General features: G+C 35.8%; 2 protein-coding genes and 1 long non-coding RNA gene across 3 annotated transcripts; all 3 read left to right on the top strand.

The window, feature by feature from the left end:
- Positions 1–21,490: 21,490 nt before the first annotated feature.
- On the top strand, positions 21,491–22,597 carry LOC124460636. Its single transcript, XR_006954589.1, has 2 exons — positions 21,491–21,917; positions 21,980–22,597. It is a non-coding gene; the product is annotated as an uncharacterized LOC124460636 (long non-coding RNA).
- Positions 22,598–41,212: 18,615 nt separating this feature from the next.
- On the top strand, positions 41,213–106,235 carry LOC6645552. Its single transcript, XM_047011915.1, has 27 exons — positions 41,213–41,999; positions 67,869–68,040; positions 68,125–68,273; positions 70,419–70,589; positions 72,173–72,331; positions 74,065–74,141; positions 75,061–75,159; positions 75,228–75,387; positions 75,517–75,628; positions 82,237–82,418; positions 82,480–82,655; positions 82,731–82,862; positions 82,947–83,062; positions 83,630–84,014; positions 85,038–85,167; positions 85,279–85,374; positions 85,485–85,643; positions 85,798–85,880; positions 87,280–87,466; positions 90,369–90,509; positions 93,543–94,613; positions 94,775–95,344; positions 97,381–97,475; positions 99,112–101,028; positions 102,196–103,506; positions 105,260–105,277; positions 105,826–106,235. Exons 1-27 carry the CDS (start codon positions 41,864–41,866, stop codon positions 105,970–105,972), a joined length of 8,151 nt encoding a protein of 2,716 aa, XP_046867871.1. The 5' UTR covers positions 41,213–41,863; the 3' UTR covers positions 105,973–106,235.
- Positions 106,236–126,641: 20,406 nt separating this feature from the next.
- LOC111519007 lies at positions 126,642–127,444 on the top strand. The gene is made up of 2 exons (XM_023177527.2): positions 126,642–126,719; positions 126,776–127,444. Exons 1-2 carry the CDS (start codon positions 126,684–126,686, stop codon positions 127,334–127,336), a joined length of 597 nt encoding a protein of 198 aa, XP_023033295.1. The 5' UTR covers positions 126,642–126,683; the 3' UTR covers positions 127,337–127,444.
- Positions 127,445–144,179: the final 16,735 nt, after the last annotated feature.

Genomic DNA, 144,179 nt, shown 5'->3' on the forward strand with positions numbered 1-144,179 from the left:
TATGTCTATATATCTATCTATCTGTTTGTCTGTCTGACTGTCTGACTGTTGTGCATTTGGTAATCTAAAACGTTTGCTACTAAATCACAAAAAGTGTCAATTGCACTTCAACTGAACACACACGCAGAAAGCGAGTGAGAAAGAGAGAGAGAGAGAGAGACAGATGAATAGAGACAGACACACAGTCAGAGGCCAGTTGGCATTTTTCTAGCGCATATTTCAGCGCTGCACCCCATTTTCTTCTCTATCATTTTCCTCCACCTTCCACCTGCCATACCCATTCGATCTACTCCGGCTATTCTACCTCTGCCTCTCCGTCTATCGTTTTGTTGCAAATTGATGTCAATAAGCGATAATTGAATTAGCGTTGGAAATGCACAGTGTACACTGTGCTACATTGCATTGTTTTGTCGTTGTCGCAATCAGCCAAGCTGACTTCATGGCCCCTAACCTCCGTATCTTTCAACTAGTCCTCCGCCCTGTCTCATTGGCGTTTATCCTTTTTGCACTAAATGGATTTTGTCATTGGCAATTGTTCCTTGGTTGTGTTTTTTTTCTTTTTTTTTTTTATTTTACCCTGTACTTTTTCTTCTTTTTTGTTCTGGTCTTCGTTTGAATCCTCTAATTGTTTTGGCCGCTCTTAGTTTGTTATTTACTTGATTTAACAAGAGGCTTGGCCCTCGTCCCGTTTCCTGGCAATTTACTGCTGACATGATTAGCATTCATTTAACGCTGATTTGTTGCAGCGAAAAGAGAAATTGGATAGGAAAAAAACATTTCATTTAACGATTATTTTGGTGCATTCCCGAATTGAAAGTTTGCTTTCTATTTTGACTTGCGTTTTGATTGTTAACAATTTGCAGCAGTCAATTAAATTGTGAAAAACTATAAAACAAAACTTGTATTTTATATAACTCATGTCAGACATTCGACCGATACATCCATTCATCCATCAAGCCATCCATCTCAAAGTAAAACTTCAAGTCAAGTTAACTTCTGTGTTTCCATTAGAAGTAACTAAATAATGCTTCCCAAAATTATATCGTCCATCTACAATGCTGCTCAATCAAATTGTATGCCACAATATGGCTGCATTTTATACCTAACCTCAATTCAATTCACATAAACCATATCTAGAAATATATATACATATATAGTATAAAAAGATATATATATACATATTATAAGCCATGTGTAACCATTCTGCTACTCAACTGTTTTGCCAGTTGTTCAAAAGCAACAAGGCCGTGTCTGAAACTTCTACCTACCTGGCCATAGAGTCCTTTAACAATATAGGTGTGTGTGTGTGTGTGTGTGTGTGTGGGTGTGTGTGGGTCCATGTGGCAACCACATTCATCCATCGACTGCCAAGTCAGAGGCTGCATACTACGTACGTACACAACCTTCCATGACTTGGTTTTCCTGGTCGGGGGTAAAGGTCCTTTGCGTCCTTCCTTTTTGGCCCCTGACTTCACCTTGGCAACGCGTTTCATAGCGGCCAAAAGAAAACGAAACCCGATTGCGATACATGCACGCGGTTTTCAAACTGACAGATTTTTCTTTTCCCTTTTCCCTACGTTTTCTTTTCTTCCGCTCCCCCCCCCCCCCCCCCATTCGTTTATGTTCGTTTGTTTGTCTACTAGTGTGTGTGTATGTCTTTCAGGGAGCGATGCAATTTTTCTTTTCCCTTCCTGCTTGCAACAGTCGAAATTCCTGTAGACTTGCGTACACTGAAAGAAGCGAATTGTAACCAATCCTTTTAAAGTCCCCACTAGTGCCCCAAAAATCGAATTATGTTTGCACTCTAAGCAAAATAAGCATCGAAATAAGCAATTCATTAGAAGTCAGCTCAATGAGAAATTTTAAGGCCTACTGCAACATGAGTAAAAAATCCTGCAACATGAAAGTCTTGTCCTTGAAGTTAATAAGTTAGTTTTTTTAATACAATGAATACTGTGATCATTAAAAAAGTCCTTAATGTAAGAGCTAAGAGAGAAGAAAGTCTAAGCTTTTACATATTTCTTGTGGCCATTGAAGAAATGATCCTTTTAATTTCTTACAGTACATGCAGCTAGTTGTAGTAGTTGTAGTTGCAGGTTGTTTTTCCAATGTTTTCAAACTCCTTTCGCTCTCCTTTTCTGTGGGTTTACGCCTCGCTGGAAATATACACCACGGCAATTGCACTTCTTTCTGCTCATCTCCTAGAACAGTTTGTTTGTTGCAACAAAATTTGAATGCAAATATGCTTTGTGTGAGTGAATGTATTCCACATACGCACTCACACACACACACAGTATCTGACGCTGCGTGTGTGTTTGTGTTTGGAAATGCGTTTATCCTCTGCACATGGACTGGCACACACCAACACACACAAATGTTATCCAGCACGGGGATTTTGTGGCAAGTGTTTGCAAGTTAAAAATGAAAATTCATTTATTTGCCCCGTTTCTTTTTCGTTTTTACGTTGTTTTTGGTTCGTTTCGTGCAACCTTAACCGATTTTCAGGCATCCTTTTCAGAGACGAATTAACTTCAGTCAAGCAGCAAATAAGAAAATTTTCAGTGTGGTTGATGTAAGGTTCCAGAAATGACCCAGACCAGGCCATGCTGCACTCAATCTCCATCCCATTCCATCTTACTTTACCCCTTTCTGGTTGCATGCATCACATGTCAACTGCAGAAAGTTAAAGCAGAAATACCAGAGATATGCGGTGCAAGGATAAGAGGCATTGTGAAAGAGGGGTGGTGGGGTAAGGCAAGGTGGGAGTGGGTCGAGGCACCCGCCACTAGAAACCGCCTCCGATGTAATTATATTTTGAATGATGTTCTTTCCACCGCCATTCAAGACAAATCTTAAAAGTACATGGAAAAGTGGGAAAAGCCATGACCTTTTTGACTCTCACTCACATGTCACACAGGGGACAGGAAAGTGCTACACCACTCACCCACTCACTCTTTGGCATGACAAATGTCAGTTACGTATGATTTATCAATATGAATATCTCTCGCTCGCTCTCTCTCTCTCTCTCTCTCTCTCTTTGTGTCTACCTCTCACACACTTTAGCTGTTTCTCTTTTATTTTTCTGTTATTCTCGACTTGCCTTTGCCGCAGTTGAAATATGATTCGCATTTCCCGAAATTGAATTTTAAAATTATCAGGCAACGCCCATGAGAAACCTTGTAAACTTTTTCTTTTTTATACATTTTGCCTACCTACTTAGTTACATATACGTATGTATGTATCAGATATATATATATGTATATATAGGTACAGATATGTTCGTTATGCTTAATCAGATGCAAATGAATGAGCAGTCTTTGAAGTCTTTTCTCTTAATGATTGTTATTTGTTATTTGAACAATAACAAAACATAACCAAAAAAAAAAAAAATATGTTGCTCAAATTATTGCATGAAATTGAATTTCATGTAAGCAACTGATAATAAATGAGCAAACGAGAAATATGAAAATCGAATTAAATTGAATTATTCACAATTTTATTCACAATTGAAGGAAACAAGTTGGCTCTAAATTAAAAGAAACTCCAACCAAGATGTTTTCTTCTTTCTTCTTTTTGTATACCAAAGGTGAAAAAGTATAAAAATCTTAAAGTAAGACTTCACCTTTGTTTCACTTAAGACAATTTAAGAGATCTAAGGGCATTGCTTGTATGGCTCTTATATCATATTTTCCTACAGGTATAGCTAAAATGTACTTTAGTAGAAAATTAATTAATTCAAATTTACGTTGAATCTATAAAATTATAATCAAATGTTGGCCAGTACTTCTTTTCTATATTTATTTATTAAAACAAAGTTTGTTAAGGTTAGAAAAAATAAATAATTTACTTTAAAAACATTATTATAAAGGCTTAAAGAGAGATTTCATTTTACAAACCTTTGTATGTACATATGTTCAGATGTTGCAAAAGTGATTTATTTTACCACATCATGACTTGAGGTAGACAGATTGCTAATTGCAATAACAATTAAAAACATTCTTATTTAATTAAATGGTACTTAAGTTTTGCTGTACAGTCTGGCAATTTTCAGATTTCTTTCATTTTTAATTAACAGACTTTATTTGAATGTCGAGATGCAATTCGCCGAGACGCTGCCGCATGGAAATGAGTAAAAGAGGCCAAGAGGTAAAGGACATGGATACGTACTTCAGCAAGTCAATTAGGTTGACAGATTAAGGCAAATAAACATTTCGGTGTCATCTGCTCATCTGTTTTTTTTTCTTTTTTTGCAAACCAAATGAGTTGAAGAGCGATTGCTCTTCTTTGTGATCCCAATCGGTATTGAGACCAGGGTATGATGACGTGTGTGTGTGTGTGTGTGTGTGCCAGCCCGCTAATTGGGCTAATTAAATGATAGAAGATGCCTGTCTGCCTGTTTGCCTTCGAGTGAGTCGTCACTACAATTTTCCCCAACTTTAAAAGCTCTCAGAGTGTAATTTCAATTAACCCAAAAACGTTGCAGTTACTCCTCTTTTACAAAAAAAGAAAAAAAGTTTTGTCAGTGGAAAGGCGACGACCGGAGCAATTTCATCATTGAAATTGCCAGTTGGACAAAAATATTTCGGGTGATGACAAAGTGAAAGTGTGTTTTTCTCCCGCACTTTCACTCAGCCTCCCCTCCCATCAGCCATTTCTCTCTAACTATCTATCTCTGTCTCTCTCTCTCTCTCTCTTTTTCACTTGAATTCTCAGTGGCTCATAGAGGAAGAGGAAATGCAGCGTGTTTTGGGTGTAGAGTGGAACAGTGACAGACTCTTTGGAATAAGGACACAAAAATTCCATCATGCTGACAATGAAATATCTGTGAAATTCCTAAAAGAGTGAAGCAAAATAATGGGGGAGGAGCTATATAGGAGCAAGCCAGCGGCTGGCTTGCTGGGAGCTTGCCTTATCCTTGGACCAACCAGCTGACGGTTTTTGCATTGTCTCCTTGCTTTTGAGATGAAAAATTTATATAGATATTAATGCCAGGCGACTTGCATTTAGGACACTGCAGACGGCAACGACAGGCTATACTAAGGCTGCTCCTTTAGCTTCAGCTTCGGCTGATGCTTACTTACACCCTTTAAGGAAATTGCCTCGTGTATGATTAGGCAGCATTTATTCTTCTTTTCTTTTTTTTTTGGGCGTGGCAGCGATTTATTGAAGCAGCTTGCAATTTGATGTACACCCAAATTACTCGAAACGTCAGTTGGTAAGAATCAGGAGCGAAAATTGCAAAAATTTCCAAAATAGAATAAGTGAAAAAGGGGAAAAAGGGGGAAAAAAAACATGGTTACCTTGTGAAAGAAAGGTGATCGGTTAAATATACATATGAAGCATTTTATTATTCTGTGGCTTATCAAATTAAATGTTGTAATATGTCTGTTATCAATTTGCCATTAGCTTTCCATTAACAGAGACAGAACTTGGTGGCGGAAGTATTGATCGCCGCTTTCACTTGCGGAGAGAGATAAATCTAACTTCCTTAATTATCCATTATTGCCATTTACATAAAATCTAATTAGTACCCGACCACATCAAGGGCATCTATCGCACCTTCAATAGCTCGAAATGAGGCAAAGGAAAGCGCAAAGAAAAAAATTAGAAACCAAAATACATACACAGACACACACATCCATGCATACGTATGTATATATTGGGAGAAGGAAAAATCATAGCATACTTAGCAGGGCACCACCAATAATACCTCTCCTTTCCGCTTACTCTCTTCCTCACCCACTCTCGTTTTGGTTTGGTTTGGTTTGGTATCAATCCCCCTCTCCGGCCAATGCCCCCCACACTCCTCGCTTGTCATATCATGTGCACATCACATCAATTTGCAAAAAGAAATGAAATGGCAGCAGCAACACTGTGAACAGGAACAGAAGCCACTTAAGCAAAGTCTCTGCCACGTCCACCATACCAAATGCGCCCTGGAGACGGGGCGGGGCGCAATGGGGGGACGGTGCGGCAAAAAGGGATGCGGTACGAGGTAGTGAAGTATGTTTGCTTGTTTAAGCAAAACTCATGTGAGGAGTGCTACGTGCGTGCGTTCTGTTTGGTATGTCACTTGCAGGTTTTCCTCCTCATCCTCACCATTCTCTTGCTCTGGGCTCTCTCTCTCTCTCTCTCTCTGTCACTCTCTGTTTCGCTCTCTATCTCTCTTTTCCTTTGCCATTGCCACTGCCACATTTCGCAAATCAATTTGTTGGTACCCAAGGAAGGATGCAGGCGGCAAGTGAGGAGAAATAAATGCAGGAGCCGGGAGACCGGGGCGATCCACTGATTCCGTTTCTTTTTTTGCGAGTGTTTTTCTTCATTTTGTGTGCGTTGTTGGTTGTTGTTTCTTTTTTTTTTTTCTTTTTTTAAGGCGAATGTTTGTCGCTTAATGATGTTTGTTGGCTGTCGACAACGTTGAACACGCGTGTAAATTTGGATACGTGTGGTTGCCTGTCCCACACCCACTTCTTCCCACCATTAGTCTCACTCTCCCTCTCTCTCTCTCTCTTTGGAATCCGCCGATGGCACCGCCCACACCCACAGCGTCGAGGCTTGCGAAATTTAAATGTATGTAAATCGTATTCTCCTCGCGCCTTACAGTTCGCTACACGTCAGCAGCGGACCGACCACGCCTCCCCGTCAATGTCCTCGCCCACGCGGTGGTCCATTCTCCTTCAGCGTATGGCATTTGCATACAAGGGCTGTACATATGCCGTAAGGATATTTACATTCGTACAAACACACATACACACACACACACATACACACTATCTATCTGTGTGTCTGTGTGTGTGTGAGTGTGTGTGTGTCTCTGACTTAATCCTTTTTGCGCGCATTAAAGGCTTGCCAAAAAAAAAGGAATTTGTTTTTGTTGTTTAAGGCAATTCGTCTCTCACTCTGTCTTCCGCTCTCTCTCACTCTCGCTGGTTTTTAGTCGACATTATACAAATTTTATGCCATTTTTTTTTTTTTTTTGGTGTTGTTCTGTGTTTTTTGGTTTTTTGTTTTGTGTTTTTTTGTATAGGCGACACTGGGGGCGTGGTTACCATGCCTGCGGTTGTTACTCTCTTCTCTCTGACAGCCAGACATCAAAATCAGCTTAGGGAATTTCGCTTAATAGAAATTTACAATTTTGTCGTCCTGCTGTCTGTTCGTCCTACCGTCTATCCGTCCATCCTGCTGCTGCTCTCCTGTCCTCTGCTATCATCCTCTATCCTACACGTCCTGTTTGAATTTAATTACGGCCTCTGGCCCGGCGGCGGCTTAAAGCGTGTAATTAGTGCTACATATAATTGAAAAGGACTCAAATGATATGGCTTGGTTTTGTACGGTTCGCTTCGGTTTGGCTCGATTTGGCTTGGTTTGGTTTGGTTGGATTGTCCTAGCCTATGGTTCTACGTTCTGGGTTCTTGTCCAGGCAAATGTGACATTTCTCTTACATTTTAATGTTCGAGTAAATTGGTTTTTGTATAATACATACAAAAAACAACCAACAAGCAAGAGAAGCACACAAAAAAAGGGAAATCATTTATGGAAATTAATGGTATTTACATATATATACACTCATACATCTATATACATACATACATATATTAACTACCATTGAAAGGTAATGGCATAATGAAAACGTTACATTCAAATGAAATAAATACACATATTCGGACTTCATCAAACCCTCGTCAATGAACAACGCTAAAGAACTGCGAAATGGGCGAAATGGGAGCGAGTGGTAGCCGTTGTCTCATTTGCGTTTTGATTGAGGTGAAAAGAAATATATGACAAAATTTCGATTGATCATTGAATGGTTTTCCATGTATAGCCAAATGTTCTCTTCCAAAAAGAAAGCCTTATTAAACTTGATCCACAATTGTTTTGTTGTTTCTCCACACTTTTAAGCCATGTGCAAAATTGTTCTATTCAATTTTCATTGTATTTTCTTCTAGACTTTTGAATAGATTATGGGAAAGATATTTCCTTCTTTTTTTTTCTCTTTCTCCGCCCATTTGCATTGAAAGCCATTGTATTTAATATACGAAACATTAGGCCCTTCCACTCTTTAAAGGAAGGAAGTGGTGTAGAGGAGGGGTAAACAATAGGATTGTGGCTCATTATAACACATTTCGCTGACCATGTCGACGCCCATTGAAGAGACCCGTGGACCTTTTGGACCGACGGCCGGCCAGGTGACTTGACCCTTAGGTCCAACCCTTAACTTTCATTCAATAACAACTTGAACTTTTGCTTTGCCTTTTGTTTCAGATTTTTGTTCCTGTGTCTTCATCCCCGCGCAAAGTGAACTTTTCTCTGGTTTTCTTTCGTTTTGTTTTTGTTTTTTTTTTTTTTTTTTGGGACGCAACTTCAAAAACAATAGAACAACATTTGCACCATGTTTTCCTTCCCATCATCACCACGAAGTAACGACGACCGAACCTTCCCTGATTCTTGCCTCTAAGCCCTTGCCTGGTTGCTTCACCTGTTTCCTTCCTTCTGCCATGGCACCTTTCCTATTAAGTCTTTGTCTTGCATTTTCAACAGCCGCGAGGCAATTTTGATTTCTTTTTTTTGCCGAAAGTTTCCTTTTTCGCTTGTCAACGGAATGCCTTCACAAAAAAAAAAAAAAAAACAAAAAGAAAAAGGTATGAGGAAAAACAAAAGAAACTGAAGAAAAAACACTACATACAACAAGAAGCACGCAAAAGGAAACCTTCTGCTTGGATTCGTTTCTGACTTTTGGTTTCTTCATTTTCGGTTTTTGTTTTCTTTTTTTTTTCATTTGTTTTGTTTTATTTTTATTCTGTTCTTTCTACACATCAAACAGGAACGGACTTCAGATGACATGTTGTCAGCCATATTCCGGACGACTAATTTGGGAGTGTAGCCCCAAGGCAAGGTAGCGCAAGGAAGCCACCATTGTCCGGCTAAGGATTGTACATTATGTCCAACAATTACACTTGTTTGTACTATAATTCTATATATACCTACCTATATATGTACAGGTATATTTGAAATATTAAATTAAAGCGAATGTTCTTTGATAGCCACCAACCCCGCTACCAATTCGTGGCAATTCAAAAGTTATGATCATTCGCTTCGACTGTTTGGGTCATCATTTTTATCGTCTCTTCCTCTGTCTGTCTTTGTCTTACCTTTTGTTTTTGTATAAAGTTTATAAAATTTTTTGCACTACATAAAAGTTTATGCCATGGCATGCATCAGCCACACCACCAACAACAACAACAACCATAACAACTTTTGATTAAGTTTCGCAGCTTTGCTCATTTCCTGCTGTTGTTGCTCCTCTTCCTCGTACTACTTCCCCCCCCTCTTCCACACTATACTATTCGTTTTGCCATCCTGCCCTAGGACTCACGGGTGGAGGTGGTACTGCTGCTACTCCTTGTGCTTGTTCTCCTTCGTTGCTGCTGCTGCTGCTGTTGCTCCTTGGCACAACAAATATCCCTCGAGTTATGATGCTTAATTATATCAGAACTCAGGACTGAGTCGTTGCTAAAGCGCACGTGCGTTTTAAGCTGCCAGGCGGTGCCCCACTGATTTATGTTACCCAGGAATACACTTCACATCCTTCTTACTGGCGCCATCATATTATCCAGAATCTGGGCATTATCATGGGTGCATATAATGAGCTGGGCCTTGTTGAATTTTTCTTTCTCACTCTCTTTCACTGGCTTGGCTCTTGATTTTGAATGCCTTTGAACTAAGAAACTAGCCTGAGGTATGATTTTGGTCAGCTTTTTGCTTTCGTCATAGTTACAAGATACTTCCTGTTCTCTCCAGCCCACTTCACTTTACTCCATTCTATGGAATACTATTACTACACTCCTACTACTGTTGCTGGTGCGCTGTGCCTTTGGGCTTAAATTTGGTCTAACAAGGACACGAGCTTTTATTTATTTTATAGACATTGAAGTTACTTATATTTAGAGAAAATATTTATAGAGTGGGTGTCCACTGGCCAATCCGCCCACTCATCTCTCTCGTTTGCTCTTGCACCCACTCTTGTTCCCATTTCTTTTTTTGTCTGTTTACTTTGACTGCGGCTAATGTCTGTGCCTTTTGGGCGTACAAACAGTAAGAAAGAGCATAATAAATTACTTACAATGGTCAAATAAGTATATTGGACAATTTTAAATACAATGCCTAAAATTCTAAAATTAAGTTAAGCCCAAAGTCTTTACAAGAGCCAAATGAAAACTTTAAAGATAATATCAGATCATCGCCTAAGTTGAATTTTCATTTTCTTTCTTTTCATTTGGCTCTTGTGAAGACATTGGATTTAACTTCTCGATCTAAAATGTCAATTGCTCAATATGAATCTGGTTACCCTATTAAAAACTTTAATCATAAAATGGAATTTTTTCATCAATTTGATACACTTAGTTAACTTGATACAAATTCCAAAAGTGTATAATCAATCTGATTAATTTCATATTGAATTTAAGATAATTATAATCTTCTAGGTCTTCGGTTTTGTAAGACTTTCTAAAATCAAATTGATCATTCTCCGTATGTCCCTTTGTCCGTTTCTATGCTAACTTGTCTCTGATATATGGCAACAAGACTTTGTGGTGAAGACTCTTCTTGAGGAATGTAATACATTTGTCCGAACTGGAATGATCGGACTACTTTTACATATAAAAATCTGTTTTTTGACCGATCATACTCCATACTTATTTTATATAACACAAAAAAGACAAGTAGTGAATATGGATATATCCTAGATATAGTTGAGATGAGAGAGACCAACTTTGTTTTTTCTATTTCTTTATTATATTATTATATTGAGATCGATTTTTTTCTAGAAATCAAGTTAATGGAGTTTTCTTCTTTTTTTTTCCTGTCTGAAATTTGTATGCCAACAATATATATATTCAGTCATTTAGTCAGTCAGTCGACAGTTATCCAACTCTCAGCAACTAATTAGGAGCCATATTCTTCAAGCTTTGGACTCGTCCCTTCCAACAAACAATCTCTCTGGTTCATCCGTTTCATTTATTCAATCCGAATGCAATTGTTTCAGGACCTTCATTGTTGACAACCCTCAGTGCAGATGTTATTTCTCATTCCCCCTCTGCCCCATCCTGCCTCCTACTAACCGTATCAGGAGTAGAATCAGCGTATCATGGTGGCGAGTGGATGGAAGAGTGGTGGTAAAGGGGGATTGGCCACTGGCGGTTGACATGATGACGTGTGTAATGAGCAAACAAATACTGCAAAATAACAAACAAACAAATAATAAAACAAAATAGCAACAGGAGGAGCATCAACAACAACAACAACAACAACAACAAAAAACCAGCAATAACAATGCCTGCTCTGACATATCCTGTAGCAACACAGGAACAACAGCAGCAAAATCAGCAGCAGCAGGAGCAGCAGTAGGAGAAAAAAATCGCTAATGAATCCGGCGAAGGATTCCCATTTCACGTTGCAGTTGCACGCGACGGAGCAAATGAATGAATGAATGAATGAATGACTGAATGAATGGCAAATTGTTTGCCAGTTGTTGTTACGTAGCCCCAGCAGCAGCAATAGCAACAACAGCAACCCGGATAGCCGGAAAAAATACTACGCTTTTAATCCCTAATGTCAGTTCACGTTCAATGGGGTCTTCCCCATCACTTCCCCTTTACCTTTTCCCGCCTGGACTCCCTATGTACCCCTTGCCATGCCGTTGCCGTTGTTGCTGTTGTGTTCTGTGGTCCATTTCTTTTGCAACTTTTTTTTTTGTATTTTGTTTTGTTTATTTCATTTGCCCGGTTTTTTTCCATATTAATTCTATTTTTTGTTCTGCCATGGTGTGTGGGGTTTTTTTTTTTTGCTCTTGTTTCGTCTTTTTTGGACTGGGATGTCCTGCGGATGCACTGCGTCCTGTAGCCGGAAAAATAACTTCGCAGCAGTAGAAATTCCCCTGTCGTCATTGTCGGGAGTTGTTTATTTAATTAAAAATGGAAACAATGTACGAGTATGTTTGTATATGGGGAGAGAAGGCATAATTTCCCACCCCCCCAATGTGTAAATTTTCTTCGCCACGGCGCCCAATCCGTTTCTATGAAAACACACAAAAATTATTTTTAATAATTTCATCATATTCTTTTAACATTGAAACATTCCCCCATAACCCACAAGGCATTTCATTTTGTACTCTTTATATTTGGTTTCTTTTTTGTAAAATTAGTTTTCTTTTCGTAACCACCCGCCCTCCCCCAACCAACATTATGCAAATCTTTGCGCATTTTGTGCGGTGGGCAAATAATTTTATGTACCGCTTCGTTGTGGGAGTAACTCGGGCCCAGAGCCAGAGACCGGGTTGAGATTGGGGTTTGCCTCATTTAAATGTAAAAAGGATTAAAGTTTTGTCCCCCCCTGTTTTTCTTTTTTTTTTTGGTTAAAAGGGGTTGACGGGGCGTGCCGTTGTGAAGTACTTACTACTGGCTCCTTATGGCTTTCGGAAGTTGAAGTAATTGTTCAAATTGCACATTTGTGTACTTTAATTGTGGAAATTATGCCGTACCACTTGAGTTCCGTTGAGGCCTGCTACTTAGTAGTCATCACCAAAGGGGCCCAGGCCGTGAAAGCGGTTAGATGGTTGGAAAGGGAATCGCTTGTTGGCTTTATGACTTTTGCTACGTTTTAAAGGCAGTTTTTGAGAACTTTAACTTTACCCTCGAGATGTAGCAATAGAGTGAAACAAAGGCAAAAAGAAGACACATTTTGAATTGATTGAAAATCTGTTGCTTTAGATTATAATTACATATTAAAATAAGTGATATTAGATCACCAGTCTCTGTATCTATATTAAGTTTGACCGCTTAAAAGTCTTATAAAGTTAGAGTTACTGTCAATTGATGAAAATTTATAAGAAAAGGTTTTACAGTTTGGCCTAGGCAATAATTTTTTGTATTATTTCCTATATGACTGATGGTAAAATTCTTATTTTCTTTCGAGCCCCACATTGTTAATATCAAAGATGGAGCTAAAAAAAATGCTTTGCTCTACATAAAAAAAGCGAAAGAGATCGTTTAAAAGCTAGTGCATCCTTTAATTCTCCAATGCAGTTTGCATTTCTTAATCAAAATCTTCTCCCTAACAAAAAGTCAAGTCCTTTTAGAAGAGACCTCTTTAGTACTTCTTCTATTACACTTCATTTCCGCATTTTGGGCCTTAAAATGCTTTCACATGAAACGAAAATCACATTAGTATTTAAACAGAGACTGAAAAGGGAGTTCCTGCCTACACATATTGACGAATACGAACAGAACGGAGTTCAAGGCAAAAAAAAAAAAACCAAACCGAAAAAGAAAAGAAAGCAAATGGAACAGGAAAAAGGAAGACCGAAACTCTATTCAGAAAGAGAGCGGAGTTCGCTCTCATGGAAAATGTAAATGAAATTCCAGGGCGAAACATTTTGCAATTACAGTGCACGAGAACAAGGATTGAGCAAGAGGACAAGGATGAGATGGCGGCGGGAGACGTGGGACGGGGACGAGACTTTTTGGATCCAAGCGACTTCAAGCAAACAGCAAGTGCTGGTCATTAAATATTAAGCGGGAGAGGTAGGCAAGGATATGTAGTAGTAGTCGCAGAAGTAGCAGCAGGAGCACCAGTTGTACATAGTAGTAGCCGTAGTAGAAGTAAAGGGACACAGAGAGCGAAAGTCCCCAAAGGCGTAGGAGGTGGGCAATGTGGCAGAAGCAGGAGCAGGAGCAGGAGACGAAGTAGACGGAAGCAAGTCTCAAGGCCTGGCGACGATTGAGTATGGCGAAATGTTGGCCCTTTTAGAGCGTCTTGATTCGTGAAAATGTCGCGACGTTTTTACTTTTCTTTTGTTTTTTTTTTTTTTTGCTTTGTATTTATATATATTTTGGTTTTATTTTTTTTCTGGCGTTGCCGTTGCCGTTTCTGTTTCCATTTTCCATTTTCATTTCCATTTCTCCATCCTTGCGTTTTAGCACATCGTCGCTGCAAATTACAGAAATTAAAGCTAACGAAGCGCGAACATTGCCAAGCACTGAAGAAGCCGAAGAAAATCAGGGACAAGGTGTTGGGCCCACTGTGTTTGTGTGTGTGTGTGTGTCTGTCTCTTTGTCGGTGTGTGTGTGTGTGTGTGTGTGTGGCTCGGTCTGTGGGTGAATCGTCGTTTGGTTGGCTTTTCACGCCACTTTTCCGTTAACGCTGGCCTGACAAGTTTTTCTTACTTGTGCACTTTCTTTTCGCATCGTCGTTGTCGGGACAAAAAAGGATTAAAAGTTAAATTCCCATTTTGTGGCAATTAAATTAGCGCTAAAAGGTTAAGTACGTGTGCCAGCAACCCAAAACAAGAAGATTTCTCTAGTACCCAGGTGAATGGGTTTCTATCCACTTGGCGGACACTAAGCAACCATCTTGCGGTTGAGGCTAGTTGTTTTCTCCTTTAAAGTAGATAAAATTGCGTATTAAGTTCATTGATTCAAATTCATCCTAGAGTTTAACTATTTAACAATTTATTCCCAACAAAGTTCGAAACGGGTAATAACATCAAAGCGACTAGATTCCTTTAAAGCGAACAATAAAAGATAATAGATACATTCAGGCCGTTTCAAGGATGATTCAACCAAAATTTATTAATTATTAATTCCAACTGAGGAAAACACTACAAAATTTAAAGCAAAAATTCTTTCTATTTATTGATTTATTAATTTCATAATCACTTATTTTAATTAGAGTAATAATAATAATTTTATAAGTACACAAAAGTAGCCAGGAAAACTATTTTGTTAATTTGTTAATTAATTTTTAACGAATTTAAATGACATATTTTTTACTTTTATTTTTTGTAGACTTTATATGTTGTATATTTAGGACTTTGCAGGGGTTTTCAATTCACAAAATAACAATAATATTGTTTTTTTTATTATTATTATTATGCGGACAATCAAAAACTCACTTTGAAAGTAAACAAAAAAACAGCCTAAATCGAGCCACTAAAAATTATATTTAAGCTCCCTTTCCACTATTCAACCTGAGACCTTTACCTCAAAGCACATTTAGAAATATTATTAGACAGAATATTCAAAATGAAAAGAAATTTCAATGATATACATATGTATCTGATAAATGTATAAACCTATAACCGCGGACACAAGCTAGTTACACAAATATAAGTAGCCTGAACAAATCCAAAGTGAAAGTCGGTGGCGTCTTTCTGTATTATTTTACAGACAGCCTTTTCCAACACTATGGAATACATTTTTTAGTCAACACTGCTAAAGACCTTATCTTCTACCCAACACTGATCTGTCAACATTTTTGGTATAAATATCAGTATTTTGCGGCACAATTGTTTAGTTGAGCTCAATCTCCCGAGACAACCACAACTAACTTTCTTTTTTCCTTATTCATTTTTATTCGAGCTATTTGTATTAAATTTTCATTTAATACCAATCAAATAAGCATTAAAGACATCATATTACCCACGGCATTGCATCTTTACCATCTCCGCGATTGTATGTTTCCTTTTTTTGTTTTTGCTATTCAAACTATTTAAGATTGGCATTCTATGCTAATCAAATGGGCATGTAAAGCCATCATTTTAAAGAAATTTGTTCACTTTTTGCCGGATAGTTGTTCTTTTTTGTTGGAAACTATTTGTTGTTTCTGTTTAAATGTGAAGATGTTTTTTAATTGTTTCTCCTTTGCTTAGATCCAGTGTCGCTAGTATTATTCCTTGTTTCAGTGGACGATCAATCCGGTTCTCAATTCAAGCTAACATATCCTACATATCAACATCTTGCCACCTGGTTTTACCTACATATGTGTCAAGTTGAATTTGTAATTTAATTTTTTTTACAAATGTAATATATTTCGAATACCGTCGGAGTTTTCTTAATATCCACGGCATTGCAATTTTACAAGGTCAGCGATTGTATGTTTCCTTTTTTTTGTTTTTGCTTTTTAAACTATTTAAGATTGGCATTCAATGCTAATCAAATGGGCATGTAAAGACATAATTTTAAAGAAATTTGTTGACTTTTTGCCGGATAGTTGTTCTTTTTTGTTGGAAACTATTTGTTGTTTCTGTTTAAATGTGAAGATGTTTTTTAATTGTTTCTACTTTGCTTAGCTCCAGTGTCGCTAGTATTGTTCCTTGTTTCAGTGGACGATCAATCCGGTTCTCAATTCAAGCTAACATATCCTACATATCAACATCTTGCCACCTGGTTTTACCTACATATGTGACAAGTTGAATTTGTAATTTCATTTTTTTTACAAATGTAATATATTTCGAATACCGTCGGAGTTTTCTTAATATCCACGGCATTGCAATTTTACAAGGTCAGCGATTGTATGTTTCCTTTTTTTTGTTTTTGATTTTCAAACTATTTAAGATTGGCATTCAATGCTAATCAAATGGGCATGTAAAGACATCATTTTAAAGAAATTTGTTCATTTTTTGCCGGATAGTTGATTACCCCGACAGAACGATATTTTCTATAATTTTCGGGTGATTTTAAATAAATCCTTATACTGATTTTCTGTTAAAAAATACTGAAGTCCCTAAGATAAAAATCGGCCACGCCGCCGAAAAGATTTACAACAACCATTCATGATATGTAGTGGTAGGTTTCATCTTAAGTAGGTCGTGTGGTTTTTCGCTAAGATTTCGCCTAATTTATTGTAACAATATTCGAAATTAAAATAAATAATTAATATGCCCAATTCGGAATACATATATATGAAAAGGTTCCAAGACCTGAACTGAAAGAACGATAGATGCAATAAATTGAAATTGAAAATTGCCCACAAATCTATTTTACCCACAATTTTTCAAACTCACTTAACTTATATTAAATGAAATGAAAATTTTTTTTAAAAATGGCTTCTTCTTCCGTTTTCAATTGATCAGAATGTGTAATTTTCAGTTTTTCAGGTTGTTTTTCCTGTTGCATTTGCCTTGTTAAATCGTGTTAATCCACAATTTCACCTGTTTCATTCCCTCTTCTACAATCTTATTCCCTCAATAAATTCAATAACACTTTGCTGGCAGTGGCAAAAGGCGCGAACAGCTGTTGGGGCAGCAGCAACAGCAGCAGCAGCATCTGCATTGCAAACTAACCGGCGGATTAACACAGAAGGAAGAGATGAAGAAGAGAATGAAGGACACTGCCACAGACAACCAGGCGGAAAATGAAAACACATAAATAATAAAGCAGTCGGCGCACACACACACACAAAGAGTAGGGAACGGACCAACAACGCATTGCTACCTGCCCAGCAGCAGCAGCAGCAGCCAATGGTGCCACCTGCCTGGAGAGGCGCGTGCGACGGCATTGCCGGCGCCTCTCTGCCTCATACCACTCATTAACATTAACAAAAACAAAAAAAAAAAAGAGTCATTGTTGGCTCGAGGGAGATGTGCGGCACGGGGGGACGAGAGAGAGAGGCGGCACAAACAACACACGTACGCACAGGTGTCAGACATTGGCATCGTTGCTGTTGCTGTTGCTGTTGCCGTTGCCGTTGCCGTTGCTGCCCTTACCTTTCCTTCCACTTTGTGGCCAAGTGGAAGACGCTATTGCCGCTTTTGTTTTGCTATGCTCATTCGCATTATGTTGCGACGCTGACGCCGGCAGAGAAACTGCTGCGCTGTTTCTCTCTCTCTGCGCTCTCTCTCTCTTTCTCTGTCCCTTAGTATCTCAATCTCACTTTGCTATGTAGACTTTTGCTGTCTTTTTGGAGAGTTGTTTTTTCTGCTTTTTACTTTTGGTTTTTGGCCGGCAGCCAGCTTAATTTTTCTCTCTTATTTTTTGCCATTCTTTTCTTCGTTTTTTTCCTATTTTTTTAGTTAGCAAATTTCTTTGCCGTTTTGTTTGTCCTTAAAGAATTTCTCAATTTTTTTCTATCGGCGCTGCGTTTTTTTTTTGTCAAGCGATGCCAAAAATAAGCATTAGGCATAAATCGTTCGCATTTTCGAAAATCTGTTTTTTTTTTTTTTTGGTTTTGCTTTTCTTTTACCATTTTGTTTTTTGTCTATGCGTTTTCCTCCAGTCTTTTGGGCCAATTTAATGGATGTCTCGCATTCGTTTGATGTAAATAGTGAACAAAGCTAGGGAAAACTTGGTGGCGGCGGGAAGGAAAAAGAACATTTTGTTGAACTTGAAATTGTCGCTGGGTCGGATACCGCCCACACGCAAACACAATGAATTTTGTTGTTGTTGTTGTTGTTGGCTTAGTAAATCATCTCGAAGTAAATTCTGAACATATGTGTTTAGATTATATATACATAGCATACACAAGGTCAGCTGTTAGCCCAGTTTTCCCATCAGGGGATAATGTGTTTTTCAGACTGTGACCTATAAAGATCAATGGCCAGGAATGGCCTAATGCATCCAAAATACATTTGTATTTACATATGTATGTGGGTGGCACAATATACAATCTAAAACGAAATCTATGGTTGTTATAAGAAGAGGATCAAATTTGTTACTAAACGGCAAAACTTACACGCCTTCGTCTAAAGAACTTTTTCCAAGCACAATATATTCAATATTATTAAATCAAAATAGATGTAAACTAAAAGACTAACTTCAGTATTTGTATTCTAATTGTATTATATATTTTTTATTTGGGACAAAAACTGAGAATGTCGGAGTTAACTTCGTCTATGCTGAACAATACCCTTATATATACCCTTGCAAATTTGTTTGATACTCTTTCGTTACCTACAGGCGTCAAAAGGAAAAAAACATTTCATCTAACAAGGGGAACTTCAGGTATGCGAATCACCGATTTGGATGAATTTTGGATATGTTGTAGAATACCCCGTCATTTGAAGCTGTGTGAAATATTTCGGCGCACTATTCTATATTTTCCTAATAAATCGGCTTTAAAGTTACAGCTTTGGTGACTTATAAGTAAAACGCCGAGTGGTCTACAAGCAGCTCGACGGTGTAAGGGTAGAGGTCCTGCCTAAAATTGACGGAACTCTGGTTCAACCCCCGCCCGAAACTAGTTAGTTTTGGGTTTTCATTTTTTTTTTGCTTTCACATTTCACACAGCTTCAAATGACGGGGTATTCTACAACATATCCAAAATTCATCCAAATCGGTGATTCGCATACCTGAAGTTCCCCTTGTAAGAAGTCGAATTTCCTCGAAAGAATGGCCTACAAAGTTAGTCTGATATTTTATCGTATCGCTACACAATATAGTTATCCGATTGTTAAATATAATAAATTATTATATGTGTAAGTACTTTACCTAGTTTGGTGATAATAGCGTTAGAGGCAAAAAAGTTGTTTGGATTACTATTTTTTGACCAATGGATCCTACGAGAGCTATATGATATAGTCATTCGATCTTAATGAAATTTGGCACAGTCATTAACAGCTACATTAAATTGATAAATATTAATTTTTATAAAAAAAAATTAACTAATTTATTAAGATATGTGACTACCCTGACTTTGCCCTTTCTAGGGGAGACGGACATAAACTTATCTCATCTTGCTGCTCAGGAATATATATATACTTTGCACGGTCGGAGATGTTTCCTTCTATAAGTATCACACTTCTGACCAAAATGAATATAACCCTTTTGCAAGGGTATAATAAAAGCATGCACAAATATACCTAGTAACGAAAGACCAGCTAACCCATAAATCGAACATAATCTAGAATAGACAAGGATAGTGTTACTTTTTTATATGATAACGTCATGGGCTAGCATGTAGGAAAAAGTGTTCCCTTCCATTTGATCATGAGGGTACAAGCGAGAGAAAACAACATTAGAGACGCTCGGTAACTCTTCTCTTTTTATCATTTTTTCCGTAGATAAACAAAGGCACTTTTTGATTGATGTTGAAGTCCAGAGTTCAAATTTGTTTTTCGTCAGTACTTTAGCCTTTCTTTGTCATTTAAATTTGCTGCAAAATTTCCATTGTATTTGCGTTCTAATTAGCCTGAACAAATCCAAAGTGGAAATCGGTGGCGTCTTTCTGAATTATTTTACAGACAGCCTTTTCCAACACTATGGAATACATTTTTTAGTCAACACTGCTGAAGACCTTATCTTCTACCCAACACTGATCTGTCAAAATTTTTGGTATAAATATCAGTATTTTGCGGCACAATTGTTTAGTTGAGCTCAATCTCCCGAGACAACCACAACTTTCTTTTTTCCTTATTCCTTTTAATTCGAGCTATTTGTATTAAATTTTCATTTAATACCAATCAAATAAGCATTAAAGACATCATATTACCCACGGCATTGCATCTTTACCATCTCCGCGATTGTATGTTTCCTTTTTTTGTTTTTGCTATTCAAACTATTTAAGATTGGCATCCTATGCTAATCAAATGGGCATGTAAAGCCATCATTTTAAAGAAATTTGTTCACTTTTTGCCGGATAGTTGTTCTTTTTTGTTGGAAACTATTTGTTGTTTCTATTTAAATGTGAAGATGTTTTTTAATTGTTTCTCCTTTGCTTAGCTGCAGTGTCGCTAGTTTTGTTCCTTGTTTCATTGGACGATCAATCCGGTTCTCAATTCGAGCTATCATATCCTACATATCAACATCTCGCCACCTGGTTTTACCTACATATCTGACAAGTTAAATTTGTAATTTCATTTTTTTTTACAAATGTAATACATTTTGAATACCGTCGGAGTTTTCTTAATATCCACGTCATTGCAATTTTACAAGGTCAGCGATTATATGTTTCCTTTTTTTCCTTTTTGCTTTTCAAACTATTTAAGATTGGCATTCAATGCTAATCAAATGGGCATGTAAAGACATCATTTTAAAGAAATTTGTTCACTTTTTGCCGGATAGTTGTTCTTTTTTGTTGGAAACTATTTGTTGTTTCTATTTAAATGTGAAGATGTTTTTTAATTGTTTCTCCTTTGCTTAGCTGCAGTGTCGCTAGTTTTGTTCCTTGTTTCATTGGACGATCAATCCGGTTCTCAATTCGAGCTAACATATCCTACATATCAACATCTTGCCACCTGGTTTTACCTACATATGTGACAAGTTGAATGGACATGCGAATTGCTTGTCGGCCGATACAGTGCAAACCCATACAAATTCGTAACTCTTTTGTTTTTATAAGCATTCATGAATGATTAGTTCAATAAATACATATGTCAAAATTTAACGTAATGTTAGAAAAAGTCACATAGCGGCTAAATATACTGTCAAAAAGTGCTTATATGGAGAGATACTTTTAAATTTTCGTTCTCTTTACTTTTTTAAGTTTTTTTCCTTTCATGTTTTGTCGACATTCTTCAAAACCTTGTTTATGCAGCTTTGTGCTTCTAAAAAATATTTGTAATTTCATTTTTTTTTAATATATTTCGAAGACAGTCGGAGTCTTCTTTAATTTCAATTTATTACTGTCAAGATATTTTCGGTGCCGGCTTCCGAAATGGTGCCCTGTGATTTTACAATGCTATCGGCATTTGTCAAACTATCTGTTAAGTAGTATTATTTTACAGACAGTACAAAATTCAAATTATAAATGTTTCCATTGAAAATTACATTGTATTCCACTGAATTGGGTTCAAATTTGTTTTTCGTCAGTACTTTAGGCTTTCTTTGTCATTTAAATTTGCTGTAAAATTTCCATTGTACTTGCGTTCTAATTATGGCCGTAAATCCGGATGATTATTATTTTCAAATTAAATTTTGAGGCGTCGTGCGGTATTAAACTAGATTAGCAGCAACAATGGCTTATTCTGAAATGCCGGCAATTAAATTTAAGAAGCAGGAAAAAAACGAACATTTCATTACTCGAAGGCATTGAGAATTACGCCTATACATAAATAAATGATAATTTGTGTGACATTCTAAATATATTTTTGTCACCAAACACCTTACACCAGCTCTTCGATGTGATGAGGGGCCGTGCGTTGTGGATTTGTGAGAATGTCTTTGATTTTGGTGAAATTTTTTAACAACATTAAACTGATTGGCCATTCTAGAAATCAAAATTCAACCCATTGCCATGGATTACATCAAGTGCCAACAATCGCAGACCAGTCATAAGAAAAGTCATCATGCAAGATTTGATGGGCGTTATGGAAGTTACGGTGTCGATGCTCCAAATCAGCTGAGTTTGAGCCGCAAAATATGTCAGCGGTTGTTTCGATAATCGCCAAAGATTTACTGCTGATCGCAGATGGTCATCAAATTTGCTTTAATCCATGATGAAATATCCAGGAAGGGCCACCAACAATTTGACCCACAAATAGCACTGGAATTCAGCCAAAAGCAACCACAAGCATATGCATATGACCAAATGATCAAGTAGAATTTGGTGTCCTTCAGTGATCATTTGGCTAACAGTCCAGAAGTTTTAACTCGAGTTCCGAAAACCTTTCGCAGAAAACACAATGTTATCTACGGGCACTTAATCGGATTTTTGAATGAAAAGAAATTCACTTGAGCCTAATACATTACACTTGCAGAAATCAAATGCACCACATCTATTACACTTAAAGAAAACTAAGATTAGTCAAAGCGTTTGTCTAAAATAATTTCTGATATTTGTAATGCAATAAATCAAAAGAAATAAACAAACGGCATTTTAGGTGGTAGAACATTCCTTTAGATTTAATTTGAGTTAATCACTATTTCCATATGATATTCCTCAAATGCCGAAATCATCTCAACCCACTTAAAGATTTTTTAGTTTTTTTGTGGTTGTGTTTGTGTTTTGTACCCTACAAAAAAAAAAAATTGATATTTTCAGTTTTCTGCAGTCTAAAAAAAATCAATACCAAAAACACTAAAATTTTCTAGATCTTTTAGAATCTAATAGACTTACAACTTTGAATGCGATCAATGAAAAGTCATTGTATTGGGAATATTGGGAAAAAGATGTGAAATGTATAAAAGAACATAACAAAAACATCGTTTTAAATATGAAATCAGTGATAAAAAAAAAGATAATTTTCAGTAAAAAATAAAATACCCTAAACATAGTACAATTTGCGAGTCTGGAAATCATACACAATCCAAATCAACATTTTCTTCAACTTATGTAATAGTCCCTTAGATGAAAAGGGTATAAAAATAAATATTTTGCTCAATTTATCTTTCAATAATTTGTTGAGTTTTCAAGGTTATGGAGAATACGTGATGAAATAATGAACTCTTTCGCTTTCAGCCTATAGAGTCGACTATTTATTGACCACCCAAAATATCAATTCATTTTCATTTTTCTCTCGATCGACTATAATCGTCATCGTACTAGGTTAGTCTGTGTGTGTGTGTGTGTGTGTAGAAATATATATATTTCATGTAGAGTAATATAAGCAAACAAACAAAAGATCAAGTAATCTAATTATTTGCCAGATACCAAAGTCAAATGTATAAGTAGCTGAGCAACGGAAAACTCTACAAAAGATGGGAAACATGTGGCTGGCTGACTGTGCCTTCTGCTATACTAGGGGGAAAGGCAAGGCACGGCAAGGCACTTGACCAACACAAGCCAACAGCTGTGCAAGTTAGCGAGCTATGCCAACGTCGCTGCCGACTGCGACTGTTAACGTTAACGGCAAAGCCAGCGCCAACATTTCGCGCGGCAAACAGTGAGCCACTTTAGGGGTGGCTTTGGCTTTTGGCCTCACCGAACCGCAGCTGTCTCTGCCACTTGTCTCTGTGTGGCACAACACACTGTTAGAAGGAGAGACGATAATGCTGCCACACTCGCTGCCGCTGCCGCTGTCGCTGTCGCTGCGAACGTCGCTGTTGCCGTTGGCTCTTTTGGCTCTTTGGCTTTGGATGCCTTTTAGCCATCAAGTGGATTTCAGTTTCATTTTGAACGTCGTGCGTCGAGTACGTGGACGATTTGCGTGTCGGTCTCGACCAGAAAGCTTACCACAAACAGTACAACTGAAAATGAAAAACGACTTATCGTAATTACGAAAATATCGTGCGACTTACGCGATTCATCAGTTAAACCAAAATATCATAAATATATATATATATACATTTGGTATATATATATATATATATTACAGCCACTTTAAAAGTAAGCCTAAACTTACGATTTGTTGTAGGGTTTTGTTTTGTTTTTTTTCTTGTATTTTTGGTTTTCGTTAGTTTCGGTTGATTTGTGTGCAATAAATTCGCTGAGGAAATCCTTAAAAATAAAAACGCAATGCATAAAAATTTAGAAAAACAACTTAAAAACGTCAAAGAAAAAAAAGCATATTTGAAAAAACTAATAATTTTTTTTTATTTGTGGGTTTTTTGCAAGTGAAATTCAATGGAAAATTTTCCGTTCAATTCTTGACATGAATTTTGAATATAATTTTTTCAAATAAATAAATATCAAGAATATTATTCCATACTCACAAACACACACACGTATAAATACCACAGGTTGGCCTTGAGATCTGCTAATGCAGTTTCCGGTTGTGATGTTCCTTTTTCTTTTTTTTTTTTTGGTTTTTTGTATTTGTTATTTTTTTTCTCAGTTTTGTTTTTTTTTTTGAAAATGTAACCGAAATAGTTCAAAACCGAAAAACTCATAACTTAAGTGACCTTTATAATAAAATACAACAAGTTAAATGTTAAGAAAGAATTTGAAATGTTTGCATAAAACATAAATTTATGTCATAGCCAAAAGTAAATCAACGCAAAGAAAACATAAAAATGTTGTCATAGAAATTATACGAGAAAATGAGCAAATGTTGAAAATATCCGAGAGTGATGAGTGTATGTGTGCCTGTTTGTGTGTGTGTGTGTCCGAGAGTGTGTGTGTGTGTGTGTGTGTGCTAAAAGCGAAAACGTAAATGTTTAAATATAATGTATATACATATCTGGCTGGTACTATATATCTATAGATGTATAAGCGACGATATATAAATCGCCGGCTAAGCAAATGTCGGGCCAGGCAAAATTATATCATAGCCGATTCCATTTTTAAAAATAGCGCGCCATGTTTCGCGTATAATTCATGCAAAAACCAACAACAACAACAACAGCAGCAAAAAAAATAAAACCGAAAAGTAAAAAAATGTGTCATGCCTGGCAAAAGATCCATATATATTCAATATATAGACATACATTCATATGTATTTGAATAAAAGATGAATCTTTCATTTTGATTAGCTAACCACAGGGCAATATCGGTTTTGATATTACATTCGGATGTACCAATCGTTTCCGCTGTTGCGATCATATTTAGTTAATGTTTGTATATGTATAGGTAAAGATATAGACGAAAGATGAAATAACGTTCTAACCAGATGCTGCTCATAAAGCTTATTATTACTTATTTATAATCTACTGAGATCTATTCAATTAGAATTTTAAGCTTATAGAATTCAACTCCCAACTTATTTACAAGAACTTTTCGTAGATTCCGATCTAAAAGCAGAATATACGATATGTCAAATAGTACAAAGTGTTGCCATAGATCACTAACAGCTGTTCTAGCCGATCTTAATATAAAGTTGGTATACAGAAAGCTTAGAGATATTCAAATGTTTTTGTATATTTAGAGATTACCATAAAAATTAGAAATGCTTTATCAATTGTAATAGATAAGATTTTAAAACTTTAAATGTTGTAAAACCAAAGCGATTGAAGGATTTTGTTTATTGGTTTCATTCACTGCATGTTTTCATTTGAATATTTATACAAAATATTTATTTAGTTTTGTATAGGCTAATTCAATAATTATGAATTTTTAAAATAACGAATTTTTATGAGTCTTACATGAAAAATTTATTCGTTATCCACAATCGTTTCCATTATCCCCGACGGAACTACCTTTTCGTATTGCTGCATGAGATTTACATGAGCATTCATATATGTGAATGTGTGATACAAAATTTTACTTTGGCATTACTAAATATCTATATTTTTTATGTCGTATAATATTATTAGTTTTAAACAAGGAACAAAAATTAGAACGTCTTTTGATTTACTTTATCAATAAAAAAAAAAAAACGGCTGAACTTAGTTGGAATCAGAGATCAAATAATAATTGATTGTACATTAAAATTAACTTTTAGTTAACTTCATGTATGGAATTAATACCATATGATAGAATGTGACTAAGGTTAGACGTCAGCTCATAGCCATGTTTGCAACTCAAAAACAATCTTAATTTTAATATTGAAATTCGAATGCGATCTTCAAATTACAATAAGAATCAATTGGCCAATATGTAAAAGATAGAAATGACAACCAATTGGGTTTTTTTTGTAGGTGTCACTCATAATAAATAAACCATATCATTCTTATTTTATATTTAAGTATGTAATAAACAACAAACATGGCTTAAATATGTAGTTCAAGGGAATGCTCTGTATTTGTTTACTGGGTCTGGTCCGAGATCCTTTTAAAAACCTGAATAACAAAGTAGGATGTGCACCTGTTCCCTACCTGTTTTCTTGAGCAAGACGATACCCATAATAACAAGAATCAAGTCAAACAGTTTTGTTCATTCGTTTTTTTCCTCTCTCCCTCTCTCTCGGTTTTTGTGTGAGAATTGTTTGACAAACTTTACCCCCATTCCCTCGGATACGCCGACACCGCATCCCCCCACCCACACACACAGTAAGGTGCAGGGGATGAATAAAACGAAAGAAGTGATCATTTTGTGCACATTTTAATTTACGGTTCGATGACCACAAACGGAAATTCCTTTAATGACCACATGCGACGACGCGGACAATGATGACGGCTGGCATTGGCAGAGCCGGCTTGGGTCGGCTCTGTTGCTGGCCTGGTCGGCCGTGCCCTGCCCTGGGGCAGCTGGGGTAGAGACAAGTGCACGTGGGTTACGCTTCACCATGATGATGATGATGACGATGATGATAATAATGTGTGCATGTATTTGCTTCTGGTGGTAGATTGAACCCAACTGCCATCGAACCAAATCGACCAAGGGTCATAGTTGTCTCGCGTGGAAACGCAATGTTGCATTTTCGTTAACACCAATTTTTAACGGCCTTTGCCACACATGAGAGACAGACAGAGAGAAATATATTTAAATATACATACATTTATAGAATATCCTCATATATCTATGTGTATAAGTATGTGTACAGATAGGCAGAAGATGTTTTTCTTTCTGCTTTTTTTTATGTTGTTGTTGTTGTTGTTGGGAAAATTTAAATTGCGAATTATACGCACCGTTGCCTTAGTATTAGGAGGGCCATGTAATGTGCTTTACGTGCCATGAGAACGAAATTTGAAAATCATAGAACATAAACAGTTTTCCAACTCCCCAAACTCCGCTTCAAATTGCCTTCATAACTCAAAAAAAAAAGAAGCAACCTAAGAACTATATATGCATATATTTGGCAATTTAGTTAAATATATATGTAAATAATTGAAACGATTTAAATAATTACTATATTACACCTACAAAAACACACACATACACCAAAAAAGACATACACATTCGTAAATTTCACTTTTACAATTAAATATTATAATAATGATGTTCATTGATCTAGAAATTATTGCAACTAAAACAAACAAAAAACGCCAAAAAGGATATGCATCAAGAGAGAATGGGATATAAAAATGAAACAAATTTAAAACGTTAATCTAATATTTATTTCGCCGCATTGAATGTTGAAAATGCAATAATAAATAATGCAATTTGAGCATTGTACACATAGATGAACATAATATGTATACGAAATTATAAATCATATGCAATTTCAAACGGATATCGGTTTTTACATACATATATGTCCATACATGTACAAATGTATATATGTATGTAAATATAAGTACCCATATAGAAATTTTATGGATTTATGCAAATGAGTAATGTAAGTAAATTAAATTGGTAAATTAGAAATCTAATTGAAACGCAAACCAAGCAAATCAAATCATCCATCAGATGACCACTTGAAAACTCAAATAGGACTTCATTATACCGACAACATATACACACACCAACATACACACACACACACACACACACACACACACACACAGAGAGGAAAACCGACTGATTGTGTTGTGGGTAGAAGCGAAGTTCATAGAGAAATACGGAATGCAGTGGATGAAGTGATGTGTATGCATGTTCAGGTGGATTTTCCATCCGTCCAAACGAGTGGAATCCGTTTCTTTTGCGAAACGATTCATATGAGAAATGCCTGGTACTGGCTTCATTTGTTACAATTACAGGACAAGAATCTTCCTTGCCCCATCTTTCGATTCTCTTTTTCTGGTTTTTGGTTCTTTGAGTCCATTTTGATAGGGCATACTTGGACCAGACAGGCACTCGAAGTCCGACATCAGTCCGGACGACTTTTCAGGTAGACCAAGCCACGTCGTTTAGTTTATTTCATTTGTGCAATCAATCAAGCGCATGAGAAACGTCAGAGAGAGAGGGAGAGAGAGAGAGATAAGTAGAGACATGTAAGAACTATAGAGGAGTGAAAGAGATACAAACTTTGAGTACGAGAAAAGAGTGAGATGGCGAGAGACGGAGAGAGAAAGACAGAATGCACAGGGTCAAGTTTCTTGGTCTGTAAACTTGTTAAAAGTTAAAGAATGACTGCACATCGTTTACTTGGCACAAATCGAAATAGCTACAAAAACGTATGTACATATCTGAGAAGTTCTTCGATTTCACTTTATTTGAACTTCTTTGCAACAGCATCAGTTCAGTTCAGCACAAAATTTTTCCCACTTTGCTTGCGATTCAATATTTCATTTGGTTCTTATTTTGCACCTGACCAAACCTTAAGTTGGCCTACGCTGCGGCCCCAGAACATCGAACCGCAAGAATGAAACAATACAAAGGCTAGACGCCGAAACATTTTTCCCAAGGTTTTTTTTTTTTTTTGTCTCGTTTCCATGAATTAACATTAAAAGCGCGCAAATGTAATTTCTTTCTAGCTCAACTCCCACTAGCTACTACCACTTCCATTCCCACTCATTCCCTCCCTTTCCTTCTAATTCTCTTCTCTTTTTGGCGTTGGTTCTGCCTCTTTTGTTTGCCCCATTCTGATTGCTGGGAATCACAATGGCTTTTCCGCCATGGAGAGTTAAACTAAACTGTTTTATTTGCTTTCACAACTGCGATTCAGAAATGTATTAAATTTCACCAGTAGTTGGATTAGAAGTTTGCTTAACATTTGTAATAATTTTTGATATTTGAGGGACAATTTGGAATTTAGTCTTGGATTTGCCGTGAAATGTGTAAAAATAATGGAATCGAAGGATAACTTATTTACCAACTGTTTGCTATATCTACCGATTTCATCATTAATCATATCAATTTTTGCTTTTTCAATATTATAAAAAAGATCAAAACAATTCCTTTGTAGTGCCTTAAAAAATGTTGATTGATAAAAGATAAACAGACAAGAAAAAACAATTAATACGATTGTCGTAATCAAAGAATCATTTACACACACGCAGAGTCAGTGTGCGTGTATGTGTGTGTGTGTGTGTGTATATCTTTATGTCGTTGGACAACTAATTAAAAGAAAATAACCAGCGAATATCAAACATTTGTCCAACGTTGAGCAAATCGTAATACCAATTGGGTAAACCTAATAAAAATATTAATGCGATGCCTACACCCAGTTCTCCCATTTCTACACGCATACATATAAAGCACACACACATACACCTACATATGCACAACATTTACAAATAGAATATGTGGAGGATTCTGGGGTTGTATAGGTGGGTCGGGGGTTTAGAGGGGGGAGGGGGTTTGGCGACCGCATAAATATTTGCTCAACACATTACGGTTAAGCCATGGCCGTGTTTGTCCATTGTCCTTGTGGTCCTTTCAATGTGCTGTATGTTGTTTCGGTTACTGCTGCCACCGACGCCGCCGTTGCTGCTGCTGCTGCTGCTGCTTTGCATGTCATAAATTGCTATATAAACAAAGGCGCAGGGCACTACGACAAAAACAAAAGCAACAACAAAATATAGGAGAATGAAAAAAATAAAAAAAAAAACAATACATGGAAGAAGGAGAGAAAGAAAAAAAAAAGAAAAGATAGAATTGTGTATAGGAAAAACCGCACTAAACGTTATTTTTCATTTGCGGTCATCCCTGAAGAGGTTTTTCTCTTTACCCACCTACCCAACCCCACGCAGAGACTGTCTCTCTCTCTCGCTCTGTCACAACCCCTCCACTTATGGACATGGACATGTGTCATAAATTCTGATTCTCGCTTTATAATGATGATGTTGACGAAAGGGAAATAGTTTTTGCCACTGCCCCTGCTCCTTCTTGCTCCTCCTGCTCCTCCTGCTGCTCCTGCTGTTTCTAAAGTATTATTTGTCCTATGTCTGGGGCTCTCGAAAAATTTGATGTTGCCTGCATCTAGGCGTTTGGGCGTTTGTTTGCCAACTAAACAAACAGCTAGAAAAGCTTACAGAGTGTGCGGCAAGCCGCCGGAGGATGGGGGCGGGGTAAAAGGGGAAGGGTAAGTAACAACGTCTGGCCCCATGCATCATACTATTTTGTTTGGCATTGTAGTCTGTAGTCGGTAGTGCATTGTTTAAACCATTTGCCCTTCTTTATTTTTATTTTTGTCGTTTTTTGGGTGCATTGGTGAGCAGCCATTTTGGGTTGGACCAAAAAATTTATTTCTTTATTGTTTTTTTTTTGCCATTTTTTTTTTTGTGTTTTTTTTATGCCAGCCAGTGCAGCAGACATCGGGTGAGAGAGATAAAGATAGGAAAAGGGGGGTTGGAGGAACAAAAGAGACCAGAGCACTCATATGGTAATATATAGCATGTACTTTTCCATGGGATTTATTTTGGGGACAACATGTCGCGACATGTCGGCGATTCGCCAGACAATGTCTATGGCAAAAATATGTAAAATTTGACATGTGAAATTCTTCTATAAGCATTACTTAATCAAATCTACAATGTTTTATTTGCTTTGCCGGCATTTTTGATAGTGAATTCTTATAAAAAAAAAAAAGGCAGCTTTCCTTTTTCTTGTTCCGTCTGCCATTGGAGTCCTTAGGATTTCAATTCTTTTCTGACTTTTTATTTAAGTCAGAAAAGAATCATGATATTTTGATATTTTCATTCACTAGAAATCCATTCAAATGCAGTTAGTTATTCCAGCCAATAAAATTCCGTTGTTATTGCATCTATAATTAGTTGTCAATTAATAGAAATGAATATGACTTATCATCTGTTAGATTAGAACCAATCGAAATGGAAAGGAAATGGGGATAGTCAACAAATGTCTCTGGAAACGTTAAAAAAAAGCACCACAACAGTAAGCTGCTCAAAATATGGTCATCTAATAGATCAACTTTTTGTTTAACAAAGAGTTTTTCCTTTAAGGAAAATTTCCCACCTGTTGCCACATTGTTAAAGATTGGGATACATTTAAAATGTGAAATAGAACCTAGAAATCTGTGTCTCTGCCTCTTTCTCTCTCTCTTTCATTTTTGTTCAATGCAGTTTTCAGTGACCCATTTCTTGGTTGGCAAATACTTTGAAATATTTATGAAAATTATACATTCCGAGCCCAAGTGATTACCATAGTTTTGAATGTTTTGTGCAATAACTTGTTGGTTTTACTCTGATATTTATCATTTGTTGCCGCAAGTTGTGGTTCTGCATATATATATTTTTTATGCTCACATGAGATGATAAATTGTTAAGAGGCATGCATTCGGTTTCGGGTTGTTGGGTCGCTGTTGGTCAGGAAGGTTAGCCCTCAGTTTTTTTTTTGCTCTTTTTAGATTTGGAGACCCTTGTTTAAATGGTTAAATCACATTTATAATGCCTGCTAATCTAAATTTATGTGCAACTAACAAAAGTCACACCATTTTTACACAAACATATGTATGTATGTATGTGTACATACATCCACATGCCACAGGATGTATCATGTGGGACTCTTTCAACTCACTCACGCTCACTCTCAACTTTTTGGCACGCAAAGTTGTTGGATTAAGCACACATTGGAGAATTGTTGGGGACAATGCAAGGACTTTGCAAATTAATTAGTGAAATTGTATCAACGGTTTTTCTTTTTTTTTTTTGTTTTCTCGACCGTGTGCCTAATTATCGAAAACGCCCCGTCAATTGTGCCCCAGTGAGAAAGTGACACACACAAACACACAAACACACACACACACACAAATCGAGAAAGATTGAGAGGAACACGAAGTAAGAAAGGGAAAGGAATAAAAGTATATACATATACAAATATATATGTATAAATGTGCCAGTGTGAGGTTGGAGGGAAATTACATTAAAATCCTAAATAATGAAATTGCCAGCGCAATAAAATGATTTTATGATTATGGTACCCGAGTGTGTGACTTGGCTTTCACTCACTCCTCGCGCTAGCTCACTTTCTCGCTGGCTGGCTGGCTGGCTGGCTGGGGCTCAAACAAACTTGTCGATAAAATTCGAGAGCCAAGAAAATGCGTGTGCCATGCTTTTCGGGGGAAAAACCTTCATACGATATCATTCTATGCCCATTCCCCCATACTCCATGCCATCATGTATGTCAAAGTCTTGTACTCCGGGCCTGTAAATTAATAATATCAACTTTGGCAGCAAATGTCAGAAAAGGCCAAGTAAATAGAAAGAGAGGTGACACCCCTTCGTTCCCCTGCTCGAGCTTCTGATCCTGCACAATATTCCCCTGCCTCTGCAACACCGTCTCTGCGTTCTCTCCCCCCCATCACTGTGACATGTGTGTGGCGGAAGGTACGTCACCTCCAACCTCATCCCCCCCTTTTTCTACTTTGGGATGTGTGCGTGACTTGATGACTCCTTGGTGTTTACGGGCTGCCGAATCAAACTTCAATGAATGACATGTGCCGGGAGCAGATAGTCATAGGAGAGAGGGATAGAGAGAACGAGAGTGACTGCCAAAGCAAGGGTGGGGAATCTAAGTGTAGGGGGGAGAAGTCCATATATGTAACCACGTAATAGCATTAACATTAGACATTTGTTTTTTTCTCTTTTTTGTTTTTTTTTTTCTTGTCGCCCACATACATCTCTATATACAGCATATAGCATCATTATCATCATCATCGTCAAGTGATCCGAATTAAAATCAAATATTTGATTATTTTATATACACCTTTTATTTTATTGATTCCAATTTCATTGAAGGGGCGAGGCGTTTGAAAGCATTTCAATTTACAAAAACGTCTTTTACAAATGTTAGAAATCCGTTTTGGGGGTAGAAGGAATAATAATTGCACACTTGTTAAGTGGTTTCTACTTTCTATTCTTCATCGACTTCAACCACCATTTTCAACAACAACAAACAAAGTTCAGAGAAACGAGGGTGACAACCATCGTTCTAATTGTTATGTTTAATAGAATTTCTAAATAGTAAATAAGATCTCTGAATCAGTTTACTGAATAATTGATATCAATTATAATCAAAATTCTATACAAATCAATGATGAAGGGCAGAGCAGGAGTCTAGTTAGGTGATTTATGATAACAATTTTCCACTTTTTCAAATCTATCACAAGAAAATGAAATGTTTTTGCTGCTCTTCAGTAGACTTTTGACAGGAATTTCATTTATAACAATATTCAATTTGCCGTTTCTAAAAAAAAATTGAGTGCTTTCCACTGCATTGAAGTGTCCAGTTTGGGGATACTACCTTAACCTGCTGCCCACTCACTCATCCGCTGGCATACTTTCCCCCTCATCGGAACAAACTCATCCCGAGGTTTACGCAAGACAAGCCAGCAATCAGCAGCTTTTATCAAGAGGAACCAACCAACATGCCAACAAAAAAAAAAAACAACAATATAAGAAAAAAACAGAAGCAAAAAGGGAATAATCATATAAAAGAGGAAAGGCAAAAGGAAAAAAAAACAACAACAACAAAACTCAACAACATGCAACAACTATAAAGTTGGCAACCAACCGAGTAGATTGACTGGAAGCAAGGCCCCAAAAAGCCACTCTAGAGAGCCAGCAGGAACCTCAGCTCCTCTGACTCCTTCTCTGTCTCTATCTCCTTCACTCTCCATCTGTCTGTCCCTTTTTCTCAGCCGCAGCCGCCTGAGAGGGAGCGTAAAAAAAAAAGAAGTGTTGTGTAAAGTGTTGCACATCAGGCCACAATGGCGCTAAGCCAATAAATTAAATCAAACAAGCGCGATAACCATTTCACTTTTGCCACACAGATACTCTCCTCTCTCTCTCTCTCTCTCTCTCTCTCGCTCGCTTACGCTGTCCTTTTCATCCTTTCTACCATCACATACTGCAAAAGAGAGATAGCAACAGTGTTGGCCACACGCAAAACAACAAAGTTTAAATGGCGTAAACAATATAAAAAACTCGAATGCATAAGCTTTTTGCCCAGAAGTGGAGAACAAAAAATATATGTATATAACAAACAAACCAAAAAAACAAAAAAAAAACAACTTCGAATCAAAAATGGAAAATACATATACATAGACTACAAAAAAGCGACTGCAACAAGAAGGAAAAGAAGGACTCATAAATGCATTTAAAAGAGAGCGAGAGAGATGGATAAAAGGAGAGAATGGGAGAGAAACTACACTGATAGCCAGTGCTGTCAATTTGCAGATGACAAAAGCATCCATAAAGAAAAGAAAACAGTTCAAGTTTTTCCAATCCTGATAGGATCTTCACTGACCATTCAGATTTTAGTAGATCCATTTACTTTGTCTTGATAAATGAATGCTTGTAAAAAATTTCCTGTTACTAAGTTGGCTTTCGAATCTTTCAGGTTCCCAATTTACAGACATTCATGCAGTTTTCATACAATACAAGTTTAATTAATAGCTTCTTGATGGTCCACTTTATTATAGAGATGGTTTTCAAAAAAGAGCTAGTTTTAGCGTTAATATAGTCAACTGGTTTGCACTGGCAATCGCTTGCTAACTGCTCTGCTAGACAAGTTAAAAAGTGTCAATAATTCTTTTCTCTCTATGGTTTTTTTCTGCATTTTTTAAACTTTGCTGACATATTTTGCATATAATATTTTTGTTATGCCTCCACGCCTTTCCAATGGTTTGGTTGTTTGTTCTTCTTTTACCCGCCGGCAGCAGCATCAATATAAATAAATATATGTATTTATTTGTATGCATATACATACATACATATATTGTTAATTTTCTGTCATCCCACTGTGTTTTGACATCAATGGCAAATTGGTGAAGCTGTTTGAATGATGGAAGATTGCCAGAGGCTGGCATCTCTAGAGTTAAGTTAATTAAAACTTTTAATATATATACATATGTACATACATATATATTATGCAGATGATTGCGGGGCGTTGAGAAAGGTGGGAATAAAGAAAATTATTAAAAGTGCCCACTTATGTGATGCGTAGTAAAGCAGAATGAACAAAAGAATGCTGTGAGACAATTCATTGATAGTTTTTCCTGTCTCTATGCAAGTTTATAATAATTCAATTTGTCAGGCACTTGAAAACTTTTGTTAACTGCTTTTGAATTAACTCGTTAAGAGAGTGCAAAAGGTCGATGGATACCAAAATATATGCCTTTTGCTTTTGTTCAAGTATCTTTTGAGTGAGTTTTCAAAATCTAGGAATGGCTTTCAAGTTGAAGTTGTTCCATCTGCCAATCTACCCAAACACACACACACACATCACACATATTCTCTATATATGTATTTATCGCCATCTTTTTGCATATATGCATAATAATTCTTGGTCAGACCACACAATAAAAGCCAAGCTGGGCCTGTTTCAAGTTGCCAAACAAACACAAAAAAACAGGAGGAAAAATTAAAAAAAAAAAAAAACTTCGCTGAGGTCACGCTAAAAGCGTTTCAAATTTGTAGCCAACTTTTAAGCGCTAGTCTCGTTTGCAATTCCTCCCGCTTCACGCTTTAGTCTTCCCGCTAAGCGCTCTTACCACCTTCCCCTGGGCCAATATAAAATACGAAACTACTTAGCAGCGTTGATGAATTGTGACATTTTTATGGGTTTGTCTTTGCACGACAAAAATGAGAGAGAGAAAAAAACAAACAAAAAAAACTGAAAATAAATAAAGAGAAAATGGCAAAAAGAATGGAGAAAACAAAGCTTCCACTTTTGGCTTAGCCACTCGTCGTCGTTGTCGCTGTCGTCCTGCCCAAGCCATAAACAATATGGTCAGCCAGTATATCCTTCCTGTCGCTTTCTCCTTCCACCCTCCCCCCTCCACCACGTGACTTAAAATATTGTGCAAATTATGAAAGTGGGCAACATTTCACTGTTACGTTTTTTAGTCACTAGTTTTTCTTTCCTGTTTCCATTTTTGTTTGTTTGTTTAATGCTCAACTCACGTGTCGACGACTCGTTCAGAGCCTCCATAAACATAGCTCAAGTCACATTCAACTGCCAACCAGCCACCCACCTATTGCCCCTCGTATCGCTCATTTTTCCAAAAGGTCGGCTCATTAATTAAAAGTTTGAAAGCGAAATATTTTGCAGTCCATCATGAAGGAAATTTACAATTAAAAAATTGCTATTTTTAAGTATTTTTCCTGATTTTCTCAGGCAATTGTTAACCGTTTTAATGAGGCGTTTACTTAGTCATTTACCTGATGGATAGACAGACAGACAACGGGTAGATAGATAGATGAAGGGAAAGAAAGCCAGAAGGCCCATACAATTGCCAAGTGAAAGTTCCGGCATTATTATGATAGCCAAGTTAGATTCTTTTTTTTTTGTCAACTCTAATGAAGCATTAAGTGGCTGGCATCCACATGAGCCCTGGGAAACCATTAAGCCAATTGTACTGACTGAAAATAGTCGCCGAATAGTCGCCAAAAGAAATATATATATATTTTTTTTTTCATTATAATCAAGCTTAATGACATTATTTGAATACCAATGAATGAAAATCTCTCTTCAGCCACCTTCCACTTTTTCACTTTATGATAACAAAACAAAAAACTCTTGAATATTGCATATTGGGCTTTAGTTATACCCTGCATCAGGCAGTAGAAATATACATATTCATAGGCTAAAATTTTGTAATGAATTCAGTTATTAATTAGTATTGAAGAAGAAAATCTGTCTAATGAATTAAACTGTGTCTTCTATGAAAGAATCTTCTATATTTAATTTTTGATTTTTTTAAATATTCTTTTTGTATATGAAGTTGTTTTTAGTTAGATTCAACTTGATGTAGAGTATATCACAGTCGTGTTAAATAAGGCGTTGGAGTTGGTGTTTTGTTGTGGTTGTTTCTCTCTGTTCTGTTAGAAGCTCATAAAAATATTTTCATGCCACTAAATGCCGCCTACTGTTGTGGACATGCGGGTGTATAAGTGTGTGTGAGTATGTCCTTTGAACCATCAAGGATGCTTCTTTTCAGTTACCTTTTCTTTGGCATTGAAATGCCAACGATACGTTAAATGTCAGGACACTAAAAAAAGACTACCAGAAGAGACAGAGCAAAAAGCAAAAAGCGAAAAAAAAAGTAAAGAATGAAAGAAGGGAAACTTGTTTTTTGTGACTTGCTGATTTCTTTTCTCCATGTTCATTAGAAGAAGATGCCAGCACTTAAGTGGGTGGTGCCGCAGGTGGGGGTGTGGTGGGGTGGGGTTCATGTGGGTGAACGGAAACCGGACAAAGATAAACAGCAAAAACCATTAAACGATATCTCATCAAGAAAATCGCCTTAAATATGTTTCTGCCTAATTTCCCACGATTGTGGGTGAACAGTTTGTGTCCCCATCTAAACCATCCGGCATATGCATACAAAAGCAATTTGGCCAGGCCTCACAACCAAACATACATATACACACACACACACACACACACACCCATCCATGTATATATGTACTTCTCATATATGTATGTGTACATAAGAGGAAGAACAACAACTACAGCAAAGAAAATCAAATAATTTTTTATTTATTTTTGCTTCATTCTTTCTGTTGTTGTTGTTGTTATTGTATTTTTGCCTCTCTTACAGTTGAATGACCACAAGGCCAACGTATTTCTGAGAATATGGTGATAGAGAATGGCGTAGAAATGGAATAAATGAAGCAACAAATCTCACTCTGTGTGTTGATATCTCTCCTCCTTCTCCCTGTGTATGTGTGTGTGTGTTGAACGGGAAATTACATGGCAAAGGGAAAACTGTAAACTTTCAAAACTGAAAAAACCAAAAACTGCATATCATAAATAGCAAAGAAGCAGCGAGAAAAGGAGATTAACAAACCAAACTTTATGCAAAACGAAATGAATGAAAAGAATAGAATATGTGAAAAGATATATTACAAATGAAAAAAACAGGAAAAAAAAACAACTATTCAGACGCACATGTAGAATATCCTTCAAATGACTATTAGTGTTACTTTTTTGTTCTCGCTTTTTCTCCCTCTTTCTCTCTCTCTTTCTCATTGCGGCCTTGAGTTTTTGCCATTTGATGTGACCGCTCCTCCCACTCCTTTTGAAAAGCTTACTCTGTTCACTGCTGATTCGAAATCAACTTCCATCTTTGGGCCATCCGCCATCCATCCATTCCATTCCATATTTTAATTTTGCACGCGCCAGCTGTTTAAGCTGATTAATGGTAGCCAAACACAGGCAAAAGCGCCTGTCAATCAACGATGTCCGCACAAGGACTTTTCCAAATAGAAAGCGATAGCAAACGGAGGTAGCAAAAGACTTCGAGGGGAACAAAGAAAATAGACAGCTAGTTAGCGTTACTCTTACAGCTACTGCCTTCTGACAGGCATTTAAAGTAAATGGCTTTAACATTAAGAACAAATTGTCGGCCAACGACTTAAGATTTATATATACATAGGAGAGCAACAAGAGAAAGAGAGAGAGAGAGAGAGAGATGGAGAGGGCCTTCGCTGCGAATTTTTGCAATTCTTTATTGCGAAATCTAAAATAAAAAATATAAAACACCGCCCCTCAACAAACTTATATATTTCTTTAAATTACGACCATTTCCGACCATTAAATAGACATTTTTTGCTCTGAACTGAGCACTAAAGTTAAACAAATCAACTACGAAAAAGTATTAACGAAACAACTAAAAAACTACAACATACAAAAAATCAACACAGAAATAGATGAAGAAATATATTAAATGATTTATAGAAATATACAATATTAGTTGAAATTGAACAAGGCTAACATTTTGTATACCCTTGATATAGTTATTTAAGATTCTTTGGAACTAAAAAGCATAAAATTAGGGAGAGAGAGAGAGAGAGAAGACATACTTAAATATGTCTATGTAGATATAGACGCTGACTTAATGTTATCAAAAACTGAAATCGTTTTTAAGCGAGACAACAAATGCATTACAACTATTTCCATCTATTTGATAGAAAAAAAATTGTATTTTCCATCTTTTTGCTATGTGGGACTTTTTTAATGTGACATAATTAGAATACCCTTCAACATTTTGAACTTAAAAAAACACAAAAAAAAAAAAAAAGAAATGACGCCCACTATCTAAAACGTGGGATGTGTCCGCTGACTAGATATATCTAAAGAGGGGTTAGTTGCGGCATGTGTCTGACGTCGGCGTCGACATTGGCGTTGGCGTTGATTTTTGCGTGCCAGAAATTGGTCAAGTATACACAAATCTATGTGAATATATATATATGTATATAGGTATGTATGTATTCAATATGTACATACATGCAGATCAATATACATGGACACATAATGTCTGTGTAGTTTTATACTTATTTCCATGGCTTACTTTTAGTACATTTTAGTACAACGTCTCTATCTCTGTGTTTTTATATTTGTATTTGTGTATGTTGTGTGTGTGTGTGTGTGTATGTGTGGCCCAGTCACGTTTTCATTTGGCTTAGTTTTTGTTAATATTGTTTGGTATTTTTGGTATTTGTTGTTTGTTTGTCTCGTTTCTCGTTTCGACTTTTCTTTCGATTTCTCTCAACGATATTTATTTATTTTGCCCGCTTCGTTTCGCTTTGGCAAGTGCAAAAGGCAAATATTGCGCATACGCCGCATATGGCCTTCGGCGGCGGGGACTGACCGAAATCAATAGAAAAGTAGCCTCTAAAATACATGGATCGCTGCCGTTAGCTCTCTAGCTAGTCTATTCCCTGATTTCAGTCCCTGCCCTTTCTCACTCTCTCTCTCTCGCTCTCTTGAAGCTAACCGAGAGGAGTTCGCTGGACAAACACAAACAAAAGCTGAAAAAGAAATTACAAAAAATATTGTGCAGCATACTTTTAGGAAATTGCTCTGGCAAAGCTAATATAATTTTCTCGTTTTGCTGTTTTGCTGGCAAGAGTTTTCACAATTTTCTCCTATCAATATTGTTGTTTATCTTCAGCCTCCTCCTTTTTCTCCCACGCCCCCACGCTCCACCCAGCCCAGTCGCCTCTGCCTTTTTTGGAAAATCAAATAAAATTCATAACCTTCTTTTTTTTGCGTTCTCTCATCTTACACAATTTTTTTTTCTTTGCCCAAATTCTGTCACAGTTTCGGCGTTTCGAAACATTCCCTAACCTTCCTTTTGCATTGCATAAGTTGTAAAATTCAGTTTAAGTTTATCTCTCTCTTCTTTTTCCCTCTCTCAATACGTGAGAATGTACAAATATCAATTTCAAAGACACAAATTTCATTTGAAATTGTTAGACAATCTTCAATGAGTAACCAAATACTTTGCAGGTAATGGGATGCCATTGGGTGGCAATGGGATGAATGGTAGGGGATTCTACTTGAATGGTATCAAAAGTAGACCCAATCAGTAATTTAAATTTGAAATTATATACTTATTGCAAAAGTAAATGGGCACTGACAGTTAAAATTCTCAAATTCATATCATCAATTGTCTGACGTCTCGATGCGAATATGTGAAATTTGAGGCTCAAAATGAAACTGAACCAAAAATTACCAAGGCAATGATGAAAATGATGATGAAGAGAACAAATACTTCTTGATAGGGCCCAAAAACATGAATTGAATATGAAATGACTGAAATATTTAAATAGTTGTGTATTGTGGGTGTGTAGTCCGGATCAAAACTTTAAATCATTTGGTCAACTGGCAAAAATGTATCAATATTTGATACATTTTTGCAATTCCTTTGATAAACAAAGAGAAAGGCAATTTTCATTTACATTTCCATGGAGACACAATCTAGAAACTTTTCCCATCTTTTTTCTCTGCACTAGTTTTTTCTCTTTTGAATGGTAGAGAGAATTTTGTGCCTTTTTCTAGTAATTGTTGCTGGATTATTATTATTAATATTTCTTGTATACTTTTTGTTTTACAGAACAGAACACAATTGCTAAAAATGTTCAATCATAGAAATTTAATACCAAAGATGTGAACAAATAAAGAAATACAAATAACAAACAAACATATACATACATAGAGAGAAAGCAAGCAAGTAAACAAGAAAGCAAGAGGGAAAGAGAAACGGAATAAAAAAAAAGTGCAAACCAGTGCAAACTAAGAACAACAAAAAAACAAAAAAAAACATCAGAAGAGAAATGGAACTGCAATATACAAATCATAAAATAAAAGAAAAATTCATTTAAATGCCAAAAATAAGAAATTCAAACATTGAAAAGTAAATGCAATACGATAACCAAAACTGAATAGAATCGTATCGAATCGAATCGAATCGCATTAAAACGAACCGAAACGAAACGAATCAAAATAAGACATCATCAACAACATCATACCAACCAACACCATCTTTTCCTTCTCCTCCTCTACTTCCCCTCTTCTACTGCAGCGCCCACAAAAAACACGCTTTGAATGTGCTTGAGTGAATTGAATGCAAAGAAGATCCAAGGAGAACGCCAAGCGAAGACATCATAACAAATAGTATATATATTAAATATATATACATACACACTGAGTTAACCAGAAATCGGTGCAACATTGCGTCAATATCATCATTAACCACATTGGCAACATGTTGCTGAGGCGCTTACAACAAATCAGCAACGGCGGCAACAAGACGCTAATCGGATTTCAATGGAACCCCAAGGGTCTGCTGCTGTTGCTGTTTAGCTTGGCAATTGCCATTGGCCAGAGTACAGCTCAAATTGGTAAGTTTTACCTTTTTCCCTACGATTTCTTTTTTTTTGTTTGTGATGGTCTCTACTTATATTCTAGCAAATCAATTTAAATCAAGAAAAAAAACAAGATAAATTACACTAACAGTATAAATATGGGTGGGTCGCTTTTAGATAGAGACAACTCTTTGCAATAATTACAAAAATCCCTTGTCAACATTTGCACAAATCAAAATTTGAAAAAAGAATTTCATTTAAAATGCAAATACCAGATGAAAGCCAGACACACACACACACGCGCGTCTAAAGATCCAATTTTCTCTCTTCGAGAGAGATTGAAGTGCACACTAAAAGCCGGCATATGCCAGTAAATACATATAGACGATATCAACATACATATATAGTCATAACAATTTCATTAATTTTTCTCTTTTTGCCAAGAGCGGATGGAAAAAGTTGTCAATTTGCATATTCAATTGCTATATTCAGTGTAGATTGGTAGTCCAGACGGACCCCACTGACGACTACCAACGACGATGACATGGCAACAGCAACAACAACACGTCCGACTCTAGTCGACTCAACTCAACTCGACTCGATTAGAAGTGGCAAATGCCTAACTGACTGACTCTCTGTTTGTTTGATTCATTCATTGTGCCTATCTACCTTACCCAATTCTCTTTAGATATGCACATGTATTTTGGCCATAGTTGAACTCGAAATTGGTTGCAGTTGGACTTTAACTAATTGAAAGTGTCATTCAATTTTTGTTGTTATTCTTGTTGTTTCTGTCTCTGCTTAATTCATGTACATAATAATTAACTACAATTTGAGTTAACATCCTATAGAACTTGCCCCACATCAATCTGTCTCTACACGTTTGTTAAACAAAATCAACGAGACAAATCACAGACATATTGGCATTATCGCAAATGTTACACGATTATATGTATGTATATTTATATATATATATTTATAGCATTGACTAATTCGAACCACCTGCTTTCCGAAAAGCAAAAAAAATAAGGAAAAAAAACAATTTTCTTCAATTCAACAATTGAAAAAACGTAACGGAAATTTATTTCGCGAAATTCAAAGCGACACATCGTCAAATGTATCTTTCATTTCCCTACCATCCCCTCCCCCACCATCTCTTACGTTTGACTATGCATGTGTTGCTGATAATGTTAATGCTGTCAGTTGCTGTTGTGATGTTGTTGTTGTTGTTGCTGCTGCACATGACATTCAATTGCCACAAATCAAGATAAGACGAAGGCGAATAAGAAAAGCAGAGGCAAAACCAAAGCCACAGCCTGTCTTTGAAAGAAGGGGTCTGGGATATGCTTGGAGAAGCAAATTGTAAAAGGCGGGGATGGGATGTAAATGTATATATATATACATATATATATAGGGTTTCAGCTAACTCGGAAAATGTTCCTTTTCCCTTCTCTCCTTCGCTCTCTCTCTATGCCAACACGTGCCAATTGTTGTTGCCTGTGCTGTTCTGTACTGTTCTGGCTATGCTTTTGCTTCATCGTCTTTGTTCCATTTTACAAATCACACACCCACACACACACACACACACATGGGGCACGCACACACATAGATGAGTATCTGTGTGACAACATCACATGCTGCATTGTATTGTAATGTTGATAACAACATAAAATAAAATTTGCTGCCTGTGCGTGCTTAAACTGGAATGGGGTAGAGAGGTAAGAGGAGGCATGGAGGGACGTATGGTGGGCAGATGGGAGTCTCTTACGCGTTTGTGCTTTTTGACTTTTAAAATGTTTTTTAAATTTAACTGGATTTAAATGGCAGCCAGAGAGTTGTTAAAAGCTGATGACTGAACATGAGACACATAACGAGGCGTATACTTGATGTAATTTGTCTTATGACAGCCAGTTGACATTAGAACGAACTGAAAAGGAAGAACCGAAAAAAAAAACAACAACAACAATAACAACAACAACTGATTGAAGAGACACGAAAAATGACAAAAGGATTTTGAAGTAGGACAAATATTATCTAATTGCAATCAATCATTTATCCATTGGATATCTCTTTCGCACTCTATCTCTCGTTACCCCATCCAATCCCATCTTGGCAATCCAAAATTATATTTATTAATTAAAGCTTAAGATTTGTTTGCTAATCTTAAAAAATTATTAGACATGATGAAAATGATGATGAAGAGAACAAATGCTTTTTAGGTCAAATGGCACTAAATTAATTTATTTTTCTCATAATTTCGCAATCGGAATTTACTTATTAATTGTTTTTTCCTTCATTTTATGTTTATGTCTATTTAACACTTTTTTTTCACCCCTTTTTAATCCCTTTGATTATTTTTTCTGATAATTTATTGTCTAAATATAGATCATAAATTTAATAATTGCACTTTTCTTATACAAATATATTTTGAACTCGAGCTATAGCTGAGATTGTAGACAAATTGACAAAAAAGACATTTGTCAAGCACAAGATTTATAGATTTATATATATATTATAGGTATTTATGATCTGCATCATATTTTAGAACATATATCTGATATTAATGTTTAATGAGCCGTCTAATTCTAGACATTAAAATTTACCAAGAGTTTTAATAGGTTTTTGGAATTTTATTGAAAATAAATGATATCGAATTTGACTTTGCATTTAGTCTGGTATTCTGGTATTTATTGTGCTAATTATTGTTTAATTTGTGTCATTCATAAATGAATATTTTAATTTACTAACATTTTGTGCTTGAACCCAACAAATTGGGTTTATTATCTAGAACCTAAAGGGTCAATTAGTCAACATGAACAGCTTTTTAGAAACGACATCATTCAAAAATTGCCTCGTCTTACTCGCATTTCATTAAATGTCTATAAAAATAGCACAATGATATAACAACAACAACAACAAAAACAAAAACAATACAACAGAGCAACAAAAACAAAAATCGAAAATGCCAAAACATTTGTTTCACACAGAAACAAATTTTTCTGATGTTTCGTTGTAAATTCTGTTCAAGTGAATGCTCGAAAGGAAATGACAGAGGCAAAAAACGGGTGGAGATGAGGAGGATGGGGAAAAAAGTAGAAGCGTAAATGTTTTCTTTTGATATTATTTATAGACAAATTCATTTTGTTCGAGCAATTGAACAATGTTGTTTTTGGGTTCATTTTTTTTTTTTTTTGTTTTGGCTTTTTGGGTTTTTCTTGACGCTTTTCCATTTTCCATTTCAGACATTGGCAATGGCAATTGAGCGCAACTAACCATTAAATACAGACTATGTGCTTTCCCCCTACTCCTATCCTCACCATTTTACATGTGTATGTATGTAAATATGGTCATGTTGATCGGCATAGACCAAAAAAAAAAGAGAACTGAGAGACCAAACTATAGCCAGATGTTGTCATATCAAGTTGTCTTATACAACAACAAAAAGTAGAATATATAATGCACACTATAAACTAGGCAAAATGAAAACTCAAATGAAAGTCATAAAAGCATAAAAAAAGCATCAGAAAGGGCCGTAGGATGAAGGGAGAAATATGCAAGAATAAAACAAAATGAATGGGAAAATGGTTGGCAAGCATTTTCATTAAGGCAAGATGGCAATGAAGGAATGGGGGGGGAGGGGGGGGAAAGGACGGGACAAACCAAAGAAAAACCGGCGCAAAAGTTTGCACATAAAATTTGCTTTTACGCTAAACGTGTGAAGAATTTGCACCACAAACTTCTTTTAGCCAGTTTATGCGCTTAGAATATATATACAAACATATCTCCCTCTATATATACATATACAGATATTTATATATATATAACCATTCATACCATCTCGGTTTTTTTTTTTTTTTTTTTGCTCTGTACCGCTATAAAAATGTATAATGAAAACTTTTGCCTCATAAAACATATTCAGATGACGAGCAAGCCGAGAAGGCAAATAAAGTCAGGCAGTCAATGGTAGGGGGGGGTGATAGGGGCAAGAGGCAGTGGGAAGATTATTACATTTGCCTCGCCATTCCTCTCTCTCTCTCTCTCACCTCGACGGCGACTCTTGTTATCTGTCCAACACTCCAAGCTGGGTTTCTTCCCATGCAACCAAGCATGTTGCAGGTCTTGCAGCAGGCAACTCTCAGATTTTTCGAAAACAAAGCTGAGAAAAAAAGAAGGAAAATGCACATTCCACAAATGCATTTCTCATGCATTTTTTTTTTCTTCCATCGTTTTGAGGCGCAACAAAAAGCCGAAAGAGGAAATGCATATTTAAGTCAACAGCAAACATCAACAACCGGCAAACAGCGCCCTAAGAATGAGTCGTATATACATATTCCTCTATATGTGTGTGTGTATGTGTGTGTGTGTGTGTAATGTTAATTTAATTAAATCAACTAAAAGCGACAATGGCAACAAGAACAACAGCAACACTTACCTTCCTACCAGCTCCCCTTATCCAAGCACTTTACCCGAAATAACCCGCAAACAGCAGCAACTAAAAACAATCTTCACTTTCTCACACGAAACACCTGCAATGCTGCTGCTAATGTTGTTGCTGTTGTTGTTGTTGTTGGCGTTGTTGCCGGTGTCGCTGGTGTGTTGTTTTTTGTTGTTCTTGTTGGTTTTATTGTTACCTTGCGTGCAACATTTCATTTCAATTGCTTAGCTCGCCCCGTTCATCATCAGCTAGACCTCCCACTCTTCTCCCGCACTTACTTTCTCTCTCTCGCTCTCTCTCGCTCTCTCTCTCTCTCTATCTCTCTCTATGCGTCTCTTTCGTTTTTAAATATTTCAATGAGTTTGCTAGGCAATGTGGCCCGACCCGACCCACACACACATAACTCTCGCCATATTCTTAATATTTTCTTCTTGTTTGTGTTTTTTCTAGTCACATTAGCGCTTTGTTGTTATTGTAGTAATTAATTTGGCCAACTCTTTGCAACTCTCCCTCTTTCTCTCTTTTCTGGCATACCCTTTCTAAGAAACCAAACCTCAATTGGGTTGAATTTCAATTATAATCCTCAAACAGGCAAACTATTTGTAAGAATGGTGGAATATTTTGGCCAACGCGGATAGAAACCATTTGCAAAGTTTTTTTGGTGTTCTTATTTAGGCCAACATTTTCCACCTTAGTTAGAGTTCTGTATGCACCTTAATTCGTATTTGTTCTTAAAAATTATGGTCGAAACTTTTCCAAAACTGAGTTTTCCTAAAAATTGTTCATGTATTGAAGTTAGAGTACAACATTTTCGACCTTAAAAAAGTTTACAAGTCGATTCGTATTTCTATTTTTATGTTCTCCATCCGTCTTATTTCTTATTTTTTGTCGTAACTCTTATCGTCAGTTTTTTTTTCTATTTTTTTTTTTTTATTTTTGTAATTATTATTTATTTTCAAGGGTCAGTGATTTTCTGTCGCTGTCTGGGTCGCATTTTTTTTTTGTATTTTCTCAGTTTCTGTCCATTCTTGATTCAATTCCATTTTTAGCGTGTGAAAACGAATGTTGTAGACTAAGTAGATTGTGTTGAGACAAAGAGAAAGAGACTGAAAGACCAAAGAAAAAAACAAAAAAAAAGGGAGATTTAACAAAAAGAGCGGATAAAAAAAATGAAAATCAAGAAGAAGAATTGCTTAACTCAATAAAATGAAAATTGTGAAATTGTTAACTTGTTAGGTTGTGTTTGTGTGTGTGTTCCGCCTTTAATCTCCCCTTTTTTAGCCCAGTCATGGCATCCATTTAAGAGCTCATATATGTAAAATCGTGGAGAGGGGGGATGCCACCGTCAAAGGGCAGGCTATACATTTTCTAGTTTGCATTGGCACAGTCCTCTATTCTGCTCCTTTTCCAACTTTTCCTACTACTCCTTCTTCCTGTTGCCTTACCCGCTTTTCGCCTTTGGTCGCGACAACACAACAAGCTCATCAAAGGCCAGAATAAAGAGGGGAGAAAGAAAAAAACTGTTGTACAAGCCACAGGGCAAAGGGCAGGACAGGAGAAGATTGAAGGCAAGACTTTGTAGTAGTAGTAGTAGCAGCAGAGCTGAACTATATGCAATGGCAACAACTAAGCAAAAGGAAAACTATGCATTTTTGCAGTTTTTCACGAGCACCAGAAGCTGATGCCCAACAAATGCTAATGAACAGAGAAAGACAGCAATAGACAAGTTGGCAGAATACAAAAAAATAAAAATGAAAAACATTAAAGAAAAGGGAACTAACAATAAAGCCTTTTACATGCTTTTCTCATTTTTTCTTTGCCTTTTCATTCATTCAGATTTTTTTTTGCGCACCCGCCCAAGTTTGCTAAATTAATAATTCCAACTAGAGCAACAAAAAAAGAAGGGAACCAAAAGCGCAAGTGCATAATTAATTAAATAATAAGCCAGACAACGAATAGAGAAACGGCCTATAACAACACCACCCATTTTTCACCCACACAAACACTCTTTATATACATACATACATACATATTGGCCATCCGCCTCAACTGCAAGTCATTACATTTAAATTTTATGATCTTGTTTTGAGCCATGTTTTCAATGCAGCTCGTTATGTTTTCATGGACTGCATAAATTTTTGGCAAAACTCAGACAAAAGGCAACTCATTTGTAACAGTTGTTGCCCCCACACTCCCGCTACCTCCACCCCCCTCCCACCACTATCCATACATTTGTTTTGGGGTAAATGCATACGGCAACATAATTAAAACTGCGTGGCAGTTGGAAAACCTAAAACAAAAACCAAATTCCAACTAAATTTCGTTCATTAAGCAGAGAGTCAAAAAATGGAAAGAGATGAGCATGTGCATGTGTATTAGAAAGAGAGAGAGGGTGAGCTACACAGAAACATAACTACATAAATGTAGTACATAAAATCCACAAAAATACATAACAATATGCCTCTATGCAGAAGGAGGCGGAGCATAGAGAACGAAAAGTGCATAATTAATGCATTAAGACAGTGATGGAATGGGCAGGCGGGGTGGGGGAGGCATTGGCAAAAACAAGACAAGCAATTTGCAATTTGTTACAGATGTCATCAAAGTCGATTTGCATCAGACGCATAAAAAGAACCTCATCAATGACATATGCATGTACTTCTCTCCGCCCATTCATAATGATGACGAAATTTATGATTTTGATTCAGTGTGCAATGTTAATTTGGCAAAAATTCATAATTAAATTTGATTACATATTGAGAATCAACAGTCTAAATATTCAGCTACGAATCCAAACTTTTCAATTGGATATTAAATACAAATGACTATATAAGTACATATGCATAAAATAAAATTTGCTGTCAACATCAATTCAATATCTGATGTACATTTCTTAGTTATTCCATCCATCTATTCTATATATGTATGTACATATATGTATGCTAAAAAACATTTTTAGTCAGGTTGTCTGAATAAATTATAAACTTAAAAATTGTTAAAACAAATTCTTAGAATCGAAAATATTAATATTCTTAGTCCATTTCCTTTTTCATTTTATTTTATTATTTCCCAAACAAATTTTGTGGTAATCTTTTGTCTAATTTGTTATAATTTATCTTCATTCGCTTATAAACTTTCGAACTTTATTAATCAGATCAGCATCCTGTTTATGTTGGCTTAATTTAAAGGCATAATTTCATATTCATTTGAACAAAATTATAACAGGCAGCAATTGACACTCTATTTGTTTTCAATTTATTTAGCCACCAGATGATACATTGAAGTCTAAATTGTCACTTTTCAATTTACCTAGATTAATTTTACTCTTTTATATAATAGAATATATTTAGATCGCAAAACTTTGAGTGCCTAATGTTGAAGCAATCAGATAAATACCTTGAAATACAAAGATTGAGTCCACTCATTTAATAAAGTGCCTTATGGTGGCTCTTGGCTCATGGTGTAGTAAGTCATTTTCGGTAGTAGTAGTACTTACAATAAGTATGTTTGTCTATATTTTAGTTACTCTGTTGCTGCAGTTGTCTTTGTGTATATATCTTTTCTCCATTCTTATTTGGGCAGTCTTGGGAGCCGTAGCTTAGGTGGAAACCCTCTTAAGTAAACCAAATTGCTAACTAAGCCAGCCGAGACCCACAAAAGCAAGGCAAAACTCACAATCAGCCGCCGTTTTGCTGAGGCTCAACATTTCACAATATTTATTTAGCTTTTTTTATTTTTCTTTTCTTTTTTGGTTTCTGTTTTCTTTTTTTTTTGGCTGAAGAGTATAAAAGAATAAAGTTAAAGTCGATGGGGACTCTGAACAGAGAGAAAAAGAGAGAGAGAGCTTAATGTACCGCCATATTTGGGGGCTGTGGAAATGCCCCCGGGGATTGTCTAGAATTACATATTTTCTCATGTAGAAAAGAAGGCCGGGAATGGAGGTGGATAGGTAGGTGGGTGGGTGGGGGAAATGGGTGGAGAGGACGAACGCCCTCTGCTTGATAAATTCCCGTTTTGACAGTCGAATTAACCTGTCATGTTTGTTATTTCTGGGGGTCTCTCCACTCTGTCCCAGTCTCTTAAACTCTCAAACTCCATGGCATAGCCAACTCCGCTCTTCACTCTATGGTTTTTGTGGTAAGCAACAACCAAGAAATCAAAGAAGAACAAAATAACGTTGCCTGCTTTGTGGCGCTTAGACATGGACAATAAACCAGCCAACATCCATGAGCAGCGCGACGTCATCGTATATGCAAAATGGCTGAAAGCAAAAACAACAAAAAGATAGAGGGAGAGAGAGAGAAAATAATAAAAATCAAAAAGCGCATTTGAAAATTATGCGCTAAAGTTTTTTGTTTTTCTTTTTTCCTTTTTTGAAGTATGACTATCCACCCCCTACCTCACCCCGTTTCTTGTTGACTTGTCAGAGACTCACATTTCCGCTTCTTTTTTTTGGGTTCGTGCGGGTTCTTGACATTGCATAAACTGTCATTTAGTTTGTACAACATGACAGTTGGCCATTCATTTAACGCTGAATGACACACTGAGACCATGCGAGAGGGATATACAGAGAGTAAAAGAAAACGAGATAGAGAGAGAGAGAGACAGATGAAAAAAGAGACAAATGGAATACTGTCTAAAGATGCTCAAGCATCGAAAGTCAAAATCTCCAAGTTGCAGCTGAGACACATGCAGTTCCGCTGCCTTTTAAGATTTAAGATGAGAAAATTGTAGTAGGGCAGTGTCAGCATAAATTAAATGATCCTCCTGTCATTTCCTCCTAAGACCCCCTTCGTCCCCTCATGGAGTTTCCTTTCTCACTGCATTCCTTGCATGGGGCACACGCACCTGTCGCACCTGCTGCAGCGAATGGCAACGTTGTGATTCACAAGTTAAATGGCTGCATTTCTTTTCACTCAAGTTGCAAATATTTGCTAATGTCTCTCTCCTAGGAACCAGCAGCAAAGCAGCAGCAGCAGCAGGATCAGGGTGTGTGGGGTGGCGGGTGTAGTGTCGGAGCTCATGCATAATGGCCATGTCCCCACCACCCGCCACCACTGCCACTGACATTGATAAAATGCAGCGCGTTAAACAAATTCTTGAGGCGTTCATTCGTTATTTCGTTTGTTTGTTCGTTTGCTGCAGTTCAAAGTTGACATTGTTGAGATTTGTTACCTTTGTTTGTTAAGGGGGAAAAAAAAAGAAACTAGCTAGTCGGGCTTAAAGTTTTGAAATATCTTCTTCGGTTCTGACCAAACCAAACCGAAAGAAAGAAAAGAAAACCCTTTATTTTCTTAGTAAGTAATCCAATACCAGTTAACCCAAGTCGTACCCAACTCAAGTGGTACGCCCATACCCTCGCAACCAAAGTCAGTTCAAATCTATGCTCATTGTCCTTTTGCTTGGTTACAACAGTCTCAACTTGTACAACCTGCCTGTCTTTCTCCCCTCTATACCAATCTCCCCCTCTCGCTCTATCTATCTGCTGTCACCCATCTGTCTATTTGCCTGTTCGATAAACGGGTTGGTCGCTTTTTGCAACATGCCACAAAATCAATGAGCATAAAGTATTTGCAAACAACAACTAGGCAACCAAACGACCTGCCAGAGAGTCGCTTAGTCAGTCAGTCTGTTTGTCAGTTAGTAAGTTTAGCCAGTCAACCAACTGTCGACAGCAGTTCGAACAGTTGGCAAATTTTGAAAGTGAAATTTAATACTTTGGAGACGCTGTCCACACATTTGCTTTGCTGCTTCTGTTTATCACCCATACAACATGGAACATTTGCTTCCAAAACAACTCCAGGCCACATCTATGGCTTCCCCTTCTTAACGCAAACACACCGTCCCTGCACCTCCTTTTTGATCACTTCTGCTTACCCTTTTTATGTGGCTCCTTGATTGCTTCTTCCGTTGCCAACTTGTCAGGAGTTGCAAATATAGAAAATCTGTCAAGTGATTAACCCTGAAGCAACTAAACTAAACCTGAAGTAAAACATTCGCCATAATGTTTCATAATATATTATGCCCCTTCTTTTTGGTAAGCTTTAATATTTTTTGATTACTTTCTTTCTTTCTTGTCTTTCTCTCTTCCTTTTGTTAATTTTTGTTTTTTTGCTTGTTCGCCTGTTTTTCAAGTTTTGCTTTGTCTTAATCGCTTAATGAATTGTGAGGTTTTCAATTACAACGGAAATTATATTTTGTATACTTCCGCCTAAAAATAAAATAAAAGATTAACAAGAGAAGGAGGAAAAAGGTTTTGTGTATAAAAAGGATTCTTCAATATTAAGTTTATGGGAGATAATTCAAATCAGTAAACTCTTAATGTTTGTTTTGTATACATAGATTTACCAAACTTTAATGATTGTGTATTCGATTCTTAATCAGGACTAATTATTCATTACTCGCAATTGAACGATTAAAAGTATAGTTTAATTTCCCCAATGGTTTCGGTATTAGAGAAAGGAATCATCGTTTGACGCTATGAGTTTTTCATTAAATCAACATCAAAATCACTTATTAAATTTATTATATATAGAATAAAATAAAACTTAGTTATTGGAATTTGTTTTGTTTAAATAAATACTTTATTTCTGTGAATAATTTTTTTTTTTTAGCAGATTGACCTATCTAAAAGCATTTTATATTTTGCCGCATTGTTTCTATTGAATGACTAATGCCCACCTAAGTTTATTTTGGTATAAACAGCACAGAACGAGAAATACAGAGACAGAGTGAGAAATAGCTAAAGAGAGATAGGGATACATGTAGATACTTTAAAAAGCTATTAACAGATTGCATGTGGCCTGCTTTGGGCACTTAAACAGCAAATTGGTTCAAAAGGCGAGACTGTTGCTGTTGATGATTTCCCCCGCCGTCGGTGGTTGAGAGAAAATATAGAGTTTTTGGTTGTGGGGGAGGTGAAAGGTAATTATAGCAACAATGAGTCACCAGCGCTCTACTTATAATCCTATTATACTCGTGTATATGGTATTTGTAAAAGCGTGTTCCTAAGCATGCATTGGGATGGTCCTCCCGGGCAGTACTCTCTGTTTAACCATTCCACTATTCGTTATGTCTTTAAGTTCTTTTCATTGGTCTCATCTCTCTTTTCTTTTTGCTTTTCTTTTCTCTTATCTACCATCTTATTGTAAATAAATCATTTTCACATTTTCAGTCTAAGAGCTTAAGATCCTGCAAAGTCCAAACCCAAACCGCATTTGTTGCGGTTACTCCTCTCCTTGCCTTGCCCTTCTCATCACATTCTCGTTGGCCAAGCAGTGTGATATGTGTACTTAAGAACTTAAAAACTTAACCCCAACTTTTAGTTTAGTTTTCAAGTTGTGAAGTTGTCTTGCGGCTGCATTAAGTTTCCCCGTTGTCCAAGTCAAAAGGTGTTGTTGTCCGGCGCTCCAAAACGGAATCGACGACCAAGAAGTGCCGCAAATGTTGGGGATGCGGGTTGAATGTGAAAAGGGGTAGAGATAGGGAGGGCCGGGCCGGGCCGGGCCGGGCGTGCAGGCAGCTTTCATTTTGTAATTTGTTCAGTTTATATTTGCATTAATGCGACATTGTATATAAAAGTGAGAGAGGCAAACAACAAAAAAAAATCAACTTTTTCTTAACAACATTAACTTTCCCCTCGGTCTATCTGTCTGTCTCTCTTTTTCTGTCTGCCAAATCTGACAAAGAATTTTTCTCGTATGTAAATATAAATACAAAATGAGGCGGCAAGAAAAACAAAGTTCAAACATATTTAAATTAGGCCTGAACGCATTTTAATGATGATGGAAAGTTTTTCACTCTGCCCAGGATAAAAGTTTTTCCATGACAGCAGCAGCAACATCAACAGGAACGAGATTTTTCGTAGCTTGTTAGCGGAGTTCCATGTTGCTAGGAGTGACATTCTCCATGCTCAGTACTTTCTCTGTCTCTCCCTCTCTCTCTCTCTGTTTTTGAACTTCTCCTCCCTTGTCATAATATTATGTAGTATAATGTGTAATTCTTTATTAGTACAACTTTCTTTTCAACATTGCGTCAAACGTCAACTCCAGCTGCAAAATGAAGTTGTCAAGTCAGGCAAAATAAATACACTTGCAATATCAGTGGGTGACAAAGTTTTTGCTTTCAATCTTAAAGAGATACCGCCTTGATAATTTAACAGTTTAAAAGTAAAAACTCTTAGGGTAAATCAATTATTCTGTTTTGCAATTTGAGGGAAAGTATTCTATGCATTCAAGAAGCAACTCCATGCAATTAATATTTTTAATAGTGTTGAGTCCCTTGAGAGGCATTAAACAAAAATAGAACGATAAAACAAACTTAAGAATTGATTGAATTGACTATTTCGAATCGTAAGCTCTATCTTTAGTTGAAAATTCTTTAATCGTTGCAAACTTTCGACTACCGTTAATAGATTCTTTCATAACAGTATAAGAAATGATCAAGGACCTCAGACAGCAATATGGTCAGAATTGAATAAACAAATGAGTTAGTTTAATATGTTAGTAAGTCAACTAAGTAAATGAGTCTGTGAGTTAACTGAACAAGAGGGTTCGAGAGTGAACTGAACCATTGATTGAATGGGTATCAGCTAAATAAGTAAGTCAGTGAGTGAGTAAAGAAAATTTTCTGGTAAATACAATTGTGAGCTTGAAATGTTACCTAAAGACTTAAAATTGCAACAAAAAAATTCAATATACCTACTTTAAGAGCCTGGCAATATTTTTAAACTCTTTCCAAGGGAGAAAACGAAGGAAAAACAACCATAACATAAATAACAACCAAACAAAAAAAAGAGACAAAATCGGTCAAAAGCTATAGGGTAGATTCTTCATCTCTCTCTTTTTGATAGGCGGCCGTTTGCTTCTTGCGATTGTTGAATTTAAGCGGCTTTTGCTTATCGCTTGACATTTTTCTGACTTGTGCAATAGTCAACGTACGAACGAATCAACAAACCAACTGATATGAGGGCGTGGCAGTGGGTAGAATGAAAAAGCAAAGGAAACAGCAGCAGCCTACCTAGAAATGTGTTTCCTGTGTTTTTTTTTCTTTTTTATGTTTTTGTTGTTTGTTAACTGCACTTTTTGGGCCATGCAACATTTCACATGTTTGGCAGAGTTTGGGCCAAAAACCACAACAAAAGATTGCCAAAAGATGAGTTGCCCGGAGTTACTTTATGCATATACATACATACATACATACGTGTACATATAAGTATATATGTATGTATACTTATATTTATCTGTGGTAACTCATATGCATGAGATGTTGAGGTTGGGGGTGTTTGCAAGAGATTATGCAAGAAAGATACCTGATAAGTCTCTTGTATGTGTACACACACACATAAATATTTGGTTTTTTCTTTTTGCTGTGTCAGTCAAAAGAATTGAATTTAATTGGCAATATATAGATTGTCGTTACTTGTTAGCAAAAGTCTAAAGTACAGTCAATAAAACTTTTGCCTATGGTAATATAAAACCATTGACATCAGTAACAATGAACAACAACCAACAAAATACTGTCAAAGCGAGAGAGAGATGGAGAAACAGAGAGAGAGAAAGAGAGGGAAATATAGAGAGACGAGACATCCATACTCTATATGCATAAAAAAAACTTGTTCAACTGCAAAAAAAAAGGGGTAACACAACAGAGTGCAAAAAAAAAACAGAGAGAAAGAGAGATGGAGAGCAAGCGAGGCAAATGAAAAAAAACAAACACCTTCCCAGGAGCCGCAGCACTTAATTCGCTTTCTTATCAAAGCAGCAGCAGGAGTCCAACAGTTGGCCTTTACCTTCGAGCTCACCTCCTAGCCGCTCCCATCCCTTGGTGGTATAAATTGTTGAAGTGTTCGCAATTCACCACCAACGCAACTCAACTGAATTCTCTTACCTCTTCTTCTGGTGCTGCTGCTGCTGCTGCTTCTGCTGCTTTGTGTGGTCCAACAAAAAAGTTTTTTAATAAAAATATTAAATTTGCATATGTTGCTCCGAGAAAGGAGGAAGTCAAGCAAGACCAAGCCAGGCCAGAGTTTTGGGGTTGCCTTTGGCTACCTGCGGTAGGAACTGCTTCTGCCGCCGGAAGTGGTTAACCTGTGGCAGAATTGAGAGACAGAGAGAGAGAGAGAGAGAAAAACAGAGCGGCCTAGAGATATTTATTCGCCGTTTGTTTTTTTTTTCTTCTTTTATCTTACTTGGTGTGGATGTTCGCGTGGGCTAGACAACTCAATATGACCAAAGCATTTGCCAAATTAAGTTCAAGTGAGCGTAAGAAGACAAAGGTATAAGGCAGTTTCCACACTTGGGGGGGAAATTAACTAATGTCAAGAGTATTATTTATAAACTTAGTGTTTTACTACCATTTGACCTTATGAAAACAAATTGGCCTTTGCGTTTTAATTTCCTTCACATTTATTGGTAAATGTTGTTGATGAAAAATATTTATTAAACTGTTGAAAAAAGTTTTGACAAAAAGTTTCAACACGATAGCCACACACAGACAACACATGTCCATCGAATTCATAAATAGAAAATGAATTCATTTATATGTATGTATGTATAAATTTGTAAAGTCGTTTCAATTTCCTTCAAAGTCATGCCTCTCTGTCTCTTTGTCTCTCTCTCTGTCTGTCTGTCTGTCTTACTCGTTTTGTGATTGCAGGTGATGAAGAGGGAACCTTCGACCCAAAAGGACTCTGTGATAATCTAATCCAGAGTTAAAAATTATGTCACAGCACTCGGGAGACAAATTCCTTCTCATTTCTAACTTGACAACCTTCCCTCATCATCATCCCAGCGCGCCATACTCTTTCACATGTCTGGGTCATTTCGTTTGACCTTTTGCTCGTTTTTGTTGTATAAAGTGTTGAAAATGAAGAAAAAAACAAACAAAAAACCAACCAAGAGAATATATGTAACAACAAAACAAACTAAAACACGACAAGGGAGTCCTCACACAACGACCCACATTGCGGCTCTCTGTCCTCTTCATTTCGTTGACATTCCCTCCCGCTGCGTCAGTTTTTCACATTTCCGTTCCGCCTGTTCGTCCGTCCGTTCGTACGTCCGTCTGTTCGTTCGTTTGCTCGTTGGTCCCGTGAAAAGGCCAAAATGATGTTGTTAGACTATTACGGCTAACCATAGAGTCAACTAGTACCGATTCTGGTGGCATTTCACCGTCATGGTGAGTTTTCTACACAAAAGTCGATGCAGATCCAAATTCTTCTATAGAGTGTAGGTATTCTCATTTTTATTCATGACGTTGGCTATTCTAGGGTAACCTTAAGTCGGTGCTTTGAAATGTAAACGAGAATGCTTGTTGTTTTTAGTTTCTATTTTTGTTTGTTTTTTTTTTTTTTTGCATTGAATAAATTTTGCATGCTGGCAACACATTTGCCTAGCGACTAACGGAAAGGACTTGCCCCTTTTGCAAATTTAAGTTGCCCTTTTTTTACTTTTCCCGCGTAACTTTTCTTTACCACCATACCCCTCTCGCTCTCTTTGGGTCACCCTTTCTTGTTTATGTCATGTTACTAATGTTTTTCGGACGTAATTACACTTGGACTTTGAACATGTTTAGGTTTAAAAGTGTTCCTGGATCATTAGTTTGTTTTGGAGTTTGTTCTTTGTTGATTGATGGGCCAAGTGAATATATTTCTCCCCCTGAACTTCAAGTTGGCCAAAATAGTTAATATCTGGCATAATACATACATACAAATGGCTATATCAAGTTAGTTGAGTCAAATAAACAGTACATATGTACATATATCTAAATGACCGATGACTCGGACCAGGGTCGCTGGCATTCAAGCAAAACCAGACTAAACAACAGCAATTGCATTTAAAGTGCTCTGCCAAACTACCTGCAGCAGGGGTCAGAAAGTGCAGTGAAATAAAGCGATTGTTACGCTCCGCCTGGCAAACGGCTTGACGGCCTGACGACCTACAACATGAACTTGTCTAGTGGCCCTTTCTTTCTCTTGCCACCAGCAAGCAGCAGCAAGTACTAAAAAGTGACAGTTGTGATGCAGTTGATCCACGTGGGCAACGAACCGTTACATGGAATGCGTTCGAAAATATAATTATCAAAATGAAAAGAGTCCAAGAAAAGACAGAAAAACAGAACCAAAACTGAACGTAGGAATAGCACAAAAAAACTGCTATATAAGAAATGTTTATGACCGCATTGTTTGGTTGTTAATAATGCTAGAGAAAGAAAAAGAGAGAGAGAGAGAGAAACCAAATACTACATACAACCACGACTACGACAAACTGTTGCTCAAACCCTATAAATTTCAACACCTAGTCAAAAAAGAAAGACCAGCAAAAATGTTGCTCAGCGAATAGAAGAAAATGTAGTGGAAGGAGTAAACGAAAAGAAAACAGAATAAAAGGAGCGAAAAGATGGCAGAATATTATTGCTTGCTAGGCATAAATTCCAGTTTATTTCAGTTTATTTCGGACTTTCTGCTAATGCAATAATAACGTATATTTTATATGAACGCAAAAGTTTCAGTTTGCACATGGGCGTAGCCTCAAAAAGTATTTCAATAAGGAGAGTAAAAAAAGTAATCGGAATTTAAAAGGAAATAAGAGCTATTATGTTTTTTTTTGTATACTATTTATTCATTAATTGATTTTCAATCTATTTATTATACATTTGGATATTAATTAATGGTATCGAACCTAAAAATGAAAGGCCCATAATCAAAAAATGGCTCAACATTCCAAAATCTTTGCAAATCAAAGGCCATAAACGAATTATATTTGTTTTTAAAGTACATACACCAAATAAATAAAATTCATATCTTAAATCGAAAGACTTTTCCGATGTTATGTTATATAGATTTCAATTGCATACTTAAAGGAAAAAATTTGTCTTTGTTTCATCTCTAAATTAGATTAAGGACTACGTCCTTGTTTGCTAACATTGGCACACTCTCAACATGTGTGTCTGTATGTGTGTGTTTGTGTATGTGCGTATTAATTTCACACATTTACACAGCACTTTTATGTCTCATTTTTCTTTCTTTGCGGGAGAGAGAGAGAGAAAACAAAAAAAAAACAGAAAAGAGGAAAATATAATAGCAAACTTGCCTACTTTGCAAGAAGGCAAAAATAAAACACACAAGACGAAGTAGAAAAATACACCGAAAAAAAAGAAAGGGGGCAGAAAGAAAAAGTATACGACACGTAGGCCCAAAACGAAAGCACGAACAACTTTTTTGCACGTCTCAGGGGAACAGGGAGGTGACTTGTTGCCCCATATATGTATGTATGTATGTATGTAAGGATGTGTGAGTGTGTTTGTGTATGTCTTGATAAGAGTCATTTATTTGTGCGTGTGTGTGTGTGTGTGTAAGTTCTCTGGGTGGCAGCAAATTGAAATAAATCTTGACAAGTGCGTTGCGTTTAAGCGGCATGAGGACAAGGAACGAGCCCCAACTTCCCAGTTACCAGTTGCCAGTTGCCAACCCGCAGCAAGTTATTAACTAGGCTCGGACGCTTGACGTTCCCCCGTGTAGATTAATTATGCCTAGAGAAGACCAGCAAGCAGAAAGCCAGCCAAACAGTTGTATGGGTGTGGGTATGTGCTGATTTATATACACATACACACAAAAACACACACACACACACACACACACATACACACACTGAGCACATAGAATTGAAATAGCAAAATGGCCCAGCACTAACACCAAAAGCTGGCAAAGAAAAATTGACTTAATAATTTAAATGAAAAATGCTTCATCCAAACATTCGTTTCTCTTTGATTATACTGAAGCGCCGTAAAGGAAAATGCAAAAAACAAAAAAAAAAAACCAAACACAAATAGGAAACTAGTTATCCAGTTGGGTCCTCCTTGTCGTAGTGGCCAGATGTCATACTCTTAGTGAAAGCATAGAAATATCATATTACCGGGATCTAAAAGCAACACTAAATTTTAATGCGAATCACCTAACCAAACCACCCACATGCCCATGCCCCATACCCATGCCCATGTCCACCTCCATAACCATAGAAATATGTAGTAGTTGGGCTGTTGCTGGCATCAGCTGAATTCCGGTTTGGTTTTTGGACGCCTCCTGGGAATGAGGATAGAATGTGGGTGAATGGGTTAGATGGATGCAAAACAGGACGGGACGGGGGTAAACCATAATTTAATTTAATAACACAGGCAACAGTTGTTAGGCCTGTCGCTTAAGTGGCCAGAGGAAAAGGGTTTTCACCCTTGCCCACAAGTTGCATAGAAAACGAAGAGGTATCCAAAATGGGTAAAGGTGCTTCTTGTTGCAGCTGCTTGCCCCATAATGATTGTGGTTACAGCACTTAAATCTCAGACATGGCACAAAACAACAAAAACAAGAGCTACAACCAAAGAACAGACGCAAAAAAAAAAACAACCAAACACAAAAACAAGAGAAGCAAAACGAAATTGTTATGTATAAATTCCCCAACTCTCATGTAAAGTGGCATGACCCTCAAATGTCCTTAAGCTGTCAAAAATGAGTGTCGAACGAGGCATGTCAGTGACGGGGAATGGCATGGAAGGATGGACGGATGGAGGTGGGAAACAAATGAAACATAAACACAAATTTTTATTTTGTTACTTTTTCATCTCTTACTCACAATAAAATGCCACGGATTCGAGTCGAGTTGAATGAGTCGTCGTCGTTGTCGACGTTGGCGTCGGACAACTGACGGGAGGGGAGGGGAGGCTTGAGGGAAAAAGAATGGCAATATCTAGAGGGGTGTGAGCCGTGAACGTCCGTTAAGTGGCAGTTTCGGCTGCTGGCCACGCGCAACGCCATATTGAAATTATGTTGAGAGTCCGGAAACTGGGCACGATTTTTTTCATTCTTTTTCTTTGCTTTTCTTTTCTGTTTTTACTGTCAAAAATTGTTTGCCACCTTCCTGGGGTGGCGGTGGGGGTGTTTGGCAGGTCGACTCTCGATCCCAACCTACTTCTTGCGCTAAATCACTCTCTCTCTCTCCGTCTCTCTTGCTCTCAATGTCCCTCTCCTTGGACTGTCTGTTGTCTGGTTGGCCAACTTCTGCTTCACTTCATTTACATTCATTCATTCATTCATTCTGTTTGCATACTTTTAGGAGGGGGTGGACGAGACGCCTTGTTTATCAAAAAATTAAAGGTTAATTTTTTGTCCGAATTCGTTTGCTGTCATTTAATTAGCCCCCAAAGTACAACACCAGCTTAGACACTACGCTCAGGTATTCCTCCAATGGTTAGGGCGAGGGATTTCTCAAGTGAGGAATTGTTTTTCAGCTTTATTCATCTTTTTTAGCACTTGCTGTTGTTTTTTTTTTTTGAGGGTAGGAGGTGTTTGTCTGTCTGGCTGGCTTCTTTGTGTAGGCATGACCTCACGTAGGCTGTTTGTGGCGCTGCCTTTTGAATTATCTTGCATTCATATTTCCTTCCTTTCCTTTCCCTTTCCTTTTTTTTCTGCTTTTTGAAGCGTTTTTGTATGTAAAATGATGTCTATGTACTTATTTTTATATATTTTCACAAATCTGAATTTTAATTAGGCTATGCTAATTTTTGTGAAAGCGTCGTTTTTACGTGTTGTTGGTTTTGTTTGCGAATTACTGATTTGAATCTGTTTTGTGTGTGTGTGAGTGTAAATATATCTGATTTTCATTCGTTTTGTTTAGCTAAATTGTCTATTAATGAAGTCATGCTCTCTGATTTATCTCTATATCAAATTGAAAATTATTTAAAATTCTATTATGAATTAGTCAACAAACACTTAAATTGTTCATGAAAAATGCTAAACACATAAAAATTCAGATCTTTAAATCTTAAAGTGCTTTGCGTCTCGCATTTTTATGGAAGTTGGTAATGTCAATATCTTGACTAAATCTTTTTAGGAATTACTTTTGGGTTTCGACATCTTTTTGAAGTATGTCTTTAAGTTTAAAAATTTCATCAACTTTTCTGCTTTGCAAAATCTGCAAGTGTTTCGCTCAGTGTATACATTTAAGCACATGTCATAGGTAGAGCAAGCTTCTAGCTCTTTTTCTTCAATATGTCTCGTTTCTTTGTTTCGTTTTGTGCCCGATAATCAGCGCTATCAAAAACAAAGCACGTTTACGTTTACCGAACGTGAGGCGGGGGACGGTGAAAAGGTAAGCCAGGAACAAAATAAACAATGAGAAAAAGAACTACTTCTAACTGTTGGCAGACGTGTTAAACGCCTTAAAGTATGTGACAGAAAACACAAACAACAATGTCCTAAACGAGTAAGGGCAACAAGAACGAAACAAGCAAAAGAAAAACTAAAGAAATCTGATGGATAATTGAACTGAAATCCATTTCTCTAGTTGGACAAAAGAGTAGGCGTGACTCGGACTTTGAGGGCCAGACAGGGACAGGACAGCACAGGACAGGTGACCAGACCAAGACAGAGAACACAAGACGCCTACTTCAGGCCATAATCATATAGAGACCCTTATGGTGTGTATGAACTTCATAATGATGGTGTGGTTGTTGTTGTTGTTCTTGTTATTACTGGTGACCAAGGGGCTCCCAAGGGTCTTGCTCTCGAATTGCTGTCTGTGCGATAAGTGTCGGCATGTATATGTGTGTGTGTGTGTGTGTTTGTTAGCCGCTTGCCAACTTAATTGTGCTACTGGGAATGCTTACCAACATAAAAACAAAGAAAAAAGAGAGAACAAAATGCTTTATACTCTCCACATAGTTGATTTGCATTTCTTTTTTAATACTTTTTGTCAACTTATTTTCAAGTTCTAATTGAAAACATTTATAGCTCAAAATGTGCACACAAAACTTTTATAATAAACATATACTACAACGACTATTAAATGCTAAATTCTATCTCTCGGGCTTTAATTAACAACATATTCTATCGGCTTTGCCGTAGCCACATGGCCATTTGTCATTCTATCTATCAACATCTACATATATATATATATATATATATTTGTATATCTATATTTGTTTTAAAAATATTGCTTTCCTTGTTTTGCTAAATTTCAACACCCATCCTTCTTTACTCGTCGTCTTCTTCCCTGTGTGTGCCGCAATTTAACCATTTTTATTTCGCCCTAAAGAAAATTTCTCACATATGTATATCGATTAATTGATTGATGAACATGCTATGAATAGCAGATGAAGAGGAGATGTGTTATTATACATAACACACAGACAGGACAGAGTTGCAGCCATGCTGAGGCAGCACACTCACATACACATAGAGCTCTATACATGCCTAGTGTATGTATTGGTATGTTTTTTTTAGCGCGCGGCACGTGAGTGTCGAAGAAGAAAAAACACATTTTTGCTGGGGCTAGCAGGCATGAAAAATGGTTGGTATTGCATATTTTAAAGGGGCTCTATCTCCTGACTCCATGCCTTCGTTTCATCGTCACTCTACACATTAAAACCAATACCATACAATATATGTATGTATGTATGTATGTATGTATGTATGTATGTATGTATGTATGAATGAATGTACAGCCTTCTACTTTGGCAACGTTCAGAAGCTGGCCAAGCGTGAAGCATGTTATCGGAGGTCTTCTCTTTTTAATGGAATTATTTCGTATACAAAAGGGAATTTTAGAATGAATTAAAAATAAAGCACAAGTCGAATACACACATACATACATACGATGGGGAATGGCAAAATAAAAACGTGTTGCTCGCTTTAAGGCGCCTCGCCAAAAAATATATATGCAAAAATTTTCAATGGGCCACATGTCTCTTTTGTTGTTTTTACTCTTGTTGTGGTTATTGTTGGGGTTACCAACTGTCTCCGTTTTTTGTTTGCCATGCCAGTGGGCGTGTCTATGTATCTCAGTGTGTGTGTGTGTGTGTTAATGCTATACACAAAAGGATGCCTGGCACTTGGTTTTTGGGCTTTAATTTAATTTTATTAATCAAAATGGCTGCCCATTTTGAGGTTTTTTTTTTGCGTATGGATGGGTAGAGTTTGGGGGGCAGTTGGAGAAGGCATTAATTAAAAAGCAACAGTTACATTGCTCGTTTTTAATTACATTTACCGTTACGAAGGCTGCACTTGGACGTCGTCAGCTGTGGGCTAAAAACTATAAAAAGTCAAAGAGTCCCAAATGCCCCAAAAAGTATGCTACCCCTTGCCGCCGTTCACAACTCTGGCAATTGAGTTATGAGTGTATGTGTGTGTGTGTGTGTGTGTGTGTGTATGTTTGTGTGCGAGAGAAAAGGAAAGAGCCTGTAATTAGGCAAAACATATTACTTTAATGACTAGCAAGCAGCAGCAGCAGTACAAGTAGAAGGAGTAGCAGCCGGTCGGTCGTCCACTATATTGAATTCTCTTTTGCCCAGACCCCATCCACTTCGCCCCCAAACCTGCTCTCAATATGGACCATAAAAATCATATATGCATTTTCTCTCTTTTGGCTCCTAATTGGTTTTCGCACAGCCAACATAAAATATTAATAATAGAAATTAAGTTTTTCATATTCTGCTTCAACCTATTTGCTGGCTTTTATAGCATACTTTTATGGGCAAATATGCCAAAAAAAAAAAGAGAAACAGAATATAAGAAAGAAATTATTTTATAAATTTTTAATGTTTCAACTGAGTTTTCATCCATTTCTACTCTCGATTGCAAAAAAGGAAAAAAAAACAATGAGAGGAAGAGAGAGAACAAGAGATAAGGAAAACTTGAGAGAAATATATTTAACCAGACTACAACAATATCATGCGGGCGCAAAAATAACATAGAGTAAAACTAAACTTAATCGGGCTGGGGATTTCACCAAGGAGTGTGCGTGTGTTTTGTGGGTGATAGAGAGAGGATTGGGGTTGAATTCTGGCTAACACCCAGCTCAAAACGCACACTTTAAACCACAATCTCACCAAGACATACACAAAGACGAGCCTCTAAATGCTGCCCAAATTGAATGTCAATGGGCACAAGAGTCTTCCATGAAATATACTTATAAAACTGGATACATATATATGTATATCTTTCTCTATATATGTATATGTATGTATAAATGGACAACAGTAGCCCAGACAGAGATGATGATGATGACACACAAACACACAATGAAAGACATTCATACACACACACACATGCACACTGATTGTTTGATTTCCACCAGACCCAGCAGAGCGAAGAATGCATGAAACATGGCGAAAAATATGTAGGAAAAAGTTTTTTTTTTTTTTTTGCTTTGCTACGGAAACGGAAATAGAATTATAAAAGCCAAGCTAAAGACGTTGACAGACCATACAAAAAGCAATGGCTGAGTGGGAAATAGCAGGAGGGAAACCACACACACACACACGCATACAGGAGACAAGAGTAAAGGAGATAAGAAAACTCTCTGTGTCTGTCTGTATCTGTGTGTGTGTGTGTGTGTGTTTGCCAAAGGCTTAAATATGGTAGGGAAAAGAGAAACTTTTGCCAAGTTTTTGCCATAGGGGTAAAAAATTTATGAACAGGCAACCACAAAAATGGTTGAAAATGAGCAGGGCGGTTCCCAAAGCGATGGAACAGTGTGTGAAGGCGGAGGAGGATGGAGGAAAGGGTGTGAAACGAGAATCGTCGTCGTACAAAGAACTTAATGAAAAATGAAGTGCGATTTATGGTCAAACAAATCAAAGTTTGTGGAAGTGTTTGAATGGATATCTGTCTGAATGCAGAAGGAGAAGCTATGTAATTCTCACATATTGCCTTTTCATTTAGTCAGGCTTTCCTCTCCTCTCCCCTTAAGTCTTACATTTTCCTCAAATTGTATGAAATGTGACAAATTAGGGGAATTCAAAGGCTTTATACAAATATAAATTAGATTTTCGATTAGAGACAATGATTATATGGAAGTAGTATATATATTATGTGAATTTAGTACGTATATCTCTACTATATATACATACATATATAGTTTTTCGATTGTGCTTGCGTTTATCTTCTTTATAATTCGCTTTATGCAGAGGCATTTGTCTCAGCTAATTCAGCATGGAACTTTTCACAGTGGAAGAGATTACTGCCGCTGGGGACGACAAGGACATACGAGACAACCAAGACTAGGACGAGGACAAGGACATGGTCTGGCTAGGATTTTCTAGTTGAAAAATTAAATATTTCACATGTCTGTCTGAATTTTATATGCGCCAAGAGCGGAACCAATTCAAGCCAAAGGAAAAGCGGAAGTGTAGCTCAGTAGAAAAAAGAAACGAAAACAGCAAACCAAATGGAAAAATTGTAAAAAAAAACCCCTCCCCCCACACACACACACACACACAGAGGAAGATGAAGAAACAGCAGCCGGATGAAAAGGAGAAAAAGAGAGGCTGAAGCAAGCATAATCTAATATGCCACAGTGCAGGATATTTGCGGAGGGGCATCAGACAGAGCAAAAAAAAAATTACTCTATAGACACCAAAAGGAAAAAAATATAAGAGAGAGAGAGAGAGGGAGAAAGAAAAAGGAAGCCACATAGACGTAGGAGCTGATTGTCGGTTATGGGCAATGTGCGTTTACTCCCCCCTTCCACTTGCCCCACGCTTATAGCCCAACAAACCGGCATATGAGGTGGACAAGTTGGCTTTACTTTTTATGGCATATGAAACGTGCGAAATAAATGATATTTTTATACCAATGCAAAATAAATGTAATACAAGTGGAATGTAAATCTTAAATTATGCTATTGGCTTTTGCCCACAGAAAATAAATGAAAGATACAGCCAAAGCTCTGCCATAAACTGTTACGGTAAAGACCTTTAAAGTCGTTCCAAAGTCGATTTCAATGTATTACACTTAATAGGAGCAGCAACAGCAGTAGCAATTTCTAGTTTGGGACAACAACAAATCAAAATACACTCAATATTATATTTGCTTTGCATAATTTGTAGGCGTAGACAAAACAAACATTGCCACATACACGCACACATCACATCACACACACAACCGCATACACACACACACACACACAAATAAATCAATGTTGAAAATGTTAAACCGAAATGTAAACATTAGAATTTACATAGTAAGCAGAGAAGCTGAGGGAAAAAAAATGCGGTTGGAAATAGGAGAAAATGGATGAAGAGGCAAAGCGAAAACGAAAATATTTATAGCCTACTTAAAGGCTTAGTTCTTAGAAGTAAAACCTAATGCCACTTTAATTTCAATTTACCAATTTTTGTAAATTTTTTTCTCTCTTATACCCTCTGTGATAAAGAATTCAATTCTGGAATTTAACATTCATTTTGGTCTCTCGCCAAAGTTTATGCAAATGGAAATCTGACAACGAAATTGACGAAACTTTAGCTGCAGATTTTTCTGGCTATTTTGTATTAAGAAATGGGGCAAATGTTCTCATAAATAAATCATATTATTTGACTTTTTCGCATTAAAAATTATTAAACATAATTAATTAAATCATACTTTTGAAATACTATCTTAGCTATCAAACCTAATCAATTTGTTCTCTACAATTTTATTGCAGATCGCACAATAAGCGAACATGAGAGCAAAAATGTAGTTCTACCCTGTCCGGTCAATGAACAGAAATGCGGTAAACTGCATTCATTGAATTGGTTTAAGGGCGATGGTCGTATCGCTGCCATGCTACTGGGTGATAGCAATGTGACGAGTGTAAACAAAGAATTTGAAAATAGGTAAAAAATATACATACATATTTCGATTCATCTTGTAATAAATAAAACTAATGGCTTTGCATTCTTATGTTTCACCTCATTTAGAGTAACAGTTGAACAAAATCCATACAGATTAGTTATTAAGGACTTAAAAATATCTGATGAGGATATCTATCTATGTGATACAACATTTTATATACCCGAGGAAACGTGTGATAACTTCAATGGCTATCGTGTTGAACTGAGAGTCCTAGGTAAGTTTCTCCATTCGAAATGATTGGATAACAAATTGCATGCATGCATTTCATACAAACACATATTTTCACATGTTATCGTCTCGCCTTGTGTACATTTGTATTTCTTTCAAGTTGTTGCTTATTTTATGCATTTGTTGAATGTTATTGTAATTGCTTTATTGTTGCTTTTAAGTTTCTATTTTGTGTTTATTCGTATGCGCTTTAAATAATAAAATGCCAAATAACTAATATCTCTAACAATTAAAAAAACAAATGATAAATGAAAAAACAAAAACCAAAAAAAAAAAAAAACAAAAACAATTATGCATGGGAAAATTAAATCGAATTTCACTTATTCAAGAAAGGGAAGAGATGATTCATAATCTTAATATTTATGTTTAAAGGAACTGCATGTGTTTGCTTACTGTGTTTGTCCATTGTATGTTATATCAGTCATGATCAAAGATTTGGATCTCAATCTCTCTGATTTTCCATTATTCAAATCGAAATCAATTCAAATTTTTGCCTGAATTCAAATGCCATTTCCATTGTCGATTTCTTTTTTCCTTTTTTTTTCTGTGTGCTTTGCATCTCTCTGTATATAAGTATTCAACAATCTTTTGACCCCATCCCCCTCTTAGTGTATATGTACCCTATAACTATAAAACCGATAACCAATTTGACAAGTGCAACCCCGCAAGTTTACATATAACCAATCGCTATCTCTCTCTCTCTCTTTCTCTATCTCTTTTTCTCTCTCCTTTTCTCTAACTACCTACCCATCTATCTATCTATCTACACATATCTTTATTTATTTTGCTCTATTCCATAAACATTTTTAAACGTGTCAAAACTCATGCAAATATTTTCTCTTAACTGATTGTACTTTTCCAAAAAACCCAAAAAAAAAAAATCGCTTAACAACATCGACATGGAAATTCCATATATATAACACACATATATTCTTGGGTGTATATGTAAAAAAATAAACAAAAAACAAAAAAATACTCAAACAAATTTGCAAAAATCGATCGATACATGGAACAATCCATGCCCATCACCAAACAACACCAACACCACCACCGCCACCACCACCACCATCTCCAACCACCAACACTACTACCAAACCAAAAAACTACAAATTACAAAAAAAAAAAAAACAACAAATTCCAACAACAACTTGTTCACTCACCAAAAAATTTGTGTTTTTTTCATCCGATATTGTATGAACTAACTCTGTGTGCCCCCCGCCCGACCCCGATTTCCCCAAAAAATAAAAATAAAACTCAAAAAAAATGAACTCGAACTAAAAACAATTTAAACTCCAACCAACAAATGCTTTTGAAATTAAAACTTGATTTTTGTTAAAAAAAAAAAAACACTCCCATAAAAAAATCAAATAATGTAACCAAACAAATTTTTATCCTGAATCCCCCCCCACAAACGAAACCAACGAACAAAATCTGCGCATTAAAAACGTAGAAAACATTGGTAAATCTCCAACTAAATGATAAATAATAATTTTAAACGATTTCCATTAATGGTTTTTGTTTAGTTGTGCTTGAAAGATGATAAACATCTGATAAAAAATCCTCTTGCCTTAACGGTTTAAGAGTTTTAGTTTTTGTTTATTTTCAAATTCAATTGATTTTCAGTTTCGGTTTTAGTTTATCAATTTTTGGTTTCATATCAAAATTTTCGAATGATGGTGTGCTGCTGCTGATGATGATGATGATGATGATGAATGGTGGAATGTTTGAAAATTATTTATGCTTTAATTTGGTTTCATATTTTCTAATTATCTTAGTTCTATCATTCAAATTAACGACCATTCAATTTCAAATTTCATTTTCATCAATTTTATGATTTAATTTTAACTTAGTTTCTAATTGTTATCAATTAATATTTTGCCAAAAAAAATAATAAGTAAACAAAAATTGAAATATGATTTATTAAAACACAACTCAACATTTTTACCTCCCGAAAAAAAAAATTTGGAAAAAATAAAAAAATCGACACCACACATGAACTACAACAACTATAACGACGCACTCTGACTACACACACACACACACACATACACTGCACCCGCCCACACACACACACATACATATACGTACACACACATATATATTGGATATTGGAAACGACTGGACAATACAGTGCCACCCACTGAGGTTGTGATTTTGGACGCTAAGGGCGACCGCATCGAGAACGGAAGCATCGTGGGACCCCTGCAGGAGCGCCAATCTCTAAAGGCAACGTGCACTGTGAAGAACACACGTCCCCAGCCAGATGTGGGCTGGTTCCGTGGCACCAAGCGCCTGGCAACATGTGAGTATAATAACAAATCCCTCAATCTGCCATCCTCAACTATGACGACCTCTGAACTACACTTATAAAAATAAAAACCATTCAAAACCAAGAGCCGAGTAACAAATAAGTCCAAAAGTAGAATATTTCAAATATCAAATTAATTGAAAATGGGGAAAAACGAAAGAAAGAAAAAAGCTCAACAGATCAAAACGAATGAAACAAACATTTATTTTAACCAAACACAAAGCATAAAAGTTTTAAGAGATCTTGATGAGGAACTGATGAAAAATATTAGATTACATGACTAAACTATGTTGAATGTTACAGTTGTCACATCGCTGATTGTTTAGAATTTTGCCAAGTGTAAACCTAAGCCAACTCCCCTGTCAAAGGTATAGGAACATAAAACTTATTCTCTTTTTTGTTGTTCTTTTTTTTTTTTTTTTTGGGTGTTGTACTTTGGCTGCTGCCAGGTCATAAAAGCAAACGAAGCGCGTTTATTGATTTCCAGACCAGGGTTAAGTAGCCAATTTGATGCATAAGCCCCCGCGCCCAGAGTCAATGTCGAAGTAAGTCAAGACGGTGGCAAAGTCGACTCGATTCCAGTCGACTCGAGAGTTTACGATGCGCCACAAAGTTTATGCAGTGGCTGACGACGACGACGACAATAAAGAGAGAGAAAGAAAGAGCCAACGAATAAGAGACTTGGGGTAGCTCTGGCAAGGATTTGGGCGATGCTTATCAGTTTGCATATAGAATAGGAATAGGTATATATATATATAGCCTAACCACGCTGAAATCATAAAATGTTATGTCCTCTTATTGTAAAGCATAAAAGTAAAATTAGAGACATTTCATTAAATATTTCAACTGCAACACGAGAGGGAAAGAGGAGAGCTAAAGGAAAGCAAAAACATTCCTCTGAAATCCTCAAATTAATTGACTTTAACCATTTCCCTTTCTATGCTGTTCCGCATTTTTTCCCTTTGTTTTGAAATAAATGTCAGGAAAGTAGGGAGGTGGAAATCTTTCATAACAATTAGCTCAAAAGGAACTTAAAGCCAAAATCAGAAGAAGAATAAAAAGAAGCGAAATGGTGAACAAAATTCAAGCAAAATTCTTAGCTTTATTGGCCTTGAGTATTTTTTAACATTTCCGGTTTGGAATATATATAATTTTTTTTTTTTTTTGTCCCACCCATTTCGTTTGTAACAAAGCAGGATAATTGGGGTCCTTCACAGCACAGACAAAAGACACAACCCTTTTGGAGAAAGTGCGAGGTTATGAAGCGGGTTGCGGGGAGTTTATTATCCTCCTTCCAAAAACAAATTTGATTTTATGTTGAAATAATTTTTGTTTTTTTCCTTTTTGTTTTGTGTTTTAAAAGCCCATCCCTTATCATAAAACGGGAGCATAATTGCTTATAATTAGCATCCATAAAAGGTGGAATAAGAACTTATAGCAATGCAAAAAGGATTACAGGGAATTCCTCCACTCACTTCTTTCCTCCCAAATGGAGGGAATGGGTTTTTTTTTTGCTTTGAATACTAAAAGGTTTATTCAATATACTTAAACATTTGCCACATTTTCTTTCTCTCTAGATTCGCCCACTCATGATCTAAAGGATGGACTATACACATCAACACTTGAATTGGATTGGCAATTATCACGTGAAGACCTCGCCCAGGATATTGAATGTCGTGTGGAATCGGCGGCCATAAAGAATGCAATTGTTACCAAATTCAGTGTGGATTTGCAAGGTGAGTTTTCTATGAGTTCTATGAGTGAATGACTCAACAACAAAGGTCGTAAAGTACACGGCCAAAAGGAAATGATGACTCCGCGCCCCAAATGCTTTATGTTTAGGCCAGACAACTTTATGTATCTTCACTTTCTCTCTCTCTCCCACTCTCTATATCTCTGTGTTCATACATATACAGAAAATAGGTGCGCTTAGCGAAATGGTCATAGGAAAATGCTTTCGTTTCACAGTTTACGACTTTGTTTTGAAACTTTATAATGCACACAATATACTACATTGTGAATGTGAAAGCCTATAAAAATAAAGGGGAGAAGAAAATGTTGTTGGTCGATCGTCAGATGTTGATGCTAAATGTAATTGGCATTTCGTTTAAGAGAAAACTTAAATGGGATACCATAAACCTATTTATAAGCACAGGATTAGCTTTGTCATCTTGCTTTATGAAAAATATTTAAAGCAGATTGTTGGGAGCAGCCAATAAAATACACAGAAACAGACAGACAATTATGTCTCAACAATGTTTTAAAATAAAAGGCTGATTCCATTGGTCCAAAAGCTCTAACAATAAGACAAAAGATAAACTCTACTAATTTGTACATTGATTTGTATTTGATTTGCTTATAAGGAAAAACAATTCATATATTAGGTATAAAGTCACCTGTTTAGATTTCTATATTGTCAATAATGCCTAATGAATTTTAGTTTTAGATTAAAAATGATAACTTTTTTACCTGCAATGAAATTTAGTAGGGTTCATATGGAAAAAAGACTTCAAATTTATTTTCAAAGTTGTCGCAAAGTTCAATTGGCAATTGGCAAGCTTTTTCCTCGATGTTTTTATTTATGATTTATTGTAGTTTGGTTTATTTTGTTTTAATTTACCAATTGATAATTAGTAATATAATTTTTCGATTCTTCTGCATGCCCAATTTAAGCAAGTGGCAATTAAAAGAATGGCAAATCTCTTTAAACTTTTCGAGCGTTTGTCGGCATATTGTCTACCATTGGTATTTCGGGTTCATTAAACCCAGAGGGTTGATCTAAACTCGAAACCGTTCAAATTACAACAGCAAAAGGAACATGAACCATCATTCAGGCATTGTGTCCCCAGGCGCCTTCAATTTTCAGACTTTGAAAGTCATGCAAATAAATTTTTATAATTAAAAGCTCTTTGACAATATCTAGTGGCTCGTTTTTTTTTTTTCGTTTTTTGTTTTGCAATTAACAAATGATTTGACATTTTTTTTTTGTTTCGTTAGAACAACGTTGTTTTTTTTTTGTTATTTTTACTTTTTTTTTTGAAAATTAATGAAAGTCATTAAATGTAACATAAAACTGAGCAACCTAACGGCAATGATGTCTAACGTTCAAGTTTTTCATTTACAAAGTGGACAAATTGATTGATGGCAAAGGTTTTGGTATATTGACGCGCCGAGGGGTGTTGCGTGGAAGGGGGAGGGGAAGAATTGGTCGGTCGGTAGGCAAGTGAGCCCAAATGCAAATTGCCATTATTAATGTTTTATATTATGGAAGAGAAAGGGCCCCAACCAACCAACCAATGGCAGTGAGGGGGGTAAAAAGGAAAAGAGACAAAGAGAGAGAACCGAATAAAACCAATTACAAAGTTCTCTCCCTTTCTCTCATACTGTGAGTCTCAAGTATTTTAAGCAATTTGCTATATTTTTTTTCTATTTCTCCTCTAACCTGTTCTATTTTTTCATTGTTTTACAGTGCGTCCCACAAGCATAGACATCAATGGAGTGGAACATCATACAGTACAGGGCAGTAAAGTGGTGCTAACATGTGATGTAAGTATATTTCGTTTAGTGTGTGATTGAGTCCAGTTATAGTGAAAAATTTATATAGTAAATGCATATTTATTGTATCTTTGTACATGGTCGCTTCTTTTTGTAGCATACTTTTATGGGCACACATTTTTAGAGAATATCGTTTGTTCATTTTAGAACTTACCCAAGGTAGTCTTTCTGGTCCTGTCGTCCTCAATGTTTTTGTTCGTTGCAGTCGAGTAATTGACAACAATTAACTGCCAATTATTTTGCGATTTTTCGTAGTTGTCGTCCACGTTGTCCTCGACAACGACGACGACAAGAATGAAAACGACATATGGGCAAGCAAGCTCGACTTCTACCTAACTGAGCCTCTTTTTTCCTCTCAACATACATATACATATAGCCTTTTCGACAACGTCCTGTCATTGCTCTGACTTCCTCTTCCTATAAATTTTCCCCATTGCATTTTAATGGAAAAGCGCTCAATTGACTGCAGTTTAGCAGCACTTTGACATGGTTGAGGGGAGGCGAGGGATAAAAACGAGGTGAAAAGAGGGCAACGGACATGTAACTTAAGTCAGAGGACATGCCTCTGAGCTGTGCGCTCCGTAAAATTATGCGAAATTGCCTATTGATTGCGTATTATGTGTTCTAATGGAATTTTCATGCAATTGTTTTCTACTGTCTGCCAAGGTACTATAGTAAAAACGTTTCATGGGGTAATGGGCATACATGTACATATATATAAATGAATATGTATGCCCTTATCTATATGTTTGTGTGTGTGAATATGCACTTGACGTTTAATGGAAATTTAATAGCGATTGCCTTTCTAAACCAATATCGACAGTATTTGCCCATGGCAGGAAAATAGAAAAGTTGTTAATTTATAGGTTTAAATCATGATATGCATAATCATCATTTCGATTTTCAACAGATTCATGGTGCACGCCCAGCGGTTAATCTAACTTGGTATAATGCCACATCAATTATTAACCCAGAGGAAAATGAACTAACCGAAATACGAACCAAAGCGGTAAGTTCAGCGGTATAATTATTTTTAGGCATTTAGATCAATCAAAGTGTCATCTTTATTTGTAACAGTTTGAAAAAGAGGATGGCACCTATCACACCCAATCGGAATTGATTTTTAATGCCACTCGTTTTGAAAATGTGCGCGTTTTTCGCTGTGAGGCTGAGAATATTGTTTTACAAATCAATCGAGAGAAGGCCATATCATCGGCCATGACATTGGAAGTGTTGTGTGAGTATATAAAATAATCAAATTGATATTCGCTTACAGAATAATGAATTTCAATTAATAACTTCTAATTAAAGTTTTATTTAAACAATAAACTAAGCTCAATCCATACTTTGCATTTACTTTCTACAGATCCACCCGTTGTTAGGGTCAATCCACCAGAATTAGTCGTGAATACAAGTGAAATAATTTTGCTTAATTGTGAATATATCTCAAATCCGGCATCGCTAACCGAAGTTATATGGTAAGTTTTTTTTAAGAATTTTTATCAATAAATTAAATGACAAAGTGAAAGCTAGTCGCAAAAACCGAAACACAAAACGAAACAGAACCGAAACGAGTGGAATTGGCAACATGGCGGAAGCCAGAAAATCCGAGCAAATGCAAAAGTCAAATGCAAAATGCAAACGAATTTAAATTGCTTTTAAATCCGCCGTGCAAATACGCACATTCGAGTCAGATAAGAGAGATAGAAAGAGTGCCAGAGGAGGGCGAGAAAATTTCTCTCTCTGTGCGTGTGCGTGTGTGTGTGTGTGTGTTTCGTTCCCCAAAGGCAAAAGTGACGGGTGTATTGTGTTGACTACATAGGCGCCTGGCAAAGGTGTGAGGTAGAGAAACTAGAGAAAGGGTGTGAGCGGAGGTGATAGCTTGTCTGACTTTCAACTGCATACATAGGTAACACACGCTGCATGGCGGAGAGAGTGGACAGACTGGAAGGGTAGTGGAATTGCATCCAGAACTCAATTTAACTAAAATTTTCACAGTAAACAAAAATCTAATTAAAAACAAATACAAAAGTAAACATATAGACAGAGAGACAGAAGCAATGAGAGAGAGAGAGGGAGAGGGAGAGTAAGAGACAGTGGGAAAGTGAAAGAATGAGTGAGCTGGGGAGTAGGCGGCGAAGAGATAGGAAACAAGAAGAAGAGTGGTAATAAAGTGCGTGCCATGGGAACCTCATTCTGTTTAGACAAGTGTACACGTACAGCATCCTCCTTCCCATTCCCATTCAAATCGTCCTTTTCACCATCCCTATCATCATTATCATCATCATCATCATCGTCATCGTCATAATCATGAGTGTTGTCGCAGCGAAGATGCATTTATCTGCTGAAAATCAAAACAAACTCCAAATGCAACTGGAAAATGCGTAATGTGAATCCGAATGTCAGTCACATGTGGATAGAATCTGCCAAAATTAAAGTTCTTCTTTAAGGCACGCTACACTCAAAAAAAAAACACAAATTGTACTAAAATTAGACATAATTTTAATCACTATTAGTTAATAGTTAAGTCATCATCCTTGTTGACTTGTAAATCAATTGTTATAGTCATTAAAAATTATGAATTTTTGGCTCATTTGTTGGGTTCTTTTTTCTTGGATTAGATTTTATAGAAAAGTTTCCAACAAAATATATGCAAAGTACTTGGCCGCTTGACTTTTTAATAAGTTTCAAGTACATGTTATTTTTGTGTTTTTGTTCAGTGTCATTTGATTTTGCGCCGCCTTAGCCTAGACGCAGGACATCGTTCACATCAACAGCAACAGGGCCATATAGAATTACACACAATCATATAGCGCGTGGCATCAGGCAAACGCATAATGCGAAATTATCGCTGGCATGGCAACAACCATTCAGTGGAGGGACGATCCCTCCCTCCCCCACCACTAACTGGGCAAAACCAACCCATCTAGCCACCCACCCAATGTCACTCGAAAATCCCAACGAATTCCAGTATGCATAGCTAACAAACTTGGCCGAAATTCATTGGCGAATGTCTGACATATTTCTGGAAATGCTGCGCTGATGCTGATGCTGCAGCTCATCTCTTTGATTTGAGTACCCCAAAAATGCAATTTTCGCCGAGATTTGAGATGAGGATTCGCGGATATATGAGATACGTGGATTTTTGCTGTATTAATTGGAATGTTTTGTACGCGGACCAGAGCATTGGGAGAACATGATGATGAGGGCTTTATATGATTGTTCAAATATATTAAAGTGCAGATCATATGATGAGACTAGATGTGGTTCATTTTGGTGAGACCTTCGTTTTGCAAAAGGAAACGTGTAATCAATTTGGAAATTGAATTTGCCGTTTCACAAGTATAAAGATAGATTCAGGGACATGTGTGTGTGTGTATATTTACAAGCAAACACACACTTAGAGTAAGATGGTTGTAATGCCTTACTTTTGATTAATAGTGCACAAAATGTAGTCACTTTTTTCTCCCTACACTGCTTTTCCCAAGTTCCGTCCCCCCACCCTTCCTTACATCTCTCGTTTTGCTTATACAAACAGCATATCCAAAGCAGAAAATGTTAGTTACATACGCGAGTCTAATTAGGCGAGGGGCGGAAGGATGCTAAGGATGCAACAGCAGCAACAGCAACAGCTCGCCCTTATGATGAATGAAGATGGAACAGTCAACAAACTCGTACACACACACACGCATACACACTAGTAAATCCTAAGATAGACACTCACACACAAACACACACTCACTTACACTCATCTGTGTCAAGTGGCTGCATTTTACAAGCCCTTCCACGTTCAACATTTCCCCTACTCCACCTCACCTATCTCTTTCTCTCCTACACACACACACACACACACACACACACACACACAGAAGACCCCTCCTTGCATCTAGTTTTGGCGCTTTGCTTTGCCAACTGAGAAATTAAATGCACACACAAAAGTGGCATACAGGGCAAATTTATTTAGCAGGCATTTTATTTACGCCTCTATGTGTTTGTGGTTTAAAAAAAATGAAAAAATAAACAACAAAAACACACACATACACAACCGAGGAGGAAATGAGAAAGACAGAGAGCGAGAGAGATATAGAGGAAGAGTTAGTGAGAAGAAAGAAAAAAACGAAAAATTAAATGCATTTTCCACTCTACTGTATGTGGAATGTGTTTTTGCTGTGGAAAATGTCTAAATTGCTTTTGACACGAGAATATTCTAATTGGTATCTCAAAACAAAGCTTTTTCCTATGCGGAATGTAGAAAAAATGTTCTCTAATTCCATATATACAAGAGGATATGCATATATACATATATGTACATCTTCTTATGCAGATATTTATGTGTGGATATGAATTTTGTTGCAGAGACTGCTTAACTTTAGCAATGTTCAAAAACATTAATCTAAAATTTAAAATTTCGGACTTACAAAGTGAAATTGTTTCAAAATTCGCGACTTTTTAGAAAAATGTGCCAACAAATTCTATATGAAATATCATTTTTAAGCTAATTGTAAGATGTTCGTGAGGTAAACTTACAAAAAGGATATTTTTGTTAAATCTCCTTACATTTAGGATAAGTTTTTCCTTGCTGATTGTTGTCTATTGTAATCTCCTTCTTAACAATAATCATAAAAAATGTTCTTAAATTATTCAAATGGCCCAACCAAACCAAAGTCTTCACTTTGGGCTAGTTGTTCCTAGTGGCTAGTGGTGGCATATTTTGTCAATTAAATTTTGTTTGTTGGATAGTTTTTCCCCTTTATGTACGTTCTGAGAATTTGTGACCAGCAATAAACAATAATAAACATTATAATCAAACGAAACAAAAACAAAAGGGGGAAAAAATAAACTAAAGCAAAACCTCCATTATCAAAGGAAACTCATCTAATAATTAAATGATAGAATACAAGCAAGGTCTAGATAGGATAAAAGAAGAAAAACAACTTTTACTGTTGCCACCCCCGCGCATCACTCTAGCGATATCTCTCCTCTTTTCACTTGCTATGCCTCCTACCCGCTACACTCACACACACACATAAATCACCACAAAAGTAATTGTAATTGTTGAATTATTAAAGCGCAAAAGGCAATAAACCACAAGAGTTTCCCATACTCCTTGTATCCTTACTCGTTCTTTAGGCTGTTCACTGTTCCTCACCCCCAGAGTATTCGTAAGTAAGTTGACTTTGCGACAAAAGAAAGCGGCAGGCAAATGGAGAAGGGACAAAGGTACCGAATCACAGATTCTCGAACCAATTAAAAATGTCTGCCTGAAAGAAGGCTTTTTCTATATACACACACACACACACATGCACATGCGAATTTATATAAATATATGTACATATACATATAGTAAATTGGGCAAGAAAAAAAAGGTCTCGACCAAAGAGCATATGCACATAAATGTACCCTATACATACGCACATTATGTGAAGGAAAGGACAAAGAAGCGAGAATCCTGCTGCCAGCTGTCTGCTGGTCTGCACGATATAAAAATAATTTCAATACTTTTTCCGTTTACCATTAAGAGCATTTCCGCTCCTGTCAGCCAAAAAACCAAAAAAAAAAAAAATAAATAAAGCAAAGAGTAAGAGCACAAAAGACAAAAAACAAAAAAAAAAGAAAGCGAATCATACCAAATGGAAGGACGCACATTTCCGCTGTCCGAGACTTTGACTCAGTAGGTATTTCAATGTTTTTCTTTCAAGCCGACAATTTTTCTACGTTCCAAGGGGATAAATCCAAACCCAAACCGAAAAGTAAAGTAGAGTAGACCAGACGAGGCTCGTTAACTTTTTGGCAAACACTCGTTGTCCGCACACTCACACAAACACTTCACCTCACACACACACACACACACACACACACACTTGTATGTGCATATGTATATGTGGGGAAACAGAGCGGTGGACCTTGCCATGGGCCGATAATTAAAATTAATTACGCTTGTAGTGATGTGCGGATTTATGCAACACAAGTTGAGCCCCATAGAGCACACACACACGCATACATGGACAGACTGAAAATAGTAGTTGAGCTGGTGTTGGTAGCGGTACAGTCCAGGCCAGGCCAATGGTGAGTGGCAAGCAGTCGGTCACTCATTAAATTAACGAGGCCGGATACCAAAAAGAAAACAAACAGACCCAATCAACATTGCCGACGTTTGTATACCCTTTGTACAAAAAGAAGAGAATAAATACTATAAACTTGGACAACAAGTGGTCATGCTTCAATTCAAACAAGTTGGATTATCTTAGTTAAAAAGTTTCCAAGCAAATAAAATGCCATTCTCAGACATTCTTCAAAAGACAGAAATAATCAAATGAATACCTTTGATAAATTATGCTTATATACATACATATAATACTCTTTTTATGGTCATCACCAAAATGTCAATATCCCTTTTTCCGGCTGATCAATGGCTGGGCACAAAAGAGGTCCGTGAAATGACCGAAAAGCAGAAAGAAAACAACTGTAAAACTGTGAGATGACGGCGCAGAGGTGAAAAGGAAGCGAAGTGGAAATTGCTTTTCTGTGTTACCTTTTGCGTTTATTGCAAATCAATTAAAATTTATACTCAACTGTAATCCGCCTGGGTACGTTCGATGGCAATATAATTTCGATTTATGCCGCCTTGCAATGCCTTTTAAATTATACGCACACGGTTACCGAAAGGAATTTCTTTGCGTTTGTTCACTTTTTTTTTTTATTGCAAAAAAGTAAAGGCAAGTGCGTAAAATTGTTTTTACATCAAAAGAAAACAGAAACAAGCACAACAAACAAAGGATATGCCTGTCCTTCTTATCTTATATATGTACATATATCCCACAGAGATAAATGTCGAATGTCCAGGAAATCTTTTAGTGGTCAACAAAAATATGTATGTAGAAAGCTTTAACAAAATATCCACAATATTGCGGTCATGCTCACTCAGCAGGTGGACTATATTGCAAATGCAAAACGAATTTATTAAATGATTTAAATAAAGCTCTCAAAATTGAATATAGGAAATGTTTTAAATAACAGCAGTTCAGCAGTTGCTGTGTAAAATTTTAGGACCCTGAAAGAAGATTTAAGTACAAGAAATAAACGGTTAATGAAACCATTAACTAGTTTAAAATAACACAGAAATTTAAATGGTTTTTGAATCAATATAATTTACATGCCTGAACTACATATATTTTATTTTATTGTTTTTCCTTATTTAAATTTATTGGTTTAATATTAACTTTGCAACTTGTGTCATATATGTTTAGGAGAGTGACAAGAATAAGGTTGAGTTAAGTCTTTAAGGGACCATTCAGTCACTCAGTTGGAGAAGTACTTTTATATACTTATTTCTATGGAAATGTCAACGTGAACTCTTTTGTGTCTGCCAATTGTGCAGCATTTGTAAGTAGATTTTAAAACCCTGGCAATGAGAAGAGACCTACTGAGAGACCTACATACGTAATACGTATACGTATACAAGCTTGTCAAACAACAAAATGCAAAATGAACACGATAGAACTAGAGAAAAATATACATAGAAAGGCACAAGCAGGCAGGCGATGGGTGGATAGGGGGAAAGAGTACTAAATAAGTAAAGCAATGGAAAGCAGTTAAAGACAGAAGAAGGCCCCAAAGACATTTGACATAATTTCGTTCATACAATTGTCCGGCTAAAAAAAAAAGGAGAACTCAAAAGTCAGTCACAGTCAGAGTCCACTTCATCTCATTCTAGTACACTACATGGCCACTCCCTCTCAAGCAATTCATGTCACTCATGTTTTGAGGGAGTGAATTTGGAGTGGGATATTTTCTTCTTTTTTTTTTTGGATTTGTGCAAGTTGTGTTATGAAAACAAAAATACAATGAAACGTGCCCATAAATTTTAAATAGCCTTGGATACGACAAGAGTAAAAGTCTCTCCCTTTTCTCTTTGTAACTCTGTTACATAATAAATGAAACAGAGAGTGAGAATGACTGTGTATGAGTGTGTCTGTGTGTGTGTTTTTTGACTAGCCCAAAAGCATCAAGCACCTTAAATTATGACAAGTCATGATTGTAAAGTAAAATTTTCTTCTTTTATGTTTATTTTCCATTGATTTATTAGGTATCGAAATAATGAAACTGTCAATGTGAATGATACGGATCATTATCAGGGTGGAAATTCTGATAATGTAGCCCTGGTTATTAAATCAACCAGAAAGGAGGATATTGGCAATTATACATGCGAACTATCGAATGCCATTGGCAAAGGTTCATCAGATCAATTAATCGATTTGGATGTTCAATGTAAGAATATTGAGACATATTTAAAAGTAAACCATGCTAATCCTCCACGATTTTGTTCAAGATGTTCCCCGTGTGGAGGTTCTTATGATACCAGAGGGACCTGTCAAAGAGAGCGATGAATCGAATGTAACCCTATTCTGTAATATTATCGATGCCAATCCATCGATGTTAACCAAAGTGCGTTGGTATGCCAACTCTACTCTGCTCAAAGAGCTACCCGATTGTGAGGAAACAAGAGTAAGTAGTTATTCAAAACTTTGAAATTTCCTTATAAAGTAATTATTTCTTATAATTTCCTTTCATTTTATAAAGGAGGATCTTTGCCATATTGATCCCAGTAAATTGTTATTGGAGAGTATTGGACGTGGTTTCTTTTACAATTATTCCTGTGAAGGTCTAAATGCTGCTGGCTGGGGTCCTCGCAGTGAGGAGAAGGAACTAATGGTAGGTCATAACTTCTTACACATAGAGTCAGCATGATTCAAATTATCATACTCTTCCGTATGCTTTCAATTTTATTCTTTTTAGGTACACTATGAGCCTGGACCGGCAACTCTGACTCATTTCCCTCCGATTGCTGTTAAAAAGAAGAGTGTGATATTCTCCTGCTCTGTGGATGATCCGGGTTATCCCGAATCGAATAGGTTTGTACCATCACTACCACAAGCCAACAAAAACAACAACAACAACAACACCATTACAACTACCAGCACAACAACAACAACAACAAAAACAATACCAAAAATAGAAATAGTTTATCATACGGTGCAAGCTCTGCTGCCGCATGAGGCTGATGCCGCATTCGAGGCGTTGCTGTTGCAAAAGCAACAAGAACTCCTCGAAAAGCAAGAAAACCCATTCACATCGTCATCGTCATCATTATCATCATCTCCATCATCATCGTTATTGGGAGTCGGAGGATCCAGAACAATTGGCAATTCCCATTCAACAAATGAAATTAAAGAAACGCATGCTCTAATTGATTTACATTTGAATCATTCCCTTTGTACATTGCTCACGCTCACCACATACACGCCACAATCACAAATCTTAACCCTATACACGGGGAAACATGGGGAATGGGGACAACCATTATCCGCATCCGCATCCGCCTCTGCCTCTGCCTCCGCTTCCGTACAATCCTCCTACGCACTATACCGCAAAATGGGCAAATTCACGTTCATTGCTCAAATGGTTATGCAACCCCACAGATATCGTTGGTTACGCGGCGGTCGTGGCCCCCTTCAGGATATTGTCACCAAGGACTGGACAGTGGAGCCAGTTGGCCTAGACAGCCGAACGAACTACTCGTGCTATGCATACAATGAGGGCGGCAAGGGTGTTATGGCCACAGTCAATTTGGAGGTACATGCACCGCCATTTTTCATCAAGAATCTGTCACCATATACGGGCATGCTGCATTCCTCGGCCAATGCCAATCTGACCTGTCGCATTGAGTGTGTGCCACGCTGTGAGATCTCCTGGCTGAAGGATGGTGTGCCGATTGAGAAGAACGATACCCGTTACTTTGTCAAAGAGAAGTATATGGATGCCTCCCCGGCAACTGGTGATTTTGAGAGTATGCTCTCAGTTTTGGTAAGTACATATATACCAATACATACATACATACATATATACACACACACATTCACTACTTAAATTCCATAGCAATATTGAACGGATAAAGGGCTTGATGAAAGGCAAAGGGTGGGCAGGCAAGGGTCAACTGCATCGTACTGTTCACAGGATTTTAGCTTTTTTTTTCAGTGAGGTGAGCAACAGAATTGAGCTTAGTTGGGGATTTGTTTTTGATAGATGATTGCTTCAGAGTAAGCCGAAGTTGCAATTGGGTAAAATACCCAGAAACAGAAAACCAAAGGAAAATAACTTTCTACGTTCTATATATGCGAAAGTCCTTCAATGTTTGTTTAATCTTTGGTGTAAACATTTCAATTGAGAAATGCATCAAATCAATTATACTTAATCTAAATTTATATAGAGAAAGCAAAGCAAATACCTACATAAATGCCGACTTAAATATTTATCTGTATCAAATTACAATTCAAGTTTTGTCACATGAACAACTCTCTATGTCTAATTAGCTAAACATTCAAATGCACTGAGAAAAATCAAATATACAAAACACAAAAAAAGCAAAATAAAAAATGCAAATTAATTCAATTAATTTATATTACAATTCGCTTTAAACACGAAAAGTTGTTGATGTCTTCAGTCAGTTCGATTGATAAACTTAAATTTTTGTTGTTGTTGGCGGTTTTTTTGTTTTTTGTTGTTTACTTTCTTTTATTAATTTCTCTCAGTATATACTTAAACAAAACGCCACTTCACATGACAAATGAAATCCCAATTAATTTTGAATTGTACAATACAATACAATCGCCTACCGACAAAACAAACGACATGTGTCAGCTGCAATACCACCACCATTGCCAACAACAACAACAACAACAACAACAACAACAACAACAAGAGCAACAGACCAGAGACCAACCACCCACTCTTTGCCCCACCAATGTACTATCCGTTCATTAAAATGAAAATCTTTTCCTCCTATCTCTCTCTCTCACTGACATGTTGGATTTTGCAAACCGATTACAGCACTTCAATATGTCAAATTGGCCAAATAAAAAATTCGATATTGAAGCAGATAATGCGAATTATTCATGCGTCTCCACATCGAATTCAGTGGGAGCGGGCATCAAGAGTGCCACCTACTTTAGCATTGAATGTGAGTACATAGAACTGAGATCCGGGACCCGAGATTACTGCCGTGTCACAGTTACATATACATACATACATACATACATACATCGATATATATTTCACAAATATTTCACAGATGCCCCCGATAATACAACCGTTTCGGAGAGCATTGTCTATGTGCAGGAAGATACCATACCGGGACGTGTCATATGCAAATCTCGAGCTAATCCCGGTAAGTGATTCATTCGAGTGCTCCCTGAGAAGAGAGGGAGCGTTAGTTACTTAGTATTAGACAATTGAGATTTTGAGATTTGTTTAACACACCAATTAATTAATATGCAGAGCCATCGTATGAATGGCGTTTCCGCGACCAGACCATCACCCGGGGTAACGCTTTGATTATCAATAAGGCAATGCAACGCAATGATAATGGCACCTACACCTGTCTGGCGTTTAATAAGCATGGCAAGAGTATTGCCGAAACCGTAATCGATGTCCAATGTGAGTAAATAGAAAAGACCAACACAAATCATCAAATGGTTGTGTTAACGAGGCCAGCTAAACTTTCCCCTTTTTGCCCCTTTTGCCTTGTATTTGCATTCATTTCTCTTAACTCTTCTCTTCCACTTTTTTTTTTTCGTTTGCTGCTCGGCAGTTAAACCACGCTGTGAAATTGAAAGACAAGAGATCGATGACCAGGATACATTAATTTGCACAGCATACGGAAATCCTGAAGAGGTGAGTTTTTGTATGGCTATATAGAAAAAGTGGTGGTGGGGGGGAATGGAAAGGAAGTGAACAAACCCATAAAGGGTACGCAACATCATGAATAAACAAGGCAAGGTTTAAACAAATTTTCACCAGTACCAATTGGAATACCCTAACAAAAGAGCTAGCAGATTTTGTTTCATGAGAAATATTAATGAAGAAATGGTCAATCGTAACCTAAAGTTGACCCCCTAATCATAATAGTTTATGTGTGTAAGTCGGGGAAAAAATTATAATTACTATATGTACCTATATATGGGAAGCCAAGAGTTTGTGAATCCATAAGGCAAGAGGCATTCTAAAGTCATATGACTTGCAAAGTAAGCATATGCACTCAATGAACGACCTAACCTTACTTTGATAGTCAACACACAAACACAGACCTACACACATGGCGCATGGGGGATAAGGTACACATATACATATATGGGTGGCAGGCCATCGAAATGGCAATAACGATAGCATTTCAATTGTGCAAGAGTTGGAGAAACTAAGCGGAACTGCGTTTTTGCTTTTCCCTCACCTTTTTTTCTCAATTTTTTTCCCTGATTTTCTCTTACTTCTGTTGCCGCTGTTTGGCTCATCTGCCTTTTGGCTGGTTGCTCGATAGGTAGCTGCAAGAATTTTCAATTTTATGAGTTTACCTTCTGGCCAGGTTGCAGCTACTATCCAAACAGTTTGCAGTTTGAGTTTGCCATGGCGCATAAATCAGTGCAGCATTTTTTTTCTTTTAGTTTTTTTGTTTCTCTAGGTTTTACCATGGTTTTTCTTTTGGATTTCCGTTACCCGTTTTTTTTCTGTTTCAACTGCTCTGTAATTTAATTTGCTTCAGTTAAAAACTTGACGTAGGGTGGTAATAAAATTTATAGGTACCTATAGGTAAATGGAAATTTCGGAGTAAAGTCTTTGGCCAATTATTGGAATTGGAAATGGTAATGTGGTTAAAGCTTTTGGGCCGGGGCAAGAGTCGGGCCATATGTCATCACAAATTGTAGGCACTCCAACGCTGGAGCTGGTTTTGTGGCTGGAGCTGGTTTTGTAGCTTCAAGTAAACATTCAGTGAAACTCGAAAGAAATGCATCGCCAGCAAACCCCTGGGAGAGCTATCAGAAGAACCAAATACACAAACACAAACACAAATAAGCAAAATCGAAGCAAAAGCTCTGGGCAAAAACCCAAAAATACCTGAATAATCAAAAAGAGATGAGGGAAAATGAAAGATGAATGCAAAAATGAATATGTATGTGGTACCTAACTCTATGTTTAACTAGTTTAAGTGTAACTCAAGTTCATGTTCCCAATAATAACGAAACAAATCTCTTTTTCTCTTCACATTTTTTTTTGTGTGTATTCACTCTTCTTATTTCAGGCCGATTTTTCATGGTCAATTAAAGCTGAAAATGAAACTGTAGAATCTTTGGGCAATGGCGATAAAAAGGCTTCTGTTAGCAAAAGCTATTATATACTACAAGAGGATTATGCCATTGCCAGAACCTATAGATGTGTGGCCAATAATACTGTCGGCTTGGGTGCATTCTGTGACATTGAAGTTGCCGGTAAGTAAAGTTTATAGAACTTAAATCTAATAATTAACTAGTTAATCGATCTCTGCTTTCACTAAGTACTAGTAGCCACAATTAAAAAAAAAAAAAAGAATGGCAATTAATTCTTTATTGCCGAGATGAGATTCTAAAGTGTAATAAAATCTGGTTTTCATTTCGTTTTACTTTTTATTACAATAACAAGAACAAGAGTCAGCGGAAATTGATTCTCTTGATTTTCGTGAATTTTATTCTCGGCGTTTGCCCTTCTTGTTCACTTTTCGTTTTTTTCTTTACTTACTTTTATTTTATTTTTTTTTTCTTCTTTTTTGCCATCATTCACGTTTTTGCGTTTAACCGCGACCAAAATCCGTTCACAGTTTTTACTATGCCATTCGCAGTGGCGTCCTTTTTTACTTCTTCTCCAGTTTTGCTCCTTCAATTTGATAAGCTGCTTAAGTCATGAGTTTTTCGCCCAGTCTATTTTCAATTTCAATTTTAATGTCTGTTCCAAATCTTTCGCCTTTTTATCTACTTGCTAAATATTCACCACTTTCTGACCCTCTCGGTCTGCTCCTCAATTGATTGAATTGAAATTGAAATTTGACTGCAGATGGCGCTGTCTTGACTTCATTTTCTTTTTTAATTCGGTTTTTTGTGTTTTTTTTTTTAAATTTATGATTGCAAATTTAAATTTGCAATTTCTCTATAAAATGTAAAATTTGTTTGTCACTCTTTGTTCTTATACTTTTAGCTTTTAGTCACCCTGATTTCTAATTTCATTCTTCCTCCCAAAAATTTTCCAGTATTATCTATTTAAATATTGGTTTTATCTTGTGTGTTTTTTATTTTTTATTGCTCAACAGCTGGTTCAGCGCTTTTTATTTGGTGGCAAGGTAAATGCCAATATAGGTTTCTTTGAGTTAGTTTTGTTATTTTGTTCAATGTGAATGAAGTTTGATTTGTGTGATAGTATATGTGTGAGTGTGTATGTGTGTGGAGAAAGAAGACTACATACTAGCAACTAGTAACAATGACTAGTAGCCATTTAAACCACAATAAATAAACAATTTATTATAAATATTAACCCAATCATTGCTTTACTATTATCTTCTCGTTGAATTGCTTGAATTAAACACTAACCAAAAATGCTACTAATCGCTAACTAGTGAGACCAAAAAGTAAGTAGATACCTAAATTAAACACAAAAAACTCACTATATTAGTGTAAATAGTTGCGATAGCTAGAAAAAGAAAGTAAATAAATATCAGTTTAAAGTTGATATCTTAAGTTTAGCAATGCGCACATCTGGTAGGAAATTAGTACAATGACCGTTAAAAACGTAAAACGGATATACATATCTATAAAGACTACTGCTGCTGCTGCTGCTTACCCCATTAATCCAACACAACTGTGAAAACCGCCATTTTTCATTTCGCTTATTTAGAGTTGTATGTGTGGTAAGATAGGAAAAGGGTATAAATATATACATACACATATATGTATATAGACAGAGCGAGAACAATGCAGTCAGTAGGGACAGCGGGCAGGGGGGTAAGGACAGGGCTGAATTGTAGGTGGTGCCTAACTGTTAAATGTTGTTGACACGAGAATCAGCACGCCAAAATGAATAGCTCATAACATATGCGAGAAATACGAAGTACATGCATTCACTTACACACTCACTCACTCACTCACTTACTCACGCAGAGAGTAAATACATGGATAAACGTTTCTCGAAACAAAGGCATCTGCTGGCATACATTACACACACACACACAAACACACACACATCTACAGACAGACAGCCATAAAGTATGCAATGTGCCGCGCGTACGCTGCTGGCAAAGACAATTCATTTGTTTGGAAGATAAACAGCTGAATTATAGCAATACGGAAAACAATGAGAGACAAACTGTAGAACTGTAGAGAATATAGGAGTAAGTAGAAATGGAAGCCAGCTGCTGTTGCCACACTGCTACTACATATTATCTACAACCTACTGACTAACACAGTTTTTACTCCGTTAGCCAAAACGATAATAGAAACAATGCCATAAAAGTTATATAAATATTATAACTGTTTGATACACTATAAAACTAGTTATTGCATATGTATATTGGAAAATCTTAAAACTATGTAGATTTTGTCATTCTTTACATTTGTCTTCTCTTATTTCTTTCATTAGCTAAGCTTACGGGGCATAAAATAAATCAATGCAAAAGCAAACAAAAAACTTGTCTTAGAATCTATACAACTTTTTAATTGTTAAATTGTATAGGATTGTATGTAGGGACTTCGAATTGATTCTAACACAATACAACTGGGAACTTTGTAAATTTACGAATATGCTTTTTTTGGTGAGGGTATAAAAAGAGAAACAAGCTTCGTTTCAGAGGGTAAGAGCATGTAATTGTGGGTAGACCTGCAAATGCATTTGTGTCAAAAACTGCATACTTGATGCTCAGACGTAACAGAGAAAGAGTGAAAGAGAGTAAGAGGAAGATATGAATGAATAAGAAAGGAAGATAGAAATGGGAATTGCATGGGGCAAAGCCATGTGACAAGTTGATAAATTAAAGAGGCTGAACGAAGACGAAGCGATGTTCTACTGTCTAAGCCAGAATCAAGAGAATGTGGCTATAGTCAGTCAGTTAGTCAGTCAGTCGGTTAGTCAGTCAGTGAGACAGTTAGCTAACGAAGCATTTAATCATAATAAGTAGGCAGCCTTAAAACCAGATGTCACTCTTATGGCATGTCATATGCACCCTCCATCCCCTCCTCCGTCTATGTCAAGAGTTCAAGTTTATTTTTTTTTCTGATCCTCTACCTGATAAATCCCTCCATGTTATCTTCAATCGCTTTATTTATTTATCACTAATTTGATTTTCAACTTAATTTTCTCTCTTTTAAATAGAACAACGGGCTTGGTGGCAGCGATGGGACAAAACAACGCTCATTATATTGGTGGCCGCCATATTGGGCTTATTGCTAGCCGTCATTATCATTTGTTGCATAATCATTTGCATTTGCCGTCGACGTCGGCGACAGGATAAATGTGAGTACCATGTGCCATTTAGCTAATAAGTAAGAAGAGAGTCTATTATTAGTCCACCCAAATCCATTGCCCTCCCCCCCTACCCAAAATACATTTAACCTTGTCCCCAAAGACCTATGTACCTCTCGTACCACTACCATCTCCAAATTAGTTTAGTTTTAAGCAGACTACAGAGGAAATTCTAGAATTAAGTTATAAATTACCATATCTATCAATTGGTTAAAAAAAAAGAAAATACAAAACAAAAACTGAATATTGTTTAAATATTTCGTTCCCTATTTTTTTAATTTCTTGTGCATTTGTATTTTGAGTTTATCACAATCTTTAGTTTAATTCAGAACGACACCAGCACGTGCTGAGCCTTCGCTTTAAATATTTATTTTATTTCGCATGAGATATCCTCGCTTGCTTTTAATAGCATGTTGCCCTTGTGGCCAGTTTTGCCATATTGAATAAAATTGGATTGTCGATTTAAGTAGGCTACTTCCCTTTTGGACATGACTAAGTATAGACCGCCAGAGTTCAAAATTCCCAACATACATATGACTTCTAGTAAAAAAAAAACATTTGACATTTACTAAAGAAAACAAAATCGGAATATTTCAAATTTTCAAATAATTTGCTTTTAATAATGATATAACTTATGAATTATATTTGAAAAGAAAGATCCTATAAATTGTATTTTGAATTAGAAACAAACGAGTAATGCAAAAACAAAACCAAATTTCATGAATCTGAATTGAAGTTAGAAATTGAATAATACAATGACTGAAAATAATAGTAGATAATTTCGCACATAATTGAATTGTAAATTTTTAAATGATTAAAAGTTTAATGCAAAGACAGATTGACTTATTTTCCTGTTATGATCGAACCAACATTTAAAGTAATTAGCATTAATTAACAGAATTGGATAAATATTCATTCTTCTACTTATACATATATACAATATATTTAATTATTTATTAATATTGATTAAAAAAATTTCTTCTTGTTTTTTCAATTAAAAATTATGCTCTATGTACATAAACATAATTTTGCTTGGCTGCATCAATGTGTAAATGCTTAAACAACAACAACAACAACTACTACAACAACATCAACAACGACAACAATAACAAATAACACAACAACAACATCAAAAATGGAACATCAATATATACACACACACACATCTATACACACACACACACATACACAAATGAAAATAAAAAAATATACCTTATTGGATAATGAAATATTGCGAAAATTGCAAAATGCAAACAACATGCAAAATACAATAACATCAACAACAAAACAAAAAAAAACTTAAAATAATTATTAATTACACAACAACAACAAATGCAACTAATTAACAACCGCAAAACAAACAAATAACAACAACAACAACAACATAATGATTGCCTTTTGTTATTGCCTGCAAATTTATTGTAAATTATTTTCGCTTGAAATTATATTTTTTTTCTCCCTCATTCCTTTCTATTGATATGCTTCGCTCTCTATCTTTTCAACTGTCTCCGTCTCTGTCATACGCATTCACTATTTTGCTTACGCTCTTGCCGTTTTGTTTTTTCTTCCTATTTCTATCTCAATTTAATTTGCAATACAAAAAAAAACATCCAAAAACAACAACAATGACAACGACTATTGTCCCCATACACCGCGACTTCACTTCATAATTGCTCGCTGCTACAACAACATCGACAACAATTCAAACTACAAACAAAAACAACAATAAATTAAACAACATTTTAATTCTGCTAATCAAATATAAAATAATTACACGCAATCACACCATTAAACACACACACACACACACACGCATACATCGATATTTAATTTCAATATAAATATATATGTATGTTTTTCTTAAATATATATATATATATATATGTGTGTATATATATATTCGTAAAGATCATACGGAAGTTTCCATCAGCGCCAATCAAAGGTAAGTGAACATACCGTTTTCCATCAATAAAATTTTTCCATTTTTCATTCTCCTCAGTTGATTGTTTATTTCCATTTTTGGCAATCAGTTTCTAATAATATATTAGCTCTTGGTTGAACTTGAAATCATAAGAATTGTGAAAACAACACGGGGACCTTTTCTCAGTTTAGTTACTCTAAAATCCCGCTCATTATTCGCGAAGGAACTATCTCTCGAACTCTAAAAAACACACAGTTTTAGTTAGACTCGATTTATTTAAACTAGAATGAAAAACTTATTATAAACTGATATGCTGAATGATATTGAGTTTATTACTTAAATAAGTTTAGATTCTCAGATACCAAAGAGATTCTTGCTAAAAAAAAACATTTTCTGCATCTTTATTGACAATATTTTCAACATTTGCAATTTGCATATACAGCGCAAAGTGAATAAAGTGAAAAATTACTCCTCAATCAAGAAAACAAGAGCAGCTCATAATCTGATGCAAAAGAAAGATGGAGAAAGCAAAGCTAAAATCAGTTTTTTCATGTATACTCTTTTCAAATTGATTTCTTTGAGGACTTCGACAGGTGTTTATCCTACACGCAAGAGGTGCCAAAAGTGCTATTGTGGAGAGAGAAAACTCTTAAGTTTTACAATATCAATTTATTTTGAACATTAAGACTTATTCTGCATAAATGGTTTCAAGTTCAAATTTAAACAAATTTACAAATTAAAAGAAAATTATTGAAAAATTTTGTTCAAATCTTTAAACTGTTAACTGTTGCATGCTTTTTGCTTTTTGCTTACAATATACTTACATACATATATACTTTTTGATAATATATAATTGCTATAAAAATATTTAATTTATTTATTCTTAATTTATCTCTTTTTCTTTTTTGTTCAATTACGTTTTTCGTTGCATATATAAACAATTGAATAATTGCTTCTTGATTATTGTGAATAATTTGCGTTATATAATGCTGTGTATTATCACTCATATGTGTAATCATAAAATGGATTTTTTATATCGCTTGCTTGATTCTCAACTTAAAAAATTCGCACACAAAATAAAAACACACAACTTACACAACAAACCAAACCTACTACTACAACAACAACTGCAACCACACAATGCACCCACAATTCCACCAAACCAACCACATCAACATCATCAAAAACAATATCAACTATCAGTGTGCTATCATATCAGCCAGTTTTGCCACAAGTGGGCATTGCCCTGCCCCTACAAGATACAACAACAAATTCTGCAGCGGCAGCAACAGCAGCGGCAGGAACATTGCTGCCAGCTACTTTGTTGCCACCGCAGCAAGAAAAACATGAACAACAGCAACAACAGCAACAGCAACAAAAAGAATCGCTACCCGCAGCCGAAAACAACAACGACGAGTTGTTGCTGGCCACGCCTCCGACCACCATTGAGCGAAATGGTGGACATGGAAATATACCAAAATCACCCCCACGCTGGCCACTGCGTCCCGGCGTGATGGTACATGTGAGCAGCGATACCAAAGAGAATCTAGCCGTGAATCGTATGACATTGAAACCGAATCTCAGTGGGGCAGGGCAGGCAGGGAATGCAAGTCAGTTGTCGGCACAATTGAGTGCCGTATTGAATGATACTCAAACAACTAACTCCAATAGCACCATGTTAACCGAGGTGACGGACACAACAATACCAATACCAATAGCAACAACAACAACAGCAACTGGAACAGCACTAGGAACAACACCAACAACAACAGCTAGTGGATTATCATCGACACGTTTGGGCAGTCGAAGAATGATCAAAATAAAACCATTATCATCAACAGATGAACATGAGGCCACATCGTCTGGTCCAGAAGCAACATATTGTCTGGAGAGCCCAAGCGGAATAATGCCATCGGCATCGACAACAAATTCATCATCGAGAGTGGAAAGGATATTGGCCTTTGTCTTTAGACGGGCCAAGAAATCACCAGATGATGGCATACGCGATAGCCAGAGAAGTCATGTGGGTCTATTGCAAACATTTTGGCGAGGACGTGGCAATAATAATGACGTAGCAGCAGCAGGAGCAGCAGCAGCAGCCAGTCCATTTGGCGTCCAGCATCGCCTCAAGGGAATACGCTGCAGTGGCAGTGGTAAAGATTTAAAGAAACCCCCAAACCTACATATATAAATATATAGACTTATGATTTATGTTTTTTTTTCTTTTGTTTTTAATTTTTTTGTATCACCTTTACATGCACACCCATACACACACACACACATTTGTCACATATCGTTCACGTATCGCTAGTCACTTACAAAAAGACGCCAACAGCAACTAATCAAACAACGACAACAACAGCAGCAACATCAACAACATCATCAACGGCAACGGCGACAACATTGAAAGATGTCATCAGCAACGTAGTTCACAATCCCACCAGTGTCCAATCACATGCCTCTGTGACATTTCAAGCGCCTTTATTAGACAAGCCAGCAACGCCAGCAACAGTAATGGCTACAGCAACAGCAACGGCAATGGCAACTGTAATACAGGACACCACAACAACCACACTAAAATCTCCCCAAGGAGCAACAGCTGCAACAGCTCCCATAGTCCGCGTTGGGCCTGGCGTGAGTTCCTTGGAGCGTCATCATCCCAAACAACAGAGGAGCATCTTAAAATCTCCCACACCACCGCCACGCCCACCGCCACCAATGTTGCCCTTGCGTCATGGCCATGGACAGCAGAAGCAGCAACAACAATTGTCCACCAGCAACATACCCATCAGGAGCAGAAGCAGAAGCAACAGCAGCTGCAGCAGCAACACAATCACCACATTGCCTCCATTGCTCAAACGCACGGTCCTCGTATCACCCAGCAGCAAAATCGAACGCGTTCAAAGTAAGACAAACTCTGGCAAGTCATCACAAGCTCATGCTCATGCTCATGCACATACAAACATATCTCATACATATATCTCATCTCATTTTATCACATTTTATCCAACCATAAATCATTTACAATTTTATTACTTCAATGTTTGCGGTTTCCTTTTTCCTTTCTCTTTTTGAAGTTAATTCCATGTACTTGCAATATTTGAAGGTGACTTTGTTCAATATAGGTTACAAAAAAATATACATATGTACATAGAAGATACCTATCTAGAAACCTAAATCTTCAGGTTATTAGAAATGAATGACTTGCTTGAACCAAGACCAGAAAACAGACAGGGAGCAAATGGCTATATACACGCAAATCCAATGCATTTAATTAAGTGTTTCTTTTTTCTTTTTGCCAATTTTAAAAAAATTTGCAATTTTCCTAAAAAAGTCTTTAGTCATCTGCATATGATTATAAGTATCCCAAAGTTGTGGAAAGCTTTAACTTGCTCTATGAAGTCTTATTTATATACTGTGGCTTTGATCTTAATATACAGTTTCAAGGAAAACCTCATATATATTTTTTTGAGCTTTTTATTTGAGAAAGAAATAATGAAACTATAAAGTTTTTAACATTTTATTTGCTTTTCAAGTTAAGGGAATTGAAGTCTCTTTTATAATAAAAATAAATAAATGTTTTCTTTAATAAAATGATCAGTGAACCATTTGTTTAAATTTTGGTAAACTCAAATTTATACTACATATATATATGTACATATATATCCCTTAGATCAAAAGTATACAAACATATGAACATATCGTCCTTTGAAAAAGAAAGATTGAAAAAATAATGAATAAATCATCAGATATAGGTATAGGTTTCATGCATTTTAGAAGACTGTTTATATAACCGAATATAAATATACTCGTATCAATTTTTTTGTTCCTATTATGACTTAGTGAATGTCACCATCTTGATTTCCTAACACTATCGTTGTCATAAACATTTACATTATTCCTGTGTATATAACAATGTACCTCACTATATCCATACTCTCTTTGTGTCAACTTTATTATTATTGCTGTAAGTAATTTACTATAATGAATCGAATACTGAGGTCCTCATATAATCATATATCAACTACAATAATAACAACAGCAACAACAACAACAACAACAAAAGCTAGAACAACAAATAATCGACAAGTAAGAGAATACGAAACCAAAACCAAAAAATATATAAATGAATACAGACAAACCAAGAAAGAACTTGTGATATTATTTGCTTGCCTATCAATCATAATTCATTAACCAAATCTATATATACATATGTGCTTTTCAATATATATATACAAATTATATGTATATGTATCATTTATTTTCTAAATGTTTATGTTCTTTTCCTGTTTTTGTTTATGGCCTGCAAGAAAGTGTATGTAGAATAAGTTTGTTGATTTGTTCATTTGTTTCGTGTTGTCCATGTTGCATGCTTGTGATATACATTAAACATATCTATCTCTGTCTCTCTCTAAATTCTCACTTGAATAACTGTAAATTTTTAATTTTTGAAAAACAACAAAATGAAAGGATGCACAAAAAAATGCAAAATTACGCATTTAGGTGAATTGTGCATTGAAAAAAAAATATTTAAAAAAAGAAAACTGAACTTAAGTTTGTTTTAAGTGTAATGATTTTAGCAAAGAAATTATAAGTTAAATACATATATATTTATTTATAATTCGACTAATTTATTTCTCTTTCCCATTTTTTTTCTCCCCATTATTCTTCCTTTTCTTTTATCTATATTATCTCATCTGATTTGCTTCTAATTTGATGAAACAAAACCACAACAAATATATATATATATATATATAATATATGTGTATATTTATATAAAAAAACAAACAAAAAATAATTCGTCGAAACACAACAACAAATCAAAACTTTATAAAAACAAAAAAAAAATCAACTCTAATTGCCAAAAAAAATGAAACAAAATCAAATCATCCGATCCGTACCACCATATACCAAAAAAATATATATATACCTTATATATAGTACACGACAAGTCGTCTTCACTGGGGGATCCATTGACGGAACCTGGCGAGTATGAGAATCTACCATTTCATGGCCTCCAAACGGCTCCCAACAAGGTACAGTTACAAGAAAATATTTTTCTGTTTGTTGCTTAACTTAAACTTTAGAGAAACAGAAACGAAAAACCGTAAACAAAAAAAACCTTTCTATTCACCACTTTTCACCAATCCAATCCAATCCAATCACCCAACCACCCAATTCACTCACACTATTTAAATGCACTGCAACACACAACCTAGTTAAATAATAACCAAACTCCATGAAATTGAACTAAAAGAAAAAACCAAAAAATTGGTATATGAAACTCGCTTTGCCTCTTGCCTATATCTTTCTCTCACTCTCTAGCGCTCTATGTCTCGCTCTCTCTCTATATATATCTCTCTCTCTCTCTATCTATATTTATACATACATATTTTATACATATATTTCAATTTATTTGGCTCCATTCTTTTGGTTTCATTATAATTTTGCTGACCTGTAATGTCTTGAAAAAAGAGTTTTTCCAGCAAAGCAAATTAAAATATGTTTTTAAAATTAACTAGAAGTACGATATCTATAGCGATATATAGAAGAATTACATATATGTACCAATTATTCTACATACCAAAGCTAAAACCATTTATAGAAAAAAATCTTTAAGCTTTTTGCTTCAACCGATTGCCTGCTGCTTTTCATTTCATCTCATTATTTGATCTTGTTAAAAAAAATCTCGTTTTATATTTAATTATTTACTATTTATGCCACAAAATATATTTTTTTCCTCTCTCTGTATCTCTTGATTTGACTTATATTCGTTTTGTAAGTTTTTGTTTTTAAGAAAGAAACAAATCTGTTTATCTATTTATAATTTAGTTATATGAAAAACATATTTTACTTGATAGATAATTAGAGTTTATTTAATAGTTTATAAGTTTCCTATTTCTCAGTTTTTTTAAACTTTAAACTCTTTTCATTATCTTTAACTAACTTAACTAATCGACCATTATGATACACTAAACTTTGTCTTAATATACATAATATATGAAATATAAAAGGGAGTTGTCCGATCTAATTAATAAATTTCTAATTAGGTAAATGTCCTGACAGAGTTTCTAAATCTATTTTCTAAGTAATTTTTGTTAACTCAAGTTTTGAACAAATCCACAATAGTTTAATTTCAGTTTCTTTGAACATAAAAAAAATCTATAGCTATTGTCCGATCACATACATACATAGGCTATGTAGCTTTCTTTAATGTTTTATTTGTTAAAAATAAATTGAATATCTACATATACTCTGCACATAGTATAAAATTAAAAAAAAAAAAAACAAGAAATGAAGATTGATGACCAATTTTCTATAGAAATTCTTTGCAAATTGATTTTTACCACATGTACATATATATATATAAACCCCTTCTCTCTAATCCCACCTACCCATACATACATACATATATGTTTTGTAAGAAAAATTTTTGGTCGCTAGTAATTAACACTAAGCCAAACTAAAAACATTAAAACAACATTTATTAACACAAAAAAAAAAACTTTAACAAGGTTCTAACTTGTGCTATTCCAAAAACTAACTAAAAACTAACCAATAATTGTCATGTTCTCTTTCAACTTTATCCATCATACGCTGCTGCATCATCACTTGTTGCCTCACGTGTATCGCCTCTAACCATGAACGCATGTTACCGCCTACCGCATCCAGTTCTCTACTACCCCTACAAATTTTAATAACAACACAAATGTGGTGCGCGTCGCTCCACGACCCAAGAGACTCAATGGAAGTATCAGTCAGCCAATGAACAGCCAGCAGCAGCAGCAGCAGCAACAACATCAGCAACATCACCAGACTCTGCAACATCCTCATCCTCACCAGCAGCAAATTTACTACGACCAGCAGCAGCAACAGCAGCAACAACAACTACAACAACAACATGGGCAACAGTACAACACCATGCACCGCCTGCCAGCTTCGGCGGCTCAACAGCATAATCGTAGTTTGAATGAACTCGACGATAGCTCGCATCATCAAATACAATATAATCTGAGCAATTGTTTCCCCAAAAGCTATACAGAATACTATCAGCAACATCACCAACAACAGCAGCATCAGCATCAGCATCAGCAGCACCAGCAACATCAGCAACAACAACAGCAGCAGCAGCAACAACAACAACATCATCATCAAAAATTGCCTGGAACTGCGCAGCAAAAATTTCATACAAATTCTGCATCGAATATTCAGCTATTGAATGCAATTGAACATGATTATCAACCCACCTATGCGGTAGTTGAACGTGGTGTTCCACCACCGCCGCCAGCACCAACCTCTGCTCTACTCAATACAAATCCATTTCTGGCTGCTAGCAATTTTAAGAAATATGATGCAGCAGGCGAAGAATTGCACGGCAGCATGCAGCGAGGTAAACGTGGAAAATCTGGCGGAATCGGTGGCATTGGGATAGGCGGCGGACAAGATACGGATAAAAAGTTTTATTCACTGAAATTTCCGGGAAGCAATAAGTTTAAGAAGCCACCGATAAATAGTTTAAACTCCTCCCTGGTATCCAATTCATTGGCATCAAGTGCATCGAAATGCAAAAGACATCATTCCTTTGCTGGTGGCGGCCATGGCGATATTGATTCCAGTGGTAAGCCCATGCTTCTCTATGATCCACCTGTTTATGAAAACGTTGCCGACAATATCGATGTGGATATGGGCGGCGGCAGCAGTAACCTGAACATAAATCTGGCCACTGTGCAGCTACATTCCCAGCCATCAACAACAATAGCAACATCAACAGTTGGTGGCGGCACTGTAGGGGGAGCTGCTGTCGTTTCGCATCACAAAAAAAAACATCACCATCGCCAGCACCAGCAAAAAAATGATATAGTCGGAGGAGGAGGAATAGGTGTGGGAGGAGCAGCAGGAGCATCTGGTGGTGCCGACTTTCAGCTAATGGAACCCGAACGTCTGAGCATTTATAGAAGTGACTCCGGTATATCCAATAGCTCTTACGAGTCCCATTTGCCCACCACAGCAATGGGGGGTCATCAACGTGCACAAAAATCTCACAAGTCGGGAAATGCTAATAGTACAGCAGTGGGAACGTCAGCTGGAGGAATCAATTCGTCCTCAGGGCTATTGGGTCGCAAACCCGTCTACATGAATGTTGAGGACGAGCGCTCCGGTTCACCTGCCCATATTAATTCCTCCTATGAATCGGCATCCTCCACCAGCCATCCCGGAGGCGGAGGCATTAGCGGTAGCGGCGGTGGTGGTGGAGTCACAGATCCAACATCTCTCTCATCCTGCACATCGCTATATAGCAGTGGTACTGGAGGCACAGCTGCCTCCTCTTCACGTTGCAATCGTCATCACCAGCAGATACAGCAGCAAATACAAAAGCAAACGACAGCAACGGACATAACAACACCTGAGGATTACGAACAGTACCAATTGGGCCATCAGCCAGCTCATTCGGCCTCCATGCTCTCTGTAGCCAGTAGTCTCAGTGTCGCCAGCAGAGGTAAAAGCAAGACAACAGCAACAATGTCGCAGCATAATCTTCAGCAGCAGCAACAGCAACGCGTAATTTCCACAACTCCAGCTTCCTATGAGGTACGTAATTTACCATTTTACGCATAGCCCCCCATGGGCAAATATGGTCAAAACTATTTTCAATGGGTTCAAAAATACACTACAAATTCAAAGAAAGTAAATTGAATTGGGGATTTTGTCTTGACTTTTTAGAAAAGTGTATGAAAACTTTTCAATTAGACCTAAAACCTTTCAACAGACTTGCAATGATATTCCATCTAATGATGGCACGATTAATCATATGATACGATTATTTTGCTTAAGATTGCGATTTAAATAAGTCATTAATCGATAAGTCTCTAAAATCTAATCGCCTCTTGCTATACAATAAACCTGAGTGGTTTAAAAATATAAATTTCCAAGATCCAAGATCTTAGTTTCAGCTATAAAGAACATAGAAAAGTATTAGCTAAACTATCGAAGGCAAATTAAAGCCTAAAAAACTTTATACCCACTGGCGAAGTTCAATTTGGTCCACCATCAAACTCTTCAGGACAATCTTTTTTCCAAAGCAAGAGGAACATAATACATAAATGTTGTTTCTAATTGCTATTTAGATGGGACGAAATTATGCAAATTGTTTGTCAAATCGCAACATTTGAAAAATCGTATGATTTAATGATCGATGGATAATTTTTATTTCCCATCACTAATCGATCACAAAGAAAAAGTTCTCTAAATTTAAGTTTAATTACATTTAACTCAAGAATTTGAAGAAATCCCCAAGAGAAGTTTACTTAAAACCAACAGAAACAATAATATATCTACATATCTCTTAAAAGGATTATGGAAAAAATCAACTTTTGGATTGCATTAAGTATACCAGTTAGTGTTTTTGTTTAAGAGAATATAGATTTTGTTTAATTTTTCATTATTCAATTATTGAATTTTACTTAAAACTATATTTGCCAATTGTTTTAAGTACAAGTGTATAATTTAAAAAAAGAAACCAATATTTTATGATAATTGAGAATTGGGATTATTTTTAATTTTTAAATTGTACTTATATATATTTGTTTATATTTTTTTTCTTCATTTATTTTACATGCAATATTATTTCTGTTCTGAAATATATGATTTTTCATGTGGAAACATGGTGAAATTTTGCAACAACAATGTCAACAAATCACAACACAACATGCAAATACAAATATCATGCCGAATAATTTGCTTACAAACTAACCAAAGCAAATCAAATTGCTGGCTACTAATCCATTTCTAGCAATTAAACGGATCAACAAAATCAGCAGCAGCAACAGCAACAACAATAATAACACCTGCAACAAGAAACTACGACGACAAACCATCAGTGACCCCTACGCACATATCAAACGGTACAATGCAGATACCCTTAATGCCAACCACCAACAATACGACGGTAATTCAGAAGCCTTTGCTGCCCACGGTGATAGCAGCTCCAAATCCGCGCCAGCTGCGTCATCAGCAGCAACATCGTTCACACAACAACAGCAACAATACCAGCAGCAGCAGCAGCAGCAACAAATTAGCGATGACAACAGGAACAACAACAACAATGGCTATCATCAACAACAAATGCTAATGCCAAACGAATTGCTGCTGCAGGCAACACAATTAGCTTCCACCTCGAATACAGTTGGAAATTTAAGATATGTGCCGCCCATAGTACCGCCTAATGCTGCCCACTTGCATTCACACCCACATCCATTGGCAACAGCAGCAACAGCAGCAGATGGTGCCTACGATTGTCTGGTGGTGCGTCGCCCAATGCGTCTGCCATTGCGCAAACATCACACCTTCCACTTTCAGACCACCCAGACGGCCAATGGCAAACTACAGCAACTACGTCAGCAGCTGCAAAAGGAGAAAATGGATCATCATCATCAGCGGCATAAAGAGGGCGACTATCGTCCATTGACTCTGAATGAGCGTCATGCCTTTAAGCCAATTTCACCCACACCAGCAACAACAGCAACAATAACAACAGCAACAGCAACATCATCAGCAACAGCTGCTCCTGCTGCCGAAGAAGATGCGGCAGCAACAGCAGTTGAGAGCATAGAGCCAGATTTAACTAAAGCTAAACTGCAACACCAGCAGCAGCAGCAACAGCAGCAACAACACAAGCACATACAGCAGCAACTAAATCCCGCCGCCTCATTGGAGGCATTAGAGGTGCTAACTAAAACGCATCCAGACTTTAAGTTTACACAACCAAGAAAGGAACACAGCGAGCAAATGATTATTTCTGCCGCATCAGCGGAAGCCAATGAAGAGGATGAAGAGGATCTTGGCTATAGCTTTTGCGAGGAGGAATATATGGTAGATGGAAATGGAGACGAAGATCGCATTGAGGACGATGAAGATCCGTATGCAAATGGTGATACAAATGCCACAGCACCGCCTCCAACCCCCTCGCATACGAATGCCGCAACACAGCAACAGCAAACGGCAATTGCCAATGCAACAGCTGGGGCATTAAGATACTTTATGACCCAAAGCTATCGCGAAGTTCACATTTAAAAAATATATATAACATATAGATACATAAACCCTAGATACGAAATTTACGAAATGGCCTAAACGATGCATACAAGGTATTTAGAATATATAGAGAGTAATGAAAAATGAGGGGATATATATATATATATATATATAAATATAAAACTAATGTAGCATAAAGTAATTTTTTTTTTTTTTTTTATGTCTTATGTGTGAAATTTGAATATAACGATAAATATAATTATAATGATAACGATATTATGATATAGGTAAACAATACAAAAAAAGAATTCAAAGTTTAACACAATATCATTCACATAAAATGAAATAGAAATTAATGATCAAGATTCTCTCTATACAATACTAGCAAATTGTCTGTGTGTATGTGTGAGTTCAGCTGAAAAAGGTAACGATTTAGAATTATAGACTTTGTAAAAATTATATATATATATTGGCCGATATTCAGAAATAGACTCATTCGATACACTATTTGAATAAATACTATATAGACATTCATGCATACATACATACATACATACATAGGGTATATATAGAATTCCGGCACTCACAGATGATGATGTCCAGGAACACAAAACCAAATTTGAAGAAATCGTTTAATTCGCGGCCAATTAGAGTGTTTACTCTATACATCCCAAAAAAGACATCTAGTTAACGTATTGTACAGATACATAACACATATAGATATATAAATACATATTAATATATAGGCACATATACAGAAAACCGATTTAAATAGATCAATCGACAGTATAAGCATAATGATGTCAAATCAATACCAAAAACAAACAAAAATCATTCCCAAGTTCAACTCGATCTATATAGTTAAGTACAGTAGCTAAACACAGGAAATGACACCGAAACGTATTTATGTATGTTATGAACAAGCAGAGAAAGAAAACCCCTCTCCTCCCCTCTAGATGGAAAACAAAAACTATGGCCAAATTTATGCGTGGCAAAATGGCGACAAAAATGTTCTTTAAGGCAACGCATAAATCGGCATTTGACTGTATGTGTTAAGTTTGAATTAATTGCAATTAGTTTTTTTTTTTTTTTGTGTATATATATATAATAAATTACAACATAATTTATTAATTAAGCATATTTATTTATATATAAAGAATATTATATACATACATATAGTAGAAAACCCTTGTACAGTTCTCTGCACTTATCTCGGATGTGTTTAATGTTTAATTTCAAGCGAAAAGTCGATAATCGAAAAAAGGAAAAATGACAACAATTTAATTTTAAAGTGGCAATAATTGAGTTTAGTTTTAAAGATATATGTAAAATTCATTCATCTGTAAATATGCAGCAATTATTTCGAAACCAAAGCTAAAAAGAAAACAAAACACAAAAAGGAAACCTCTTGAGCGGCATACCAAAACCTCAGACTCATAACATTACCTACCATAAATACTTAATTCATCAAAAAAATATATCCCCGACCCCTACCTCTTCTAAAACTCTCATTTCATTTTATATATAAATCCATTATACAAAACTAACTAAAAATGTTTTAATTTTCTACATATATAAACATATATTGTTTCGTATATCCAAGTGTGTTCTAAAAATTTCTAAAACAAACCAAACCAACCAAAAATTGTGATTTCTTATAGCATGTGTCCGATTTTGAGGATCCATACAAAGGCAGCAATACCTATATATTCTAAATTCAAACATATTTGTGTAATTTTCCACTAAAAAAACAAACAAAACAAAAGAAAACCAAATGTTTTATGTCAAAAAAAAAGCAAACGAAAAGGTAAACTATTTTCTAATTTCAAGCAGTTTAATTTGATTTCCCAAGTTCATTTGTTCGTTCCGTAATGTTAATAATTTATTTCAACTGTCGTTGATTCTGGCGTTGGTTCCTGAAAAATCGTTCTATATGCTATAACTATCTAGCACACACTTTCTCTTTAACTCTTCCGCTCTTTCTATATCCTTTATTATCTAAATCTTTTGCTCATGCCAAAACTTCACAATCGAATGCAAAAAGCTACCAAAAAATTAATCGCAGCAATAGAAGAAACGCAGAATGAAATAAAGAATAATAAAAACAAAAAAAAAAAAAAAAACGACAGGCTAAAATAGATTATTAATATAATAAACAAAGAAAAACGCATGAAGAAAAGTAACAAACAAACCAAAAGATAGTGAAACTAACCAAACCTTAACCTAAGGTTAAACGCATGTCCCATCTCTATATATATTTATATAGAATTCTAAAAGGTTTCTAAATATTGTATATCAAAATATTGTATATATTATTGTACTTACCACTCGTCAATATTCTGCGACATCGTTTAGCCACTGAATGCAGCCAATTTTGATGATGAATTCATCTATGCCGATCTCGAGAGTCAGCACTATGGTCCCATCAATTATAAAGCCGCCTCTCTCTATGCCCAGGTGAAGAAGAACAAGAAGACGGGAGCTATGGAAGAATTGAAATAGTTGATTTAATTATCAATCAATCAAAACCAACAACAACTACTATCTTTTTTGCATTTCATGTAAAATCTTTCGGTTTACTTGCTTTTCTAAACAATTATGATAAACCCTATCCCAAGAATCCCGCACTCACACACACACAAAAAAAAAAAACACAAACACAAACGAACAAATACAACTCATGGTTTTTTTTTATTCATCATGGTCAAATGAGCTTCTCTAGAAACCAAAAAAGAAAAACCCACAAAAAAATACAACAAAAAAAAAGAGAAAAATGAAAAAGTTAAGAAAAATCGAATTGTAAAATTGTTTAAGTACTTAAAAAAAAGCAAATGAAATACCGAATTTCCTAAACTAAATATTAAACAAGTAAACAAAAAAGAAATATTTAAATAATAGTAATTGTTACAAAGTAAACAAAAATATTATATATATACATAGACTTACATATATGTATATGGTAAATCAAGCAGTAAATTAGCAAAACATTTTGACAGTCAATATAAATAATAATGCAAAGCAGATGTAAAAAAAAAAAACGAGAAAAGTGAAAAATGGCAATTTACATAATTTTTAACATTACACAAGAGTTAAAACAAAAAAAGGGAAATAAAATAGAATAATTAACATTTATTCAAATTACCAATTAAAAATCTAAAACTAGCAACAGCAACAACAACAAAAGTCATATAAAATGTTTGAAATTTTCAAACATTCAAGCCAACATACATATAACAGAAACTGCAACCATATTTTTATTTATTGTCTTTTTTTTTTGCTCTCTTCTGCTTTGTATAAGTCCATACATACATACATACATACCCTAAGGCCGGAAGTAGCTTAAGAGGTATATTAGCATCATCATGAATCGCAGCCAATCGATTTACATACTTATGTATGGTTTTTTAGTCTTTTAACCCAGTGATTGGTCTTTGGATAGGAATGATTCGCTAAAGTGTGTGCAGCCTACTGTAATTGGGCATTGGCTAAGAGGACTTAGCCATATGTTGCCCTTTAAGTTACAGATACATATACATATGTACACACATATTCTTGATCAGCATTGTACAATTGTCATCTGATTGGTGCATATTATCGTCAAGTTTTCTTTTTAATCTAATCCAGCGTTTGTTTTTATTTTTTCATTAACAAAATTTTATTAAAAAAGATAATATAAGAATAGGAATTTCAACTAGAGAGCAAACAAACTACTTACTTGGCTTGGTAAAGGAAACTTGCAAAGTCGGTATAGAGATTTCAGTTTATTCAGGTTTTTGTTTTTGCAATAATTTCATATACAAGTATGTGGTATTGGCAAGTGAACCAAAACACATTAAAACCAATCATCATCATCTTCTCACAGCATAGGCGAATCAAATAATATTCAAAACTTATGGAAACATAATATACTATCAATAAAATTCATAATTTGCACTGTTTTCTATTTGTATTTGTATACTGAATATTAGAAGTAATGAATCAAAACCATAAAGAAAATATATAATAATAATAATTATTATTATTAATTGATACGATGAATCCAAGTCAACTAATTTTTGTTATGCAATTTATTGTAATTAATTATAAATATAATTTATTATTAATTATGTGGAAACACACACACAAAAAAGGAAATAAAAGAAAAACAAAAAAAAACCAAACCAAACGACATGAACAAAAACGATATATATATACACATCCAAACAAAAAAAATATATATATATATAATACATATACATATATATTATGGCATTATTATATACAAGTAAATGTAATGTGAATTTTTTTTTGCAAATGCAACAAAACAGCAGAATCAATAAAGGAAAAGTTGTGAACGAAGATGGCAACCCAAATAAGATTAAAAATAAAAAAAACAAAAATCAACTTAGACTCCAGTATATACATAAGTACATGCATATGTATATATATGTACATATATATGTGTTCTTGTATGTACATATATATATCGGTATATATGTATATACACGTACATATATATGTATGTCATATATATATGCATATATAAAGATAAACCACAAAACTTTAAAAAATTATGCAAATGAAAAAACTGAATAATAAAATTGTAAAACCTAATTGAAACCGTTTTTTTCTTTCTCATTGTACATGGTGAGTTGTCCCTTATGACTTTTGGGTAAGTTAAAAACTTTGAAATCTGAGAAAAGTCCCTAACACCTTACAGTAACCTGTTGAAATCTATTTCGATGATTTTAACCACCTTAAACCTTTAGAAAATCATCGATACATAATTATTGGATTAATCCTCAGTGTTAATTCAACTTTTGAATCCAAATAAGAATTAAAGTATGAACTTGAATAATGAATGACATTATTTCCCTGCAAAAATACAGTTGAAATCATAAAGTTTTGTGCGATTTCAAAAAGTCTCCAAATTCGCCTAACACACTCTAACACAGTATTATAAGTTTGGATATATCTCCAAAAATATTAATCGGATTTGCTTTAAATCTTCTGAAAATATGCGTAAATACTTACATACAATGGTGGTCCCCAATTTATGGGTTTCGCCTGTCTTTGGGAGTATATAAGGTCCCTAATTAATGGCCTTCAAAAAAAAAGATAGAGGATGGATAGTTTTGTTTGAGATATTAAGAGGCGTTGAAAATTATTTAATTATACCATACATCCATAGGGTGAAATGGTATATTAAAGTCGCCAAAATGTATGTAACAGGCAGAAGGAAGCTTTTCCGACCCCATAAAGTTAATATATTCTTGGTCAGTTTCACCAGCCGAGTCGATCTAGCCATGTCCGTCTGTCCGTCTGTCTGTCCGTCTGTCCGTATGAACACCTAGACCTCGGAGACTGTAGAAGCTAGAGCCACCAAATTTGGTATGTAGACTCGTGTAGTATGTAAAGTGATCAAGTTTACTTCAAATTACCGCAATTTAAAAAAAAGCGTTTATCTCAAAAACTATTCTAGCTAGAGACACAATATTTGGTATGTATATTTGCTTAGTAAATGCGCTCATTTTGTATAAAGATTTTGTATAAAGATTTTGCCACGCCCCTTTTCGCCCCCGTAATTTGAAAATTCGATTATCTCCCGTAATTTTATACCCTCATATGCTCATATGCTTGGGTGAACGAGACAGTGAGATGATATCCCTGTAAATTAGAAATAATCTTTAAAATATCCTAATATCTGTTATGTTCCTTGCTTAAAACAATTAAGAAAACTTAAAAGGGCCGAAAAGAGTGGCCTTAAATCTGATTGTGAGCTAATCTACAAATGACGTCAAATATTGTTGTTTGTCTCACTAATTCAAAGTGAAGCCTCAAAAATTTAAATTAGGCCAAGCCCCCAAAGATGAGTTTTTATCATAAAGCAAGAGTCTGAATGTCTAAAGGAAGAAAATCAATTTAGTTTCACAAAATTCGGCCATGGTCATTTTCTGCAAGTGTTGGCTTAATCAAATTGCTGCCTTTAGCGTGATAAATAACATTTTTTTTTTCTGTTGCATACAATTGCAAATGGGAGTAGAATTTATGTCAGATTTGCCAGGTCACACGTGGCATCCAATTCACTTTGTCTCTCATTCCCTGTTCCCTGCCCACAATGGCTCTCGGCCCTTGCTGCGCTGCTGCTCCTTCTACTTTCGCTGCACCTGTGTGTCATTTCCGTGCAATGTAACTGAATTCGGTTATTGCTTCCTGCAGCGATGCAGTTTCGTTGCGATTGCAGCTCTGTCATTTCCGCTACTGCCGCAACACACATGCATTCATGTGTGTGTGCACTATGCACTTGCATAACACAAATACACATACATGCTTCTACATACGACTTTTCGATGACATTTAACTATTCGATTTTAGCTCTATTAATTTGCGCTGCAAAAAAATTTTGGCAACAAATTTCAATGAGTCAATTGGCTTTCAGTTTTTTTCCATACCATGTACATACATACATGTGTACGTATGTTCATATATATCTAGCCATTAGGGTGGATCAAATATGTACAAATAAATCAAAATGCTAAGAGAGAGATGGAATCGAGATAAGCAGATATCTCTATCTGTGTCTGTGTTTAAACTTTAAAGTTAAATACTTATAAATTACCGTTAGTTTGGAAGAAGCCAATTGTTTTTTTCTTTCGCTTCATTCTAATAGTTTTCGAAATATTGCAATTTTCAAAGTGACATATCAATTTATATATATTTACTTTTAGCTTATATGAACGGATATTTAAATACGTTGTAAAAAAATATTTTTCAGGTGAATAAAACATATTACTTGTTCTCAGATTAAAATAATCTTTACAAGATTATTACAAAATAACTTGAATTAACTTGAGGGTTTTACTTAATTAACACGAACAGTGACTTTTCTCAATAACTTGGTTTTTTTCTGAGCTATTGTCGTTCAAATTTAATATTGGTGAGTTTATTATACATATAAATTACTATGCCAAATTTGATCAAGATCGGGTGACTATATCATATAGCTCCCATAGGAATAATCGCTCGAAAACAGTGACTTTTGCCAATAACTTCGTTACTTTCAACGTGATTGCTTTCAAATTAAACATTGTTAGTTCAATAAATCTGTTAATGACTGTGCCGAGTTTGATAAAGATCGGTTAACTATATCATATAGCTAGCATAGAAGCAATCGGTCGAAAACAATGACTTTGATCAATATCTTCGTTATTTCCTATACTAAGATTGTAGGCCGTTCTTTCGCAAACATTAGACTTTTTAGACATAACGTTCTCCCACTTTGATGGCTATAGGTAAGGAAAGAGTTACCAAAAAAGATGCAAGGGTATACAAAATTTGACGCGGTCGAAGTTAGCCCCGGACCTCTGGTTTTTTTTACAAGTGTAATATATTTCGAAGACCGTCGGAGTCTTCTTTAATTTCAATTTATTACTTTCAAGATATTTTTGGTGCAGCCTTCCGAAATGGTGCCCTGTGATTTTGCAGTGCTATCGGCATTTGTGAAACTATCTGTTAAGTATTTTACAGTTAAGTTATTTTACAGACAGTTTTTTCCAACACTATGGAATATATTTTTTAGTCAACACTGCTGAAGACCTTATCTTCTACCCAACACTGAACTGTCAACATTTTTGGTATAAATAGCAGTATTTTGCGGCACAATTGTTTAGTTGAACTCAATCTCCCGAGACAACCACAAGTAACTTTCTTTTTTCCTTATTCCTTTTTATTCGAGCTATTTATATTAAATTTTCATTTAATACCAATCAAATAAGCATTAAAGACATCATATTATCCAATTATCAATGGGCATGTAAGGGCATCATTTTAAAGAAATTTGTTCATTTTTTGCCGTATAGTTGTTCTTTTTTGTTGGAAACTATTTGTTGTTTCTATTTAAATGTGAAGATGTTTTTTAATTGTTTCTCCTTTGCTTAGCTCCAGTGTCGGTAGTATTGTTCCTTGTTGCAGTGGACGATCAATCCGGTTCTCAATTCGAGCTATCATGTCCTACATATCAACATTTTCGGTGCAACCTTCCGAAATGGTGCCCTGTGATTTTGCAATGCTATCGGCATTTGTGAAACTATCTGTTAAGTAGTCTTATTTTACAGACAGCTATTTCCAACACTATGGAATATATTTTTTAGTCAACACTGCTGAAGACCTTATCTTCTACCCAACACTGAACTGTCAACATTTTTGGTATAAATAGCAGTATTTTGCGGCACAATTGTTTAGTTGAACTCAATCTCCCGAGACAACCACAAGTAACTTTCTTTTTTCCTTATTCCTTTTTATTCGAGCTATTTATATTAAATTTTCATTTAATACCAATCAAATAAGCATTAAAGACATCATATTATCCAATTATCAATGGGCATGTAAGGGCATCATTTTAAAGAAATTTGTTCATTTTTTGCCGTATAGTTCTTTTTTGTTGGAAACTATTTGTTGTTTCTATTTAAATGTGAAGATGTTTTTTAATTGTTTCTCCTTTGCTTAGCTCCAGTGTCGGTAGTATTGTTCCTTGTTTCAGTGGACGATCAATCCGGTTCTCAATTCGAGCTATCATGTCCTACATATCAACATTTTCGGTGCAACCTTCCGAAATGGTGCCCTGTGATTTTGCAATGCTATCGGCATTTGTGAAACTATCTGTTAAGTAGTCTTATTTTACAGACAGCTATTTCCAACACTATGGAATATATTTTTTAGTCAACACTGCTGAAGACCTTATCTTCTACCCAACACTGAACTGTCAACATTTTTGGTATAAATAGCAGTATTTTGCGGCACAATTGTTTAGTTGAACTCAATCTCCCGAGACGACCACAACTAACTTTCTTTTTTCCTTATTCCTTTTTATTCGAGCTATTTATATTATATTTTCATTTAATACCAATCAAATAAGCATTAAAGACATCATATTATCCAATTATCAACGGGCATGTAAGGGCATCATTTTAAAGAAATTTGTTCATTTTTTGCCGTATAGTTGTTCTTTTTTGTTGGAAACTATTTGTTGTTTCTATTTAAATGTGAAGATGTTTTTTAGTTGTTTCTCCTTTGCTTAGCTCCAGTGTCGGTAGTATTGTTCCTTGTTTCAGTGGACGATCAATCCGGTTCTCAATTCAAGCTAACATGTCCTACATATCAACATTTTCGGTGCAACCTTCCGAAATGGTGCCCTGTGATTTTGCAATGCTATCGGTATTTGTGAAACTATCTGTTAAGTAGTCTTATTTTACAGACAGCTATTTCCAACACTATGGAATATATTTTTTAGTCAACACTGCTGAAGACCTTATCTTCTACCCAACACTGATCCGTCAAAATTTTTGGTATAAATATCAGTATTTTGCGGCACAATTATTTAGTTGAACTCAATCTCCCGAGACAACCACAACTAACTTTCTTTTTTCCTTATTCCTTTTTATTCGAGCTATTTATATTAAATTTTCATTTAATACCAATCAAATAAGCATTAAAGACATCATATTACCCACGGAATTGCAATTTTACCAGCTCAGCGATTGTATGTTTCCTTTTTTTTGTTTTTGCTATTCAAACTATTTAAGATTGGCATTCTATGCTAATCAAATGGGCATGTAAAGACATCATTTTAAAGAAATTTGTTCACTTTTTGCCGGATAGTTGTTCTTTTTTGTTGGAAACTATTTGTTGTTTCTATTTAAATGTGAAGATGTTTTTTAGTTGTTTCTACTTTGCTTAGCTCCAGTGTCGGTAGTATTGTTCCTTGTTTCAGTGGACGATCAATCCGGTTCTCAATTCAAGCTAACATGTCCTACATATCAACATTTTCGGTGCAACCTTCCGAAATGGTGCCCTGTGATTTTGCAATGCTATCGGTATTTGTGAAACTATCTGTTAAGTAGTCTTATTTTACAGACAGCTATTTCCAACACTATGGAATATATTTTTTAGTCAACACTGCTGAAGACCTTATCTTCTACCCAACACTGAACTGTCAACATTTTTGGTATAAATAGCAGTATTTTGCGGCACAATTGTTTAGTTGAACTCAATCTCCCGAGACAACCACAACTAACTTTCTTTTTTCCTTATTCCTTTTAATTCGAGCTATTTGTATTAAATTTTCATTTAATACCAATCAAATAAGCATTAAAGACATCATATTATCCACGGCATTGCATCTTTACCATCTGAGCGATTGTATGTTTCCTTTTTTTTTGTTTTTGCTATTCAAACTATTTAAGATTGGCATTCAATGCTAATCAAATGGGCATGTAAAGACATCATTTTAAAGAAATTTGTTCACTTTTTGCCGGATAGTTGTTCTTTTTTGTTGGAAACTTTTTGTTGTTTCTATTTAAATGTGAAGATGTTTTTTAATTGTTTCTCCTTTGCTTAGCTCTAGTGTCGCTAGTTTTGTTCCTTGTTTCATTGGACGATCAATCCGGTTCTCAATTCGAGCTATCATATCCTACATATCAACATCTTGCCACTTGGTTTTACCTACATATGTGACAAGTTGTATGGACATGCGAATTGCTTGTCGGACGATACAATGCAAACCCATACAAATTCGTAACTCTTTTGTTTTTACAAGCATCATGAATGATTAGTTCAATAAATACATATGTCAAAATATAACGTCATGTTACAAAAAGTCACGAAGCGGCTAAATATACTGTGCTTATGTGGAGAGATACTTTTAATTTTTCTTTCGTGTTTTGTCGACATTCTTCAACCGCTATTTTTAAAAATATTAAACGAAAACTAATAGTTTACAATAGTTTTATTAGTAGTTTTTCATTTTAATCCATTACGAAACATTTTGAAAATTGCATGATATGAGCCACCTTAATGTGCTTGTGTGTGTGCGTGTGTGTGTGTATATATTCAGCGATGTTTTTTTTTTATTTTTCTTCGTTTTGTTTTAAATGTAATTTTATTTCTGCCCAATGGCTATTGTCGCCCAACGCATCGGTTTGCATAAGAGAGAAAAAAGGGAGGCCAAAACGAGTAGGGTAAACCGCATTGATTTCCGCAATGTCACTGAATTATATTTAGTTTTAAATGAGCATCTTCAAATTGCACAATTGCCCGCCCAGAGAGCCACCGAAAACTACGTTTAGTATATTTGGTATGTAAATGCATATGCCTGCGGTTTTGTATTCGCTGCTGGTTTAGGCTTGTTATTGTTTCCAATTAGAATTTCGCTGGAAATTTTTGTCATTTTGCGGCTCTAATGAGGCACTCGAAATTGGTTGTTACAATATAGAAATATATGTATATTTTTTTTGGCAATCAATTGACCCAAATAATACAGCTTGAAGTGAATATGCAAATATAATATCTTTTATGCAAATAATTACAAGAAAAAAAGAATTTGGAAACTATTCACAACAAATTCAAATGCCTATATGAATAGGACAAGTTAAATATTAATAACTTTTGGAAACCTATTTAATTAAATAAAACAAAAGATAAACTAATGATATAACATCTTATTTTATTATTCTTCGATAAATTTGCTTCTCAAACATCTTTTTTAAACGAATTTTAATTTTGCCCATCCTTACTTTTGTTAACAAGTCTCTGTTTTTTTTTTTTTAGAAGGAACAAAAAATGTTTAAACAACTTTTAACGGAAAACCTGTAAAGAATATTCTCAGGTGTCTTAGAGCATTTTGTTTCTTTTTTATATGGAAAATTAATATAAATATATATATGTACCAACACAACTTTTACTCAATGAAATCACAATAAAGATGAAAAAGATGGCATAGAGGGATAGGAATAGGAAGAAGATTTCGCCCAGTTCATTTGCCATCAAAGAGAACTGTTAAGCAATTACTAAATAATTGCTAGTCTAGGGAAATTGTTGTCCAATAGAGAAGGCGGGAGCGGGACCCACTGTAAAACAATTATGTGCCAATCCAGGTCCAGCTAATGTATATACTAGAAAATATTTTTGCCATTGCAGTGACCTCTAGATAAAATGACCAGACGGGCAACACCTGCAGCCGGCCAAGAGAGAAATTCCCAGAAATTGTTGAGCTGACGGGTGATGGCAGGGAGAGAGGGGTGTAACAATAGCAGTGGGGAGAATTAGTAGGCGGAACTCAGGCAAAGGACAAAGTTTTAATAGTCGAACTTTTTTTTTTTTGTTGTTTTTCTGCCTTTTTGTCGTTCGTTTGTACGTACGTTCGTTGGAGTGCTTTTTGGTATGGTGGCCGGGGAGGGGTTTCTTCTTTTTTGTGTGTTGCAAAGTGTTCTAATGACACGTTGCAGTGGCAGCCAGCAAAACTACATAATTTTTAAAAACAACAACACGAGAAAGAAGAGCAAAAAAACAACAATAATGGAAGAACGGCTGCTGTTGTCATATAACCCTCCTTCCTACCCCCCCTCCCACTACTTTGACCCTCTGTCACGTTGTCTGTCCCGTATACGTCTGCTGTTAATGGTGCTTAAAAGTATGCAAAACAAAACAAACGGAAACACAGAAGTACATGACATTTAATGGAGCAACTACCAATTCATTCTTTCACACAATCCCAACCCAGCTTATTCACGAAAAGCCAAATACAAAAACAAACTAACAAAAAAAAACCAAACCAAACGAAACTCACTCGGTCATTGTGTCAGTTTGTCAGTTAGTTTGACTCTCTGTCTTTGTCCTGTTTGATATGTAATGTAGCGTATCCTCGGTATGCCAGACGACCCCACAGACCTCATATAGATCCACAATCCAAACTTTGACTGAACTAACTAACTCATTCAGTGTCTGTCACTTAGAATGCAGGGTTCAAGAAAAACCCCACAGATCGGGAAAAAACAAATGAAACGAATAAATACGTTGCAGGTATGGGGAATCCTGCAAAATTGTAAATGTAAATTTCAGCATAAATGTTCAGTACAAAATATAAATGAACAAAACTTGATAGAAATATGTTTCCTTTCCTAAGAATGTTCTTTTGCTTACATTCAATTAGCTGATAGCTGATCCTAAGAGTCAATTTTAAGTTATATATTGTTTATTAAAATGAGATATTTTAAAACATTCATTTCTTTAAAGATACGGAGTAACAATAAAAGTAAGTAAGTAATTAAGTTTTTAATAATTATAACCAACAGTTTATTTTGATGAAAAATCAATGATCTGGGTGTATTTTATGTGCCTATGAAACTTTTACTTCTCCATTGTCTCTGATCTATTGTCAGGTTTGTAAGCACTGATGAATATCCGGCGGCCTTTCCGTCTGTTTTGTAAGGACTGATGGAATTATAACAGCACTTCTGTCAAAATTGTAAGGCATAAGGCTTCCAGCAAAGCGCTGATCGAGATTTTAAAAGGCGAGAAACGAGTTGGTGGCTTAGTTGATAGATGGGATTTGGACAATTAGGTCTTGAAAAAATATAACATTTACTGTGCAAGTGATCACTGACCTTTACTTTACTTTTCAACAGTAATAATTAGATTGGTAAGTGATTACCATATTGCATACTTTTTAACAGTAGTAAGGAGGACAATAAGTGATTACACTTTTGTTTGGTCACATTTTAGCTTAATTTAATTGTAGCATACTTTTCTCAATAGTAAACTGTTTTTTAATTACTTCGTAGCCTACTTTTATAAAAAGTACTGGTATGCCGGTTGAAAACACTATAGCAACCTTACACCAGCCACTTTACCTTTGAAAAAACTGAATCGGTTGAACTTTTCAAAGTGAATTCAAGTTTGGTTGCTATAGCAGCATACTGAAAATTGCAACCTGATTAAGTAATAAGTGATCCTGTTGCGACTTTTAAGGCTTTTTGCCCTAATAATGCCCTTCTACATTACTGCTTCTCATCCATTTGGCATTCATGCTGGTTTTTGTGTGTTTTTCTTGTGGCTCATGCGGTGAGTTACTACCGGAAGACAAAAGGGGACCTAGGTAGACAACGTTTTCGTCATCGTCAATCAGGCTGAATGGCATGGAAATTATGACAACGACATCGACATCGAAGTGGCCATTTTTGCCAAACATCAATTTGTGGTGAGCCTTTTGGTGAGCTAGTTAGTAGAGTCCTATCCATCGGCTCACGTCAAAGTGACAATGATGTTAATGATGCAAGTATGAACGAAGCGATTGGATGTGGTTTGGCCATGTGAAAAGGCACAAAAACATAAATTAACTGTGTGGTATTTGATGATTTTAAAGATATCAAGGTTGAGTTTGTTTCACATTTACGAAGTACATACGTATGTAAAGTTTTATTTTAAAAGCATCTTTATGTTTTTTTTTTTTTTGCAATATCTTTTGAAAGATTTCCGACCGATGACTACGCTTCCTTATCATACACATTCACTCTATGTGTGTGTTTGTGTGTGCCAACTCTTGCCACTTTCATTCAGCTTGGCATCCCATTCTCCTCACATTGCAATGAGTTGCACAATCAAAGTTCATTTGCAATGTTTGTGCATAGATTCCAAAATGCCAAATGCTGTCTCCCCAATCAACGCCAGCTTTTGTTCCAGTGGGCAACTTCGAATTGAGTTTTCGTTTGGTCTTCTCTGCAATTTCTCTCCTTCTTCTTCTATCTCACTCACTTAGTGTGTGTGTGTGTGTTGGTGTTGGTGTGTGTATGCTATGCTAACCCTCTTTTAAGAAGGCCACAAAGTTTCAGTCACAAAAATCGTGTCAAGTTGTGTGTGTCATGTACGCATTTGAGGCGTGACCCATGGATGATGATGTCCCATGTTCATGTCGATGTCCATGTCTCTGATGGACTGATGTTTAGTTATTAAAGCCGATATAATGCAAGCTTTCATTTTTTTACTTTTTTGTCAAAAATTTTGATATCTATGTTAATATAGTTCATTATCTAGCAAAAATGCTAAAGTCAGAGAGTAGAAAAGCCATCAAAGCAACATTTTAAGGCTGCAAAAAGGCAAGAGCATAAATACCGAGAAGCTTATAAGAAGAAGAAGAAGAGAAAGCAAAAAAAAAGTCAGATAAATAAGTATAAAGTGGGTTGATCCACAACACCAGGACCCCTGCTCCTGTATGTACCCCCTTCTATAATATCATCTCTTCTTCTCTCATTCTGTCTCTGATGCTCTTTTAGTGTATGTGTATGTGAGTAGAAAATTTTATGCTTTGACGAAAGTTTTTCTTAATGACAGAAACATCCGTCAGATGCGCGACACACAGATACATGCACAAACATACACACACACGCGGACATATGGAGAACGTTGCAGAAATAAATTAACAAAGTTGCTGCTGTTGGGCTCTCTCGGCTTTTGCTTTTGCCCACAACACAAAGTTGAAACGAAAAATAAAATTTAATTCAAGCAACGATGATGTCATGTGTTGCCGTTAAGTGCCATCGTCATCATCATCATCATCATCATTATCATGATTATCAACATCATCATCATAGCTGGCTTACACTCATTATCATCTGGAAAACTGTTTTGCAGTTTTTCTCACACATACACACACACAAGTTTGGAAACTTTGGTGCAAGTACAAGTCATGCGACGACTTTGTGAATTGAAAAGCATCTTTCTTCTCTCTTTCTCTCTGTCTCTCATTCTCTTTTCTCACTCTCTTTGGCAAATAGTTGCCATAGTTGTCAACACGCCTCTGAACTGAACTGAAGGCCAAAGAAGTAGCATTCATCCTCTTGATCCTCTCTCTCTCTCTCTCTCTCTCTCTTTCTCTATCTCTTCACTCTCATTCCCCCCATCCATCCATCCACCCCCCCCTTTTTCATATCCAAAAAGTCAAGTGTTTAATTAAGATTTTCCAGTTGAGCAGCTTTTAATGTGCATTGACGAGCAAATGTTTGTTAATTAAAAAAGCAAGAAAGCAAAACTTTTATTTTTTTGCCAGAATGTCAGTCATGTTTGTTGTCTGAGTTCAAAGAGGCAGGATAACTTCAACTACTATGCTGCTACTTCTACTACTACTACTACTACCTCCATTTCACCCTCCCCAATGTTTGGTGTTATCCCTTCCCTTTCCCTTGCTGTTAATATTGCTCTGACAGCGCTCCAATTACCGTTTTTGTTCACTTTACTCTAACAAACAGTATTCTTTATTTTGTCTTACTGTTTGTGACAGCAACAAGATAGTACATATTTTAAATTACATAGCTGCCATGTAAATTTTATGTGCTTATTAGTTTGTAACTATTTGCGAAAAGTAGGCAAAGAACTTCACAAAATTTCATAAATTCTGTATTCAACAGGAAACGTTTTCATGCAGTTTGTAACTTTTTTAGTCATAATCATAAATGTTTATGAAAATACTAAATATATTTCTATCCATAAATCGTATTCCAGTTGACTTAAAATGTTGTTTCTTTTCGTTCTTAAAGGGATAAATAAAAGTATATTACGTATACGCCACATGTTTCTGTTGAGAAGAGCAAAATGTGTTGGTCTTATATTCATTTATTTTCGATTCAGCATATTAAAAACTTACTTAAGAAGAGTATTCAAAATTCGATCACTATAAAATTCACATAACAATTCATTTTTTGCTCTTTCAATGTGAGTAGCTGTGGGCATAATTTATAAAGTGCTGAAAACTTTTGGGCCCTGTCAACGACAAAGCTGAGAAAGCAATTGGATATTATAGGCAAGCAAGATGAGGGGCAACAAACAAACTCTCTTTTTTAAAAATTGGTTGCTTTTTTAGCTGGAGCAAATCTTTGTTATATAACGATTACTGATTAACAATTCCTTAGCAAAATGCTAACAACAAAACGAGAGAACCTCAGCAATGAAAGGTTACCCCGCTATCCTTCATTTTGATTCTGCCCCTTCCTCACCATATATCTGACTCTTTTTGGAGGCACATCAAAACCATCCTTAACACTTGAGCAATATTATTTTTCCGTTTCAGTTCACGCGCTTCTGTGTTTCATTATGCGAGCTGTCAGCGGCAGTTCAACTGTTTCTGTTTCATTTTTCACACCATTCAACATGCAACTCACGTACACCAAAACCAACCAACCAGTCCTCCTGACCCCCAAGTCCCCCTATCCTTTAGCCATACGACGAACTCATCCCATTGCTCGATGCGAACAAACAATAAACGAAAACCCAATAGGCCTTCAAATATAATATGGACCGCAGTTTTTATGGCTCATTGAAGACGAGGTCGATGATAAAAAATTAATTTTAAAAAACCAGTCAATTAGGTTAAGAAACGAGCGGGGAGAGGAGGAGGGTGTTTGGAAGAAGCGTAAAGTGGTTGAGGTTGAAATACTTGTCTAAAACTGTTGCCTATTTTTTGCCATCAACTATTTTTCATGGTCCAATTAGTTTTCCTTTTCGAGTTTTGTTTTTTATTTTTACTGTGTGTGTGTGTGTGTGTGTGTGTGTGTGCAGGACCCCAAAATTCGACAAACCGAAATCCGAAAATTGTCAACTTGTCAGCTGTCAACTGACCCAAGTCTTTGTACCTTATTCGTTTTGATTTGATTTGTTTTCTTGGCTTTGACGATGCTGCATAATTGATTGATTATTTGCGGGCCCCATCATCAGTCGGTTGGGGGGGGGGGGGGAATGGGGGGTGGGCGACACGAAAAGGACGTGGCCTTTTAGCCAACACTCGCATAAGTATTTATTTACATGCTCCACGTCCATTTCGCTAGGCCCTAATAAATAATAAATCAGCCATTTGACAGTTTTGTCCAAAAAGTTTCCCTCTAAAGATGCCCTCTAATGATCTATGGTCAGGGGACAGCAGCAGCGGGGAATAGGTGATCCGAAACAGAGAGAGAGAGAGAGAGAGGGAGAGCGAGAAAGAAGGAATTTGAAAGGCAAAGCAGATGAGGTATATGTATATGCTGCCAAACATGCGACAAACATATTGAAATTTTAATGTGACTGATTTGTTTAATAAAAGCCACTGCCTGTCACTAGAGAATGAGAACAGACAGAGCAGAATGAGTCTCGAGGGCAGCTGAAATGAAAACAAAGTTATTTTGGTTACAACATTTTGTTGACCCATTTAAGTTCTCTGGATCTGACGAGTTGAAAGTAAACCTTCAAATGTTACAATTCTCTCTCTCATTACCAATGTGATTTAAAGATTTAATTAACAATATTATGCGATGCATATTAAATAAGTATATATGGGGCACAATTCGAGTTAATTTTATTGTCAGCCATTGTTGAGGAATCTTTTTTGAGTTTTTTTTTTTAGCTCTAGCTGCAGCTGCAAAAGGCTGATAAATGCGAATGTTCAAAATTTCAGCCAAGAACACACAAAGAGCCCAAAAGTGAAAAACAATGTAATAGAAATTTCATAAACTTTGCTGCTGTTCTGTGTTCTCATGTTCGCTTTCGACAAGTGGCAAACAGCGTTTAGACTTAGACTTATCTATCACGGATTTGCCACGAAAATAATATGAAAACTTTTCTATTTTTTTTTTTTTTTGACTACATGCTGATAAAAAGAGGAGGCAAGTTGAAGGGTTACGCTTGATAAAACGGGAGCTTGGGAGTTTTTGGGGATGTATGTATGTAGCTTTGATGGTAGCGTAAAATCCACTTAAGCTGCCTGCAGATTTTGGCCGCATTTCTTTTCGGTTTTATGTATCTTTTCTTTTTTTGCACATTTTTATGCTCATCTCTTTTTTTTTTGGTTCTCTTTTTTTGTTTTCTTTTTTTTTTTGTTGGTAGCTGCATTATTTCAAGTTTGGCGCAAAGTATTTAAACCATAAAAAAATGCTCCTGAGCTTTATCTACTTAAAGGGATGGGGTAGGGGAAGGGGGGGGGGGGGGGGGCTGTGGATCAATGGTAGGGAAAAAACCATTCCACCGGGTTGGTCGTAAAGTTTTCTAGCATTTAGCTAAAGATTTATTGGCTGTTACTGGAACTTGCCCTCCTTTCCTTTCCCAGATTCAGATACTCCTTCATTCATGCTTCTTCCTGTCTTTTCCGTCCGGCAATTGCATTTCAACTATTTTTATCACCGCAGACACGTAACAGTCAAAGCCCCATTTCGCACTCCCCCCCTTCCGGCAGCCGTTTGCCTCAACATGGTTGGCCATTGGGGCTATTGGGGAGGATGATGTGCCGCCGCGTTTTTTAGTCTTTGCGTCTTCATTGTGATTGCGATTGTCACCGCGATGCGCGGAATTCTCTTGCATTGTATTACAAAATCTCAAGACGATAAGTGTCGTTGCTGCTGTTCCTGCTCCTGCTTCTGTTCCTGCTAGAAGATGGAAATGGAGACCATAAAAAGGGACCATTACATTACATTGATTTACATGCGCATCTTTGTGGCGTTTGTGGTGGAATGGCTGGTGGTTTATAGTGCGAATTCGGACTTTTGAATGCCCTGAGATTGTTACGGTCAGACTCTGATACCTTAATTTAGTTACACGGATTGTTTTTGTTGTAATAACTATATTCAATGCATTGAAATCAAAAGAGGCTTTTTTCGGCAGATGGGGTAAAAAAGTGGCAAACACTTTTATACTATAAAATATAATAAAAACAGAGAGGAAAACCATAAATGTAAAATAATACTAAAAGCAATAAAATACCACAACTCCCGCGTTACCAATGAAAATAAAGGCCATGTCTACTGTGTCTGTGACAACTGCAGAAAAGCTCAGCAAGACCAAGGCGACAAAAAACAAATAAAACAGAAAAAAGAAACCCAATGAAAAGAATAAAGAAAAAAACGATGAAGAGAATACCAGTTGGTGGCAATGGTGACCCCAGTGAGATGAACAGATGACAGCAACGCAGCAGCAGCAGCTCTAACACCGAAGGGCACCGCAGGATGGCTATGGTCCTGGGGCATTGTTTATTTAAAAACTACTCTATTATGGGAGATGGGAGACGCGACAGTTGCTTTGGCTTTATAAAAATGCAATTTCAATGCGACCAACGCGAGAGTCGGCAATACATAGCTTAGCTACAGTAACTAACAGCAACACCAGCACCAGCAGCAACACCAACAAACGTTTCGTTTTCAAACACGTTTTCCATATACCCTGTAAAGTGACTTACTGAAACTTAAAGTAACAAAGTAAAAACCATCCGTAAATCAAAAATTGCATTCAATAAAATTTAAGTTAGGTTTAACCAAATGTTTGAAATAAAAGCGGCTAGGAAGTAAGTTCAATAAACCGAAACCCAAAAGTATGCAATTGATGGCAAACAAGTCATTGTGTTGAGCAGACAAAATGTTTATCAAATGGCTAGGGTATTTTTGAAATAACAAATTTCTGTACTTAAAAAGAATTGTACTTATAAGCGAGATTTTACAGCAAGAACTCTATGTACGTATAAAGATAAACTAGTAATGGAATACAAAAGATGGAATAAGCCACCTAACTAAGTAGGTACCTAAGTAATTCCTTCGGGGGTTGGGTGACTAAGAGCCAAAGTGAATAACTGCAAAGGATATACTGATGAGGAGATGCTGCTGCTGTTATGCCAACATGAATATAAAGTTGCAAATATTTTTTGGTGTGTTTCTTTAAAATTTTAATCGTTGCAACTACTACTTAAGAGATTTCTTTGTTTTAGCTTGCTTTCAGATAGTTATTCTTCTACCATCATCTACCATCTCCCTCCATGGCCAACAATGCAAATCATTGGGGCTGAGCCATAGTTTCCACCAAGCATAAAAAATTCTATCTGGAAAGAGAGAAAGATCGTTTTTCGTGCGAGAAAGAGAGACACAGAAAATTAATGCTGATGATGAAAATGTGCGCATCGTTTTCAGATTTTTCGGAATTTTAATTAAATTTGCATTGTTTCAAGTGGCACTTGCTGGCGATGGAAACGCAACGCCTCGCACTACGCATTGCTCCATCTCATTCCTTTCAGCCAATGGTTGGGAACGGAGACCACCATCACCACCATTGAACCGAAGGATGCTTAAATTTAAATGGGTTTCACTTTTCTTTTGTCTTATGGCTGGCTGCAGTAGTTGCAAAATTTGTGGGGTACTAAATATTATTGCTTTAGTTGATTTTATTTTCGATATTCCATATATATATGTATACATATATAGGTTTATAAATAAGATAAATTAACTTATATATTTAGAGTGACTAAACAGCTAAATTTATTAAACATATTTCACATTTTCAAATGACAAGAAAATCAATTATTATAGCTTTTAGCTGTCTAAAACTTTTCTTTACTCTTTCCCCTTGAGCCATTGAAAGATTATTTATCCTCAGCTCTTGGCTAAGATGTCAAAATATATATATTTTTGATGTTGTCACTAGAAATAAAATACAAGCCCACACACACACAAATAGCTACATAAACATCTATAGAAATTCAGTTGGTAAGCCCAAACCCAAATGTCACGATTGCCTTTGTCTACACACTTCAAACACGCACACACACACAAACACATACACACACACACATAGACATATACCCACGCAGAAAAAAATATCCAAAGAGAGAGTAGAGCTTTGGGTTGTGGAAAATTTACATTTCCTTATACTAAATGTATGTGTTGGACTTTTCCTATTTCTTTTTTCAATGCTTTGTTTATGTATTTTTTATTATGATTGATATTTTTTGTTATTTTGTTTGGTTTTTTTGTTTTTTTTTGAAAGAAGTTACATATTTAATACAAATTGACAGCTGGATAAAAGGAGCATCGTGTTGACTTGTTTATGAGGTCATTTTGACTCAAATCCTTTTCCTCTTGAGCTTTATTTAGTCCCTCAAGTGTCGCATTAAATAATTTGCCAGTCAAATGATCATCGACAGTAATCGATGGAAGTGGCCGTAACTTTGTTACTTTTCACCTTTTTTTTGCATAACAAAAATATATCGAGAGAGGACAAGCCAAAAAGAAGAGACCAGTAAAAAAAAGTTAAGTTTCTTTTAGCTTTTCAAATAAAATTTTAAGCAACTACCCTTAGTAGGCTTTTTAAAGTTGAAAACTTAATAAATTGGGTTTTCAAAATAGTTAAGTATATGTATAGGGGAGAGTGTGGCTAATCGGCGCATTTTTTTTTAATCCTTCATATATCCTGATATGAGCACTTAAATGAAAGGTTAATTCATTGCCCAACTATTGATCAAAAATACGTTTCGATATAATTTACCAATACAAAGCTATAGTGGTTTTTTCAAACATACCCCAAATTGACGTGGTCAAAAATCGCAGGGCAATGTGGCGCATCGGCGTTTTACAAGTTTTTTATATAAAAAAAAACGATTTTTCAAAAAAAAACTAAATATAGTTTAATATTACAAAACTTGTTTTACAAAAAAACTTACTACCAACAATGTTGTTTGGTTTAGACTTTTACTTATGATTGTTAACGTCATCGTTTGTATGGCAGCTATATGATATAGTATTCTGATCCGTCTAATTTTGAAAATGTTCTGTTTTTATCAATAGCTAGTTTATATATCGGACTTTTATTTAAATATAGTTATGATTTTTAAATGCTATATTTAAATTTGTACTAGTGCGCCATTTTGCCCCACCCTTAGTTTTAGCATTTCAAACTAAATATTTTAAAACTGTGTGAAATTAAAAAAAAACCAGAGGGCCGGGGCTTACTTTGACCGCGTCAAAGCTTATATACCCTTGCAACTTTTTTGGAAACTCTTTCCTTTTATCTAAAAAAGCTAATGTTTGCGATAGAACGGCCTACAATCTTAGAATAGCATATAACGAAGTTATTCATCAAAGTCACTGTTTTCGACCGATCGTTCCTATGGGAGCTATATGATATAGTCACCCGATCTAAATCAAATTTAGTAAATAGAAAAAATATAGAAAAAATAGTTTAGAAAATAACGAAGTTATTGAGAAAAGGGACTGTTCGTGACTTTGCCGTTTGTATGGGAGCTATATGATATAGTGATACGATCCAGCTGAATCCGAGATATACAACCCCTGCTGTATATACAAGCCTACATGCTTCCTTCTATGCGTTGCACACTTCTGACCAAAATTAATATACCCTTTTTGCAGAGCATAAAAAGATACAGAAATATTTGACAATTGCTTACTGCTCAGCTTATTTTCGAAAGTATCTAGTACTTTCGACTAGACGGAAGCAATTCACATATTTTTGAGATCCAAGAAGGCCTGGGATGTTTTTAAAATTCGACCTGGTCAAGGGGGTACAGTACTTCAATCATTCTATTTCGAAAACTCATACAGTCAACATCAAAAATAAAACAAAAACTGTTTTAATTCTGAATATTAAAAAAGAGAAAAAGTGAAAATATGTTGACTGTTCAATTGATCATGGAATCCGGAGAGGTTAGTAAGCGTGAGGATATTACTTTTCATAATCGTGACCAAGTGTTCTTTTCCAGCAATTGGTTATGAAGCTCCCGATCTCAGCTAGTATATACGAACTTAAGAGAGAGCTGCAGAGTCTTCTCAATATTCAGGAACCATTGGAGATTTCTACTTCTGATGCAACGTTGGCCGATTCAGTTCTTTTAACAGAAGTTGCTGGTCTAGGCAACAACGAACAAATTAAGCCGATTGTGTCTTGCTATGAAGGCAACAATTTTGTGTGCTTGATACGATTTTCTCTTGAGTCCGGTGATATCGCGCTTCCATTAGTCGATAATTCGGTGTCAAACTCAAGTATCGAAGTTGAAGTTAAAGTTGAAGCCAGAGTTACTTGGCCAAAGGTAGAGACTTGTTTGCTGCGAATTTTCACGCTCCTCGAACGGCAGAACTCAGATATAAAGACGGAGAAGTGGGCTGTGGTGAGCCGGGAATATTTACCCCCTACAGTCACAAGTATTTGCCCCAATGAACGGGTTACGATCTGGATGGATGCGGACAGTGCGGATATCATCAAGAAGAGATTCAACTGCCTTAAACTATGTTTTTGGACGATCGAATTTGAGTTTTTCGATTAGATGACCCATATATATTTTTTATTTTATCGAATTTACATTTTGAAATGTTAAAAAAAAGTTACGATTACGGCAGACTTGTTTGCCTACCGATTATTCTGACTTATCGTAATAGAAAAATAATGAAATATAATAATAATTTATGGACTTTGCTTTACTACCGAAACGTTGCCAAGTGAATTTTCAAACTCACTGTTCTCCCCCGATCGTTGGTATGGGAGCTATATGATATAGTCACCCGATCTTTATCAAATTTGGCATAGTCGTTTATATGTTTAATAATCTCACAAATATTAAATTTCATGACAATAGTTTAGAAAATAACGAAGTTATTGGGAAAAGTCACTGTTCGTGACTTTGCCGTTTGTATGGGAGCTATATGATATAGTGGCCCGAGCAGTATATACAAGCCTACATTCAAAATTTTAGCTCTGTAGCTCCAACGGTCTAGGAGAAGTTTGCTTTGATCCAGACGGACGGACGGACATGGCTTTTTGAACTCGTCTCGTCGTGTTGATCAAGAATATAAAAATCGAAGTGCACACCATAAGTTAATACATGTCGGAACCTGTTTTAGTTAACATCTATCAAATTTAAAAATTTATTCAATGTTTTTGAAACCATTTCTCGGCAAAAAAAAAAAAATTTATTTTTGAGGTTAAAAATTATATAATCCCAAAAATTTCAGATACTACGAATTGGATACGTCTAAGTTTATTATCCAAATATAGCCTACCAAAATGCCATCTTAGGACACTTATCACTTTTTGGATCGTGCTATTATATTTCAAAATAATTCGACTGCGCCGGGTTACCCATTGCGCCGATTAGCCCCACTTTCCTCTATGTATTTTTTAGATAAGTATGATAAAACACTGGAGATAATATTTCATAAGAATTCTTATTCGCTTTTTAAGGTATAAACTACAACGCAAATGCTTAAGATTTTTAAACAGTTTTAATTTATACAACTAATTAAAAAAAAAAATAAAACAATTATTATGATCTAAAATAACATTTTTAATAGCTCACTGAATATCTTTGCTAGGATCTAGAAGTCCGTCGAGTGTTCATTGATCATTATTTTCTATATTGTTTTATATATTTATACAACGGTCTGCAAATTCTATCGCTTTAAACTTCAGGTTTCTTTCACTTGGTACAACTAAAAAAAATGTTTAATAAACTTGTTCGACTTTAAGACAGTGCCAGCGCTGCGAATCTTTTTTATCGATCTATTGTGTTCAAGGTATCTACGTCTTGATCGTTCGATCGTTTGCCTTTCACCAAACAGCTTTAGAAGAGAACTAAAGAGAGAGCACGAGACTCACAAATTTCATGGAAAGGTGTAGCAAGTACAGGAAGAAAAAACCGAATGAGATGTGGAAGTTCATTTGAAGAAAATAGAGTATAAGAAGAAATTGGTATTTTTAAAAATATAAATCAAAATGCAATGGATTCCCTAACACAACGATAAGATCGGTCTACTATATGTATATATGTATACTATCAGATATTTTATATAGCCTCCAAAGAAACTATTAGCAAATAAGTTGATAAGACTAAACTGTTAGTCTATTACCATATTTATAGCTTAATGTGTAAATATGATGTTTTTTTTTTGCCGTTTGAAATTCAAAAAAAAAACAAACAGAAATACTTGTGTGACGACGTGCAGCAAACGCTCTTTCAGTCATAACTTGTGTAAGCACATTTTACAGGTTCTTTGTTGAGAACTTGACCGTTTTGTAATGAAGGCAGCAGTAGCAGTTATCATCAACCTACAGAAACCCACACACGCATCGTACATGTATGTTTGTGTGTGTGTATATGTGAGTATGTAGTCAAGGACTCGTAAGTGCTTTTTAATTAACTGAAAAAGGCTGCGCGAAGCTCTCGAGTAGGGCCAGAAGTTTTATGCAATTCAAGGGTTAATACCTCAAATGGGGCCACGCCCACATATACAGACAGCGCTAATTAATTTCATGCAGTTTATTTATAAATCATCATCAAGAGTACGAAAAAGAAAAATAGAAAGAAGAAGAACTTCAAGGACTAAAGTATAACCTTTAGTATTAGCGAACTACGTCTGCATCTTGCTCATGATTTTTTTTTCAAATGAATGTATTTGCTGTGACGCCAAAAAAAAAAACACAAGTGGAAAAATATTTATGAATTTTTTTTCATATTTCTGCGCCTTTTCTTTTATTGCTTTGCTCCAAGTGCATGCAAAATTGCATATATACATACATACATACATATATAGTTCTTTTCTTTTTCTATAACAATATTTCTGCATTCTTTTAGCCATAAATGTGGATTGTATGGTACAGCATAGTTTAAGGCGCCTTTTTTCATTGCCACAAATCCTATAAGAAAGTTTTATTTAATCAAATAACTGGTAGACAGACATTTAATCCTGCTCTCAGCTCAATAAGCAGTTCTCTGGGTATACACAAAGCGAAAGAGAAAAAGTTTTTGTACCATATTTGCTATTGCCATAAACTTTAAGGTTCACATTTATGCCACATGAAATCACCATAACGCATAACTGAATGATATGGCGGAGGATGGCGGGGATCTGCATATGTTTGTGGTAGTGGGGTAACTAGTTTGCCGTTTCTCGCTTATTTCCTTAGCTTCTATGTCGTCGGATTTCTATACATCAAGTGCCCATGTGACGGCAAATGCAAGACAAAAGGCATCTCAAAGTTCAGATGTGATATGCGAAAAGATGAAAGAAAATATATGTATGCATGTATGTATGTAGGTACATATGTATGTTTGCATTTTTAATAAAGCGTGCATAGTCAATTTAATAACACACAACAACAACAAAAAACTTTAACTCTTTCTCTTTCCTTCTCTAGGTATGTCAATCTCTATTTGCTAAATCTATCTTTCTTCCTTTTTGCATGTATGTGTATATCTTTATTTGTGCTGGTTGGTCGTACTTTTTATTTGTATTGCAGTTTTCTCCTTAGTTGTGTGTCTATGTATGTGTGTGTGTGTGTTTGTCTACGTTGTTGAAAATTAGACAGGCAAAAGTTGATTTATTATGCTCTGTCTGCGAAATGAAGTGGAAGAATTTTGTTGTCTACTTTAGAGCGTTTCATTTGTTAGCCAAATAATGCCTCAAAGTCTGCTCAGATTCCAAGGCAACGCCAAAAACCCAAACTCTTTTCATTTCTAACCCCTTTTTTATTTGGCCAGTGTAACCTGGCTTCCGCTTATAGGAATTCTATTGAAATTGAATTGAAATTAATGAAAATTAAATATTTCATAAATGTTTATCTTGGGATATCAACAAGCAGATAGTTAAACAATATTTGTCTGTATTATAGAAACAATAAATAAATGCAGTAAATTGGTAAAATCAACTAAAAAATGAATTTGAAATTTTAGCTTTACATAAGCAAACATTTAAAGTTATTGAAATTGAAGATAAGAAGTGCATGAGAAATGCCTTACTCTTTTGCCCTTTGTGATAGAATCAAGTTTAATAAAAACAAAGAAAATACTTTATTATATATCCCTATAACAATTTCGAGCTTTCTACTGAATCGAAGATCAAATAAAAAATTCGAATACTTTGGAAGGCAATCCAATTTTTTGACACTTTCTGAAAACAAAAACAAAAAACCATTTCGTATAGCAATTACATTTCAATAAACATTTATATTTCCTTCTATGGAATTTTCAAACAAACTGTAAAGTGCTCTTTAAGCTTAGATACAAAAACCAATGAATTTTTGTTCGCACTTTCATAAGGCAATCAGCCGAAAAATTAAAAAAACAGCATAAACAAAATGAAAATTGAAAAGTTTTTGTGTTGAAATTTATGAGGATGCCATGCGAGTGTAAAAGCAAGAGAGAGAGAGAGGGAGAGGGAGACACATAGATAGATAGATAGACAGAGAGAGAGAGAGAGCTTCGGTTTTAGCATTAGAGTAGCTCAAACATCATATAAAAAACCTTAACCCCGTCAATATGGTTGCCTTTTGTTTACAAAATGTCGGCGAATTTTTTGTTCGCCCATTTTGCTGGCAATAAAATGAAAAAAAAAAGGGTAAAAAAGAAAACACAAAAAAGGAAGAGAGAAAAGCAGCGAGAAAGGACAAAAGAGAAGTACATGAATAAGGATTGAGGAATGGAAGGGACACAGCGGAGGTTGCACATTCAATCAACACATTGCTGACAACTTTTCTGGCTTGTATTCGAGGTTTTTGGCAGACAGTATCTCTCTCTTTCACTCTGGGCCAGGCCAGACCAAAAACAAAATAAAAAAAAAAAATATTACAAAAAATAAAACAAAACATTGCAAGCGATTGGGAAAACTGGAAAACACTCGTTTTGGGTAACCAGCTACTGGCTACCGGCAACTGCAAACTGCAAACTGTAAACTGGGAAATGGTAACTGGGAACATGTGTCTGCCGACAGACGCTTGGCTGCTTTTATAATTCCTTTGTACAATATTTGTTTGGCAATGAATTTAATTGATGTTCACAGCTAGCCTAGCCATGCCAGACACAGAAGGTCGGTTCGGCGAGGGCGTGGGCATGGACGACGGTGTCGTCAGCCCAAAGGCAAAAGAAAAACGATGGACATGGATGATTGTGGAATGGATGTTTTGGGTGAGTTTAGGGGCATTGGAGTATCTATCATGGTATGACGAGCGTGCGAAACTTCAATCAATTTGATTTTATTAAGCGTCAATGGATCGGTCCGGTTGTACAAAGGTGTTGACCTGGCATTTGTGGTTGTCGTTCTCCCAATGGTGTAATCTGCAGGTGTTGAAAATAGCTATAACTAAATCTCAACTAAATTACATATATGAGAGTACCGGGCAAATACAACTGAAAGCCTGTCAAGTTTAACACAAAACAAGGACACGAAAAATAACCTGCACCCAATTTAATGGCAAAATATATATAAGAATATGTATTTTTGGATCAATTAAATGGGATTAAATTTCTACATTCAAGTTAAGAGAAGTTAGTTTAAACAAATAACGTTTAAAAACACTTCAAGATAAACGATTTTTTTCCTATTTCTTTATTAAGCATACTGGTTTAGCAAATTTCTATCTCATATGTGTGTAAATTTCCGTTTTTGGTTATACGTGAAAACTTTTCTTATGTGAAAATATAAAATTATTAAATATGAAATAAATTGCATTAAAAACAACAGAATGTGAGAAATAAAAATGATTGTCAACACTTGACTTTGACACAACTTTGCACTTTCAATAAGCAGCATTAAATATCATAATTGCAAGTGAGGCAAGAGTTTCTGAATGAAAATAACATCAGAATTTCTACTTTTGTTGAAGTCAGTTAACAACAGCTTGCATCTTAACAATATAGGCTGAGATAGACAGTTAGAAAATGTGTTAATATACATTTATTTCGCCTTTTGTAGTCTATACAAAGTTTAATCAAGGACACTTTGTGGGATTTGTTATGTGTTTGAAACGTATGAATGGCATATATATGTATATGTATGTATGTATGTATAAAACTTCAATCAATTCGCTTTTCCGACTGTTCTTAATGAATTAAGTTGCCTTTGGTCACATGTGTCCCATTGTTGAGGTCACAGAAGGTTTCCAAAGTCCATAAATTTCTGTATAATTGTCAGCCAGTCGAGGATATATCCTCCTATGTGTATAATATGAACATAGTTACACAATCCAAATAGATGGTACATACATATGTATATACATATATATATATATACATACCACACATATACACGGATTATTATTAATAGACATGCCACATACACATCGTACACACACACACGCACACACACAGAAAGAGCAGTGAAGCCATCTGAGCTCTTAAGAAGAAAATTTTATGCATGCGCCACACAAAACTTGACTAATTACAAATTTAGCCACAGGTTAAATGGCGAATTATACGTAAATCACTTCAGCGTAGCAAACGGAAATGAGCTAAACAGGAAGATGATGTTTAAGGAAGGGCATGGCATGGCATAACAGTGAGGAGGGCGGGGTTGATGCCAAAGTGATGGTAGATAGGCGATAAATGAACACAAAGACCGCCGACTCAGACTCATGTGTGAAATTGTGTGACAAATGAACAGCACCACCAACAGCAACAACAACAACAAAAATAACCAAAAATAAACCATGACGAAAAAGCAAAAGCTGTAAGAGATTAGTTTCGTAAAGGAAGCTAAAACAGAAGTCACTTATCATTGAAAATGTTGGCATTTGGCAAAAGATGAATTCTTCTTATTTTTCTTTTCGTCTAAGTAAGAAGAAAAATACCAAAATTATCGATTATAAAAATTTCAAGAATTTAATTACTAGCAATTAAAATGAATCATTTAAAACAATTCTGGGGTGCATCTTTATAACATAATGAAGCAGAAGGGAATGTGGCAAAACTTTTAAGCAAAACTTACTTAACGAGTATACATATACATATGTACATATACATTTAATCTCTCTAGCTGTTATATTCTGTAGGAAAATTCTGTTCGTTTAAATTGCAGAGGCGGAAAGAGGCGTATCAAAAGTATGAAATAAACTTGGTCTGCGTGCAAACTACACAAATACACATCCCAAATTTGGTGGCTCTAGCTATAACGACTCAACTTTTGATGCTGATCAAGAATATATATATACTTTATGGTGTCGCTTTCTTCTGCCTGATTCATACCATTTCACACTAAGGGTGCAAGATAAAACTAAGACAATTAGACAACTGAGATTAGATTTTGATCTTCTTGAAATTCGCTATATCCCAGAAGATTCTTGTATGACTTATTCGAATGCTCTATTTATTTTGAATATTTCAATTATATCACAAATCAATTTACGTAATCTTATTACCTTAAGTCTTTAAAACAAACTACTGCTCTAACGATTTCAATGCAGTCAATATCATAGAACTTTGAAACATTTGTTTAACGTGATTTAAAGCAAACCATTCGAATATCAATAAGCACACAAATATGTAGCATTTGAAGCTGCAGTTGAACAGTTTGATGTTCATCTTTGGTGTATAAAGAACGATTTTATAGAGCAATTCAACTGGAAATACCATACATCATTAAACTGAAAATGCAACAGAAGTAATTGCGTTTTAAAACAAAATGCATTAGCTTGGATCATGCCATATACAAACTACATCACAGATTCAGTTGAATATACATAAGTGAGGCCTATGGAAAACATCTAATGGAAAGTTAGATATAAAATACATAAAAAAGTAGAAAGTTGAAATTGCTTTCACTTCTAACTTACTGTATATAAACATCGATGTGCCTTTTTGTTATAATTTTCTACTTGTTTGTCGTTATTTTTGCAAATTTGTCTAAATTAATATGCAATTAATGGCGCCACTTGCCATGCTGTGCCAACCACCATTAACTCGCCCCACCTTGCAGCACACCGACAGCATGGCATACATATACACATTGAAGGGAGGGGATGAGTATGAGAGTGGGAGTATACTTTTCAGCGCTATTCTTCGAGTACATTTTAATTTATGCGCTTTTCAGCTTTAATTTATGTGGAACAAACCAGGCAACAACTGGACCACCATCCGCTTCTGAAGTCCCTGCCCCTGTTCCTGTTCATGTTATTCCTGCTCTTTCTCTTTGGCCTGGCACCAACAATCACCTTGTTGCTGCTGCTGTTGTTGTTGTTGTAACTCTAATTTTATGAATTATTGCTGATTAATTAGATTGTTAGGCTAGGATGACGATGAATTGCCCGAAGAGCAGAGCATCCGTAATTTATTCACTTTTTCTATTCATAGTCAATGGTGAGTTCTTGACAATGGAGGGAACGAGGACGAGGACGAGAACGAAAACGACAAGGACTGGTCAATTCTCTGTTCAACACGTAACGGAAATTGTGTGCGGCGTAAATAACGGAAATTAATAAGAAAATAAATCACACGGATGCTGTATTTTTTTTTTGCCCTTCCCCCAACCCACTCCCCCCCAAACCACGGGCACGGGCATTTTCACGCTCTCCGCTTACTTTAACTTGTCTATCAAGGACAAACAAAGCGGTGGCATTTCGGGTGGTTGCTTGATGATATGTAAAAAAGTGCTGCTCTGTTGCTGATGCTGCTGCTGTGGTTGATTTACGATAAAAGGGTAACTAACTCTATAGTAGAATCGTTAATTAGATATTCGCCTTGTATAATTACATGTTATAGAAAATGTATAAATAGCTGAAATTAAATTATTTTTAAAATGAGTCTAAGGTCCTTTAGAAAAAAGGTTTAATTTTATTTAGAAATTCATTGTCAAGTCTTTGCTTTAATTTTGCTGTTGGTATTTACATAACTTTCTGTAAGATCATAAAGATTCAACCAAGCCAATTTAAAAATGAATATCTGTATATCCACTTCTATACAAATTGTCTGGCACATCTGGGCACTGTAATCAAATCTCTGCAAAAGCTATCAAAAGTTTACAGGTTTTCCCATTATGATTTTGCTGCTCCGATAAGTAGGCTATGATTTTTATATGACTACATCGATTAATTTCCCTCTCTCTCTTTCTTTATGTGCATAGTTAAGTGCAACAGGGAGGGAGGTAGTGTAAACGGTGGTGGTATGGTTGACTGATTGGTGATGAAATAACAGTTTATTTCAGTATTTTCAGTAGGTATTATTAAAACACAAATACCAACTGCAAAAGCAACAATCATAGCCATATGTATCTTTAATGAACATACACATACACACACACAGCCCGACAGTCAGATAAGTGCATATGCAAGTGACCGTGTGTGTGTGTCTGTGTGTGTGTACAGACACATGTTTCATGGTTCTTTAACCAGATTGCTCTCTCCACTTTGCCTTTTAGCTGTAGTATTTTTTTCAATTTGTGCTGCGGTTTTAAGCGCTTGTAATTGCTTTACTTTAAAATTCAGTTAAAACAAAAATTCCCACAGATAAACACAGAAAACCAAATAATAGAAAAAAAAAGAAACCATAAACCCCTCAGTTTTGCACCGCAGCAATTATACACTTGCAATACTTTAGCCAAGGAACTCATAACTTTGCCTTATATCTTGAAGAATTAAAAAAAAAAATAATATTCATTCTCTAACAAATAAAGATATGCTAGATATATTATATGCAAAGTTTCATTCATTTAGCAACATAAACATAAAAAATGAATAGAAACTTGTTAATGATTTTTTGTTGGCTTAAATGATGTATAAATTGTAGAAAACTCTTTGGCAAGAGTATAAATAATAATAATAATAATAATAGGAGAGGCCAGAGAGAGAACTCATCAAGTATCTACTGGCGAAATTGATTAATTGTGTTGAAAAATGTTAAAAATGCTTTAATTGTTTTTTCTTTATTTTTTTTTTTTTCATTTGCCTCTGAATGGTTATGGCTTAAATGTAACAGAAATTGTTGGCACGGAATTCGCTTCTGTTTTTGCTTTCTTTTTGTTTAATAAGTAATATGAGCATATAACAACACATATAACTCTTTCCAACAATTGCAAATGTGGACCCCCCTCCCCCCACACGAACACACAGACACACACACACACATCTACATCCACTTTCATTCAGCCATACACTTTTTCATTCATTAATACGTTCATTTTGGTCACCCCGTAACCAATTCAATCCATTGGAGTGACTAGAATATGGCCTTAAATTGGTATACCATTTTAGGGTAGCCTATAAAATAACCCATAATGATTTGTCAAATGCCATTTTCATCTGTTCATGACGTTTATGTAATGAGTTTTATGCCTTTTGAACACAACAACCGAAAAAATGGCAAGTGATGGTAGATTTCCAACAGGAATGATGATGATGTACAAGTATGGATGACGATGATGATGATGATGATCACAATACAATAATTGCTTGTGCGGTTAATGTGATTTTTCAATTGATTTCTCGTAATTTTCCCCTTCCAGCATTTTATATATATCCAACAATTGTTGTGTTACATTGGACCAAGTGAAATGTTTTGGTTTTTATTCGGTTTTCATTCAATAGCGTTGCTGTAATGCGGTTTTTAGCCGGCAACTATGAATTGTGTCGAGTGGCGGACTACTAATGAAAAATGTTCAGTAGTTTTCATCTATCGTATGCATGTATGTATGTATGTGCATGTGCATGTGCATGTGTGTTTGTGTGTGTTAAGTAATGATTACTTTGCTTTTGCTTTGCTTTACCGATAAAATGTTTTAAAACCATAAAACCAAAACTTTTTATAAACTTAATTCCTGATGTTTTCATTTCCAACAAATTGAACTTGGAATTTCTCGTTTGAACTTTTCTCTTTCGTTGCATTTTGAGTTGCTCCGTAAATCATAAAGAAAAAACAAACTCTCGTAAAAGTAATAATGCGATTAAGCCTGCTTAAGCGACCCAAAAAGCATACTTAACAAACTGCCAAGTGAGCCACAGACAAAATTGTCTGACACTCTGACAATCTTACTGACTAAACTCTGCCCCTGCTACTGCCCCTGCCCCTCTGTCTCCTGTCTCCTGTCTCTATCTCTGTCTCTGAGGTGGAGCTTTGGGATAAGGGTAGATGCTGCCACATCTTAGCATAAAATAATAATAAACAAGTAGAAACGAACGAAAAAAAAGCCAAGAGAAAACAAGAGCAAAGCAAAGTGAAGCAGATTAAATTCTTCGATAACGATTTCAAAAATGAAATATTTTCCATCAAAGTGATTAATTATTTTGCAACAACAATGAAAATCAAAGTTATTGGCAAGTCATTGCATCGACTTTAAAATGCCCTGAAGCGCCGTAATTTTTTTTCTTTACAAGTTGCGAAATGTTCATGAAACATTTTTAGTGCGTTTTCTTTTACACAATTCCCATCATAGAAGGCTTTAAAAATCAGCAGCTGCCAGCTGCTAGTTTTTAATTTCAATTTTAAGTTTTATATAAGTTCTCTTTCAAAGAAATCGTTTGATATTTACCATGTAACAGAACAACAAAAAATAGTAAAAGTCTTAAAGAATTTAACTTTTCAAGTTAGTAATCAGATTAAAAAATAAAATAAAGATTTTTTGTATAGACATGTTTACAATTTTTTGCCCTTTTTATTTAAAAGGACTCTTAAATATTTTTAAATGGACAGAAAAGTTAAGTAAAATGATTGCAATATTTTTGCCTTCTTCAACAATAAATTAACTTTACCAACTAATATGAGGACTAAAGGCATAATTGTTGTTTGAGAAAGTTTGTGCATATTTCGTGCTTTTGATTCACTTTACCCATAGTTTGCCACTTAAGCGGCTTTTCAATGAAGTTCCACCGTCTCCGGCGCCTTCAAGTTTTACGAACAGCTTTCCGTCGACTGCTTCATGCCGCTGTTTACAAATCCTTGCAGCATCTGCATGCAAATAAAGATGAAGAAGGTGAAATTTTGGCCAGAATCTCCGCTAAGGAGCTTACAATTATTTATTTATATTTGGCGCACTGTTCCGGCACTGTCGCCCGGCCGGGAATGAGGGCAATGAGGGGGTATGGGGATGTGGGATGTGGGTTTTTTGTTTCGACAAGTCTTTTTTGGTACTTTCGACAGTTGTTGTGGCTTAGCGGCCGTGAAATAAACTCGAATAAGATCCACTTCTGGGTTACCCCAGCTAAAGACAGAATGAGAATTGAGTGGTCAGAGGAAGAGAGAGCATGATAGAAAGAGAGAGAGAGAGAGAGAGAGGGAGAGAGACTATGGCTGAGGGAGAGGGAGAGAGACTATGGCTGAGGGACACAAATGTTTTGCATAATTTGTTAAAAGGATTTCAAGTTGTTTTCTGTTGAGTGAATTGCGGTGAACTTTGACTTAAGTTGCATTTACACAGCTTGCACGAAAATTTTAGATAATAGACTAACAGTAAAACTAACTTACCCATATGTAGCATACCTTGAGGAATAAAGCGAAATAATAAACAATTTGTAAGCAAATCCTTTGTGTACTCAACCCTTAATAAAGTAATAAAAAGCAATAACACTTTTAAAGCCATTTAATTTGACCACACAAGCGAAATATATGTGAATGAATGGCAAGAAAAACATATTAAAATTTTGTTATAACCTCCCCCTAATCATATTTTCACGCAGCCATTCAGTCAGCCAGGCTGAGTCAACCAAACAGTCAACCAACCATACAACCAACCAATTTTAACACTTTTTTCTAAACACAGAAAACCTCCAACTTTTGTTCCACTCCTCTGCACATGACAAGCTGGACATGTACTCTAGCTAAAGCTCTGTAGTTGTAGCTGGAGCTCTGGATCTGGTTGTGAATGTGGCGCAATAGCAATTGCAATTATATAGCAAACTGTGTTTGGCGTTAAAATCACCGCAGGGCCACTCCAAAGCACCATGATATCCATGCTTGAGTACTTGTGGGTAGTTTCGGTACGTTTATGTTCTATTTGCTCTGTTGAGAGTTGGCACTCTGTACTATCTATCTATCTACTACTGCTACAGCTACTACTACTACTACTACTACTACTACTACAACTAGTGCTGCTATTGCTTTTTTATGCTTTTTTCTGTGTCGTTCTTGTTGTTGTTTTGTTTTTTTTTTTTCATTTGAATGACATGCATGAAGTGTTTATTGCATTTCAGAAGTGCCCGTCCCCATCAAGCTGTTGAACCAATATCTAATAACTGATAAATGTTTATGGCAGATGGCAACTAAAACATGTAACAAAATTATAAACTAGTTTTGGCCCAATGGCTCTGGCAATGGCTCTTGCTCTAGCTTTCTCTGCATTCAATTAAAGTAGCTAAGCTAAAATTTTGTAGAGCCAAAAACTTTAACAATTTTGCAGTTCAGCTCTGCATGAAATCAATTGAAGCGTAAATTTGATTTAATTCACAAAAACTTCGAGGGCAAATTGTTCGAAGGATGAAGGATAAAGGACGAAAGAATGTAGATGGGCGGAAGGCTAGCTAGCTAGCTAGCTAGAGAGCTAGTGCCTGGTGACTGGTGGCGCAAATTCTGGCGACTTGGCATAAACTAACTTCCGTTGCAATGCCAGCTCAACTGCATCTGATGAATAAAACATGTTTTTATGCGACACTGACTGAGAGAGTAGGAATGGTAAACTGGTATAAATGTGGGAGGCCGATTCGTAAAGATTGTGGGTGGCAACAAAATTCGATGGTTATTTGTGAAAATGACGGCATTTAGTAGTCTATACTTGACAGTGCTAGGCCGTGTTTATTATACCTTAGCTAACGTAAGATACTCAAAGGATATTTCTCATTTAACATTCATTTACTCTAAATACTTTAATAATTTGATTTGCTATCCAAAGCTTTTTTATTTCTGCATTCAACTGCATTCAAATTGATGGTAGCTGCTCGGCGCGGTTTTACCGCAAATGAAACAAATCAAAACTATGCACAACAGTGCAACACTGCAAAGGCTTGACATTTAGACACATAAATCAATTGAAGAATCAATGAAGTGCAGGCGCAGAGTTTGTACCAACTGAAAGGAGAAAAGACGCGGGGGAACGCGACTGTAAATGGCTATTCCAATGCCAAGTTACCAGTTGTTGATTCATGTGCTCTGCCAGGCTGATAAACTGACCTCACAAAAGCAAAAATTGTCGAGGAGTAGTGGAGCGTAAGAGAGTGGGTGTGGGAGTGGTACGAAACGAAACGAAGCGATGGGTGGCGGATGGCGGATTGTTAATAGAGCCAACTTCAATGGTGTTGACCATGCGTGGGGTCAGGTCATGCCATTCACATAATTGAGCCGACAATTTACAGTCGAGGACAATGCGTGGAAAGTTAGCAAAGTTATTTGCTGCTGTTGTTGTTGTTGTTATTGTTATTGTTACTGTTACTGTTACTTTTGTTGTTGTGGCTCTTGTTGTTGGTCATGTTGTAGGTAATTCGAGGAGGAGGACGTGGAGGAGCAGCAGCAGCAGCAATAGGTGAAGGGCAAAAAACACAAGTGAAGTGATGAAGAGGCGATGAGTGGTAACAATACACATGCGTGCTATAATTTAGCTATCTTTCACACATAATTCACATAGAGAATATTGCATGGGGGGTAAGCAAGGTGGAGAAGGAGTTTGTAGTTGGCAAAGTGCAGCAGATAGAGACGGAGGACGAGATGTAGAGAATGAATGAGAAGGAGGAAACGCAGCAGCGGCAGTCATTAGCATTAGCTCGATTTGACTACTCCTATGCAACGGAAACGGAAATCGCACTGAATTCAAAATGACAGTCGAGACAGCAACAACAATAACGACAACAACAGCAATAGGCAACAGACAAATAGAACAACAAGTTACCTATTGAACAAGACCTTCAATTGAAGTCATTATTCCTTCATAGCCAAAGAAAAGAATCAGAATTTATTATCACTGACAAAAAAGTGAAACAAGTATTATAAAATTACTCATACGACATGATGTTCTGGTTTTCAAACAAATAAAAAGTATAAAGGAATACTCTTTTTTATGGAAATACTAAGGAAATTCACTATAAATTTTTTTGGCGGATGTTTTATAAACTATTTAAGGCTTAAATCATTTCAATAAAAACAAGGAAAACTAAAAAAATAAACCTTTAGAAATCGATAAACAATCTTTCTTAGTTTTTTCAAATCTTTTATTTTTCATATTACATATTTTGTTTTAAGTAAATGCGCTTGAAAATAATTGAGAATATGGCCATTGAACCTGCATAAATCTAACATCGTTTTTTGTACTTATTTTGTATGCTTTGGTCATAATTTTTTTACTCCAGTCTCGTCAATATTCAAATTTCAACTTTATAGTTCTCACAGCTTTTGCATGCATTTTATCCCAATTTACGTGTAATTTTCTTGAAACAAAAAACAAAAAAACTGAAAATTGTATGCAAAACGCTTGAAAAATGCATCATTTACATGTAGTAGCCAAACCAGAAGGATCCTGTTGATGTATGCAGTAGCCAAACTTCATATATGCATCCCCCTATATATGGAGTAGTATGTATGTATCTGCGTACTGGTGGTGCATAACAGCAATATTGAAAGTGCACTTGGTTTCTGTGGTCCAGCCACAAAGAAAACAACAACAACAACAACAAAGTGTAAAAGTGTTGTAATCAACAAAAATGTCATCATCGCCAAACTACAGTGGACAAACCGTTGGTTAAACAAGAGACAGGACAAGCAAGTCTATCTCATCGATGTCATCAGCACGTAAATAGTGAATGAAACCATCACACATATACATACTTGCACACATACAGTGTAAATTGTAGAGTAGATAGAATAGTTTACTAAAGAGAAGAGTAAAACCTTTATCGATACAAGTCTCTCAATTAATATTAATTATAGTTTCTATAACTAGCACAGATAAATTTTTTACATTTTTTAGATACCTTAGAGTGTTAAATAAAAATTACGAAATATTTGTTTTTAGATATCTGCTATTTGTTTCTATTGGTAACAAGCCAATATGTGTTTCTATTGGTATTAAGATCCAATTTATTAAGGCTAAAAAATGTTCACAAATAATTATATACATTTATGTATCTTAGAAATAAGTATATACATACGTAATCAGGTAAATATATACATTTACCCAGATCTACTTCGCAATTTGATTGACTTGCAATTGATATTGCTAACTGAAACAAATGCAGACATCAGTTACACATTTAGACCAAATATTGTTTGGATACCGGAAATGCTAACACACACATACATATATACATATGTAGTTATGTATATATACACATTTCTATACATATCTATATACATAACTACATCTATAAGTCCATATGTGTATGCCTTTTCCATAATTCAACAGTCAGTTGGTAGGTGGTGCCACCGTGTTGACTCGAGCTAGCGAATTTATGCAAAAAGGAAACGACAAGGACGCTTTGTAGAGTGCAAAAAGGTACCCAATTCCAATATGAAATCAAAGTTTGCATTGCACGAATTTGTTGTACCCTAGACAACGAATGTTCCAAATTTGATTCTTGAAATTAAAATTTTCTAAGTATAGGAATTAGTCAACGAACTTTTTAATTACTTTTAGTTTAGAATACAAAGAAAATTCTCTCCAAAATACTTAATTTGGTATAGATGTGTTACCCGTTTTTTAAAAGAGCATCAAAATTGAAATGAAAACATTTGTCCAGACTTTGTTCGGATAAACTTGCATAACTTTTACAAGCTTGATTGACTCTAGTGAAATTTTCTTGTTTTTTTTTCTTCTTTTGGATTGAAACTTGTTTGACAGACAAATATCGTATTTAAAATTCAAATTTGGTGAGCCAACAATTGATTAAAGGAGTACTCAAAAAACCTTAAAGAAAATTATTTGAAATCCAAATCATCGGTAAGTTCATTTTGTTAAGTAATCTGTTTCTTTTTTTTAAAAAAATATTTTGTTTACTTTTTGCCTTACACTTTTTTGTAGCTCATAAGTTATCTTAGTGCCACAAATTAATTGCTTGCACATTCAATGAAGCCATTTCGATTTATCTTTCTGTGTCTTCTACTCGAATCAGCATCGAGACAATTTAATATTTATTGCTTTTTATGCGCGGGCGTTAAATAAATAAACGATAATAATATACCTCCCGAATACTGAAACAAGACGAGAACCACAAAAAGAGCAGCAGCTAAAGTTGGTTTGGGGGAAAGAGACTGAAAGCAGGAGTAGTAAATCACTTGGAAGACTATCGTAGACGTGACCCTGGTTTATTCTTTCAAACTGTGACAGAGCCGAAGAAAACCTCCCACCCAACAAAAAAAAAACCAAAATTGAATTTGCTTCCAAGGAAAATCCCAATCGAAAAAGCCTACAACTTTTTAAAATGCTGACAGCAGACTC

The sequence above is a fragment of the Drosophila willistoni genome (genome assembly GCF_018902025.1).
Source record: "Drosophila willistoni isolate 14030-0811.24 chromosome XR unlocalized genomic scaffold, UCI_dwil_1.1 Seg143, whole genome shotgun sequence".
NCBI lineage: Eukaryota > Metazoa > Arthropoda > Insecta > Diptera > Drosophilidae > Drosophila > Drosophila willistoni.

Bases quoted from the DNA above. Each gene is read 5' to 3' on its own strand.
- LOC6645552 (XM_047011915.1), top strand. From the start codon at position 41,864: ATGTTGCTGAGGCGCTTACAACAAATCAGCAACGGCGGCAACAAGACG. The intron at 75,388-75,516 runs GTGAGTATATAA...TACTTTCTACAG, and splicing joins CATGACATTGGAAGTGTTGT to ATCCACCCGTTGTTAGGGTC. The intron at 97,476-99,111 runs GTACAGTTACAA...TACCGCATCCAG, and splicing joins TCCAAACGGCTCCCAACAAG to TTCTCTACTACCCCTACAAA.
- LOC111519007 (XM_023177527.2), top strand. From the start codon at position 126,684: ATGTTGACTGTTCAATTGATCATGGAATCCGGAGAG. The intron at 126,720-126,775 runs GTTAGTAAGCGT...GTTCTTTTCCAG, and splicing joins TGATCATGGAATCCGGAGAG to CAATTGGTTATGAAGCTCCC.